Source organism: Melanerpes formicivorus, unplaced genomic scaffold (assembly GCF_026170545.1).
Source record: "Melanerpes formicivorus ecotype bairdi unplaced genomic scaffold, bMelFor1.0.p_v2 SCAF_19, whole genome shotgun sequence".
NCBI classification, from domain to species: Eukaryota; Metazoa; Chordata; class Aves; order Piciformes; family Picidae; genus Melanerpes; species Melanerpes formicivorus.
Window position 1 is genome coordinate 7,307,418 of NW_027142371.1, and position 144,179 is coordinate 7,451,596.

At 41.4% G+C, this 144,179-nt stretch overlaps 3 protein-coding genes across 7 annotated transcripts in view; 1 reads left to right on the plus strand and 2 right to left on the minus strand.

Moving 5' to 3' along the window:
- Positions 1–33,040: 33,040 nt before the first annotated feature.
- Positions 33,041–91,233, minus strand: BCAS1 (brain enriched myelin associated protein 1). 4 transcript variants are annotated; one of them, XM_068149959.1, is made up of 14 exons: positions 91,149–91,233; positions 90,448–90,626; positions 85,528–85,601; positions 85,341–85,422; positions 75,642–76,225; positions 69,995–70,150; positions 69,210–69,254; positions 64,019–64,159; positions 60,847–60,882; positions 60,322–60,525; positions 50,681–50,848; positions 43,470–43,535; positions 39,251–39,517; positions 33,041–33,820 (listed from the first exon to the last, which is right to left on the minus strand). In XM_068149959.1, exons 3-14 carry the CDS (start codon positions 85,594–85,596, stop codon positions 33,746–33,748), a joined length of 1,893 nt encoding a protein of 630 aa, XP_068006060.1. In that variant the 5' UTR covers positions 85,597–85,601; positions 90,448–90,626; positions 91,149–91,233; the 3' UTR covers positions 33,041–33,745. The 4 variants fall into 4 exon arrangements, with proteins under 4 accessions (XP_068006060.1, XP_068006062.1, XP_068006061.1 ...); XM_068149961.1 differs by lacking the exon at positions 64,019–64,159; XM_068149960.1 differs by lacking the exon at positions 43,470–43,535.
- A 31,921-nt stretch (positions 91,234–123,154) lies between these two features.
- CYP24A1 (cytochrome P450 family 24 subfamily A member 1) lies at positions 123,155–132,111 on the minus strand. 2 transcript variants are annotated; one of them, XM_068149964.1, is made up of 12 exons: positions 131,807–132,108; positions 131,519–131,709; positions 131,051–131,144; positions 130,547–130,643; positions 129,317–129,408; positions 128,448–128,559; positions 126,855–127,000; positions 126,138–126,304; positions 125,880–125,958; positions 125,254–125,448; positions 125,031–125,142; positions 123,155–124,494 (listed from the first exon to the last, which is right to left on the minus strand). In XM_068149964.1, the coding sequence occupies exons 1-11, from the start codon at positions 132,038–132,040 to the stop codon at positions 125,032–125,034; spliced, it is 1,518 nt and encodes a 505-aa protein (XP_068006065.1). In that variant the 5' UTR covers positions 132,041–132,108; the 3' UTR covers positions 123,155–124,494; position 125,031. The 2 variants fall into 2 exon arrangements, with proteins under 2 accessions (XP_068006065.1, XP_068006066.1); XM_068149965.1 differs by lacking the exon at positions 123,155–124,494 and having other exon boundaries at positions 125,028–125,142; positions 131,807–132,111.
- Positions 132,112–143,271: 11,160 nt separating this feature from the next.
- The window catches only part of PFDN4 (prefoldin subunit 4), a 2,662-nt gene continuing 1,754 nt past the window's right edge, over positions 143,272–144,179 (plus strand). The window contains exon 1 of the mRNA XM_068149966.1: positions 143,272–143,400. Within this exon, the coding sequence (XP_068006067.1) occupies positions 143,377–143,400 (24 nt within the window). The 5' untranslated portion in view covers positions 143,272–143,376. The remainder of the gene's footprint in view (positions 143,401–144,179) is intronic.

A 144,179-nucleotide genomic window follows, 5' to 3' on the forward strand; every position in this document is an offset into this window, starting at 1 on the left:
GTACAATTATCAGTGGCCAGATTGCTAGAACACATGAACTGGTGATGCACCAGACCAGAGCAGCCCAGAAGAGTTTATCAGAATAAAGGGAAAGATTTCTTCCTGGGCTGCAATGGAGTTTAGAACAGGAGCAAAACAGTTTGAATTTTGTGTTCCAGGGACACGAGCCATTATTAACATCTCAGAGGTTCCTCCCAGCCACTGAAGGATTTAATTGCAGCAGTCTAATGAAACTCTGCCGTGCCCCCTTCTTCCTAGGGTCGGGACACAGGGGGCTGGGGGAGGGGATGAGAAGGGAGGGAAGAAGAGGAAAACAAAAAGATCAGAAGTACATTGCTTATCTGAACAGTTTGCTAGGTGCTTTTCATTACGTTGTGGTAGCTAATCTGGTCAAAATAATCCAAAACATGTAGTGAGAGATCACTGTTTGCACAACGAAACCTTGAAGACATTTGCTCTCCTTTTAGACACCACCCACATACGTTTGAAGGTTTCCACACTTTTCCCCCAGTTAAGCACATTTAAAGTCACAGATACTCTAGCTGAACACAATTTACATTGTTACATGAAATCAACCCTTTCTTTTTGGTAAATGAAAGTGCATGTCAGCATACCTAAACACATACTTACACACAAAATTATATATAAAGTTTGCAGAAGTGCATGCAGGTATTTACCAAGCTGTGTATTTTACTTCTGTATTTGTATAGCTCAGAAGTAGGAACAGTGTACTTTTACCATGGTTCTGCTTATGATTTTTATTCAAATACTTGGGAGATGTGTACATTAAAACATTTCATCACAGACATGTTGTACTGTTTTCTCCAAGAAGAGCAGGGAATCATTTTTATCCATCAAAAAGTCACTCACGAGAGCTGTTTCACCAAAACATGTTATGCTACTCAGGTGAGGATCAGCCACAAATAATAACTGGTTTGATATTTAATCAGTGTCAAGACATGGCTGGAAGTTAGTTTCTGTCCACATCAGGGATCTAATGGATTTGTTTTGGCATTAACAATGTATGGAGAAACATCTCTTGTTCTAATCTGGAACAAAAAAGCTTTTAATTGTTTTACAGATGACTTGATGGTGTATACCACATTAGTGGGCAGATAAAAACCACCTGTAATGACAGCTCAGTGTCTATTTTTGTTCCAAGACACACTTGAATCTACGGGGCAAAGTTCTCAGATCTTGCTTTTTCTTTCCAGATTCACTTTCTATTGCTCTGTCTTTGCAGAAGGCAGTTGGAACTTAAAGAGGAATCAGATATTCCATGCAGCCTGGCTGGAAGAATTTTACTGTCGGATAACTTTAGATAGAGCTTTTATGGTTAACCTTCCAAAATTTCTCACTTTCTCCCCAGTTCTTAGGTTTAATAACACTTTCAGTATGAGCACCCCTATATTTAATTGCTATAGTCAAAAGAGAACCACAAGGACTGTGACAGTCAGAAGAATGTTTGTTCCTCCTACCTTATCATCTAAGAAGTAAAATGTCCTTAGACTAGTCAAAGATGATTTTTCAGAGGCGTGAAAATGTTCTGAGGTAAAAATAACTTTTGCTTTCTCTTGACTTCAGGAGGATCAGATCAATTCAATTCACTGTGAGAAATAAGAGGGTTTGCAATGATTACACACATTGCAGACCTAGATGTCTTTTTCCAAAGCACTCTCTCAACATCAGACCAGTCTTATAGCTGCATTCTGCTTGCTTGACAATTTGTTGTATTTGCTTTTTGTTCTTGTCTTCCACTTTTTATGTTTTGCTGAAGTAGAGCCTACTAAACCCAGATAAAAGGAATGAAGTTATTTAATTTGTGAGAGATTTATAAAATATGAGAGATTAACCTACCAACTATTCAGGCCCTCAGCCAGCTGAGCACTGAGCTTATGATTTCAGCTGTTCTGCTACTTTTCTTTTCAGGAAGTGCAGACCTTTAAAGTTTGGCAGATAATGATACACAGACTCAGGTATTTTTTTACCCAGTGATACAAAGGAAGTGGTTTTGTTGCTAGCAGGTATCTTGTTTGGGATATTAAGATAATGAAAGTTCATCACCACAGACTGCTCCCCATCCAGTCTGACCTCAAGCTTGAGTCACTGAATGAGGAGACATGTATTTATAACAACCTTTCCTAATTCTCCAATAAATCTAGAAGTTTAACTTAGATAGATAGATTTAGGGGAGGAAACAACAACAAAAAATATCTTTGAGAAAAAGATGTTTCAGTGGTGTTATACACATGCAAAGAACAGGACAGTTCAGACTTTAATTATGTTTAGCTTTTCTTTCTTCCAGCACTGCTCATTACGTTTAACAAACATGTTCCCACAAAGATGCACAGGGAGGGTTACAAAAAGGAAAAATTAGAAGAGATAGAAAACACTACCCACTGACTCTCAGTCCTGGAGGCCACTGCCTCACCAAAAGATTAGCTGCTTCTGTAGAAATAGATTTTAAACTAGTATAGGGAAATTCAGGAACATTGGTAGGTGTGTTAATCACAGCAACTGAATAACTGGACTGAATAAATACCAATCAAAGCCACTCCTAGATTTTGCAGGCATGCCTTTAAAAGTCATCTATACAGTCAGTACTTTTCTAGTTATTTATCAGTGTGTTTAGTGCCTTGCTAGAGTGGGTGTGGTAAATACATTGTAATCTCTCAGGCTAACCTGGTCACCTTGCAAAAGACACTTTCTCTCCAACCTGAAATGTTCACTTTTCCTGATTAAAATGGGTAAAAAAAGTAATTTATGTTGGTGGTTACAGATTAGTTTGTCTGCTATGCTTCAAAAGCCTGTTTACCTGTGATTTAAAACCAGTATCTTTTGATCAAAGAGATAAGCTGTCTCCATGCTGTCTGGTGATCACTACTTTCCTAAGGCCTTTTCCCAGTTTAGTTAACTTCTTTTAGTTTTACTGAAGTATGAAAGGATGCCAGTTTCAAATTTGTCCACGTAAGTTTGCATCCAGTTTTGCCAGGATCTATCATACTGCATCAGAGATAATGTTTCAGCAATTTAAGTTTTAACAGCTGCTGCCAAGAGCTGCAATTGGATAATCTCACGGCTGCTGTTACTTTGAAGTTGCCAAATCACAATAACCTCCCCCCCCCCCCCCCCCCCCCCAGCTTCTTGTGAATGCTGCATTTGGGATTATTGCTGGTTAATTGGAGAATCTGTTGGAAATATTTAAAAGACAATGCTAAAATGCGTTCATATCTTTCTGATAACTTCAGCTCGAAACCTGCAGGGAAATGGATCGAAACTATTCTTCTTAATGACAGCATGGAGTAAAAAGGAGGAGATGAGAGTTTGACCTGACTTCCTTTGGTGCTTGTTTATATCATTGGAGCAGAACAAAAAAAAAAAATCTCAGTGCTTGGCAGCCCACTTCCTGAAGGCAGAAAAAAAAAATAACCTACATTTACTGCAAATCGTATTGAGATCATGAAGCCCTGATATCACAAGTCATTGATCTAGTCGAGCGGTAAGAGACAGGCGTGAGACTTCCCTTTTGCAGCTACAAATTCCTGTATAGGAGACGAGAAAACAACTATTTGCCTTGCCCCCAGAATGTGTTAAGTTCTAAGGGAGGGAACCCTGGGACGACATTTTTCCTCCTTGCAAGAGATTCCCCTCTTTATTTTTCCTGATAGCAACAAGCAATTTGTTCGATATAAAATGCTGTAACTGAGCGACTCGGCGAGCGTCCATGCTGATAAATATTTACTTGAAAATATCATCAGAGTTGAAACTTAATTGAAATGCTAAAGCTTTGTTTGCTTCCCCTGCTCCAGCACAGCTGAAACAACAAAACCAGTCAGACAACTTTTTTTCTTTTTTTTTTTTTGGTCAGGTATGTGCTGAATTACTGACAAAAACCTTTGGCGTTCTTAGAAAAGCTGCAACACCCAAGAGATTTCATCCAGCTCCAGACAGAATGACTTCATTTAACTATCTTGGGTGCTCTTTTTGTGATTGCCTTTCAGGCTTGGACTAAATGTGTATCTTATTTTGTGGGCAGACACAGAATTCAGTGTGAAAACACTGCTGGAACACCCTTTTCCAAAACATTAGAAGGTTTACAAACAAGAGTTTAAGGTTTCTACATAAGCAGTTAGTGAGTGTAAAGGGACTGGGTTTTGTTTTTGCTGTAAACCTCCCCCTTCATGTGAATGAGGACTGTGGAGGTAAGAACTGTGTTCTTTATACTCCACTCCCTGCTTTGTTTGTTTTCTAGAGAATATTACATTTCTGAAATTCCATGGGGGGTTGTGACATTTTGGAGAATCTTCATGTTTAGTAGCTTCATTTTTTTAAGCTTCAATTTTATTAGTAAAAAAAAAAGAGAGAAAGAAAGCAAAAAAGGACATTTAAAACTAATGTTTAGAGTAGCTGTAATTGCACAAGTGCAGACTTCCATGAAGTACTTTTACACCTCTTCTGCATAAGTGTGTTGATGTCAAGTAGAAGCTGCTATCTCCATTTTACAAATGCAAAACTCTCACACAGATCCTCAAAAGCTACCTAGGCGTTTATCTTTTCATCTGCTTCCCAGGCTGTAGACTGTGAGTGGTTGAGCAAGCCTCCACCGAGCTCATCCAGGCAGAACCTGTGGCTGGGTATTTAACATCCTCCTAGCCTTAGCTGATGATTTCCTTGGGTATAGGGGTTCTAGGTGGGAACAAAGTTTGATGGGCACAGACAGAAGATGTTTTCATGTGTAAAGGAGAAGGAGCAATGCCTTAGAATAATCTGAATACAATCAGAGTATTTTTTTCCTGCTGAGTCTAAACGTTGCTGTTGTTTACCTGTGTTATCTGAGTTAAAACTAGCAACAGCTAGTATATACTGTGATATTATTCTTTCACTCTGGTGTAATTGTAGGCTTGGTTTGTACTGCACCAATGCTACCTTAGCCTAAAATGATCCAAACTGGAGAAAGCTTATAGATCAAGAACTAGGAATATGAAGTATAAATAAATGAACTATTCCCAGTATTCCCAGAGCAAACTTATCCTCCAACTGAGATGAGGGGGAGCAGACATCCAACCTGCTGAGATACTTGAAAAAGCCCAGAGCTGACCAAGTTTCATAGTGTGGGAAAAATATGTTGTACTGAATGTGTTGTATATCCTGGCTTCATCTTTTAACTTTTTCATTGTAGCTCTGCAATAGTAGAAATGTACATAAACAGCATACAGAAAAAAACAAACAGCATACAGAAAAAAACCAGAAAAGAAACAAACAAAAAAGATATCTCAGCCCTGTCAGGTTGTTTTAAATTAAATAGAAAGACCTACATGAAATGGCACAATAGTTATGAAAACCATGACAGCTTGCAAGATAGCAATCACTTGCCACACTAATGGGGGGGGTGGAGGGGTGGGGGTGGGAACGACTATAGCACAACAGAGGTTGTTTTGCCTTCTATAGCAGTTGCAATAGGTGAGAAAATGAAGAAATTGTAGAAATACAACATTTTTTAAAAGAACAGTTGTATCAGCTCAACATGAGCTCTCAATGTGCACTTGCAGCCCGCAAAGCCAATCAGATCCTGGGCTGCATCAGAAGTGTGGCTAGCAGGTCGAGGGAGGTGATCCTCCCCCTCTACTCAGCCCTGGTGAGACCCCACCTGGAGTACTGTGTCCAGTTCTGGAGCCCCTATTACAAGAGGGATGTGGAGGTGCTGGAAGGTGTCCAGAGAAGGGCCACAAGGATGATCAGAGGGCTGGAGCACCTCTCCTGTGAGGACAGACTGAAGGAGTTGGGGCTGTTCAGTCTGCAGAAGAGAAGGCTCCGAGGTGACCTAATTGTGGCCTTCCAGTATCTGAAGGGGGCCTACAGGAAGGCTGGGGAAGGACTTCTCAGGATCTCAGGTAGGGATAGGACTAGGGGGAATGGAATGAAGCTAGAGGTGGGGAGATTCAGGCTAGATGTGAGGAGGAGGTTCTTCACCATGAGAGTGGTGAAACCCTGGAATGGGTTGTCCAGGGAGGTGGTTGAGGCCCCGGCCCTGGGGGTGTTTAAGCCCAGGCTGGATGAGGCTCTGTCCAGCCTGATCTAGTGTGGGGTGTCCCTGCCCATGGCAGGGGGGTTGGAAATAGATGATCCTTGTGGTCCCTTCCAACCCTGAATGAAACTATAACTGAACTGAAGAGCATGTCATGTTCCATAGAGAGTGACTGTTTGCAGAAAAGTTTCTGTGTAAGGCTTTTCCAGCACAGGTATCTCCCCCACTATTTCAGAAGAGGAGAAACATGCAAATTATTACTCTGTGTGTATCCGAAAACATGTAAAGATTCTCTTCTGTTTCATACAGAAAAAGTATACCAGGATGTGGGTGACTCAAAGGTTAGCTTTAGTATTATTCATGTAAGACGTGGGGAAACAAAATCTACAGGAAAAAAATGTATTAAAAAAAAATAAATTCTGGACTCCTCATTAGAAATTTTCCCCTACACAAAACCAGACAAATAGTCATGTTTTTGCCTGTTTTCAACAAGCCTTTTTTTTTCCCCCTGTAAAGAGCTTTTAAAATGGCTGACAGCATAATAACCACCATCATCATTGAGTGTCTCTTTGATTGCTGTTCCATGAGTTCTCAGGTAAGGGTTTTCAAATCAAGCACAATACAGGCTTTCAGAGCTTCACAAGGCTGTACTCAGTACAGTACAAGACAGACCAGTAGACTCTGACCCTAGAGGATGAAATCATACATTGAGATCATTGAGGAGCAAATGTACCATCTTATTCCACGTTTATTGCCACCTATGGCAATAAAGTAACAGTAAAATGATTAATGTCAAGGATACAGGGCTTCTGTTGTAAAGCACTGATCATATCAATGCTTAAGTGTCAGGTAGTGTCTAAAGAACATGACAGCCACAAGACCTGGATAACCAAAGGGCAGCAGAGGTGTGCAGAGGTAGGGCACATGTCACCTGCTTTTTAGGCAAAACTTTTGGTATATTAAGAACACCAGGTACCAAAAAAAGAGAAAAAGCAAACCAAAAAACCCAATTAAAAAAATCTGTAGTTCTCCTTATAAGGGTTCCTTAGGGTATTCACACCTCATTCTGCAGATTTACAATCTTCTGTATTTAAAAATGAAACTACAAGGTTAAGGCTATTTTTGTGGCAGTTTTTCAAGAATTACCAGGTTGTGCTGGGGCACAGCAAACCTGCAGAGCTCTGTTTCTGTAGTTACGTTCATGGGAGACCGTGCTGTGTTTAGGAAGTGGAATAAGAGCCTTCCCATTTTGGAGAATGTCTCTGGAAACCTACTGGCATTTTAATATGCATAAAGGTGTTTGATCTCTGTCCTGAAGGACTGAGAATTTCTGAGGTGGTAGTGTGATGGTGGAAACTGTAGCTTTATGTTGCATTTTCATCCAAAGTAAAATTCAACCCCAAGCTATTTATTGGTGGGAGTTTCCCCCATTCACCTAATACACCAGGGAGATTATGATGATGTTATATAGTATGCTGAAAGAGACTTCACCTGCAAGTGAAAAAACCTAAAGGCAATGTGTGGGTGAAAAGAATCACTAAGATAAACACTAGACTGCAGAGGAAGATGGCCCATCCCGATAACAAAAAGCTAATCAAACCCCACAATTTCAGAGGGCTAAACTGTGCAATCTCCAGAACAAAACCAGCATGTTAGAACCCTCTCTGGTCCCAGAACAGGGAATTCTTTACTGTCTACCTATGTCCTTCACCCACCTCCTCTTTTAAACCATTTTATTAGCCACTCTTAACAGAGAGAGAATCAACCTGCATAGAGCTCCTGTAAATCAATCTGCAAGCTAAATACCTCTGACAACCTCACACATCCTGTAGCACAGGATGAATTTCACTCCCATTGCTGGGATAATCGATTAGTGTGGTGCAACTGGAGGCTGAAAAGAAGTGTTAGAAATCCTTCATGATATGTAATTTGTCACCAGGATCTTATGCTTTCGGTGCCATGAAGACACAGCTAACAGATGCTGAGGAGGGCAGTTAGGCCTTAATGATTTATTTTTCATAATTTGAGACTCTCAGTTGTACCTTCTTTTCCCATGGTGGAAATCTATTATTAATATTTACAAGCAATTCTCTAGTAAGCAGGTAAAGGATTATAATCAGAATCGAATTACTGTGCTCCTGATGATACTTCGTGAGATGAGCACTTTATTAGGAAACAAAAGCTTCCAGAGAGACTATTTAATGATAAGTACATCAGTTTCTTTAATACTCTGATGGTAATTGCTAGTGAGACAATTATTTTTCTTGCCCAATGATTTTTTCCCCCCTAGTGAGAATTGTACTCAATGCTTAGAGCAAGATATAATTATTTGGAGTTCATTAATAGACAATATTTCTTTTCCTTTCAGCAAACCAGATTTGTGCATCTGAATAAGGATATATAAGTCATTAACCATGCAGCACATAGTTTTCAATATTTTTTTAATTGTTAAGGAAGGAACACTGTGAACCTGGCACTTACTATTGGATGAATTGAGGAAATCTGACTCCTGGTTACAGCTTGCTGCTCATGGTAGCGTGAGCAAGTCTCTATCTCTCAGCACATCTGCTCCGCTTCAGTTTCCCACATGTCAGACAAGGACAATTCTCCCCCATCACTGTAGGAAGCTTTGGGAATTTAGAAATTAATGTTAGTAAATGGCTTTCACTCTTTTTAAACTCCTGTCAGGAAGTATTGGGGACAATGAGCAGTGATACGGCATGAGAATATGACCAGAATGGTAGAACAAGCCTGGTGGCTCTGTATTCCTATTGGCCTTCTGGTACCTGGAGATCATCTACATCAGTGACCATAATTTTGGAATGCCTTTTGCTTATGACATCTCTTTCCACCAAATCTCCTTATGCAATCCTCTTCTCCTGACTAAATATGTTACAAACAGAGTGCATTAGATTTAGGTGGTTGGAAGTAATAGTCAAACTTGGTACACCAACTCCTCTGTCAGCCATACTCACACTGGGTAATATTAATGAGAAGCAAGCACTAAGCAAACTGGTGTTCAAAAAGCCAACAGGCCCTCTCATGGATAATAGCAACAGTGTGCCCCTCACTGGAGGAGGGACAGAAAGAAACATCAGCTATGTGGGTAATTTAAGGGACCTACTTCACTTTAAAATATCAAAACAGCCTTCTCTCCTTGTTTGAACTCTCTTTATGGCACTGCAGATTAGCATTAAGTCCACTGTAGGATGAAAGGCAGCATGTACCAAGTTTTCTAAACCCTTAAAATTTGTCTTAATAGAAATGTGTTAATTCTGAAGTCCTTTGATTCATTTTGGCCTGTTTGCCCCATAAAACCCTAGTCTTATTTCAAGTCAAGTTAAGCAATCATAGTAGTGGGAAAAGCAGCCCTGATGCCGAGCAAGCAGACCGAGGCAAGTACTTTTACTGAATGTTCAATGTGGTGCCAGTAATTACTGCCAGTAATGAGGGAAAACAAGCTAACACATCCATCTGCAGTTGTATCATAGTACCTCAGCACAGAATACTGTTTGAGTTTCCCTTCTGTATGTTTTTGCATGCTAGGTGCTGATAAAGATCTTTTCCTCTAGTTTCATGTTTGCATGGTATTCTTGTGTAATGGCCAAACCTGCTTGGTTACAGATTCCTCTGTCTGTCCTGATTAATGTCCTCCTCTTTGGACCCCATGAGGGAATCTGGGAAGCTTTTGGTGCTTTTTAGGCCATTTGTTGCATTATCTGGGCTGTCATTCTCTATTTCAGCTGTGGATTGCTCAAAATGCAGCAGTCTACGCTGTGAATTGCTTGAGGTTTTGCTTAGCTTTTCTCTTCTCTAGAGCAACTTTTATTTGAATTGGTATTGAAACTAACTTTAGGAGCAATCACTGTTACGAGGATATAATGCAGATATCCCAATGTCTCTTCAGTCAAGAATTTTAAGCCCCATATCTGCAGGGAACCAAGAAAAGCACAGCTGTTACATACTCCATATGATTCTGGGTTTGTGAATTCCCTGTCACCTCGTAGTAGTGAACAAGAACTCTGGATGCCTGTCAGTTTTTTAAATGAAGAGGCATCTACTACGTGGCACCAAAAGCAATGAAAAGAGCATAAAATGCAGGCATTCCAGTCCCAGTGTGAGGCAACGCAGGGGCAGCAAAGTATCTCTTGGGGAACAAAATAACTGCCAGAGTGGTTAGATATTCATTCCCTCCTATCAACCTTAAAAAAAAATAGAAAAAGAAAGAAAAAGCAAAAAGCACAGTGCAAAATAAGTAATACCTGTCCTTTGGAATACTATTACTTTAGCCTGAACAACCTGGCTGCATGGGAACACTAGGCACAAAAAGGTGAATTAAATAAAGTTACTTTGATGTGACATCCCCATAGAGACTGTTGCTACAGCAACAAGACCTTTAGTTCCTCAAGTCACTTAAAAAATAAATAATACTAGTAAAAAGAAACTTTGCTTCTCAAGCCAGTCTGAAGTTTTTCAAACCAGAAAATTTCACCTGGAAAGAACTCAGGATGAGTGCTGTTACGCTTGCTTGGAACACACCAGCAGGTGTACAGCATTGCAGTGCTCTAATCACAGCCTTTTTCCTGATTCTTATTCTGAGGCAGTTTATCGTCCTTTTAATTAACAGCATATATTATGGCCCCCACCCCCAGTGCAAGAGGAAAAGTAAATAATGCATTTAGCTATAATGTACTATTTCAAATGGCTGATAGCGAACTGGGGGAGGGTGCATGTGTGAAAAGTGAAAAGTATATTTATTACTGATGCTCGCTATTAAATTTGACAGATAGCATTTGCCTCCAACCTTTCAAGCCAGAAGTGGAACAGATGTTCATGAAAAGCCAGTTAATTTCCTGCCATTTGTGAACTGATTAGAAACTGAAACATTAGCACAGTGACACTTCTTTATTTTTAATCTTGCTCGTGTTTTGAAAGGAAAAGAAAAGAACCACCAGGAGCTAAGGTCTGGTGTTCAGATAGGAATGGCAGCACATTTTGTTTCCTCTTTTAGCCCAAACCCTCTCTGGTGCGGAAATAAAAGAAAAAGACAAAAAGCAAACCTGACACTACACTGCCAGTAGCAACTTGGGGTTGCAAACTGTCGTCGTCTTCTGCATAGCTGATGCCAGCACAGTGAGTAAATGAGGAAGAAAACGTAGCTGCTGCTTTCTCACACACCTAGCTATTGGTAGAGCTGCCCGGCAAAGGAACAAAGGCTCTGAAGCTGTTTTCCAACAGTGCTAGCAAACAGGCAGTTAGGCTTGTACAGGTCATTGTCAAAAACTAAGTGTTCTGCCCTGTACTGAGGAACAAGGAATGAGGAACTTTCCCAGTTTTAGTTTTCAGAAGTGTTGTTACTGAGCTGCATTCATATGAGGCCAAACAGCCTCTGCTTTAACTGTTCCCAGAACAGAAATTCAGTTGCAGACACAAATCTAGTATAAGCAGGTTCCACTCAATACAAAAGTGAGTGCTGTCTCCAGGTCTAATTCAAGGACAACTCACTTTTGTTATAAATATTTATGTACTATTATTAATCTCAGTGGGAGAACTTTGGGCATGCATTATCAGTTATTTATATACTCCAAGCCCCAAGAAAGCTGGAGCTTTTACTCTCTTGGGTGAGATGTAGCAAGTAACTCAAAAGTAAAACGGGTCAGAATCTTTCGCACAAAGAGAGGTTTTGTTGGATAATCAAAATTTGCTAAGCCTGAAACATGTTATTTAAAACATGCTGGGGTTTGATGAACAGCCACCGAGGCTGGGGCAGGGTCCAGACCAGCCGAGCCTGGCTGGGGCAGCTGCTGTCCCAGCCTGGCTGCCCGGCCGGTGTCACTGCTGTTCGTGTCAATTTTCCTGGAAGGCTGCAGAGCCGGCAGGGCGGGAGGGGGGGCCAGGCTGCAGTGGATTTAGAAAACTTTATCGCCCCAGTACCCACAGCAAGTTCAGAATCAGCAAGCAAACAAAAAAATGGAAAGAAATGCTTGCAAACTGGAAATCCTACTTTTCAAGCCAGCTGTACTCAAGAGTAATTAAGACAAAACAAAACAAGTTCCCTGTATTTGAAACGAAGATTTGAGAGGAAAAATCAGTCAGGAAAGATTCTCCCCACAGGTCAGTGCAATAGGCAAGGGATATATAATATTGCCCATGTTGTGTGTACATCTACAATGGGAAAAGCACATGTTTTCAAGCATATAACAGATACTTTGCTTATCTACAGTCTGAGCAGCACAACTGTGATCAAACAGACAATGCAGCTTGCAGCAGATTTTGTCTGAGTGTGTTCGTGCACACGTGTGTGTGCACATGTGTGTGCATGAAGTCAGAGTCCAAAAATCACAGAAATGCAAAGCTGGCATACAGTGAGAGCTGCTGGAAATGTTTCACACTGAAAGACAAAAGCTGATGTGTTCCCCACAAAAACGTTGTTGGCTCTGCAATATTTCACCCAAGGTGCGTCCTTTCTGTGTACATCTGGAAAGGTATGTAATTGTTTTTCTGACTGAGTTTCATGTTTTAGTAACAGGTGGTTGGACTAATCCTCAGAAAACAGCATGCAACACACAAAGCTTAACTCATTCTGAATACTGCTTTTACCGTACTGAATCAGCACACACCCAGCTTAAAGGTTATGAAACCTGTTGAGTGAAACTCTCCAAGTTACTTACCTCTCCCCTAATATATGAACAGTGAGGATGTTACACAAATATTCTCATCTGTGTTTTATGCTAAACCTTTAGGCCACACCTTCAGATGGAAGAAATTGAAGTAACTAAACTGATAATAGGAGGACAATGAATAGGCTTAAAAAGGAAGCAAATGGTTTGCTAAAGCCAGAATTTTAACTATTAGCTCACAGAATTTAGCCCTCTTTCCAAAGATTTATTGAAACATCTACAGTTCCCCTTTAAATTCCTTTCCTTACTCCACTTTCAAGTTTTCTTTGCTTTTTAATTCCTTTCTTCTTCCTACTTCTACCACCACTCCTCTGCTTCCTCCCTCTTCTGGGGGAGGGGAAAGGGAAGAATAAGTGCTTTGTTGTTACTCCCCTCCCCCAGCTTGTAAAGTTTTCTTCTCATATCCCACTGGAAAATAGCATTTCCCCAACCATTTGAAAAAAATACTCCAGTTTTTAATTGACAATTAGATGTTTGTACAAGAGAAAGGAAAAAAAAAAACCAAAGCAGGCTCTGTGGGGAGAGAAAGAGAAGAAAGAATGCATCATTTTTTTGTTGTTGTTGGCCATGTGATATGTAACTCTGCTGAGTGGGACTTTGCATCAGTGTGCACATTCGTGATCAGATCACTCCCACCCATGAGAGTCAAGCAAGCTGAAATAACTGCAATGGGAGAAGTCACTCCTGCAGCTACGGCAGCTCCATCTTCTTCAATTACTCACTTTGGAGGCCTTTTAGGGTTTTACTTCTCTATTCTCTGTTCTGCAGGAATTTCCTATTCCCAGCTATTTCGGTCCTTTCCCCTGCCCTTCCACGTTATAAAGTGAACATCAACTGGTAAACAATTCCCACTGACAGGAAGTACCATTACTACATTTGAACACTTAATGTTCCAGACACGGAGGAAATGCAGGGCAGCCTGCACCAACCTCCCTGCCTACCCCAAGACCATCCTAATATCAGTTTAAAATTCCAAGCAGTCTCTTCGGCATTATCTGCTTTACTCCTTTTTCAGCCTTAACTAAACTCCAAACCCCAGTCAATTGTTTGAAAGGGGCAATTTATTGTCTCCCATGTCAGCTGCATAGTGAATAATTTCATATGAATCATAAATGTGCTAAATTAAATCACCATTGATGACCCTGGAAATAAAATAACGTACACCATCAACTAACTTTAGAATCAGACACAGCTAACCACCGAAAGGAACTCTGAGCTGGCAGGGAGGGGATTGATAAAAACAACAACAAAAAGCAGACTTCATTTGCACAATTGTTGTAATCTTTACAGCAAACTTTCTATCTAAAAGGCCACCTTAATCCTTTCAGTTAAATGAAGAAAGAATTATTACCTTATTCAATATATTTTAATATTTCTGCAGGAACTCATTTTGAGTTAAAAAAATTCCCCCTTCTCCCCCCTCCTCTCAGTGTCCATCTGTTTATAGGGTTCTATAGCTAGCACTGGGAATAGAAAAATAGCTGTGATTCTGAGGAAATTAGTCTATTTAAAAGGAAAAAAAAATAAGAAAGAAAAAAGAACTGAAAAGTTCAGTGCATGTAGTTGGGTAAAGTTATGACTAAAGGAGGATATGATAACAGCCTAAAATATTTGACTTGTGTAAATACTGAAGACTAGCATGAAAAAGTGTGGGTTGAAATGAAAGTAGACTGAATAGCAACAGAGTCTCCTAGACTATGGAATATTTTGCTAACAGGAGCGGTGTTTGAATCACTTAAAACTAGACTGGACAAGGAACTGGAGAACATACTACATGGTTAGAGACACAGCTACATCAAAGGGTGATTTTCAGTCTATGAGTCACCGTGACAGCTGTGCCCCGCTGGGAAAATGCAGATCACAAAGCTGAGGATGAAGCACATGAGAGCCAGAGACAAAGCTTTCTCTGTCGAGGGGAGCTGGCTACACAGCGGTCTTCAACGAAGAAATCGGGCAAATCCAGGGGCTGAGCATCTTTAGGACACACTGCAAAACTGTCTCCCTTAAAAAGTCTCTCCACTAGGAGACAAGCACAATATTGATAGTCCCTTCCACTCTGAAAGTGCAACCAACTGACTAAAATGAAGGTAAAAGAAAACAAACCCCCAACACACAACCAATCCAACTTGTCTATAAACAAAGATCTTATCCCTGAAGAACTTTGATCCTGAAATGCAGAAATGACCAACACTTCAGGAAGTCCAAAAAGACTCTCCTTCTATGTAATGGTGCCCACATACTAAATAACCTCTGAATAAAATTCCTTAATCCAATAGAAGGGTTATACCAGCAAAATTTTTAAACACATACTCTCTAGCAGTTGAGTTTCTCATCTAAATAACCTCACAGGTCCAGAGCACAGAAGAACTCTAAAATGACAGGGAAGTAAACAGTCCATTTGCCCCAAATTATCTCATTTTTTACTTTAAAATAGGGATTTATAAAACTGCACATACAGGCTGCTCAGTAGACACCGATGTTTGAAATCAGGATATTGTAGGGAGACAAACTGAGGCATATACAGATTTACATTCAGAGTCTACCTATATGTCACAAAATCAAAGCTTGCTAGCATTGTTTTATTACATTCCTATTGTATACATCCAACCTAGTCATCAAAGCTTCACACAATCAGTACAGCCTGCTGTGATGATTTGTGATGTTTGTGTGCTTCAGGTAACTTTCTCTCTGTTTAAGTGACCAAAGTGAAAGGAATTGTTCCAAACAGGCTCCACAAAACTAAAAGCTGTCACAAAAGAAATCCCCCTTTCTTCATCCAAAATCATTGCAGCTGGAAATTACCCATGACCAATTTCATAGTTATGAATTTCATTTTCATCTGAAAGCAAATGGGAACTTGGAAACAGACAGGGGTCATACTTCTTGTCTTACAGAGATAGAGCTACTTCCAGTGCACTTCCAGGAAAGCCTGCTCTTCTCTAACAGTAATGAAGATGGCTGGCTGGCAGTATGACTTTGTGCAAACAACAATTCTTGTGTACCAGCAAATTCACCTAAAAATTAGAAATATTTCTCTCACACACTGTGGCTTTAAGGGGCACTGTTCTGTTCTAATCTAACTATAACAAAAACAATCCAGTCCTTCTGCTGTTCTCAGCTACACCTAAAACCAGTAAATAAAACTAATTCTGCATGAAGTTGGACCTGAGTTTGAGTTAAGAGATGCTGAATTACTGGACTTATTCCAACTGTTAAAGAAGTCTCGTATTTTTAGACTTGAAAACTCAGTATTTTTCTTTTTAGAATAGATAGTACTGTAGTCTAAACTATAACATAAATAGACAAAACTAAACACCATGTTTTTACTCTGAAAATTAGTGTAAATGTAACCTTGTCAAATGTTTCCAGTTTTGACCTGAACAGAATTCTGATAACATGGATGTGATTTCATAAAGCACTTTAACACCAAGAGTCCCGCATATAAGCAGCCCTGGTTTCCTATGGGTGAATTATCCCATTTGCAGATTAAAGCAGACTCTGCCATCTCCAGGAGCACCCCTTGCTGCTGAGCGTGTGGCACAGAGTACATGCCAGACTGCCTGGCCTTACTTACTGTTTGTAATTTCTGGGGTTGAAAAAGATGAATTTAATGTATGTAATTTGTATAACCTGATATCTATTATATATGATGGGCTTTGCTCTATGTAGACATCTCCTCCCTACACTCCACCCCCTTAATTTCCAAAGGTAACTGAAAGTGAACTATGTGCAGCAAACACCATTTTGTCAAATGGCTGTGAGTCAGCTGACAGACACTGCTTGAACATTTGCTTTTTTACCCCAAGAATCTCTTAAGAGCATACTTCTATAAAACGTCCTCTGGCTTTTGTGTGAGTTTATCTTGTGGCCTTTCATTTTCATTTAAACCAATGGTAAATGATGTTGCTGAGCTCATTAAAAGCATCATTATGTAGGCTACAGGAAACAAATGTGGGAGTGTTTTAAATCTCATCCTCAACCATCATTCATTTGCACCACTTTCTTCTCTTTTGGTTCAATTGCTAAGGGACAAAGATGTTGGGGCCATAACAGCATGCCATGTGCATGGCAATTGAAAAGTAGTATTTTTATATGGCCTGATAGGCCTGCAGTGTTCCTGTGGCCTTTGCATAGTTTCATGTCTCATTTAAATTATATTAGTGTGTGCAGTTAGTGCCAGTGTAGTGATGCATAGCCCCTTGTGCATGTAGCTGCACAGTATTCATCTGAAATCCTTGAACTGGCTTTACAGGGAGACGAAGAAAGCAGCTCATGTCCATACATTAAATGGAAAACCATCCAGCTTCAAAATTTCAATGTAGCTTTTAAACCAGAGATACACAAAGCATTACCAAAGAAATAAAGCCAGGTGTACAAATGCAGAAAAGAAAGACTTGTGCATTTCTGCTCTCCAGAACACTGAGGAAAACCAGCTCTGTCCTGAGTACTGATGCAAAACATATATTGGGTCAAACAGTCAGAAGGCAAAGGGTTCTTGGGACAGTTCTCAAAAGCTGGGGTTTTATTTGCATAATAGATCAGATAACTTGCAAGACCTACCATCTCTTACTTCTGTCATCAAGCAGGAAACAGAAATAACAGAATGTGACTTGTGGCAAAATCATGTGACAAAAAACTGAACAACGTGATGCTCCTCCTGGACTGTCTACGGAAAAAAAATTGCAGGACAGCGTTTGCTTGTATAAGCTATTTGATGACTCAATTTGAGCAAATAGACTTGAGTCAGGTGATTTAAACCAGAAAAGGGTTAAATTAGATTGTTCATGATGACTGTGATTAAATCTGTAAGTGGCTTATTTTATCTCATTCTATAAAATACTACTTTTAACCTAAACAGCTCACCCAGTGCCTAAGTTTAAGGCATTTAAGTATTTCATGATAAAATGAGAAACACTGAACAGTAGTTTGAGTGAAGGAGGAGGAAGTTTTAAGCCTCTTGTAATTCAGATTTGGGTCACTTAATTTATTCAGTCTAGTCTGCTCATTCCAAATCCAAACTTGAGTCTCACTGGCTATAAATGTTCTTTGTTCCAGACCCTGTAAGTATTTGTGTGATGTTTTTGTCTTTTAATTATTTTACTTTAAAGCACATTAATATTCAAACATCTTCTGCATGGATGCAAAATCAGCAGCTTCTCTTTCTATAACTGCCTCTGACACAGATAGCACCAACAGCTTCTAGCACAAACAGGCAGGAGTTTCCAGATAGGTTATCAGTCACAGCACACAGGCTGGGTATAGATCTCCAAATCTTCCTAGACATATCAGGTTCCAGAATTAGGGTTTCTGGCTCAATTCTGTTGTCACTTAGTAGACTTTGAAGAAGGAACAGCTCTTCCTTCTTCACAGAATAAATAATCTTACAAAACCCCCTGATTGCTTGGTTGCAATAAACCACTCTGTACCTTGCCAAGAGCATATTTAGCTGTACTTGGTAGATTGTTCATCTTCCAATGTTCTTTCTCCCTTTCTGTCTCCAGAGTCTTATCAACAAGCCTAAAATAAGCAATTTCTCAGAGGACAGATGTGCTCTAAGAACACAGATATCTCTTAAGAAAATCTGTACCAAAGCATTGCTGCATGTGGGAAGTTGCATTTCACAAGCCCTCTCACCACTGCCTCTCTTATGCAGGAGCATAAAACCATAGCGTAGGAACTCAGAGGTGAACGCTGCCTTTATTTGGTCTCTAAGCTTTGATGGAGTATTAGCTGCTGTGTGATCTTTATTAGAAGCAAGGAAACAGTCTGTTGCTTATCAAGGAGTGGTAATATGTGTGGGCTTTTAATTTTATTTTTTACTGATAGCAAGTTCTGAAAGCCCTGAAAACAAACATTTGACCATATAGCGTGTATCAGTGCACAGCATGCATTTGATTGTGCTCTTTATTTCAAGCTTTCATTCTCTACAGAGTGGGGTTATGGTGAGGAAAGAACTATCTGGAAGTATGCCCTTCACTATGCTTCTTACTGTCATATTAATCACAATGTCTGTTGTATCTGCTTGTACTATCCAGGTATGTGAACACTGAGAGGGAAGCAGGTAAATCAGATTTATGCTGGTTGCCCAGACTGACTCTGATGACACTCCCTGTTTTGATATAATAAATCAATACTTGCCTGAAGAGGAAAAGCTGGAAGTAGCTTATCACTGAATCTTAAACCACAGGCAGGTCCCTGTCCCCACTTGGCTGCTCATTGGTGCCATCTGAGAATTTGCTGTCAAGCTGCTTTTTATATGGCTGCTTCTGGTTTATTTAGCCCAAAAGCAAAAAGGTTTCTGCCAGCCTGACTCCTTTTGCCCATGATGGGCTGTGGACAACTCATCTGTGACCCTTGCACATGGGTACACATCATTCTAGTAGGGAAGCCTACATCCGTCCTAGGCACTGCTCCGTATTACCCTAGCACTCTTACAGATCAGAGCTCCAGCCTGTGCCTCCTCTTTCCTTCCAAGATGATGACTGACTGGCAGGAATGGCACTACTGATAAAATTTACTTGACAGAAATGCATCAGGAAAATATAAGCAGGTTATCCCACCCTTCCGTACACCAGTAAAAGCTATAGTGAGATGTAATACACTTTATTAGGCCAGCTGGCAAACTATTATTCTCCTTCTCTTTCCAGACTGTGTTAAAAAATATAAATCCTGGCTCTGGTATCTAGGCCTTTGCCTATCATAGGACTCACATGTATGAAGAATCAGAAATACATAGAAAACTTTCCAAGGATGAAAACAATAGTCATAAGCACAAGGAACTGCAAATTAAATCTCTCTCTCTCTCTTTCCCACCCCCCTTCTTCTTTCCCCCTCTATCTAAATATCTGCCTCCTTCCAATAACTACTCTTTTAACTTTGGAGTTGTGATTAAAGGGTAAACTACTACCTGTTTCAGCAAACAGGCTTAAATGCTTATCACCAAAGAAAGTGATGTGCCCGTCAGAACCGAATAAAGCACCTGAACATTTGCCTCATTTACACAAAAATTTGATCTGGATCCGTGACTCATATCTGCCTGAACCAGAATGCTGACACCAAATACCAGGAACTTCAGACACCACATTGAGTAGGAACCATCCTTTATCTTTAAAGATAGAGTTCAAAATACACTTTTTCCGTTATTAAACTGAAATACGTTTCACCGTTTTCAATCTCGTAGTTCCTGAGCCACAGCCACAAACTAGAATGCTCTTGTGTGAACCATTGCACAAAAAGAGCGAGATGCATGTGCTTTTTAAACCCAGGTGAATTTGCACTAGAAATAATACCAGAAATACTGCCAAATTGTTTCTCAGCTTCAGCTTAGGGAAGGGACTGAATACTTTGGACTGGTGTAGATTTCAGGGTAAGAATGCTTCCTCTTAAAAGTGACTGATTCTGTGGTGGCTTCTCTGCCACCATCTTATTACAAGATAAGGATCCCTGTTGTCCCAGTATGTGCAAGGCTTTGCCATTAATAGCACAGCTGTCTGTCCAAGCTCTGCCTATTGTGACAGGTATGACTGCACTCCTATTTAACTGATGCAGTTGTGGTTGCATACGGTATTTAATTAATTATGTACATAACCAGGCAATTAGCTATCTCACAAAGCAGTTACACAGTTATCTGACTTATATATGAACTGAAAACACAGAACTGACTGTACAACTGTCTATACATTTGTGACAGATGTAAATCACAAATCAGTTGTCTTTGCCTGCTTGCAATTGTCAGCCATGAACTCTTTGTATTTTGTACCAGACATGCTTCAGTTACTTCTATCAGGTAACAGCTTTCCCAATTGGGTGGCAGTGTTAGGAGGGAAAGGTTTACAGTAAGAGATTTCATAGGTCTCAAGCAGAAGATTGAAAGTTGCTTTCTGAGAAGGATATGTTGAGAGTAAACAGCCTAGTTTTTCTTCAAAGCAGCTTGGTAAAGTACACAGGTAAGCATGTTTCCTCTTCAACAGCCATCTGGCCCAGCACAGGCTTTTGTCCATTTCTTGTCATTAGCATTGTTTTTATTACATTCTTAATATGAACGAGGCAGTAAGAGAAGAACAATAACACATCCACAATAGCACAGAAAGTGACTTCCGTGTTATAGTGTCACCAAATCTCTCTTGACCTTTTTGTTTCTTCTACATTTGAAAGACAAAGAGAGAATGGAGAGGGGAAAATGTCTTTTCACATACATAAGGCACTTATTCTCATTTATCCTCTCTCTTTTTAATTTAAAAGCACTTCTGTGGCACTTGCTTAACATTCATGTCACACTGTGCATGGATACATTTTTAGACAGTTATTATTTTTTTTGTCCTAAGTACATTTGTTTCTGCAAAGCCGCAGATGAAGCAGGCAGAGCTCTCTCATTTCCCCTTTATCATCAACCCTCTCCCCTTCAGTGACACATCTCCGCTGCTGTCTGCCCCACTTCCAGTGTCACACACCCCACTTCACCTTTTAATCAGTGGCATCTTAGAAAAGGTACCAAATGAAATCCCATCTCCAGCGATACCCTGACCAATGCTGAGCAGGAGCTCTCCTGAGCCAAATGCTAGGAATTAAACCATACAGTGGCACTGCTTTATTCTTTGTGAAGGAGGGTAGGATTAGCAGGAAACCTGAACAGAGATTACTGGACACAACATCCAGCTTGAGCTATAAATCCTGGGGGTGTGTGTGTGGAAATAATTAAATATATATATCAGAGTAAACAGAAGAAGAAGCAGGGAGGGCTTGGAGGTGTGCACTGTTGTCCTGTGCTCAGCACTAAGCTATAGTTAGGCTAAGCCACCATTTTGCTGAGGCTGCAGAAGCGTTATTTACCCAGAGCACTGCTGTGAAGAAATTGCTCTGAAAACATTTTCAAGGACCTTTTCATTAGCCTCCCTCCATGATCAGAAAGAGTCTCCCGAAGACAACAGATAACTTGCAGTTCACCAAAACGGTGCCTCCAGTGTCTTCTCTTGCAGTGACATTCCCACTCCTGGCACATCAGGACCTACAGGCACCACTCTCCTCTGTGTGATCTCTACTTAAATTTTGATCGTGTAGGTTTGGGCTATTGTTCTGTGTTGTTCTTCCCCCCACCCCCAGGTTTCTGTGAATGGAATAACGGGGGGGGGGGGGGGGGGGGGGGGGGAACACCAACTAACCACACAAAACAAACACACAAAACAAAAAACAAACCCGAAAACAACAACAAAAAAAAAAACCCCAAACCACCAACCCAAGCAACAAAAGCTGCAAGTGCAACTGCTTGAATAGTTTTAGCAACTGAAACGTCCAAGAAACTAAGTCCAAGTGCCCTCTACTGGCGTTGGAGAGAAGGATGTGGCTGTATACTGTGGGCGGGGAGAGAAACGGGGCGGGGGGGCAGAGAGAGGAGGGAAGTGATATTGAGCAATAGTAAAAGGAAACCGTGTCAATAAAGTGGGTAAGGTCTGAAAACTATAATCACAAAGCAGAGCTACGAAATGGTTGGCTGGCTGTGTTGTCAGTGTAATGTACAGTACACGCCAAAGAGACATATTACTGGTATGAGAGCGGTAACAAGCCAGGATGTCGAAACAACTTCTGTTTTCTGGGTGGGGAAGGGGAGATAATGAAACTCCTTTTAGTGTACTTCTGATACAGAAGATCACTTCCCTTGTTCCTTCTTGTCTTAAAAAACAAAAGCAAAACAAAAAAAAACCCAAATTATGGTTTTCAAATTTCATATTGGGGAAAAAAAATATTCAGGGAGGTCAGGAAGAAAACTCAGTTATTTAGTCCTTAATGTCATTATGTTAAAAGCTGAGAAAAGCAGTTGTGCAACAATGACATTACCACATGAATCTGGCCCTGGAAGAAATTATATCATGTGTGCTGATGGGAACTTAATCCGCGAGGTCCCAGGAATGCCGGGATTGTGTGTGTGTACATGCACGCACACACACATACTGACAAAACAGTTCATGGAAAAATCTGTTTCAGACGGTCATTTTTGGATAGCACAACTCATTCTTGCCCTGTTAGTAAAGCAGCGTGCACGATTTTATTGGTACCACTGCGCTGACACGCAGTGAATTTGCAAGATCAAGAAGCAGGGTGTAATGATATAATTGTAGGGCACACAGATTTTACTGAGTTCAGCAATCCACAGGATCTTATCAAGTGCCCAATAAAAGTTAAAACAAACCTAACGTTATTAAAGGCAAACAGATTAATTGCGGTGGAACAGCAGGGCTGTGTAAGGAAAGGGAGTTTGACAGAAATTCGAGCCCCAAAACTGGGAGTTAAAAAATAGATACAATTCTGGGAAGGTACTTTTCAATTTCTGTAATAACAGCAGTGACGTTTTTCAGATTTGCTGAAGAGAACATGTCAGGAATAGAGAATCACACAACATTCACAAGACACATAGGCAGTGGAGAAGTGAAGCCCAGAACAGGAGAGCTGGACGGAGATGGGATTCAGCTGCTGCATGAGGAAGCAACTTGGGGAAGTGACAATTTTGTCTGTTTGTCTGCCAGGAAGGCAGGGGAGGAGACTGCTCTCTACAGTCTGAATAGAACTGGACAGCATCACAATTACTCACTGGAAGACTGATGTGATGATTGCAAACCTGTGCACGGTGTCCTTTTTCCCTTGCTCTATCCAGGATCAGTTTCAGAAATGTCACATACTAAGTAATTCAGTAAGTAGCTGCAATGTTTATCATAGTGGGAGAGGATGAGGGCCACTCAAGATTTGTAGCATTTTATCTGTTCTGCACTCTGTGATTCTATTAAATTCAGTTTAGGCAATCTTGACGCAAAGCAAAGGCAAGTCAATTTTTGACATATAAATTATCCTAGCACATGGTGAAATCTACGAGAAATGACAACAAGACTTATGAAATCAGGGTCATGAATTAAACTTTTCCTTAAAAACACATGTATTATGCATTTGTTAGACAGGAACTTGAAGGAAGGATCACATTGAGTTCCCAGTAATCACCAACAGATCAGCCACAAAATATCAGCCTAGAAAAAGCTTGGTCAGCTTTCTGATATATATATATAAAACCCCAAACCAAACCCTCAAAAAGTCTCCTGCTAGCCAGTTAGCTTAGGGTCTTGCTGTATGAAACACGTGTTGATATTTGATTACTCCCTTTAATAGTGTCCATCTGTGGTAAGGGCTGCAGTGCCAATACACATGCATGAAAGCAGTAATCTTATTTTCAAAACCAAGGATTATTTTATCTGCTTAATCTTTAATATTTCATTGCTGAGAACAGGTCATGCACATGGTTCTGCAGCAGCTTGTCTGCAGTCCATTTCATTGTGAACACTTCCCTTTTCACACCTTCCCTTTTCCACCTGACGTGTCTTTTATACACTGCAGCAACATTAGCTTTTATATAGTGTTCATCATCTGGCCCAAGTCTAAACCTCCTTGTGAGCTGGATATTAAATCATAATAATCTCAGGACTAGTTCTGACGATGAAAGTTAAATATCCCACCAAATGAAACAGGAGGGAAAAAAGAAAAGAAGAGTCTATCTTGCCTAAGCGTGGACATATCTCACTGGAAAACCAACCACATGTGAATCAGGGCTATGGGGAGGCTGGAAACGTTGTCCCATGGAGACAGTTACCAAATCTGTTTTGTGATGAAGTGTCTCATGGATAAAAGACATTGGGAAAAATTAAATTAAACACATGTATGTAGCTATCTTTTCACACGTTCCTTGCTCTGGGAAGAGCATGACTTGTCCCTGCATGGTTCAGGGTCTTCCATTTGACTTGCAAGTCCCAGGTTTGTGAGCTTCCATAAGCAGCAGAAGATAAATAAGCCACATAGTCCTGTCTGTATTGGCCCCTTTACAAAAGGTGGGTATAAAGTCTTCATCTGTCTCACACTGCATTTCCAGGAGGCTGTAAGGAAAACAGCCTTCAACAGGGAAAGGCCCAGAAGGTGACCTATGTTGCTCTCATAGCACCACAAACTCCTTTCCTCTGTTGGTAAGTATTTCACTGCATTCTGTGCCTCTGGCTTTAGTGCAAGGGAGGCCAATTACATCTATGAAGAACAAACAATCGTAGGAACAACCAAACATTATCTTACTGGAGGTGTCTATTTTGAAGGTAAATACTACATTAGCTTGCAGAACCTGATCTTTTCAGCCAGAAATGCTTTTTTTTCCCCTCTTTCTTCTATAGACTGTTAACAGAAAGATTCAAATTCAGAACAACAATTGGAATAAAGATGTCTCTTTAAATATCTGAGATGTTTGTTGTTGAAACTTGATTATTGATAAACTTTATTATTATTGATAGAATAATTGAATAATCCAGTTGTTTTCAACAACAAACACCTCAGATATTTAAAGAGACATCTTTATTCCAGTTGTTATTCATATTAGTTTTAATTATATCTCAAGTTGAGCTATTTCAGAATTACTTCACATTCTTTTGTTAGTAGGGCAGAGATCAACTAAATGTAATAAGAAGTCAGGTATTAAAAAAAAAAAATTAAAATAGTGAAATTTGAACAATGCCTGAAGTCTGGCAATAAATTTTTGCTCCCCAAAACATAAAAATCTTCCTCAGAAACAGACAGCAAATTGTCCTCGGACTGAGAAATCCAGTTCCAAACTAACGTCACGTTAGCCGGCTTGTGTAAGAACTAATGCTACAGTCTCATGAACTTGGGGGAGTAAATGAAAAATAGATGAGAAGGTTGAAAGTATGCTAGTAATGTCAGTTTGGGGTGACCTTTACAATATTTCATTGCCAAAGAATCAGCATTCATAAAAGGTTAAGTTCTTTGAGGAGTTACAAGCCGAATACTCCAAAATTGAAGCATGCATAATCATTAGTGGCTTAGGAAATTCTTGGCAAATGTGTGTACATAAGAACAAAGATACATCTGTGAACAAAAAGCGTAAGGAATACTTTCTGCAAAGCCCTAAGTACTATTTCCATCCTAGAATATAGACATTTACAAGTAATTCTGCCAGTAACCAGTAGTAATTTTAGCACAATGTTTGTTTCCAAGTGCTTGAAAGCACCTACTCTTGTGTAACAGACTAGGAATAGTAACTACCATCTTTACCCTGTCTACAGCAATTACTTTTTATTTATTTATTTTATTTTTTCTCTCTCTTGAAGCTAGAAAGAAGAGGCACAGGCTTGATGGAAAGAGAGCAAGTTTTTTCTCAATTCTTCCACTTTCAGCATATGGTTTAGTTTCAGTTTCCTCCAAGCTAGAACAATATGCTTTACAGGAGACAAAATGATGAATGCTTATTTTTGGGTTCAGTTAAAGCAAACAACTTTCTCTAAGAGCACATGCTTTGTTTCAAAGTGACATTTGTTAAAAGCCTCAGTGTCCATATTATATTACATCACTGCTGGTCAGCTATCATGACTGACATGGTGACATGGGACAAGGAAAGAAGGCAGATTTGCCTTAACCCTCTCTGCACCATGTCTCTCTGAACACACCACAGACATCAGGTTCCTTTTGCACTCTTTGCAGCAGTTAAGGTAGACTACAAACTTCAGATATGTGGAGATTTGTGCTTTTCCTTGTTAGCCCAAGATGCAATATGTCCTGCTGCTGCCTGGCACAGGCAGGCTTTCTGATGCTCACGTGCCAAAATCCACCATATTCTCTCACATGAAGGCACCCAATATGCATTATGCTTGGGTGTCTCAGTGAGGTTTTAAAGCAACATACCCCTACTTGAAAAATACCAGGGCATTTTATAGGGAGAGGCAGCTTTAAAAAGTGAGCTCATTATTTCTATGATGAATACTTCTATGTACTTTTGGGATTCAGTAGATGTACATTTTAGCATTGCCATTCACATTTAAATAAATACTGATGGAGGTCAAAGCTGTTTGTGCTTTCAGGGTTGAGGTTAGTTGTCTAAATCCACATTTAGGCTTCTAATAAAAAGGCAGGAGATTGTATCTGTCCACTGGATTACAGGATCACATGTTACTTCCGAAAGACCAGGTTTAACAAGAACACAAGCTAAGGCCTTGTCACAGCACTTCCAGACAAATCATTCCACAAACTCCAGAGAAGACTAAACCTGGGACAGTTTATCAAGGACTAGTGTCTCCTTGGAAAGCCATAAATAGACTCCACATGACAGGCTGAGCACATACTCCAGACTGAAAAGAGAACAAAACAATCTCACACTGGCCCGGCCGCCTGAGGGATGATTTCTAATGCATACCTCTTACTTGGTCTTGTCCAAAACCAGCCTTTCTTCTAGTAGTTGATGTGGCATCTCTATCTTCCTTCCCAGTCCCTTTCAAATGAGCTTAAACCTTCTCAGCAACTGATAAACCAACTGGCCTGACTCACCCCACTGCAGTAATTAACCCTTGCTAGGTCTGTGGGACTTGCAGACCCCACCACAACAGCAGATTGATGGAGACAAAAGCCTAGTTTTTACTTGGCAGTTTTACTGGCAGTTTTGTGTGGAGGCGAGAAGATGGGAGAAGAGAGCCAAAAATGGCTTTCAAGTATAGTCACAACATCGATGAAAGCCTTAGAGTAGATTTAGTCACACTGGAATTGAATTTGTGTAGCTTATGTCTCTGGCAGTGATGCTCAGCTAGCACATTTGCAAGCACTTAGCCACAATCACCAAAATGCTTGTAGTGTGAACCATTAGTGGGTTCTCTGGCTGCAGGGAATTATTACTCTAACATCTAGGACCAGTTTCTGCTCCAGGATTGGGGATTTGAATATAGATGCACTCATTTTGTGTCAGTAAATAGGTGCTAATAAAGTTACCTAGCCTTGATTACTGAATTTGATGAAGGATTCCTGCCAATTTGTGCTGCAGATACTTAAGAGGTTATTGGCTCCATCTACTTGTTCTCCTATTTTTCTGACACCTGGGTGATGGGATATCATTCAGTCATCTCAAGTCACACCCAGGGATTTTGGTTTATAGATATACATAGCCAAATCTATGCAATGCTACAGCTGTAGAGCTAGCACAGATTTATTTCTGCAAGTCTCCTGTATCACTTCCTGTGAGAATCACCAGGCTTTAGGAACTCACCAGCTATCTATCTAAATGTTTACATGAACCTGATCTCCTCAACAATGAAGCATTATGTGCATTCATACACAATATGATATCACCTCTAGAGTGGTGACAACAAGCACTTATGTTTATGTATTTACTACAAATAGTGTAAACCATGCAGAGATAGGAATGTATGGTCTCCTATACAGAGGATGAGTGAGAAGCCTTTGAGAAGGGACAGATACAGGGGCGGAAGCAGGCAGCATCACATCTGCAAGCTAAATTCTTGCTGTTCCTACAAGACTCCCATTGTAGCAGTGATTACAGCTCTGCCCACTGCCCTGTTAGCCCATGCTCCCTCCCAGCCCACGTAGGTGGAGGCTGTAGCCAGCTGCTGGTAAAATCCCACATTTTCTTCCAAACTCTCTGTGCCATGAAGGGAAACTCCCTAAAAGCAGCCCTCTATGACAACCTGCCTGCAGAGAAATTCTGACAGAAGTGTTTTGATTTGGGCCTTCTGAAGTGAATGAGTGATATGAAGAATTTCATCTCTACCAGACAGGCATATGTTCTTATTTCTATCAGTCTTTTGCTTCTCAAGGGTTATATAATCTATTTGTGTAGGAGCAGGACATTTGATAATTACATATCTTTCTAATACTGTGATTTGAATAAGGAAAAAAAAAAAGAAGAAAGGGAGAAAAGATTGATTCAGAGTAAGCTCAATTTCACAAGCAAATTTTTCACAAACAATTATTTTCCTCCACTTGTGACAGCCACTGCCAGTGCTCAAAAGCTGTGAAGAGAAAGCTTCCTGTGATGACAGTGCCTCATCATACTGGGTTACTTCAATCTCACTTACTCAAGTAATACAATTTCAGTTTATACTAAGAATCTATCTCTCCAGTTGACTAGAAACTGCTGACAGGGAAAAAAAAATAAAGAAGTGAAAATTCTGCAACATAATCTCCACTTCCCTTACGTTTTCCAGACCACTTTGAAAAACTAATGGCAAACATCCTTAAAATTTGTGAAGTACTGCAACAAAGATGAGTCTGCAAAATTCTGACCGTGTTTCAAATGTCCTGAAGGTTGTGTCCTCGGTCTGCCTTTATTATTCCCTGTGCACTGCAGTAATCATAAGTGACCTTACTCTGGCTCTGTGTGAAGGTGGGTGAAGGGGTAGTGTTGAATGCTGCATCACCTGCTTACAGTGGGATGTGATAAAGAAGGAATTTGGACTTTGTACCTTTCCGGTTTAGAGTCAAATCGTGACTGCTTCCTGTGTAGGAGGCTGTTTTCCTCTGCAGTTTAGTAGGTGACAAACTTAATAGGAAATGATTAAGTAAAAGCAACGAGGGTTGATAAGAGGTTTATTCTTCTTCAAGGCTTTTGATAATTTGTTTTCAGAAAGCAATACAATCTTTAAGAAATGTGTATGCATCTTCAGCCTCCGTCAAGGCTGCTGCAGAATTTCCTGTTTTCATGTTCTCAGTACTGCTAAACTGCTGAAGTTGCCAATAAAGACCTGGGTGTGTTATCCAGAAGAGGTGGAGTCTATAGCAAATCCAGATTTTTCAGATACTCTCAGAGGAGTGTACTGAAGTTAGACCTATCTCTAACCTCACAAATGGAGTCCATTCTCACAGTCACAAATCATCTGTGCACTAATCCTTTCTGTTTCTTTTCTCTTGTGCTGTTTTCTATGTACAAACCCATGGATTTTGTTGCATAAATAATTTCAAAGCCACTGTAAACATTTATATACAACGAGGTATTAAGGTAGTCTTAAAACATGTTCTAAGCCCTGGGAGCAGAGCTAGCAATGTGGAACACAAACCCTGGCAGCAGCTTTTGTTACTTCCTTGGATGTGAGATCCAGGTCTCAGTGTGAGGAAACTGACCTCTCATCTCATAAAGTGAAGAATCTCATACTTATCAGGGGCAAGATCCTAATCAGAATCCCAACTGGAAAACTGCTCCAGTTTAACACCAGTCTGAGGGGACATACATGTCTGGCATTGTCAACTGGGAGAAAGTCTGTACCTCAGAGGTGTTTGTCCACTTTGCAAACCTCCCTGGGAACAAATATTTAGCATGATTGATAGACGCACACAATTTAACAGAACAAATGCTTTCAGTAGACAGGTGGCCCAACCGAAACTTACTGTTATATAGGAATGGTAGTGTAATTATGATATTTGCAGGCTTATATTCTGCAGGAGTTGGGACCCACATAAACTCCTCAGCAGTCCCCCTGCTTTGGCCAGGGTATGGGTAGCAGGTGGAGGAGGCTGAGGCGGCCGGAAGCATGTGGACCAGGCTGTTGGGCACTGGTGCATGGTTCCTGCCCACAGAAACAGCTATCACTGTTCTGGCACCAACCTTAAAAGCAGCACTTCATCCTCCACAGGTCACATGCAGTCAGGTCTCTTTCTTTCTGCAACCCACTAAGCAATTCCTTATACTTTGTGGCCATTTTGCAGCCATCGACTGGCCCCATTCCCACACTCCTGCCAGAGAAAAGCCACGTGGGGCTATGGAAGCCTTCACTGTCCCCAGGCACAGGCAGGGGCCAGGCTCAGCCCCCAGACTGCCTCAGTTTCTCTCTGTCCCCTAAAATGTGGAGGGAAGTGTGACAACTCTGCCCTTCCTCCTGTCCACCCTGGGGACAGGGACAGGTGACCTGAGGCCAGGCAGTCAGCTCAGCACTGAGACAGGTCTGGTCAGACCTTGCTTCAGCCACCTGGGCTATGGCCTCCAGCAGGGCCCCTTAAGAGCCACCCACCGTGAGACATGCACAAGAGAACCAGCAGACCAGACCCCCACCAGACTGTGAGGGTTTCTTAAAGCAAGAGTCTGCAGACAATGCTTACATCATACAAATACTAGCTACAAATAGCACAAATACTATTTTTTTTTGGTGTGTACTGGCAATTAGCTGTTGGTTACACACAGAACCAAAGGCTGACTGTTTAATGGCGGAAATAACATTGTTCTACCCGGGCTGTCCATTGTGAGAGTCAGCGCAGGGCAGTTTGGCCAGGAGTTATCTATAAAAACCTTCTTGAAATGCAATGAAGTTAAGCATCTGGACAGCTTCCAGAGAAGAACAATTGAGCTCAGATATACTTTCATAGGAGATAATTTGCTTTCAAGTTACAAAAAACCTACAGCATCCAACCTGCTGTGAGCCTGGTTGCTTCTTCATGAGTTTGGCTCACTGAGGGCTTGTCCTGGAGGCAGCAGGACATGTGGCAGAGTCCTGAACCTCACATGGGAATATGCTCTTCTATTCAGGGGGAGACAAACATCTGTCTGTTGGAGGGAAGTATTTCTTGTGCAGAAAGTATCAATTTAGATCCATTCCCTGGATTTTTTAATATTTAAAGTGTTGCATTAGCTTCTCAAAATTCTTCCAAAATGTGTACAGGAAACACACCATAAGCAGCCTGATCTGCTTCGGATTCCCCTCAAAAGATCCTAAACATAAACCCAGAGCTTATTTGTTGACAACAGAGTCTAAATGCAAAGTATTGCTTTGGCTGCTCTTTTCCTTTGTCTTGGATTGCAGCCCCTTCCAAAGCTTTGATTTCCAAATTACTTGTTATGCTTTACCAGGCCTGAACATAAAAGCTGTACTTTTATGTTTCTTATATGGCCTGTGGAATGCGGAAGCTCAACTTAACTGTGGATGAATCTCCTAAGACCTTTCTTCCTCTTGGGGCTCCACGTGTTGCTGCTTTATGAGAAGGCTGACTCTCTTCTTCAAAGCTTGTGTTGTTCCTGTTATCAGAGAGGAATCAAACAAATCGGGGAGTTTCTGTGTGGGAGGCAGTGCCAACACTAACCGTTATTTTATCTGCAATAATAGCTCGGTGGCATAAGGGTCATCCACAGCCAAACTTACTGTTTTTCTTGTTTTTCTGCCAAGAGGATTTCCTGATTCCTGAAATTAGCCCCACTGCCAAGTGATATGGTAAAATCACATGGTCAGCAGTCCTAATTGCCTTGGGAATACAGAATTCAGTCAACAGAGACCTGCTCCTGAGAGCATGGACTAAGGAAGAGTTGGTTTCTTCCACAGAAGGTCTGATCTAGCCATAACATGATATCTACACGCTCTGTAATACAAAAATGTGTATACAGTCTATAATATAGTTGTCCAGAGCATATTTTTATTTGAAGACTGTTTAAATGTTATTCTAACACAGAGCAATTAACAGCAGTATGAGGTCAGCAAATAGCATGATAGCTTATTCCTCTTTTCTGGTAACAGCTCCCTGTGCCGACATCTGGCACTTTCATACTCTGTAACCATGGTTGTTGTCTCACTGTATGTAGTTTTACATGCCTTGATTTAATTAAAGCTGTATACTCTGGTAGTGTAGTCAAAGCCTATGACTTCCTTTTAGTGAAGAAAAGCTGGATGTAACAAGCAAAATTCTTCTCTCGTGCTACCAAACATGGGAAATGCATAGAAATCATTGGTCCTAAAAAGGATGTAGAAGCAGGCCGTTATGAATGAGGTTTGAAATCTGTAAGCAGTCACTCTTGATTGATATCACTTTATATGACATCAAAGGCCCATTGTGCTAGGGAGGGGAACAGAAAGTACTATTATAACTAAAGGAACTTTCATCTGTGCTATACACACACAGAGGCAGTGGCAAGTTTTAGTCGTCCGTGGCAAGCCCACAGGTCTGCAGAGGCCACTGCAAGAATACCACCTACCTCAGTGGCTTGTATTGAGAAACAAGGTTTTTTTCCCTTTGTCTTCTATGACTGATTAGAAATGTAATTCTGCAGATTTTACAAAATTGTCATCTGATATGCAGTTAAAACCTGTACTCAGATAAAGAAAGAATGGCGGCTATTCACTCCACAGGCAAGGTTTTGATGCCTTGATTTATGCCTTAATGCCATATTACTCATCAGAAAACAGCAAATAACAAACTTTAAAATTAAAGGACCACATGATTTTTTTTTTTAAAGGATAAGTGTTTGTTTATTTAATCATAAGGAGGTCAAAATATACAGTACTGTATCACGCAGATGCTAGTATGGATTAAAATGTCAGGCCCACGGGTCCCTGTCCAGGTTAGCCTAAGGTTGAATAAACAGAAACCTTAATTTCTGCAAAATTTGTTAGCTACAGATATTAAAGGAGTCTTGTGAAGCAGGGAGGTGCGTGGACAGCCTTGATTTTGTTTTTCATTAGGATTAATTACATGTATGGATATAAACAAATATCAGATGAAACAAGTTTCCTATCACCTGAAGAAACATTAATAACAGGATTGTAGGTACAGCCTTGTCGTTAGGACTGGGGGTGGGGGGATGGGACGACGAGAGTGCCCCCTTGTGTTCCTATTAGAACCTTAAATAGTTTCTAATTAGTTATCCCACTTTACGAAGACAAGAAAGAAGTTGTCTCAATTGTGTAAAGCCTTTGCATTTTAGCATTTTAATTTACATTAATAACCAACATGAAGCATAACTTTATCACCACTGATTCTATTATACTGCAGACTTTTTTGCTAATTTCAGCTCTATTGAAAACCATAAAAGGTAACTTGAATGTTTTTACACTTAAGTATAACATTTATCAAAGGAGATTTTTCTTTCCTGGCTGCGTTAAAGCTTTCTAAAGCCGAGGATTTGTTGCTCATGCCTTGCTGCACAAACTGCATTCCTTTGTCACATGCATTTTTTTCTGCCATTTATTTAATTCCCTGCCACTTTCTTACCTTACATACTCTACCCTCTATAGACTTAAAATTATCCACATGACCTTTCTTTAAATATACTACACGTTGCTCAATGATCTTTAGAGTTGCTTTCTAACATCTAATGAACAAATCCTGTAAATGATATGCCATAAATGATACACCAGTGTTTGCTTTAGCCTCAGGCATCTGATGACAGCCATGTAAAGGAAAATAATGAGTCATCTCTACTGCAAGGGAGTTTACAGAGAGCTGCTGATCCTTCAGCAGCCAAGTGTATTCATTACTTGGATTTCCCGGCAGGTAGGATAGACACTGGATCTGTTTGCACTTCTGCATCAGACATCCTTTTGGAACCCTGTGGAATAAGATACAGAAATTTATAAAAATCCTCAAATACTTCAGAACAGTTAAGCCTGAGACTATGTGCTGAAGTTTTGCTGTAAGATATTTTCTACTCACTTCACCTCTCTGCTTTTATTAATTTATACTTTAATTATTAATCATGAATAGATGAGAGTCTTGACAATCCCAGAAAGCTACTGACTGTGACTGCCTGAATGTGTTGGTTATTTTAATTATCATTTTCCCAGTTCACATGGAAAGCAATTGTCTTTAGAACCCAGGCTGACATAGCAGAGACGTGTTGCTGTGTACCTGTAGCATTGTATTTTTGGCATAACTTTCTCTAAAATTTCCCTGGCTTCAATGGTTCACTGAAACCATGCTAGGAGTCCTTCAGGCATGATTAATAGTGTATTATAGCCAGCCTTGGTCTGCTCTAAGTTAAAGGAACATTAAACACTTTTATGCATGACAGGTATTTGACAATGCCAGGGTAATAAAGCTTTTTTGCACTACAAATATAATACTGGTTTTGGAATCAGTTCAAGGCACTAATCTGGTTTAGATGAAGGAAATGCATAGATCTAGCTATACCAACTAAACTTTTGACTAGTAACTGATAAAAAACTTGGCTTTAGTTTAAGATGCCTTGACCTAATTTTACTGGCCTTGAAGTCATTGAAACTTCAGAACATGATAGCAAAATGGGTCTACAACCACTGTTTCAAAGGTCACCTAACATTGCGTAGGCTGCCAATCCTGTTTGTAGACAGATGCCTTAACCATTACTTGCTAAACAGAAAAAACAGCATGACAAAGCTAAAGGTGTCTGCTGTGTGCTTTCCCTACAATAGGAACTGTCCAGAATCACATGCAAATTGTCCTTTCACACACTAGATTTTACATTGGAAACCTGACTCATCAGTTCAGGACACCATAGGACTATTCTGTGTCAGACTGGGAGTATGAAAGATCTCAACTTCCTCCTCCCTTTCAAGGAAACACAAACAGTGGGATTTTTTTCCTTTCTTTTTAAAATACTGATTAGACTCCACCTCACTGATATTCTTTTAATTTTTCACCTTTGAAAGCCTAAGTATAAAAAAAGGAGCAGCCAAAAATTGCAATGGACTGAAAATCTTAAACTAGCTCCAATTTTGTACAGCCCAGCTGGGAGCAAGAGGTTTGCCTCTCCTTACACATGTTGAATTTGAAAGGTGATCTTGAACAGAATAATGGAGTTTGGGGTTCTTTTGGCCACTTACATGGAGCAGCAAATAGAAGACATACAAGGAAAAAAAAAGAATATAAAAGGAAAAGAAGAGTGTAATATGTTCTAATAGTCATCAAACAATACCAAACTCATCTAGTAACCCTAAAAACCTACACACCAGATAAAAGATTTACCACATTACAAGGGTAATGGAGCCTGTAAATGGTGGCTGTTCCTGCCTGATGAATGCAAGTATTGAGCCAGTTCTAGACTGATCTAGGAAACAAGATGATACTACTTGCCATTTCTCCTAAAAAAGGTGGGAGGGAGAAGCAGAGCAGGAGCTCATTTGTGATAATCCCCATTTTGACTCATTTAGCACATTTGAAGAAGTATCTTATTTGCTTATACTACAGTCTCCCTGCTGCACCCATTTTCAAGGTGGTTGCTGATTAAAGCAGGAAGCTTTGAGGGAGCTTGTCTGATAATTCTTGTTAAACTGGAATTTCCAAACCCAGTGTGAAATAAAGAACTTTGTTCCTGCCCTTTTAACGGGCAAATTCCAGCTCTGCCCTCAGATTCAGAAGCACAGGTAGCACCAGCTCACCTCTTGCTCTCAGTTACTTGGTGTAACCCCTTTTTCAAGCACAGTGAAGTTCCCTGTATTTGTGATAGCTAAACTGGAATATATTATTTTGGGCAGAGCACTTTAAAGCACTCACAGAGAAATGTTATGGTATTAGAGGATTTTTTTTTCCCCCCACCTTGTGCCCAGGAGAAGTTTGTGTCAGTATACCAGATACTCTGATCAGAATAGGTCAGAATAGTTTCCACATGCTAAGCACTCCCTGCTTCTGATAACTTAAGTATGAGTTATTCCAGCTCAGACAACAATGTCATTAATCTTTTTTTTCTTTCTTTTTTTTTTTTTCTTTTTCTCCCTAATCTAATCTTTCTAAGACTCACTAAATACCTTTGCATTTTATATAGCTTATAAATTAATCTCTTTTACCATAGGAACAACCACTGAACCTTATCGTCTGTGCTAAAACCACACAGCTGAGCCATAACACTGTTTGCTTGTGTAAGTGGCTCCACTTGTATCAAAAGTTTTAGCATTTGTTAGCCCAACTGGGAGCAGATGCTTGAACTGCAGTGTGTCAGCTGCATTCCTGCTCTGTGACATCCTCTTACTCTGTGCCCTTTCCCAGAGGAATCGTATTCAGGAGAGAGTGGTGTTAAAATAGCTGTTATTGAAATAGCTCACTAGAATTTATGAGGAGCTTGGTGTGCACAGGTTATGTGACCAAGTAAAGTCCGCTGGACCCCCTGTTAAATATCCCTGTTTCCATTTTACTAGCAGGCTTAATATTTCTGCTGGGTTTGTACCTGATATTTGAGCTGTTATCTTGAAACTGAAATTTTGGCATTGGTTTGTGTGTGATCTAATGCTTTTAGATTAATGATTACACCTTCCTGGGACTTAGTATGATCACCTAGGAGATGTGTAGATTTTTTTTAGTAGCCTTGCAGAAGCAGGTTTCTTAGGTGTGGCTAACCTTGGAGATATTTAAAAAGAGGTAGTCATTTTTCTGTGAGATATTTTCCATACTAGACCTCATTGTTGCCATTTTCTTTGTTTTCTCCCAGTTCAAAAGCACAACAAACTGACCAAATCAGCTATACTGTTAAAAAAACACCAACACATACACACAAAAAAGTATTTTTTTGGTAAGTGCCATCTTTCATTAATGGGAGAGAGAAACTGCAAGCTTCTATAATTGCATCAGAAAAGGGACTATAGAGCCAAACTGTCTGGCATATTACTCAAGCAAGAAGAATATCTCACAGAACATCTCTACTTCTTCTACATTTATTCTGCATTTCTCCCCCCCAAAATGGTCTTTTTATTTCTACACAATCTCCACTCTTGATCAAAAAGCTTTTCCTTGCTGTTTCAGTTGAGACACTTTTCCTGCCTCTCTCTGTGTCTTTCATGAACTTGCACTCGGAAAGCATTTTTCCTCACAAGCTTCCACTTCCTCATATCTCCCTTTCTGGAATAATTCTATATTTGTATCTATGGCTAAACCCTATGAAAGATTTTTCTTTCTTTTATTTTTTTTTTTGCATAGAGCTTGGATGAATGACTCTATACAAAATAAAGTGCACTTGTCAAGAGACAAACACTTTCTCACACAGTATCTACAGTGAGAGTTTTGACAAAGGAGGTCTCTCAGTGTTTAATTTCAACAAATATCTCCAGGCCAGAGAAACAAATCTCAATTATCTCCAGCAATAATAGAGGTAGTTAACATTTACCCCATTTCTTGATAATCTGTGCCAGAAAAATGTGGCTATCTTCCTCCCCTCCAGCTGACATAAGAGATATGTTTGAGTGGTTTAAGTAAGAGAGCTCCTGATTTCAGTGCTGGGGAGAGGTTGCCAATAGCCACAGCAGGATACGACACCTACACACCACAGTGGTGAGCGTGGATCAGATGTTACCTGCATGCACCAGTGCACAGTGGAAATTTCATACAGAAATTGGAGGCAAAGGCATTGAGGAAAGAGAAGTGCCCACAAATGTGCATTTGATAACTTCAGTCAGCTAACAATGCACAGATATATATAAAACAATACCCTGACCTTTTCACATTGCATTCAGCAAAAAGATTTCTTCTCTTGACTTTACTGGGAGCTAAGAGGAATGGATGCCAGTGCAAGGCAGTAGTTACGCCAGGTGAACCCCGTGACTTCCTTGTTCAATTGAAAGTACAGGAAAATCCAACTGATTTTGTAGTGGATCAGGATTTTACCCCGGAACAACGGGGTGAAACAGAAAGCAGAAGTGGCTGAACTGCTGCTAATTGATATTGCAGAAAGTTATTTTTTTCTTTTGTTCTTAATTCCCCTTCTAATATGTGATTATTTTGGTAATGCAAATTGCCCTCTGTAGGATACATAGTAATTCTGTGAAATGTGTGCAAATTAAACACTTCTCACGATGTGGAAAAACATCTGCCTCTGAATGAGTCATAATGCTCTGCCTGGCAGCCTAACTTTGCAACCTGGTGTCCTAACAGGGCTAATTTTCAAATCTGCATCAACATTTCAATCTATACTGCTTTCAGGTCTGACTTTTTCTTTCCTTAGAAGCAGGGTAGGGAGGGAAGGAGGAAAATCTCTGTCTCTCTCAGGGGGGGCAGATTCACCAGGAATCATTGCAGGTAACCGTCAAATCTCTTTAAGTTCTTTACATCACCTGAGATTTGTGATGAAGCTCAGTTTACACATGAGGTTTCCAAAAAGATGCCAAAAATGACCCCTTAACTCTGTGTATTCATTGCTACTGTGACAGTGTGAGGAAAGAGGAGCAAACTCTATCCTTCCAATGGATTTATAAGAAGTGATGAAATAGGCCTTCTAGCAGAGGCTTTGAGAGGCAGTCCCAGGTTTAACCTGTGCTTTTTTTTCTGCATTGGCCCCTGAATATGCACAAGGGAAAAAGCAAAGTTTTCATGCATATAATGCTCTGAGGAGCCACTAGCTGCATCAGTAACACCAAACATTTTAGAAACCCTGATTCCTAGCACACCGAGTTATTTTGCTTCTACATTTCAAGTTTCAGTGGAGGGGGCACAGCAAATTTAGGGTAAGACATGACAAAATAAAGCCAGAAGAAAAAAAATGCCATGCACATTTTCCTATGTGCTTCAAATACTCTGTTACTGATTGCTAACACAAGGTGCTTATCTTGTGACCACTATGGTTCCCCACCCAGTGGTCTACCTTGAGATTTTGCTTGCAGGGATTTCTCATCTTTCAGAGACATCCCAGCTGAGCTGAACCACCATCACACAGGCATCTCTGGTAAACTGGCACCACCTCCACTTTTCCTTAATAAACATACTGTAATTTGTAGGTGGTTCTGTACTTGCTAAAGGAACAGTTAAGTCATCCTAGTAGCCAAGGCATGAACCTCTAAAACAGAGGTGTGGGAACAATTATAGCTCTCATAGTAAACCATACCTGCCTCTGAATCAATACCCTGAGATCCAGAATTTTCTTGCCTTAGCCCTAAAACTTGTTGTTTGCCCTTAGACCTGCAAGCTGCTTGTGAAGTTGCACAGCATATGAGCACATATCTCACACCAGTAACAGCATGCAGGCTGGGTGTTTAAATCAGCTGAAAAAAATGACTAAAAAGATAAGATCAACTTAACGTACAAGGCCCTTAAAAAACCCTCCAAGTGACTGCCTCTTCTCTGTTTTCTTGAAGGAGGGTTCCTTTGAAGCATCTCCTCCGTTCTGGATGGAGTCGGTCTCGGCTGCTTGCTGCTCCCTGGAGTCTGGCTGCTCCCTGGTTTCCTGTTTGCTGCCTTTCTGCTTGCTCAGCTCCACTGTAGACTTCTTGTCTTTTGAGCTCTCTTTGCTCTTTTGGCCCACAGGTTCATTTTCAGCTGGGGCAACTGGCCTCTCTGTGGAGTTTAACGTCTAAAGCAGTTTCAAACAATGGTTATTTTTAGTGTGAAATGTAAACATTTTGGAAGGCAATCTATAAATATATTAAAAAATGAAAGGCCACCTGGCAGGGAGAAATCCTGCTGTCCAACAGGTTTGCATTTACAGAGCCTGGGACAAACTCCTGCAGCCTTGGCTTAGGGAAGGACTCTCAGGGAGCTGACAGAATTACTTACAAAGACTGCAAGCTCAAATCATCCCCACACAGACTTGCTCTATTTACACAGACATCTATGCTGAAGCTGTTTCAGGAGGCAGAGAATATGCGTGGAAAAGATGCACAGCCACAAACATCCACTGCCACCTGAGGCTGCCAGGCTTTTGCATCCCAGGGTGTGAAAGCACCCACAAAAATATAAGGGAAAGATTTAGGATAGAAAAAAAGACACCATAAAGGAAAGGACATAACAAACTCTGCTGGAGAACCGCAACACTCCACCAAAAAATTAACAGTTCAGGGTTTGGCTTTGGGAGGCCACAGCATCATAGAAAATTTCATGTACAAATGCAAAAGAAGAGACAGCAAATATTCCAAAGAAACAATGACAGAGCACCTGTTACAGCAAAGGAAGAGATTCTGAAACTCAGACAAATGTGGGCTAAGTTTGAAGTTCACAAGAGAAAAAAGAGATATGGCAAACAAAGGATAAGACAATGAAACTGTCACTGTTTGCAGAGTAACAAATGACTAGCTATGGTTTTGCTAGGAGATCTGTTTGCAAATGTGCTTTTCTTTTTTTCTCATGAAAAAAAATCAATCATATTGTGTTATTTATTAAAACAATAATTAAACTAGCACACACATCTACTGCAAAAAGCTGGAAATCTTAACGTCTTCCTGCAGGGCACAGCACAGAGCTTATTACTGTGTTATTTTCCAACTTCAGGGATTTTGCCATTAGGTTTGAAATATTTGGTGTTCTTCTAAAGCTTAGGGTTATACACTTAAATGACAAGCCTAGCTTTCATTAAAAACAAACACATTTTTACACATTATGTTTTCAGAGAAAAAACCTGAAAGCAGAAATTCTAGAGAAACACAATTCAAATACTCCTCTCATGTCTGTTAAAAAAACCCCAAACCCTCAAGCCACTCTAATTTTGGGGAAACAAGTGAGAGAGGGTGGCAATACTACCGCTGACACTTTAAGCTTGATTCACCTTTCTTCCCCATCTAATCTTCAAGAAGTCTCAACATATAAAATGTAGAACCTGCAACCATGTAATCCATTCAGTCATGACCAGTTAGCTTAGGTCCTTGACAAAGTATTTGCTTGTATTTGACTGTTTCCTTCTCCAAAGGGCAGACAGATGTGGCTATAAATTTATTTACAACTGGATTTGTCTGCTTTTAGACTTAAAAAACAAAACCAACCAACCAGTCATGAAGCTAGCCTTTGCTCTAGTTCTGTAGGACATACATGAAGACAGCATATGACACCTAGAGATGCAGGTGATCAGTAGCCCCGTACACACAGGCACCATCTGAGTGTCAATAGTTTATTAAAGCAAATTCAATAACACCAGAGTAGAGGAGAACTGTCACCTGGGGCTGCACAAACACTGCACACTGCCTGCATCTTCTTCACCTTGCTTCAGGAGAGAGACCTTCTTGGACACACTTCTAAGTGCCCAAGCTCTGCCCAGGGAGGTGGTGTTTTCCCCAGCATTGGAGAGTTTTAGGATTCAGCTAGGCAGGGTGCTATGCCACCTTGTCTAGACCATGCTTTTGCCAAGAATGGTTGGTCAAAGTAATCCTTGAAGTCCCTTCCAACCTGGTATTCTATGATTCTCTGCCAGCACAAGGACAAACAGCACTTCACAACCCCAAGTTTAATTCTCTCTCTCTCTCGCTCGCTCTCTGACTCATTTTAACTATCAGATGGGAAGCTCTTGGTTGCTGAACCTGTCAGTTAGTTTGACAAGATCCTTCTTACTCTTATTTGCCTTCATTTGCTTTTGAAATATTTCTCTTTGCTACAATTGCAAATGTGAACATTCAATTCAAAAATAACCACAGCACCCAGAATACTGCTGTGAAATTGGATACATGTCTGAGATCAGAGGCGCCAGAAAACTTCTAGCCCCTATTAACATTCTATGAAATCTGTGGGTTGACTCTGTGGGTGTAAAATCAGAGTCTTCTTCAGCACACATGTTTGTTTGTGTAGGTGCCTCATAGTTACAGTATTGCAGCCAAATCTGAATGGGATGCAACAGGACTGTTTCTGTGAGCAGGTTTCAGCCTTTGAAGTTAGTCAAACAAAACAAAAAGTTAAAAAAGGCATTCATAATACATTTTCCAGGCAAAATAAGAAAAAAAAAGAAACCCAATCAGATAATCTCTTTGAGGTGTTTCATATTAACCTTGAAAGGCAGGAAATTGGCATATTTTATATTGGTGGGAGCAGCTCAGGAAACACAAAGTGAAGCCTATGAATAATGAAACATGTTAATATTTCTTATTCTAAAGGGTGATCTGCACCTGACAGATTGCTTTTACCTCAGCACTAACAGTGCCACTGAATAAAAAAAAAAAGATATTAACAGGATAGTACTTTTCCCCATAGTGTTACAGGAGACCTCATTGCAAGGCTGCTAGTCAAGTGTAAAAAGACAGATCCTTAAATTTCTGCAGGTTCTGGGGCAGTGTTGCAATGCTCTTCCGTTGCACACAGAATGGCAGTGATGAAACATGAAGAATCATCACAGCACTCCAGAGCTCCAGTAGCATAACTTAAGGAGATCATTTCCCAGAAATCTAATAAAGAAAAAAGTTACCAGCAGATGCAGTCTTCTCTTCTGTGTAATAAAACTGTGCTAATTTCCACCAGCACAAGAAAGAGAAGATGACTAATAAGTTGAGTGAAAAAAAAAAAAAAAAGGAAGGAAACTGTCTGCTAATTAAAATAATAAAAAGTGGATCCATGACCGTAACTTTTAGTCACTTACTCAGACCAAAGCTGTTGCATTAAATAAGCAATAAATGCCACTAGACCTTCTATATTCAGGATGCTTTTAGAGACAGAATTCATAAAGATTAATCTTAGTATCACATGACAGCAGGAAAACAGGAAGAGGGAGAAAATACTTTTACCATTAATTAAAAGGCAAAACAAGAAAGGAAATTCCAGAAGGTGAATTTTCAGTACAGCTTCAGTTTTGCTCTCAGGTCAAAGGAAACTCTATGTCCATACACAGAACCTGTGTGTTGTGCCTTATTACTGGATGTCAGTACTTGGGATATCTTGTCTTGCAGTGGAGGAGGGCATGACTCTCAGAAAAAAAAATAATATTTGCATTTCTAATGAAAATGTGATGATTCTGAGGCATTTTAAAGCCTTGAATAGAATGTCAAGGTTGCATCTGAACTTTTAGGTTAGATTTTATGAACACAGAATGAAGAAAAGCAGAATACACAGACAAAATGATTTCCTGGCTTTTGTTAAGTTACAGTGAATGGTTTTCATTCTTACTTTCATTTCTCTTTGGAGTTTCCACCTAAATGATCCTTCCTCAGTAGACAAGTATATCAACAAAGTAAAAAATTATTCTAGCTGTGTGTATTTAGTTTCACTGCCTAAGCCAAGGTACATGCAGAAAGCAAAGCAATAGCAAGAGAGAGAGGAATAAAACTGAACAAATAAATCCCCACCAATTATTTTAAGACAATGAGCACATCTGGACAAAAGCATTAAAAGCAAGCAAGCAAACAAAACCAAACAAAAACTGATAGTAACCCTTTGAAGTCTTGTTTAATAGTATCAATAGGTAAAATAGAGAAGAAATATGTACACGTATGAAGCACAGTGAGCATGTAGCACTTTTATTTCAGTGATTTTTACATGTCAAAATCTAAAGTTGTTTGTATGGGAATAGGTGGCAAGAACCCATCACCAGAAGAAGAGAAAACTCAAGGACTTACTTGGTGACTGGGGCTTGGGCCATTTACCTCTTCTGAACTGGTTGTCCATCCATCACCCTTGACTGACTAAAATAACAAAGGATTATAGGACTTCTAACTGAGTTCCTGTTTGAGGCATTAATTCAATATGAACACACAAAAATCAAGACCTGCAAAGTTTGCTTTAAGGTTGCTCTTCACAAGACTAAACCAAACCCAGACGCTTCAGAAACTCTGCCAACACTTCTGAAACACCCACATCTTCTAGGTAGATTTTTTTTTCCCTAGTTCTTTTCTCTGTGAAGTGATTGTCTCTGGCAAGTCAATTTTCCCATTATGACCTGAGAAACATGAATGAGGTGTCAGCAGACCAGAGATCCTATCAGCCAGTAAACAAGACAGTGCTATCAGCCCTGCCACTGTAGTTTTCTAGGAAAGAGCTCTTCCTTGCTTTGCAGAGGCAAATCAGTCTTACAAACTCTAGTGGGACTTCCTTTCTATTTAATGATCCTACCAAGTGCGTATCCTGTGAATAATTAAACCCCACTCAGCTTCAAGGATATATTTTGCTATTTTACCATCAACATCCATTTTCCACAATTTTTGCTTTCCTGTTTGTGCCTTCTCTTTCTACACATCTAAGTAATGGCCCTTCTTGGTGCCCAGTCTTCCCAGCCCAATCAGAGTAGGCCCTGAGGCTGAGTCACCGGCAGATCATTCTAAGCGAACCTTGACTCTGAGATGTGTTTTTAAGGTACAATCCTCCACTTAGGCTTAAAAATGAGGAAAACCTGTTTGACATAAAAAACTCGAGGAGAGGCAGTCACAAGATTTGTGACAAAGGTTAGTTAAAATTATTACTAGATAAGAAATAGGAGGAATAGTATGCACATGTTTAATTAAAAAGCGTGTCAGAGGGTTCAATGTGGCATTCTCCTGAGTGCCACATAATCCGCAGGAGCTTAGCAGAAAAGCATAAAATAAACTCCAGAATTTCAAAGTGCCCAAATTTAAATGTCATTTTTCATTGCATAAGTTCAATGAAAACAATGAAAGGATGTGACTTTTGTTCTAAAGATAGATCAGGCGGATTTGTGGTTTTCTGCAGCTTGTAGATTTGTTACTTGAAGCACAGCAGCATCATCTTGATCGTATGTATGGTGTTACTGCGAGGACCTACCTCCCACTCTGATTTTCCTATGAAACCACAGAAAATCAATAAGTAGCAGTAGCAAAACAGAAAACTGAGGCACTCCATGACAAATCATTATTTGTCACAAATGGTGGGAAAAATTCTCCTTCTGGAACACGCTGCTGCACGGTCTCTTTCATGTTTACGCTCGTGACTCTTTATCTGTGCAAGAGGTTGCAGAAATGGAAGGGAGGAAGCACAGTGCGGTCTGTCTTAACATTACAGGGTAGAAGCTCAGTCCAGAGTGTATGAAGATGTATTGTGATAAGATCTGGTTTGCACTTTTATTTCAGCAAACCTTTAAATGTCTTCATTAAGGAAAAAAAACAAAAGAAGAAGAAGAAGAAGAAGAAGAAGAAGAAGAAAATAAAAAGAATTTGTTGTAACAGCAACCACTTTGTTACCTTTTTTCCCTGGGGGGAGGGGGGAAAGAAGAACCAGCTGTGCTTCAGCCAACCTTTAGCAATACATCTTTTCTTCTTCTTCTTCTTCTTCTTCTATTATTTTTTTCTTATTTTTTTCCTTTTTAATTTTTTTCTTTCTTTCTTTCTTTCTTTTTTTTTTTTTTTTTAAAAAAAACCAGAACACAAATCACAAAGTAAAGACCTTGAGGTCTTTGTCTACACAGAGTTCCCTCTTGCCTTCAGTAAAACGTGTACGTAATGATCACAAGGATTTCTCTCTGGAGCACTGCTGACCTCTTGTCCTTGCCTTTGGTCATTTAGGATTGCTGCTGCTGAAAGCTTCTTGAAAGGGTTTTCTGCCTTCTGCAGCAATAAGGGTGGATCAGCATATGATTAAATGGAGGAGGACAGGGACAAGAACTAGGCTGGCTACATTTTCATGAATAATGAAAGAAAATTAAGTTGGGAGACATGAAATAGTTATTCTTAATTCCAACTGGTATTTGTTATGTCAAAATTTATTTACATGAGGAAGAAGACTAGCACAGACACTGCTGGCAATTTGGAAAAAAATCCTTTTTGTTATTCCAGAAGGATATATTCTCCTTGGGACTATATTCATTAATCCAGAAATAGGACATTTTACTTGCAGAGACCATAATCAATTCCATCTCAGACCAGCCATGCTGCCAGTCAACTTTCTGGCTGAGGACAAGGGCTACAGCCTCAGTTTAAAGTTGGCATTATGATTAAAACAAAAAAAAAAAGGTGCCCTTTTTGCACCTTTCTTGTCTCTACAAAATATCTGATTTTGAAGAGATTTATCTTACCTAGCTCTGCATCTCTTTATATTCCATAGAGAAAAGGAGAAACTTTCAGGTCTCACATCATCTGACAAGTCCTCAATACTAAGGAGCTCTCAGACCTGCTCACCTCTACCTGGTGCCTTTAAAAGGAACCTGGGATAACTAGCTCAGATGCAGCCACTGCTGTCAGGACATGTGCATTGGGTCTGATAAATGATAAAATAGATGTTTGATTTTGATTAACGAGGCATGAGAAACTTTCATCTGGAAGCACAAGATTTCACATTCACGTAGGTGTGGCTTAGATAAAAGAGCAGTGGTATTTCTTCATCTCTTACTGAATCACAGGGCTTTAAACTGATACTTTATGTCTTTCTATAACTTCCCAATAACTTTTTCTAGCATTAGTTAACCCTCTCCCATTTTAACCACAGCAATGGGTTTTGTGACCTTTGTAATTGCAAACAATTAATCACAAATAAGAAGAGACACCTGTAATGAGCAAATCAGCAGGCAGCCTGTGAGATATACACTGTCTTTTCCAAAGTACATTACCCCTGGCTTTCAGGATGCCTGTACTTGTGTCAGTAGTGGCAACTATGGTGCTGTGGATCTAAATGTCTTCTTGAAATCAGTCTGTGCTTGTGCTCTCTGAGCAGAGCACATCAAGACTGAGGCACATGAAGAATAACTGACTTGCCTGTCTGAGACTTACAAAAGACTGAAGTAGAATTAAACTTAGGTTTTGAGTCCCAGACTTGAAGCCCAAGATGATAAGCCACCTGTTCTTAGACACCTGGTTGGCTGACCCATGTAACGTAGCTGTGGATATTATCAGAATACTATGGGATCATCTGCAGGAGGAAGAGAAACCCAGTAAACAATCTTATTAATGTAAAATTACAAGCCAATGTCTTTTTGCAGCCAGAGCAATAATACATCTATTTCCAGAATGGAAGTTAAACAATAAAGTGCATCAGTAAACAGAAGCCTGGATTTTATCAAAGAAGTCCTGCCACATTCCTTCTCACTGACAGGCATGGTTTGTTCAGAGGCCACAAGTACCTGTGCTTAGTGAGATTCTATCTTATAAGAATTCATGGCCTGCTCCACCTGCAATAAGAAAGAAGTGCTCCAAGTGGACCTGCTGGCTGAGTGACCTGCCTCACATGGATGGCATACTTTGTACAGGCTCTGATGCCACTTCAAGGCATTTTCCCACACCTCCAGGAATCTCCTTCCCCTGTGTCACCTGTGGAAGGTGGAACACCACAAGGTATTGGCTGAGGCTGGTCCAGATGCACGGGTGCAAGAGATTGAAGAGATGTAACCACAAGACAACATAAGTCTATCCCCAGTGGCTCACTTAAGAGGTGCTAAGGACATAATTCCTCACACAGGTAGGAGGTGCAAGGGGATAGGATGATATCAGGCTCTTTACTGTGCAACTCAAATGTACATTCATGCTGTGACCAGAGCTCCAGTGTAAACTCTCGTATGTCTGAGTTAGTTATAAATGAACTAAGGTTAGCAGGAACAGAAGACCAATGACATTAGCATGAGAACTGGGAGTCTGCGAATGGTAGCCCCCCAAAATGTGCAAATTGCTCTGTGCTGAGCTCCATGGTGCCAGAATTATGCTGCTTCCAGGACATGAGCTGGCAATTGCAGAGCTGGCAATTGCAAAGCTGGCTCCAGAATTCCTCCACTTTATGGCTGTTACTGTAGAGTAGCCAGACCTCAAGACAAAACTACGGTAAAAAGTGACCTTTTATGCCTGGAAATTATACCTTCCAGTAGACAGACTGCCAGTTAGCTATTCTGAGCAGAAGAGCCCTATTAGACAACTCTGAAGTACTCAGTTCTCAGCTCCACAGCACTGGAGCTTATCCATCTTTTCCTTGTGAGAAAAAAATCAAGCCTGTGTTGGAGTCTCAAATATTTTGTGCATTTTCAGCTCTTACCACTAGTTTCAAAGCTTTACTGAAGCTACTTGTTTAGTAGCAGCTTAGAGTCCTTCTGTCTGCCTTAGGAATCAGAAACACTGAGTGACCAGTCAGCACAAAGCTGTAGGGCAGCTACATAGCTCTGACTGTGCGTAACAGCATGGCATTGATCCAGTAATCCAGAAGCTTTCCAGAGGAAACAGCCTGGGACATACTTCAAGGACAATACAGTTACTAAAATAATCCACAATCTGCTTGGAAATTGATGGCCAAAAGTAGTACAGATGAATACTAGAGGCTTCAAAAACCTGCAAAACTAGTTACACAGCCAATACAGCTGTTGCCTGGGTAGGCTGAAGTTTGCCTACACGCTAGTTCTGTCTTTCTAGGCCAAAATCTGGATTCAACTCCTGCTCTGATTAGAGCAGTGTTACTTTTACTGCTTTTAACACAGCTCTGTTTACTTCCATGGTGACTAAGGTGGGTGTGGAATAGCTTTGAGTTTTTTTAATCAGTGTTATTTTTTTTGGTAGGCTGAGATGATCTGAAGTCATGGTTGCAACAGATGTTAGTCTCTGATACACACTGGCCCTGAGTCAGTTTTTTCATGCCCAGCATGTACCATGGTGACAACCCTCTATGCAGGATGACCACAAGTCTCCCTGGATTTAGAAATAAGTTTGTGATTTTTCCCAAAGTGACTAATTTTATAAAATCTTATGTGGGTGCACAGTTCTTGGCTGATTCTAAGAATTTTAGCTCGGATCCTCAAATACACTGGAGCAACTATGTAGTAAGAGAACTCTGAAGAACAAAAGGCAAATGCACCCATTGTGTGTTGAGCTGAAGATAACAACAACAACAAAAAAACACCCTACAACAATCCTATGCAGTGCTACAGGCTGGGGTCAGAGTGGCTGGAGAGCAGCCAAACAGAAAGGGACCTGGGGATACTGATTGACAGCTGGCTGAACATGAGCCAGCAGTGTGCCCAGGTGGCCAAGAAGGCCAATGGCATCCTGGCCTGCATCAAGAATAGTGTGGCCAGCAGGAGCAGGGAAGTCATTGTGCCCTGTACTCAGCACTGGTTAGGCCACACCCTGAGTACTGTGTCCAGTTCTGGGCCCCTCAATTTAAGAAGGATATTGAGACTCTTGAACTTGTCCAGAGAAGGGCAACAAGGCTGGGGAGAGGCCTTGAGCACAGCCCTGCAAGGAGAGGCTGAGGGAGCTGGGATTGTTTAACCTGGAAAAGAGGAGGCTCAGGGGAGACCTTATTGCTGTCTACAACTACCTGAAGGATGTTTGTAGCCAAGAGGGGGTTGGTCTCTTCTCCCAGGCAACTGGCACCAGAATGAGAGGACACAGTTTCAAGCTGTGCCAGGGGAAGTTTAGGTTTGAGGTGAAGAGAAAGTTCTTCACAGAGAGAGTTGTTAGGCATTGGAATGTGCTGCCCAGGGAGGTGGTGGAGTCACCATCCCTGGAGGTGTTCAAGAGGGGATTGGACATGGCACTTGGTGCCATGGTCTAGTAGTCATGAGGTGTTGGGTGACAGGTTGGACTTGATGATCTTTCAGGTCTTTTCCAACCTTGTTGATTCTATGATTCTATAAACCAAACCCCAACATTTTGGAAATTAAAAAAAAAACCCAAACAACGAACACACCAACCCATACAAAACCAAAAAACCCACCAGGATTTGGGCTGTTGCATGCACCTTCTGTGAGCTCACTCACAGATTTTAACCTCTGGCAATGTGACTGCTCACACCAGCATGTACCAGTGAGCAGCCAGCCTGGGCTATTTATTGCATTGTGCAGTAAGAAATTACTTCTTTAAAATCTTAATGCATAAGCTGCTCTGACACCCACACCATGTAGCTGCCTGGAAATAAAAAAGCATTGATTAAAAAAAAAAAAAAAAGAAATCTTCCATACACATTTGTGAACTGTGCCAAAACAGATCAATTACCACAGACAGCCTCAAGGCCTGCTACAATTTTAAACAGAGAAGTATTAGTTCTAGACTTGGGTTATTTTCTCTCTTGGCCACTTGTCTGAACGCTTTTGAGGAACAGAGTCTGGCTGCTGCTAGCACACAAAGCCATCAGGACAGCTTCATGCCTATAACCACAGGATGACAACAAGCCACCTTATCACCTTGGTGGTTTCCTTCCTCTCTCCGGTGTTCTGGGAATGAGGATTAGATTCTACTTTGTGTCTTTAATGTTTCTGTCTCACGCGTCATTAGCAATTGTATCCTTTTACCTGCCAGTTTAGGCAGCCTACATAAACTGTAAAAAAACATTATAAATGCTTCCCTACTAAAAATACACCTCACTGAAGCAAGCCCAGGACTTAGAAAGGTGCAGAGCTGGGACAGCAGTGCTGCCGCGACTAAGAGTTAACACACCTGTAGGCACATCTCGCATTACCCCGAGGAACCTGTTTGTGAAACTGAAGGCTTCCCCGGTGGCACTTACGAATGCTACCGTGGCATTTCCCTCTTCAAACGCCACGGGTCACCTCGATGACGGGAAGACGGCCAGGTCGGAGCCCAGGGAGCTGTAGCAGCCCCGGGGCCGTTCCCGGGAGAGCCACGAGAGGGAGATGCAGAACGCGAGATGCGCGGGGGGACCCGGGGCAGGGACCAGTGGAGGCTTCGGGGGCAGTGGGCTGCGGGGTGGGTGTGCAAGGTCACATATCTCTGGAAATTGGTATAGATTCATCCCTGGATTCTCACAGACATTAATTTTAGAAGGATTTTTAAAGACCTTCCCCTCCCGCTCCTCTCCACCCCCACCCCCACCCCCCCCCCCCCGCCAGCATCAAGCCTTAATTAAAGGGAACACATCACTGAACTCTGGAAATGCAGTGTCTGCTTACCAGTTTAAAGAACTTCCTCAGGTTTGCTTTAGGAGTTTTACTTTCTTCTCTTCTAGGTTTCACTTCTGTGGCTTCTGGGCTTTTAATCTCATCTTTTTCAGGAGTCACAGCTTCTAAAGGCGCCTCTGCTTTTTCATTGCTCACGATCTCTGCTTCATCTGATGCATTCTGGGGTTAGTTTGGGAAGATATTAACAAAGTGGAAGAGACAGTCAGGTTGAATCAATAAGGGGGGTTTTGTTTGGTTTTTTGTTTGTTTGTTTGTTTTTGGGGTGTGTGTGTTTATTTGTTTTTAAGAGGTTACAATCAGGTACTTCAGCAGTGCAGTTTGGAAAATAACTGTGGTGTGGAAGCATTCTCAGCATCACTGTATCCAGCCAGGTTTCTTCAGGAATTTGATTCATCCCAACTCAAAGTAGTATATGAGATGGTGGAATTTTAAATACTTGTTTAAAGTGAAGAAATAGCCTTTCTTGTACCACAGCACCAGTTCCCAAACACAACAACTGATCTTTGATTAAGATTTACAAAGAAAACTGGAGCAAAAAGATTTACAGTGGTATATGGCATGAGCAGATGACATGCAGCTAAAAACAAGTAAAAGCAAGAATGATCATACCCAGGAGTATGCATACAAAATAAAGAATAGGATTAAGTAATTAAAACACACCATGGACTTTACTAATTGTCAAAACTCTGTTTACCACCCTCGTTAGAGAGTGAAATATAAAAGTGCAATGTTCCAGCCACGGCATTTTCAGACTGGTCACATTCACAGCACTAGTTCCTCTTCCCAGTTGCAAGGATATAAATGACATCTTGAGGTACAAGGTAGTTAAGTAGCTCATCTATTACTTCACTTAATCCCATGGGTCACAGTCACCCTCTTTGATAGTGTTGACCTTCATCTGAGTTCAAGAAAAGCTGATGGGTATTCAGCAATGTTGCCTTTGTAGAAGGATTTTGGGTCCCACTGAGCTTTTGTGAATTACTAGAAAGTTCCTTCTACTATAACAGTACTTAAATCACAGGCATGTGGTTTGTAAATTCCTCTGAAATATGGATGCCCATAAGATTTATTGATTAATCTCCTGCATGTCTCATTCCACAGCCTTCTCAAGGCTGTCCTGGGAATGCTAACTGTGTTTAAGTGAGCCAGACCCGTGCAGAGCAGAATATGTGAGCAGGAGGCACGGTTCTGCTGTAGGAGGTGGAGACACCGCTGAACATGCATTTCCTTAGCTGACTATTCTGCCTTTTGTAAGTGTCCTGGCAGATAACACTCTCCTGTCCTCTCAAAAACTGCTAATTAATTCCCATCCCACTGAACCTCATAAAGTATTTTCTTTCTGCCACAAAAAGTGACTCATATGCTAACAACCAGGTAATTTGACATGGGGCAAGCCTTTTGTCACTTTGCAGCCTATAGCAGAGAGGTGAAGAGCATCGGAAAACCAGGATGTTACACCCCCAGCCTTCAGTACTAAATCAAACAGAGGCAATTACCACAGGTATTGGCATTTCAACACATACTGCTGCTTAAAAATATAGCCCAGTTCCAGCTGCAATGTGTGCTATGGTTACTGTAGGAAAGAACTGCTGCATATAAATCCCAGAGGGACATTTCACAATTTTTACATGTACTTACAAGTCTTCACACATAATTCATACTCACAGTTATTTTGACCAAATTCATTTTGGCCACATGAGCACAAGGAGAATTTAAGAGAGAATACCATAGATTCACTCCAACCCCAGCTCCTGACTGAGAGCGGCAAAAAGGGGATGCCTCCTGCAACGGCAACTTGCAGTACTACTGCCCTCATACACTTTTCATTTGGGCTTCAGAATGGTGATTCTCATGGAGTATCTTTGGTTTAATAGCCCCTGATGGATTTGTTTTTCCCCTACAGAAATTTAGCTCGGCATTTTCTGAGTTGATTTAAGTTCCTGACTTCCAGTAGCACTCTATGGCAATGGCTTTTTCAGCTAAAGTATGATTTTTTTAAAAAAAAAAAGTATTTTATTTGTATTTGTCATTAAATAATTTTATTTGTCATTAAATAATTTTATTTGATACTCCACTGCTTTTATTTTGAGCAGTGATGGATTTGTTTCCTGTTCACCTTTTGTGTTACAGTCGTCATTCTGTATGCTGCTGTCATCATCCTTTCTGTCAACTCCTTTTGGAGCCCCAAACCCCCAAATAATCCTAATTTATGTAGTTCTCCATACAGAAGCCATTCAATATATTTATGCAGTTTTCTCCCAGCATTATGCCTTTTAGTTCCATCATATTCTTTCAATTGAAGGGGACCCCACATGCAAGACGGGGACTCACCATGGGCTTAGCAGCATGAGCGATTTTGCTTTGTTCTTTGCTCCTCTTTTGTGGAAGAAATGAATATTTTGGGGGTGGGGTAGAGGGAGAATAATGATGAGGAAATAAATATTCCTTGTCCCCTGCTGCCTGAGATGACTGCAGCACAGGCTGCTTCTCCATGGAATTGCAGATTTAATTTATATTTATGAACATTTTGGAGATAATCAATCTATAATATTTTTAATCTATATCGCTGCCTATTCACACATACCTGTAATCAATTCACCATCTATTTGCTTGAAGGAAATGATTCATTGCATGAGTTGAAACAGTGGCTCAATAAAGCAGCAACCTAGCTTCTGGGAGCTCATCATTCAAAGATTGCAGTTTGGGATCATATTACTGCTACGCAGTTACAGCTGCAACCTAAATTAGTTTTGTCTCTCAAGCTATGTCTATGCCATGGTGTTAGTGTCACTACTGATAACAAATACATCCTGGGGCAAAATGCCAAACTCTGAAAAGCACTGTCTATTTAAAAAAAGAGAAGAGAGCTAAGTGATAGTCAGCTATTCAGAAAGATTGATTTGTCTCAAGTAATCAGTGACTTCTTGTACATTTCTTGATGGATTCTGCAGAAGGCCTCAGGAAGGTTTAAAGCCTGGTTTAAAATAACTTCTTTCATGTTAAAAAGAAAATTAATTTCATTTGGGTACACAATGTAAGTTACTCTGATTTGGCACTATTAGGCATATCAAAGTTGTTGCAGAGGTTACAGGTTATCTTATCTTGTTTTGAGATCCTAGGGTTGCTATTAAAAATTTTATGATGAATTTCTTGTAACTATTACCAGGGAGCTCTCTTGCATAACCATCTTCCTCTGTAGGATTGAATTGACTAATGCTATAGATTTCCTTTTATGATTTTATGGTCTCAAAAATATCAATGGAGGCCTAATCCAGCTTCCTGCATAATGTTGCTGAGGAACTTGTCAAGTTGAGCATTTAATATTTCCGAGACTGGAGGTTCCACAACTTCTGTGCAACCAGACAAAGGTATTCAGACATGTTGGGACATAAGGAAACTCTAGAAACATCACAAAATCCTCTTCTGAGACTGCCCAAGGTGGCAGATTCCTGGAGACTGGTGACACATGACATGGTATATTGCATACTTCAGAGAATGCTTATGCATAGTCTCTTGCTAGATGGGAAAACTCCTTCCAGCAAAGCAGGTTTCTGATAAACTTTTAAGAACAGAGTTTTCATTTCTTCCCCCATTTCTCCTAAGAAACTAGGAAAAACATTCCATTTTTGTGTTCAGGAGAATCACCAAGGTGTTTCTGGCAGGAACTGAAAGTGTAATAGGAAGAGCCTGACAAAGACGAGGCCAATAACATTTTAATGGTGTTACACTAACCTAAACTGTTCTCTAGAGCAAGGGGCTCAGGTTTTTTTACCTTTCCTGAGAGAAAAGCAAAAGTTATATCAAGTTTTGTGACTAGTTTTGGGAAGAAACTGCAATTTGTTTATAATAATTTGCAATCAGCCCAGCTCTATCAGTTTCATGAGTCTTTGGTGCATAAACATTCTCATAAAAGTTACCTCCTTATACCTATAAATTTAATCAACTGAGATTGCTGGATCCAGGGGTTCAAATTCTGCCTCCAGTTTCCTTAGACACAGATGGTAATAAATTCAGCCTAAGTCAGCAGCTATTGTTGTCATGCACCAGGGAGACAGAAGTGCTGCTGGGTTATTTTATTTATTTTCTATTTTAAAGGCACTCTGCCAAGCTTAGAAAACATTTCAAGGTACATTTGCTGGAAGAAAGTTGAGTGCCATCCTTTGCTCTTCCTAATACAGAGTTACCTTTGTTTTACTTTTGAGAATAATCTTTTAATTTGCCCTTGCTAGTTGTGTCTTCTAAGAGTATTTTCTGAGGCTTTTTGCTTCACTGTGTTTGGGAAACATTCGCTCAGCTTTTAGATGACAGCATCCCTATTTTCCACCCCCCTCAGTAATAAGCTTACTTGAAACAGTTGTGCTGCAAAGCTTGTGTCTGCTTTGAGTCATCTTCTAGTTCCTACAAACTCTCCTGTTGTTTTGGGGAAGTATCACCACGCCATTTTCTTATCTAGGCCCCATAAAAACCCTTGACTCATGAAAGTGTGAGTTAGGTTTTGACCTGGATAACTTTTGATAGGTGTCTTCCTTTTGCTTGCTCCATGTTACCTCAAAATTGAGGTAAACATTATACCCTGCTTTGATTTTGTGCTGGAGTCTGAACTGGCACTCTTCACTGCATTTCATTAGACACAAAAAAAAGTTCTGCTTTTTTGGGTCATACCTTTTGTATAAGCAGTTTTTCTTTTACCTTAACAATGTATATGCGAGATGACCTCTTGCTCAAGAAATTTCCACTTAAAAGAGTGCTTATGCTTGAGATCTGTTCCTGCCACTGGTAGACTCACAGGCAGGAAGCAGAAGGGTTAGAGAGACTTTAACCCACCTTCCTGCCCTCCTTTGCCAACACAAAGATGATGGACGTTGCTGCAGTTAAGATAGCTCAGCTTTAATTACCGATGTGCTCTCAGACCTCCACTCTGAAGTCCCCTGTGACCTGTAGCTGCTGCCTGAAGGTGCCACTCAGCAGATCTTGGCTATGGAAGCTCAGACCATTGACCAGTTCATATTAATGACTGTCAGCTTATGGTTAAAGCACAATGGGTTGTGAAGAGCCCACAAGCATGGTTCTGACTCTCAAATCCTTTTGGTTTTACTCACTGGGTTGAGGAAGTCAAAGAGCCTTCGTGTTGTAAGGTTGGCAGCTATACCAGTGGTCACGCTGTGACACGGCCCCCAAAAGCCCATTGTTTATTGTGCTCCTCACTCTCAACCAGGGGAAACATCTTTCAAGTTCCTTCATCTGTTTACCCAGCAAAACCCATCCAGAATCCCTTTCTCCCCTGCCTGACAGGTGGTATATTTCAATATGGGAACAGGTAAGCTACTTTGGGAACTTGGTAAGTCCTGGATAGTTTGAACATTTGTCTTATGCACTCCACCCAAATATTTATCTTTGCTTTCCCGTGGCTGAGTATGGTTGCAGACTCAAGCTGGAAAAAGTGTTGTGCTGCTTCACTTAATAGTTAACCAGTTTGTGGTTTGTATTACCAGTGCATAAAGGGCACAATTTTCTGTGTTTGTATGGCAACAGAATGGCAAAAGCTTAAAAGAAAGATAATTAAAACTCTGCACTTTTAAAGATAATTCACTGAGCAGTCTAAATAATACTCCCTCAGTCACTTTCTTCCATCATTTACTGGCATGCTTTGATCAGATATAAATGAAGTGTCATGTCTTTCTGCTCTGATCATGTCTTTCTGCTCTGATCAGATATCTACAAGGTCTTGAAACCAGGTTTCCAACACAGATATGTGAAATCACTAACTGCAGTTTTCTATTCATATTCCTTAGTATTTGAGGGGAAAAAAAACCCCAACAAACCAAACAAACCAAAACAACAAAAACAACCCAAACCAAACTAGGATGACAAACAGTTGAGCAACAGTTATGAAAATTCTTGTGCAGACTGTTCAGGAAACAGGGCAAATACAGTCAAAGTGGTTTCCATCTGAGGAGCTGAATAAGGATTTTTCTTCCTTTTACATATTTATTCATCTGTAGTCAGAGCATAGCTGCAATGTGTTGACAGGCACTTCATTAGCTTTACTTTGAAGTGAAAGCTCATCAGAAGATAGATATTTAAGAGATTGCCTGGAAAGAGAGAAGCTGGATCTGAACTGTGGATGTATTGAGGGTTGTCATTGCTATTTTTCAGTTCAAAAGGAAAACTACAGACCACTCTGAATTGTACATCTATTTAGAATAGTTGCCAGCGTTGGTTCTCTATCCTAGCCAAAGGGGAGTACACTAAGTGTGCCACAGAGATAGAATCACTGCAGAAAAAAACCAAAAACATCAAACCAAGATGAGTTTGAGGCTAACCTGTACTCTAAGGACTTAAAGAAAAAAATATTTAATTGTGTTTAACATCTATCCTTAATTTTTTTATTTAGCTTCAAGCTGACTGGGTCACCAGGTCTTTCATCAAAGGAAATATAATATCCTTCTCTGTCAAGAAAATTCAGTAAAGCAGCATCAGCCTCTTATAGGCAGAGTTTCAACACTCAAGCAGGCAGATTATTTTTTTAATTAAAAAAAAACCCAAACAATAATTCTTAGGACCAAATCCAGTCCTCCACTGCAGAAATGTACTCCAGGAAATGTACCCAAAAATTTGGTCTCAGCACGATTCCACACTCAAGAATTTCTAGCTAAGCAGCAATGGGCTCATTTAACAAAGTTCAGATTTCACATACTATTGGACTTTGGTGCATTTGCATAAATGATTCAGCTAGCTCTTCATATTTTTTTGAAGCAATGAAAACACTCATGGAGTTGTAGAGAGTGCTCTACAGCACTAGCTGTTCACTGGCCTGAGCAGACGATGCTTAAGCATTGTGAACAAACAGAAGTAAAAGACAAGTTTGGTTGAAGATTTTTCCCTCTCAGATAGCAGGACTGCTCATGAAGATTGCTATTCAGGTTAAATAAACACAGAGTAGGTAGCTAAACCTAGAATAGCTTAGCTGTAATGCCAGCTATGGGGAGCTGATGTTCACTGTGGACAGAACCCACATTATGCAGAGCAGTAAAATATTTATAACTACATTCATTTGGGTTAATCTTCCAAGATAAGGTTTCAAAACCAGATTTGAAAACTGACAGAATCAGATTTGGGTTTTTTTTTTTTGTATAAACCAACCATCACCACAAATTTCACCTCCACAGGAAGGTTTGTCATTACTTTTCTGCAGGAAAATGTTCCCTTTTTACATGCTTTTTCTTTTTCAAACACAAAAGATCTTGTTACTTCATTATGAAATGACTGACTAAGTTTCAGACTAGACTTATTACTCTCAGTTTTACACTGAAACTGCATGCAACCATCTGCCAGAAAGCTTTTTTTGCCCCCCCTTACTTTGTCCTGATGTTCAGCTTACCTCCTGCCTCCCATCTTTTTTTCATGTAAGCTACACTACTCAAAGGAGGCTTCTGCAGCAATAACTATATAAAACCCCTCCCTCTCCCTCTTCTACAACTTTTGTTTCATTTAAGTACCTGATTATATCAGTTGCACAGAAAATTAAGTCCCAAGCAGCAAATATCTCCCTGAGGAGAGAGACTTGGGGGTGCTGGTGGACAAGAAGCTCAACATGAGCTCTCAATGTGCACTTGCAGCCTGGAAAGCCCGTCAGATCCCGGGCTGCATCAAGAGAAGTTTGGCCAGCAGGTCAAGGGAGGTGATTCTCCCTCAGCTCTGGTGAGACCCCACCTGGAGTAATACATCCAGTTCTGGAGCCCCTATTACAAGAGGGATATGGATGTGCTGGAACATGTCCAGAGAAGGGCCACGAGGATGATCAGAGGGCTGGAGCGCTTCTCCTATGAGGACAAACTGAAAGAGTTGGGGCTGATCAGTCTGGAGAAAAGAAGGCTCCAAGGTAACCTTATTGTGGCCTTCCAGTATCTGAAGGGGGCCTACAAGAAGGCTGGGGAGGGACTTCTTAGGATATCAGGTAGTGATAGGACTAGAGAGAATGGAATGAAGCTGGAGATGGGGAGATTCAGACTGGACACGAGGAAGAAGTTCTTCACCATGAAAGTGGTGAAGCCCTAGAATGGGGTGTCCAGGGAAGTGGTTGAGACCCCATCCCTGGAGGTGTTTAAGAGCAGGCTGGATGAGGCTCTGGCCAGCCTGATCTAGTGTGAGATGTCTGCCCATAGCAGAGGGGTTGAAACTAGATGATCCTTGTGGTCCCTTCCAACCCTGACTGATTCTATGATTCTGTATTTCAACCTTAGATTGTTTTCAAGCATATTTACTCTGTAATTTTCAGCAACCTTTTTACTTTTTCTTTTCTTTTTATATTTTTTCTAATGTAGGTGACATATCCAAACTGTATCTCTGGTATCACTGCTCAGCAGGGAAAATACAGCTTAAGAACCTGCAGGGCTAGCTGCTCACTCAGCATCTGTGTGTTTGGAAGGAGCTCATTTCTGGGATTTGAACTTGAACAGCAGCCCAGAAAAGCAGTTATTCAACATACAGTGAATCAGTAAAATTTAATACAGCTCTTCTCTTAAATGAAACAAGAAAATAATAAACCTTCAGCTTATAAACCACTAAGGATCATGGGAAAAGGAACCATGTTTTCAAAGTTAGTCCCAGTTTTAGTTAAAATCATTATTTAACCTGAGGAAACACATGTCTTCCCATTTTGGTATAAAACTTCTGCTATTGAGCAAGAATAGGCCCACCAGATTCCAGGTTTTCAGATATATAGAACTAAAGCAAACAGTTCTTATAAGAATGAAATGGGTTTTTTTCAGCTATTATCTCTATCAGTGATGTTATTTGCTAAATAAAGCTTTGATCTGTGTGGGATTTTTAACAAATGTGTTGAACTGTTGAAGAATAAATTTGCTTCTTCCATGATGTCAATAAGAGAAAAAAAGAGAGAAAAAAAAGGGGGCTGGCAGAGGAAGAAAAAAAGGAAAGGAAGGAGAAGGAAAGGAAGGAAGGAGAAGGAAAGGAAGGAAGGAGAAGGAAAGGAAGGAAGGAGAAGGAAAGGAAGGAAGGAGAAGGAAAGGAAGGAAGGAGAAGGAAAGGAAGGAAGGAGAAGGAAAGGAAGGAAGGAGAAGGAAAGGAAGGAAGGAGAAGGAAAGGAAGGAAGGAGAAGGAAAGGAAGGAAGGAGAAGGAAAGGAAGGAAGGAGAAGGAAAGGAAGGAAGGAGAAGGAAAGGAAGGAAGGAGAAGGAAAGGAAGGAAGGAGAAGGAAAGGAAGGAAGGAGAAGGAAAGGAAGGAAGGAGAAGGAAAGGAAGGAAGGAGAAGGAAAGGAAGGAAGGAGAAGGAAAGGAAGGAAGGAGAAGGAAAGGAAGGAAGGAGAAGGAAAGGAAGGAAGGAGAAGGAAAGGAAGGAAGGAGAAGGAAAGGAAGGAAGGAGAAGGAAAGGAAGGAAGGAGAAGGAAAGGAAGGAAGGAGAAGGAAAGGAAGGAAGGAGAAGGAAAGGAAGGAAGGAGAAGGAAAGGAAGGAAGGAGAAGGAAAAAAAGGGCAAATATATCATTGATGCATGTGGGCTCTGTCCTGCTTTGCAGCTTTGATTGCTGCACTGTAAGTGTGCTTAGCAGTAACTCTAGATGATGTGTGAAGATGGAGCTGTGGGATGGATCAGCTCTGAAATAGAGACATACCTTTTTCCAAAAGAGCTTGCTCAGTGGCATAGGAGTAGATGATGCCCTCTCCTTCGTCACCTCTTTGGGGGCTTCACAGACCACTGTATGCTGTTGAGCTGCGGGCTCAGGAGCTTTTGTATTCTGTTTAGTTGTCTGCACATCTTGAGAGGAAGGGACATTTTTGTCCGTTTTTACGGAAATAACAGGCTGCTGTTCAGTGCTCTATGAAGAAATAGGAACATACAGGCTGTTGGAAACACGTGAAGCACAAGATACTTGCAGCACATTCAGGCATCACCTGGTACAAAAGGTAAACTGCACAGCAGACCATGGCTGCACAGGATACACAAGGCAACAAGGAGCTGCATCCCTCTCCTTTCAAATAAGGTAGTGTTTTGAACAGAGGAAGCAAATTACATAGTAACCCACCTTTCATAACAGAGATGATTAATTGATAAATTAAAATGCTGTCTTTTAGGCTGGAACCGACAGTAAGAATAATTATTCAGTATTCATACAAATAACTTGAATCATCCTACTCACTTTCGTATTAGTTGTCTGTTGGGTCTCTTTTGCAGCCTGAAGGGAAACAAAACACAAAGACAAGTCTGTTTCTGGCAATGTCAGTGCTCACAGTTACACAGTTCAGGAATTGTCTGTGTCAAATTACTTTATTTTTAGTGAATGTTTGTGAAAGTCCTGGCTCATGCAACCATGGAAACTGCTCCCTGGCAGAGGCAAGGCTGCCTGGAGGGATTGCCATCTCTCATTCCTCTACCTGCAGCACTGTTGCAGCCTTGTGTGGAATTGTTTTGTGCTCACACTGCTGCACTTGCAGTCCTCAACCTATTGTTTAAAAATGTGTTTTTCCATGCACATTCTCAGTTTCTCCAGGAAAGACATCACACAGGGCTTTAAGACAATAGAAGAGATTTTTCTGAGTGGAGTCTCTGTGCACACATACAAGCCAGAGCTGAGCCTTTTCCACTGAGGGAATTGCATACCAGTCTGGGACATGCTAACACCACGTTCCAAGTGGGAAGCTTTGCTTTCTGGGACATGAAACAGAGGCAGATGACTGCCTGGAAATGAAGGGCACAGAACAGCCGTGGCTTTATAACTCAGATGCAGGAGTCACAGCTCAACAAAGAGAAACTCTGCAGGTGCTGGAGGCTGGTTTAGTCCATCCACTAATACTTTTGTGCATTAGGTGGGATTTATTGTTTTGCAAATAGAAATATTCAGTGATGGGTCTCCTGGTTTCATCAAAATACACAAAAGTAGGAGGGATTCAGTTAGCAAAACTCCTTCCTGACCAGTGATATATAGCACTATCTATTGACCCTAACATCCAGCATAACTTATGCTGAAAAGGAGCATCTGAGCTGGAAAACAGAGGAGCATCAAGCCACAAACTCAAGTAAATGTGAGCCCAGTGCCCCTAGGTTTAGGCAGCCTGCCACACACTCTGCAGCTTTCTTGAAAGAATAGGTGAGAATTGTTTTGCAGGAGCCAAGAACTTTTTTTGTGTGTGTGGTTGAGTCTAATGAACAAGATCTAGAGCCAGTGATAAGTAGTGTAATGCTGTGAGCTGCCTTTAGTACTAATGTTGAAAACAAATGATTAACCCTTCCCTTCCAAGTAAAAATTCTGTAAATCAGTAGAGTTATATTGCAAAAATGATATGCAATGCAAGGCAAGTATACACAGATGGGACTCCAATGTCAAATGCCATCCAAACTCAGAGTTTGAGGTCAAATGGCCAAATCACACTGCATCAGGTTATGCTATGGATTTATATTAGGAAAACAGCATTCACAAGACAGTTAGTATTCATGTCAACACAGGACACTGAAAAACAATGTTTCTGTTCACCTAATTGTCAAGCTAGTCTTACCTAAGACACAAAGAAGTGCACTTTGGAAGACTTGCAGAGAAAAAAATATTCAGAGGAGAAAGTTCTTAAATATGGATTCAGATATTAAAATGATGATTTCAAATTAATTCATTACCTATTAATCTAGTTGGCACATCATGGTAAGGCATCTCAAATGAGAGAGCATGTATAGAAAGAGTTCTTTTCTTACAAGAGGGGATAACTTCAGGGTTTGCCTGTCACAGCAGTGCTCTGATTTGAATCTCCACTTACAAGCCAACTGTTGGCACCATTTGAATCCTTCTCCTTTATTCTTGATACGTCATAAATGATACCTCACTTATTGCCTCCATATTTTGTAGGTGGAAAGCAAGCTATGAAAAATAATCTTTGAAACAACAACAACAACAAAATCTGTAAAAGGAATAAGATTTTATGGGACTGATTTTGTTGGTGTAAATCTTAATGCTGTTGTATTCCTTCATGGTAACTGCTTCTTTAAAATTCTCTCAAATAACCTAATGGAAACTAATCAGCTCTCCAAACAACTCACTGCAAAATTTTGAGCTCTTGTAGATGAGGCTTAGCACCTTAAAAATGCTAGCCAGGTATGATTTCTACTAGGAAGCCTCAACTATAAGCAAATCATTTGTATCTTAATTGTATTAAATATTAAAAGCATTAGCTGTTAATTTAGTATACTCAGGAGGAGATCGTAACTTTAAGCTGTTGGCAGGAACCGTGGTACTAAAACCATTGTGGTTTTAAGACCATTGAAGGTAGAACATTGAAAACCATTTAACTGTGGTTTTAAAAACCATTGAAGGAATAACAATAGTCCCAGTAATATGCAGATCACATTTCTATCTCAAGAAAACAAATGAAAAAAGACAGTGGAGAGAACATTTTTGTTTTGAAAATCTCTTCAAGAACTCTCTTTGCCTTGTGTCCTTGCTTGTAAAGCCCCCTACTCACCAGAAATTCTATGTGGGTGTTTTGGGTGAGCATTAAGTATTAATTACTTTCCTCCCCCGTTGGAAGGGTCTCTGTTTCTTCATCCTTTTGGGCTAAAACACTAAATTCTCTGCTTCCCTGCCACAGAACATTGTGGCAGATTATCTTCAGAGTGCAGAAATGCACAAATATGGACCTTGAGACAAAAATCTGCAGTGTTTGTTTTTCCCCCCAAAAAATAAAAAGCTAATGTCCTCTGAAACAACCATTTGCACAACGAAGTTATGCATAGTGAGCAACTTCAAAGTACCCTTGAAAAAACAGATTTCTTCCCTCTAAACTAAACCTAGAATTCAACCAGCAATAACTTCTGTTTTCAGTGAACTGTAACTACTTCTGAAAGGAATTCTATGGTTTAACCTTCTCTATGCCATACCAACTGTCCCAATTCACCAGATCACCAATTTTCACCCCTTGACAGTGCCTGCTAAGGCAATGTGGATCATGAAGCCTTGGCTACAGTTGGACTGAGCTCTTAAACATGTCCTACAACTGCAAGTGCTGTTTGTCCATTGTTTATCAGTACCTTTTATTTTAAGTGGGCAGGGAAGTTTAATGAGCATTAGTAACTGGGAAGTATGTAGCAGGGAAGGTTAGACAATTGGTTTCAGAATCCTGAATTCACAGATGGCACAACAAGGGAAACATTGCACATGAGTGTTGTTTCCATAACTCACGGCACAGAAATACTCATGCCAGCGGTGTCCAGAGCACTGCCCAGCTGGCCTGATGCTGATTTCAGTTACCAATTTAATAACTTTGCTTGGTGACAGGAGCCATCTGTTACTGCTCAGGATTCTGCTCTTGCTAGGGCTTTATACAGACCTTATGTCTAAAGAGTTTACTAAATGTACTGTGTCCTAGCTTGGGACTGTCTGCCTTCTTTTTCTTGGCTCCTTTACTTTGGGAATCTGCTGCTGTCTTCGGCGCGGGTTGCCCACCATGGCCTTTTTCCACCTTCGATCCCTTTTGTACAACAGCATTTGAAGTTGAGTACTTCTTGTCAAGTTCTTAGTTCATAAGAGACAGTCACTCATATATGTAACATTAAAATCCAAACATTTTCTTTCTGCCCAGGACAACAAATTATATTTGTGGGGGTTGGTTTGTTTATTTTTCCCTGAGTGATTACCCCTTTTTTTTTCAACTCTCTTTCACCTGAGTACTAAAATAGACATAAAAGCTCAAGCAATCCATTTGACTGAAAATTAAACCAATTTGCCCCTCATTAGAATAGAATAGAATAAACCAGGTTGGAAGAGACCTTCAAGATCATCACGTCCAACCTATCACCCAACACCACCCAATCAACTAACCCATGTAACCAAGCACCCTGTCAAGTCTCCTCCTGAACACCTCCAGTGACGGCGACTCCACCACCTCCCCGGGCAGTCCATTCCAATGGGCAATCACTCTCTCTGTGTAAAACTTCCTCCTGACCTCCGGCCTGAACTTCCCCTGGCGCAGCCTGAGACCCAAGTCCCACAGAGACCAAGATGTCTGCATTTTAAATGCACTAGTAACCAACTGAATCTGGGATTTATTACGTTGAAATAGGCGAATGTATAAAGCTTTGAAAGTATCTTCATTCTTTTCATTGCAGTATTAGAGACTTTAAAGTGATTTGCATAATGCATTATTTATGAAAGCGGAAGTATGCATATTCATGACGTGCTACAGAAAATATGCCCAGTTTGCACTAATGTGCATGAAATGAAAGTATCAGAAATAGTGGTGATCGACTGACGCTAAAAGCGCTGAATGAGTGCTGCTTCCTTTCCATCGTGACCCAGGTGCCTGCAGGAGGCACTTGTTTTGGGAATCACTGCATAGTGGTGGGAGAGACTAGATCTCTAAAAAAAACCCAAACAGACAGCACATTGGAAAAAGCCACTACAAAGGGCTATAAGAGAAAGAAGCAGTGGCAGATGTCTATAAGGAGGGGGGATGAGGAGGAGAAGCAGTATCAGGCTGTTTTTTAAGAGGTTGGAGCAGATCCTGCAGCTCAATGCAGACTCAGTTATCCAGTACTGGGGGGAGGCAAACCTGTTCAGATATATGACTTTCAACAAGTCTTGGAAAAAAAAATTGAGCAACACTTGCTAATATGCTCCATTTAATTTTTCACAGCATTGTAAAAAAATATTTTTAATTCATAATCCAAGTGCTTCCCCAAAACTTCACTCTTCAGGATGCTGTTTTTGTCATTTCCCCCCACGTCCCCAGTCTCCAACACAACCCTCGGGAACAAGCTTGTTCTCATGAACAATAGAGGTTTTTCTTCTTTCCCCCAAATGTTAATCTTTTCCAGTAAAGTAAAAAAGGAGGGGAGATACAAAACCAGACATGTTCAAGGTTGCATTACAACACAACAGTCTTTATGGTAACGGCATTGTCCATAACATGAGTAATCACAAATGCTATAGGGCAGCATTCTTTACTATTCAATGTCTCCTTGTTAGGTTTTACGGCAAAAAGATGCCTTTGATTACCTTGTACAAAGGAAGATGAAGTATTCTTTACTTCCTAATAGCTACTACCCTGAACTTAATTCTTGTCTCCCTTAGCCAATTTATTTCCTGATTTAATTAAGAATCAGGCTAATATACAGTAAAGAAATACAAATGGTTTAGTGGGCATGGTGGTATTGGGTTGATGACCTTAGAGGTCTTTTCCTGTATTTCAGTGACAAATGACTCAAGCATTCTCCCTATGGGTAATCAGCTTGTCCCTCTTCAAGCTTTATTCTGTTTTCACAGAATCACCAAAGTTGGAAGAGACTTCAAAGATCATCAAGTCCAACCTGTCACCACAGACCTCATGGCTAAACCATGGCACCAAGTGCCACATCCAATCCCTTCTTGAACACCTCCAGGGATGGTGACTCCACCACCTCCCTGGGCAACCCATTCCAGTGGCTAAAAACTCTCTCAGTGAAGAACTTTCTCCTCATCTCAAGCCTAAACTTCCCCCAACACAGCTTGAGACTGTGTCCTCTTGTTCTCTTTTACTCTGTTTTCTTTTACACTTGGACAAGGCAAAAATTAAAATTCTTTACTGCATGAATGCTTTAGAGCAAGTTGACAAGAACTCCCAGAACTACAGAAGCAGAGAGAGACACAAAGTGCAAAGAAACAATCAGCCTACCTAGAGTGCTCACAATGCGAAGGACCAAGCACTGTGGTTGATCACAGCTAGCATGGTAGGAGGAAAGTTCCAGAGTACAGAATAATGTGTGTGTGCACGTGAAGCTGAGATCTCCATCTTGAGTTTGCTTCATTCCAGGCAAGTGCATACTGCCTACAAAGTGCTTTGTACTATGAAGAGCCTGTGGCCACTAAAATTAAAATTGGTCATTTTTTGCTCCAGCCCTCTGCATCATTTTCAGTATTTCCAAACATACAATGATGCAGGAACAAGTTAGGATCTGCTACAGAATGGTCAGAAAGCTGATTTGGGGCAGATTTGATGCAAATGCCATGTTGGTTAGTGTAAACTTGGAAAGGATCAATTAATCCAAGGAAATATGACTCAGCTCATACTAAACTCCTGCATTTACACGGATGAAATAACAATCATGAAGGGTGCGCCTAGGCTGCTCAAAGAATACATGTCTTTAGCCAGCTGATTAAAGCCAGAGGCATTGCTGATGACAACATGTTGGTGCAAAACCTACCAAGTACAGCTTTCTTCATGCTGCACAGCTCTGCACAGCAGCAGGGAGCATGCTGCCGTGCTCTGCAAAGATGAAGTGGGCTAGGGCTGTTCCTCAGATTTATTGGAGACCTTGGCTATCCTCCCAGCCATGGGAGAGCACATTGGGACTGTACCAGTCCTGGTGTGATAAACACAGGTTCTCCCTGCAAAAGCAGTGCATGAACAGCCAAAATGAAAGCATGACCAGGACTCAAAGCATGACCAGCCAAACCACTGGAAAGCACGGCAGCACTCAGGAAAGGCTCATCAGGCTGCACAAGGGCACAAGCCTCACTTAAGAACACACCATTGCCATCAAGATAGAAGTCATTTCCCAGCGGGAAAATGTCCATTATCTCATTTTATATGCCAGCTGAAAAATCTGCAGCTTTTCTATACAATGGTTGATAAGTGAACCCTTTTAACATTTTTCTCTATTACAGAGAAAATATCACTCCTTGTATCAGGAAGATAGTGGAGATAAAGGAATTCTTTGTAAAAAACAACTCCCATTTAACTTCCACATAACAAGTTTGCATATCCTGCTAGTCACCTGTATTTGTTTACCCTCACAGGTGTGATAGCAAGCCAAGCCCAAACAGCATATTTGTTTCCAAATTACAGTATCCCTGCACCAACAGTCACCTGTCACAGGGGCATACGAGTGAGCTTGATAAAGCCAGCTGTGCAAACGGGACTGACAACTGGTTTTTTCAGAAGATGTGGAAAAGCTACAAGTCTCACAAACAGTGCAATTTGATAACTACCTTTTCTGGATAGCTTGGAAAAACCTTAGCCCTGGGTGATGATGTCTAGAATTATTGAGCTATAATCAGGGAGTGTTGTGTACCCTCCACGTACTCACCAAGCTTTCTGGGAAGAATGACTTCACTATTTTAGTATTAGGCTATATAAACTGAGTGGGACAAAAGAAAAGGGGAAAAAAAAAAAGCATAGAAAACAAAAGTGTGGATGCCTATAGTGATTTTAGCTCCTTAAGAGTTCCACTGGAAAAGACATATCCTTTTTTAAGGTTTTCATCTTTGTCTTAATTACATTTGACCAAAGGAATTGCAAGAACAACTTTAATTACTATAGCCATAATGATGGGCAAGGACAGATAATGTGGAAGTTGTGTCAGTGATATGCTTGCAAGCTGCTGAAACACTAGAAGATAGAAGGCAGCTCGATACAAAGGGTCTCACTTCTGCTTCTGTTGAAACTATTGTAAGTTCTGGCACTGACAGGACATGAAAAAAAATAATGACAAGAAGTCTTTAAACACCTACATTTTTCCATTTTAGAAGATTGTTTTCAACTGAAGAATTTTTTTTTACAGCTTAGATTTTTCCACATTTTGGCTGGGTAGGGTTGGGTTTTTTAATAAGTTTAGATACATTGGATCAATCTGATGTTTTCAATATCTCTAATAGCAAATGAAAGCTATAGTTGAGAAGTTTTTCTGAGTTGGCATGTAAAGGGCTATCACTGCTCACAGACACCCCCCCCAAAAAGTTTCCTTTTACCAGTGGAATACAAGAACAAATGGTTTGCAATGAAAAAGCAAGAGGTCACAGCTGCCTGTCACATGTAGGAGTATTTCTCAGACTGATTCTGTATCTGTCTGACCAGTACAGTTTTCGGTTCCCAGGGGGAACATTACACACTCTGGTAGTCAGCTTGATGCACTGCACTACAACAGCTTGAGCACTCAGTTCACTCTGCTTAACACTCCCTGATCCTCTTCTCTGCATGTAAAGGGAAGAACCCTGGAAGTCCCTGTCCTGCTCAGAGCAGCTCCATCATGTTGGGATCTCCTTCTGCTTTTTATTGATTTTAGGGGGAAACTGATCTCACTCAACCTCCTGCACACCAGGAGTGACCCTGCAGGGCAGCACCTGGGAGCAGGCTTCTGCCCACATCCCTTCTCACCTAGCTGCAGAGCTGCAGGGAGATCTCACTTGTCCTACCTACCAGGATGTGGCAGCCTCAGCAGGTGCTGAGAGGTAAGACAACAACACATATATACACAACTGGTAATGAAAAACCATCAGCTCTGCATAGCTCTGTGAACAATGGAGTTAAGAGTCAGGTCATGACCAGCCTTGCAGAAAATGCCACAGTTCAGATCCTGATTTTAACATATGGTATGAAGAATTGCAGTTTATGCTTATCTTGCTTTCACATTTATTCAGAGAAAAAAATATTTCTGATTATTTCAGGTGATAACACTGACTGGGGAAAGAAGCAATAAAATGAAGAGTAGGCACATGTGTCAAAAACATCTAGTGACCAGTGACAGGAGGAGGAATCTGCCTACCTTGTCTTCAGAATCACTTTTGGCTTCAGCTTTGCTTGGGGAAACCTTAAATGAATTTAAGAAAAACAAAGTCACACCCAACTCAGGCTTTCAAAAGATCTGAAAAAATCATGTTTGGGGGTTGGAACTAGATGATCCTTGTGGTCCCTTCCAACCCTGACTGATACTATGATACTATGTTTCAAACCAGTGGTTTTTTCCTAGCACAAAGGTGAAGGTACAAATATTGCTTTTCCCCCCAGGTGGGAATATTGATTAAATAAATATTTCTTTAGCACAACTTAAAGTCAATGGCTAAAATGAAAATTATCTAGATCAAAGATACGTTATTCAAGCTTATCCATCAATTAATCCATAAAAATGAACTTTTAGAGATATTACAAAATAAAGTTTCATCATGCAAAAAAGCCTTCAGATCTACACACATCTGTGGCAGTTTATGTAGAAGATTCCAGAGTAGATTATTATCGTTTGATCATAACTGCACTGTACCTACACATCTTGGATAGGGCACTGAGCAACCCAGTCCAGTGGGAAGTGTGTCTGCCCACAGCAGGGTGTTGGAACTAGATTATCTTTAAGATCCCTTCCAACCCAAGCCATTCTATGATTCCATGATCTTTCTATCACACCCAAGTCTTCTCTAAGGCATCTGTTTGGCTTCATTACTTCTCAGTGCCTGTGACAGCAAATGTTGCATTTAGCTCAACCTGTCCACATGGGTTTTTATAAGCAATTTAAAGTGCAACCTAGAGATGAAAAGCAAAAGGCAAACCCAAACTTACCAGCGTTTTAAGGAAACTCATGATGGAATTCTCTGTTGAAGCAGATGATTGGGGGTTGTCTTGTTTTACCTCTGCCTTTTCAGGTTGCTCAGCAGTGAGACCGTTGACACCCGCCAAGTCCTGCTGCAGGTCTTTTCCGTTGCAGGCATCTATCTCCTAAAAAAAAGGGGGGAGAGGGCAGAGTTTCCTTAGTCTTAGCTTGCTTAATTTCCAGTGGAATGCAAAAAGTAACATTTGTGACTTGCATTATGTTGTGCTGAGAGTCACAACCCTAATTCCAACCATAGTTCTCCAGCCTACGTATTCCAGACAACGGAGCATTTGTCCATCACTTGCCCCTCTCTTGTAATACATTGGGCATTTGCCGTTGGTTGGAGGAACATTGTTCTCAGCTATCAAGTACAACAAACACAAATAAAGTTGCATGCAGCATCCCAAACAACACTGCTTTTCTCTTCTCAAGGCTGAACTTGTGAATAGGAACAAACGCTGAGGTTTTGGTCTGTGATGGCTCAGTGTCTGATTGTACCACAGAAAGATTGCTTCCGATGTTCTGCATCCTGCAGTTCCAGAAACAATTTTCATCTAACAAACACAAACATGGTAGAGATTAAAAGAAGGGGGAAGGGAAGGGGAAGCAACAAGACAAAGTAATTCTGCTACTTCCTCTCTTCCTGGAACTACAGTTTCCAGAACCCAGAAATAGCCATCCAATGGTCAAGCACTCACAAAAGTATAATACTAAACTACTCAGTTTCTGTTTAAGCACCTAGGCAAAGGTTTGTGGGGGGTTGGTTTTGGTTGTTGTTGGTTTTTGTTTGTTTGTTTGTTTAACAAGCCTTCTTGCATGAATTTTAGAGAGCTTGGTGCCCTTTTATGCAGAATTTGCCTGCCATTGGGGCCACCTTTGCCTTGATCCTGCACAGGTAAAACCAACACAAACATGCAGGGGAGGGCAGCTTGAGACAAGTCCTCTTGTCCCAATTCAATGTTTCATTTTCAATATTTAAGAGTTCTACAACATCTGGCTACCAATAATCTTTCTTCCTTATGTCTAAGTATCTGCAAGGCTTGACCATTAAATTTGGTCTCACAAAATGGTGGTCTTGACTTTGGTAGGGGATTTGAGACTTCATTGAACAGACAATCATAGTGTCATAATTCTTCAGCAGAACTTATCATCCCTAACTAACTTGTCAACAGTACACACTTAGGAGGCAATGACTGAAGATGTTGTTTGGATACTAGATGTCTAGATCACTCCAGAATAACAATTCAAGACAAGAAATAAAATTGATGTCCAGATGTCTCCAGAAAACAGTCTCTTTGAATCACTGCTCTCAAAGCCTGCCTGGTAGTCTAAGTGACACCAAGGGTTTTTCCTAACCTGTCAATTAAGACGTAGTTGTTCAGTGCTATTTTTACTAGGAAAAGTTAAACTGAGGTTCTACTCTTGAGAGCTTTTACTGGGCAACTGAAGAACCCACAACATTTGTATAGGATTTTCAGAGGACATGCATCTCTGTAAGACATTAAAGGAAGGAATAGACTGAAGAGACATAAATATTTAAAACTTCAGAGGGCTAATCTGGCATCAGGAAAGAGGAATATGGAGTGGCCAATTTCCATGCAGCATTTGAGGAGTTAAACTGTGCAAGGTTTTACTTGCGAGAACAGACTTCTGTCTAATTATCCACCCAACATATTCCAAGTTTACCCAGGAAGGAACACAGCACAGTAGTTCAGAGGGCTTCAACAAGCTATTTAGAAGTTTCTTACAAAGGTCTAACACACCACTTTGTCCAGCTGCCAGTTACAGGCCAGAGGGGCTCCAAGCACAATATGTCCCATGCAAAACGTGCATGACCATGCCAGCTTCAGCAGCCCTGCTTCCAGGGATGCCATCTAAAGAGCCCTGGTCATATGAAAAATGCTAGCTTTATTTCAAATGTTAAAGGGCCAGCAAAGGCCTGAGGCAAGAGGCCAAAGAAATAGGAGGCAGAAGATCTATTGCTAAACAAAACTAGCTTCGTAACTGGAGTGCTTGATGCTATCAAACCCCTTGCTAGTTGATGCTGTCAAAAACAAGCAAACCAAGCTTTCACACACATTATCCCCAGGTCTGGTGTTGGCCTGCACTCTGTTTAGGAGGAAGGGATCTTTTTGCTAAGCACTGTAGCAAACAACTGTTTACAGCAAGAGATAACTGGGGACAGCTGCAGAGGTGACAAGTACTACCACAGGCAGCATCAGGTCTTCCAGGGTATCTCCCTGTTAAAACCACTCTTCACCCTGCAGAAGTGAGAGCTATTGCAGAACTGTGCAGAGCTTGAAGCACATTGCCATCCCAAAATTCCTCAAGTCCAGCTTGTAGAGCATAAATGCAAGCCCTGAAGACTCACTACTGCACAAGGAACCCTACTCCAGGACTCCGAGGTTAAAGCTGCCATTAGCTACTGCGAAACAACTCAGATCTGGATCCATCTTGTGCTTTCGTGGGAATACTGCTGTAGGAAGGAGCACAGACTCAAGCCATCAGCATATAAATCAGGGAGAGAATGTGGAGTCCTACAATGTCACATTTTCAGAGCTGTAGTCAAATAACCACAAAACCCTCTGTAGCAGCTCACTGCATAATATGCTGTGCAAAGCCCTGGAGGCAAATAATGAAAGAAAACACTAGAAATAACAGAAGAAAGTCAGTATTAGAACTTAACAGATACTATGTAAATGTTCAATTCATTTCTTTGAGAAGTCAAACTTGGGGATAATAAACACCTTAAAGACTTATACTGTAGTTTCAGTTCACTCATTAGAAAAACATATCAAAAGATTGTATTCCTGCCAGCACTTTTGTTTGTATGAATCATGGCTCAGAGAAACATTTCAGGCATATAATTTATCTTTTCTTTGGCTTACATAGTAAATGCTTCATGAATTCATGAATTCTGCCCTTGTTTTAATTATGCTGTGTTCTGAATGTAGTTTTGTAAACCACAAAAATAAAGAGTGGTTCACCAAACACAGAATGTTTGTGCAGCTCTTAAGCTACAACTGTGGAGCCTCTCTCTTACTTACCAGCAATGCTGTTTGTTTTGTGTTGGCATTCAATTCAGGGAAACTTTGCTTTGCTTTTAGCTTTTACAGATACTACAAGTCATAATCCACAAAAAAATAAAAGGAACTGTTGGCAGCAGTGTCTGGATTTTTGGTATGATTATTTGGTAACAGTTTGTAGTTACTACAGAAACAGCAATTAAATTAGACTTGGTCATTCTCCCTTCCTACATGGGAACTAGCAACTTTAGAGGGAACAGAAGGCAACTGTGCTGCAAGGCAGAGCCACAGCCTTTGTTTTAGAAATGGTTGGCAATATATCAGAAGTGTTTAGTTGATACATTTCCCCCAGAAAAGGTCCTTTTACTATTTAAAGAAAGTAAAATATTACTGTCCAGAAAGTCAAGGATGAGGTTAAAATGTTACTGTCCCCTGTGATACAGTTCTGGCACTCATTTACAGTGAGCAACTCTAACCCCAATTTTAAGTCTTCAAAGATTTTCAGTGACACAGCTTCAAGCTCCTGTGTAAAAGATGTACAGGCTCCTTTGTAAAACAGGAAACCTGTCCTCAAGCAGGCCACTCAGCACCAAAAAGCTGTTGTGTGGGCTGGGATCCTGCAAACACTTACACATACAACCTATAGCTGATGAATGCTTGGGATTTCCATGTTAATTCCCATTAGTGAGGTTTAAGATGTGGATAAGCACAAGTTGAAGACTGGAGCATTCAAAATTAATAACAAACCTGGGTATAACTTGATCTGAGTGAACAATGCTTCTAGTATCTGTTTGAACAGGAGAAATAAGATTTAGATTATTTTTCTCTGTCCCCTGATGGTTGCTCATTACAAACACTGGCCTGCTTGTGCTCTCCCAACACGACTATTTGCCTCCAGCAAATGTTTAACTCTGACTTCTGGTCAAAGCTATTTCAGATTATTTAATTGCAGAGACTTTCACACTGTACAGCTCCAGCAGCACGACCCGTGACCTTTCATACTCTGTGCTTTGCAGAATCGAAAGTTATGAATTTTGCATTTGATTGTAAAAGTAACAATTGCTGCATGCCGCAGACAAAACTTACCCTGTGTGCATTGGTCAAAAATATCTGCGGGAATTCACGCTATTGAAAAGCTTCAGTCTTACAAGCTGCAAGCAGAAGTGCCAGTATGCGCTGAATAGATTATTCATTGTGAATTATTCAGCCTGTTATGTTTATACAGTGAAGGATTTGATGTTCTGCTGGGTTGAAGCTACGGATTGTATAAATGCGTGCATACATCTGTCTGAAATACTACTGATGGATGCTGCCTTTGAAGGGCAATGGTCAGAATTGCAACTGCTTTGATCTTACAAATGAATCTTCAGAAAGAGATTGCAATTTACAAGTTTATACAAGAACTGTGATCTTCAAATTCAAGGAGGTACAAGACACAGAATACAAGGTAGAAGAAGAGAAATCAAAGTGACTTTTGGGGACAGCCTGCGATGTCATCAGTGCAAGTAGCAAGCATCCTGTGACCTATGTTCAACACTACGCAAAGGATTAACAATCATGCAGCAGTATTATTTGTAAGCCTGAACCAGGCCAATAAAAGCAGTTCCTATTAAAACAGCATTCACACAAACTCTGATAAGGAAGCCATGCAGCTAGTTTCCCCTCCTGGTCCTGATGTTGGATAGGACTTGAGCTAGATCACCAATTAGTGTATTACTGGCACCTTTCCAGCAGAACTAACGCAAGTTATTCAAAGATTGCATGGGGTTAGAAGGGACCCTCATAAGGTCATCTTGTCCAACCCCCACTTTAATGAGCACGGACACTTCCAACTAGATCAGGTATTCCACCTATCTCCATTCAAGAGTTAGACTTTTTCACTAGTTAACTACCTGAAAATTAACTCTATATTTGCCTATGTTAAACTTTGTAGGAAGTGGAAAATCTAAACTCATGTCTATTTTCAGCTCCTTTCTTTTCAAGTATGCTCTCTCAGATGAGCTATTTCATTTCTTATATCACATTCTCATCCTGTAAAATCAGTTCTAAGGGATCACATTTCCTCAACTAAAGAAATAATAAATGAAATCACGATAGCTAAGTGGGAAAAAGTTGCTACTGTATAATACAGCTTATTCTAGTCTGTAGAGTCTGCAAAGAACTGCTATTGCACAAGAGTGACTACTTCAAGAATGGCATAAAACATGCTAAGTAACTTCTTTAAAACCATCCAGTGGCAAACTGCAAGCTCCTAAGGCACAGAAACAATCTACTTGCAAGTGCTTTTGTTTTCATTGGTAGCTGGCAATTGGAGAATGAACACAGCTATCTCGCCCAAACCTTTCAGAGAAACACAAATGAATTTGAAGTTGAGGTCACATGCCAGCATTTAGCCATTAGGTAGACATCAGAGATATTCACCACTCCTCCATGGGTTCTTCTCCCATACCTGCATTGAGCCAGCCCCACGGAGTTACCTCCAGCACGGATTCACTCATACAGCCATCCCTACATCACCTTGTCCTGTGTCATTAATATTCCCAAGAGGTTTCATTAAGAGTGAAATGGATATTCCTAGTCAAGCACTTGCCTTCCCCTGTGGGACACTGTTTGATGTGCTCTGTAATCCAGCAGCTTCTCTCACTGTGATGCGCCCGTCAGGAAGGTCTGAAGTCTGCTTTTCCTCCTGGGTATCAATTTGCCTTTTACTCCTTTCGTTTCCCTTCTCCAGTTTGAAGATCCTGTCAAAGAAGGTTACTTGTTTTGGCTTTGAGGTGGTCACATCCTCTCCCTCAGGTGTCACTGCTGCTGTGAGATCGATGTCATGAAGTGCTGCTGCTGGTGGGGCCTGGGTCAGGTTTTTATGTGAGCCTTCCTCCCGCGCAGCTGCTGCGGGAACCTCCACACTGTCACTTGGGGCTTTGTTTACTCCGGGTGCCTCTGAGCTGACATCAAGTTTCGCCGATCCAACTGATGCATTTGTAGCTGGATCTTCAGTACGCCCTGGTACAGACCATGAAAATGTGAAGACAGAGCGGGACTTAGCAGATGGCAGAGCTCTCCTGGCAGCACTCCCGAGACTCTGCCCACCCGCGTCGGGAACGGGGCTCTGCTCCATTGTCTTCGGGGAAGAAATGGCCACATTATCCTGGGCAACACTTGCCTTTGCATCCACTACAAATAGAAGCATAGAGCAGTAATTATCCAGCACAGCAAAGAAGTTATACTGGGTGTACAATTAATCATGGCGACCTTGCTCTTTAATAAACTCATCCCAAAATGTAGAGACATAGGGAGGATCACACAGTGTGGGGCTTGTTCAGAGACCCTGCTGCCTTCCTGTGCTAAATGCTGCTGTTCATCTATCAGATCTGCCCCTCTGATTTTCCTTCCTGTCATTCCTAATAGAAGTTGGAGCAAGTTATATCTTCTCCACAGCCCCTTCTCGGCTACCAAAATCTGATAATAGCCCAGGTTTTCGACTGCTCAACTCGGTGGATATGCTGAGGATATTTTACTTTTCAATTAAAGAAGTGACTATAAAACAAACAAAGAATTAAACAAATCAATAGAACTGGAGACAAGGCTATCTATTAATGTATTACACCTTTACTCTGTCAAAGCTTAACAGGAAAAAAGAAAAAAAGAAAGAAAAAAAGCACAGAAACTGTGAGGACTGATTTCATTTCCTGGCTTGCTGAACTCCACAGAGCTTTGCAGTCATAACTTATTTCATTCATTTCTCCAACACTGTTCCTTGCCTTGCTGCCTACTCTGCATAGTGTGGTTTACACTTGCAATTCTCTACTGCCTGTAGGTTAATTGAAGCCTGATACAAGTATTTAGAAATGACATCTGAGCCAGGCTCCTTATTCTTACATTTCAAACTCCTTACCCATGAACAATATGGCTCTTCACACATTTCCCTCCCTCCCCCCCACCACAAAATTATCACAGTAATTCCCTTTTGTCTAGACACAGTCATCACACTTCAGATGTGGAAAAAACAACAACTTTCATCTTAAAAAGTAGATTTTATAATTGTGTAATTACAATGCACTTTGATGGTATAGCTGAGTTGAAAATCCCTTGTACTGTGTATGCAGACAGAAGGAGAAGGCTCCTGCTTTACAGCAGGGAGTGAAAAAAAGTTGATCTTTCCTGTATCTATTTTGTGGATGGGAGGCTGAGTCACAGATTACATGGTCTGAAACCCCAGTAAACAAGAGGAGGCTTGCTGAGAGGTAAACCTTACAGCTCCTCTCAGTTTGAGCTCCTCATCCCTGCTTTGTCTAGAATATATATCTGATTTCCCTGTCAATCATCACCAGGGTTTTCGAGGATGAATTTAGATCTACTTAATTATAACTGTGAAAACCTGACAGTCTCAAACTCACTTGCTAAATTAGAATTTTTAAATTGTCACTTTCAATGCAAAAATTGAAATTATTTCAAATTATAATTGCAATAATCTAGTCAATATTATGCCCTTCACATTTTACTTGAACAGATATAAAACCCCAGATACCAACACAACCTGACTGAGAACACCTGTATTCCACACTACAAATCTTCAGTGTTCAGTTTCAGTTTTTAAAATTCATTTTCTTATGACAAGAAAGGAAGAACATTTTTAGATCACAGCTTTCAAAACTACTCATTCTGCTTTTCACAGCAAAATTGCTCCATATTTCCACCCTTCCAAGGATTTTGCATCATGCCACACAGGAGGCAGCAGGCACTGCGTAACCTGTGCCTGGGTCCAGTTAATACTGTCCTGCAGCAGTGCCCAGGGACCCTGGTCAAGGAGGAGAAGAGAGCCCCAGGATCCAGACATGACATTCTCATTCCAACAGCCCTAATTCAGTGACCAAGAGTGGCTGTTAGATCCTTGTTTCACAGTTCAGGGTTCATACTGGCTAGCAGGAGATGGGAGCATCCATAAAGCCAAGGGCTGAGAAGTGCCAGCATGCCAGCCTGAATCTCACGTGACATTACTGAAATTCTTGCCAGCATTGGAGGCAACAGCTGACAAAGTACAGGCTGTGGTGGCACAATTCACAACAGCATCTTACCAGTGGCCAAGGAGCTGGTTCCTGACTTCGCTGTTTTCAACATTTTTCATCTGACATTCACTTTCTTATTGTGTTTGGGCACATGCAAGCATGCAGAGGGACCACAGCATTTAGCACAACCTGTTCTGTCCAGGTCAACAGACTTGCACCTCTTTATGTACACTCTAGTAGAGAATTTCAGCCCTCACCCTGAATTCGCTGTCACCATTAATATAAGAAAATAACTCACACTGGTAAGAATCCTTTGCCAGTATTAATCTTCTGTAATTTTTCCATGAACACCCATTTCAACATACTGACACACAAATAACTAGATACTCAACCACCTATTCAGTCAGGGTCAGTAAATATCAATTATACTTTGCTAAGCCTCCTGTAACACTGTATGAGAAAAAAGAAATAAGAAGAGGGGGAAAAAAAAAGTGAAGCAATAATTTCTAATTATAGTTGGAAACTTGGGAAGGAAGCAAAAAGCAAACCCTTCCCCAGCTAAAGAAAGCAGAAACAATAGCCATTGGGAAATTATTGTAATAGATGCTGAACTTCTGCTTTATGTAACAGATAAAAAAATTAAACACAGGAAAACTGTCTTTAGTGTAAAAATAGGAATATAGGCTCATCATTAAGAAAACCAACCAAACAAAAAGTAGCTCATGAAGCTATCAAGCTCCTTTTATCTCTAATTATCATGGAAGGAATGAAAAGACCTGGAAAACATCACCAGCAAGAGCTCTGCAGTGTGTCTCTTGTGTCAAAACAGTTCAAACTGTTTCAGGGAAAGTCTGCTCAGACATCAGGCAACACAGATCCCACCACCAAAAAGGAGACACTACTGTGGTGGGTTGAACAGAGCAGTTTGATTCATGCCGTATTTGCAGCAAAGTATGAAAGAGAAAGGCTTTGAAATGGCAGCATTTGAATGAAAAGTGCATGATATTTTTGTTTTTAAGGAGACAAAGGAGTGCTATTCTTTCCAAAACTATGCCACAATCCAGGGGCAGAATAAGGAATAGAAGCAAAACATCCCAAACTCTAGGCCAGGTCTGTAAGTAGATCAAAGCATCTCACTGTGAATGAGATTAATAACTGCTCTGAAACTAAAATCAATATACAATTTACAGCACTGCTGTGAGGTTGCATTTCATACTACTTCTACACAGGCACTTCCCTTTCAAGTATTTAACAAAAGACAGTCACACTACAGAGGGTTTGTGCTTCCTTTCCCTTTAATTCATCAGGATATGGTAAAAAGACAATACTAGAGTCACATAAAATCTCTCCTGTAAGAGCACCCAAAATAGGACTATTTTTTCTGAAATTTGCTCTATTAGGTGGACTTTATTCCTTAATCTATAAACAAAGCTGTACAGAGAAGAGTTATGGTTAGTGTAAGATTATGTCAATACCATTTCCCTACTCAGAAATGATTGCTGACAGACTTTCTTCCCCTTCTCATAACATGTTAAAGTCGAAGATATTAAGCCCTTTCATAGGATGAGAAGGAAGAACAGCAAAGACACGGAATTTTGCTGGCACAGAATGGGATCAAATCTGCAGAACTAGCACTGGATTTTAAAATGTAAGTTCTTAGGTTTTAATAGCCAAAGCCAGCAAATAAAACATTATAAGGATGAAGTCTTAAGACAAGCACAGGCTATAAACTGACCTCGTGGGCTGCAAAGATGACCATACAGGTATGGAACTATTTCTGTTCCTTGTGGGACCTCATGTATACAGAACCCCACGGGCAGGTAGCAGAACTCAGAACATGGGTGCAGACTACCTGCAGCAAAGCACCTCTCACACAGTTCAGGGACCAAGATGCAGCTCTCAACTACAGGGAAGAGCAGACATGGGCAGGAATCTTGAGGATATGACTGATATGAAAGGAAGTTCAGAGCTGCCAGACCAACATAAAAAGGCTGTGAGAGCTTTTGTCAGCTGATTTGCTATTGCTAATCATGGGGAATATAACCAGACTTCGGTCTGGTGCATGTAACAGATGGCAGCCAAATTCTCTCAAGTGGGACCAAAAGGAATTCTGTCCAGCACTTCCAGATTGCCTTCTTCCCTCCTTCACTATAACCTTCTTTTCTCTGTAGCTTACTCTTAGTTTACTCTTTTTATTCTTAGTAGGATCCTAAGCCATGTACTAGATAAATATCTATTTTTGACACTGCTTGCCAAAGGTCAAGCCTTCAGATGCTTTCTTGAAACATCTTCCTTTTACTTAGCCTTTGATTGGCAGTCTGGTTTCAGCAGTTATATGCACCTTCACTGGCTAATACACATAGGGAACGTGAAATAATGTCTGTGATGCCTTACATTCACAGCTTGCCAGCTCATGCCATTTAACCTACTGACTGATCCATAGTGCAACAGATTTCTAGCTGTTGAATGAGGAACAACTTGAACTGGCAAGTTCTTCAGCAGAGACATCTCCTCCTGTAGGCTACTGGCATACAAACATGCCATGAAATAAAAGCTTGAAGAAAATATTTTGATGTTTTGTTGCTTTTGAACATGAAAAAAGAAATTAAAAAAATCACTTTTTGAAATCAAGCAGAACAAGCCATTAGCTACAAACTGTAGTGCCTTTGACTATTTTGAGTACAAGCCAATTATAAATGGATATTTTGCCTTGCCATGTAATTATAGTACCACAGCATTATTTTGTTCCCTGGAGTTAAGATGATCATGGAGACAATGGATTTCAATGGCCACGAAGGAACCATTAAGGGCTACGAGGCAACATTTGGCACCAATAAGTCCATCAATACAGGCCAGAGGATTACAATAGCCCTGAATGAATTGCTGCAGCAAATACTAGGCTTAAAAAAATGAATAAATCAAATCCTTAGCGACAAAGAGTGGAATTTCTATTTTACATTTCTGACAGACCTTTCTGTATAGTGTAGGTTAATTTCTGTTCCATTATTTAGAATTGGGTTGATATCATAGCACCTTGAGTACTGTGTCCAGTTCTGGGCCCCTCAGTTTAAGAAGGACATCGAAACACTTGAATGTGTCCAGAGAAGGGCAACAAGGCTGGGGAGAGGCCTTGAACACAAGAGCTATGAGGAGAGGCTGAGGGAGCTGGGATTGTTTAGCCTGGAGAAGAGGAGGCTCAGGGGTGACCTCATTGCCCTCTACAACTACCTGAAAGGTGGTTGTAGCCAGGAAGGAGTCGGCCTCTTCTCCCAGGCAACCAGCACCAGAACAAGGGGACACAGTCTCAAGCTGCACCAGGGGAGGTTTAGACTCGAGGTGAGGAGGAAGTTCTTCACCGAGCGAGTCATTCGGCATTGGAACGGGTTGCCCAGGGAGGTGGTTGAGTCATCGACCCTGGAGGCATTCAAGAGGGGATTGGACGTGGCACTTGGTGCCATGGTCTAGTCATGGGGTCTGTGTTGATAGGTTGGACTCGATGATCCTCAAGGTCCTTTCCAACCTAAGTCATACTGTGATAGTGCTGCAGTAGATGTAGAATTTTCACATCTCCAACCATAACTCATGTTTGTGTGGGAGATCTCCAAAGACCACTGTGACAAGATGAAGTGGCCAAGTTATCAGAGGCACTAGAGAATTCAAATAAGTAATCCTCCCCCTTTTTTTGATAAAGAAAAATAACCAAACTAATATATTTTTTTTTTTTTTGCAGTCTTGCTCAATGATTTCATGCAAATAAAGTTGATAGTACATTTATGTTCTAAGAATAATTCTGCTTCACAAAGCTAACCAGCATTGTCATTTACCTAGATTGGCTGAAATTAATGGAAATGGGTATAGAGAAGCCAGCAGCAAGAGGACTAATGATCATTCTTAAAACCAGTCATAGCTAAAATGTGTTGTGTTTCACAACTTAGTTATGGCAATGCACCCATTTCTGTTAATAGCAGCATTTGCAGAATCAGATTTATCCTCTGCAACAAAGGAATTGTATCTTAACTGCAGTTTTTTCCCTTGTGTCATCTTTCTTTTCTTGAAGAGGAGGCTCAGGGGAGACCTTATTGCTATCTACAACTACCTGAAGGGTGGTTGTAGACAGGAGGGGGTTGTCTCTTCTCCCAGGCAAGGAGCACCAGAACAAGATGACACAGACTCAAGCTGCACCAGGGGAAGTTTAGGCTGGAGGTGAGGAGAAAGTTCTTCACTGAGAGAATTGTTAGCCGTTGGAATGGGCTGCCCAGGGAGGTGGTAGAGTCACCATCCCTGGAGGTGTTCAAGAGGGGATTGGATGTGGCACTTGGTGCCATGGTTTAGTCATGAGGTCTGTGGTGATGGATTGGACTTGATGATCTTTGAGATCTCTTCCAACCTTGGTGATTCTGTGGTTGTTTTAATCTGCATGCAGTTGCCACCCGAATACAAACAGAATTTCACCCATTTTGTTCTCCTAATATATTTTCGCTCCACGTAGCGCAAATCTCAGAGATGTCTGGCTTTTTATTCTGGCCTTCTTCCCTTTCCCTGTTACCCAACCAGTACTTCTGCTTTTTAAAGCACAAACAGGCCAATACAAAACATTAGGAAAAGTCAGGACCAAATTTGCTATCCTTTTACTGGCAAAGCAAGACATCCTAAAGCAGCAGTATGGGCATCACTACTATTGAAATGGCATTACAGAAGGAGAAGTTGGATGCTATCACTCTGAGCAATGTCTGCAGCCCTGATAATCAATAGAAGCAGGAAAGGCAAATCGTGGAAAGAATCCCTAAATCCCCACATCTGTCAGCCTGTTTGAGCAGAAGCAGCAAATGTAGGGAACTAGTCGCCAATCTGCTCACCCAGATGTGAAACAGATGGTAATGGGGGCTCTTTCAAATAACATTACTTCCTCTGGTCATATTAAGTTAACTCTCTGGATTCTTTTTTTTCCATTATATTAGCAGATACAGATTTCATGGACTCGTTTATCAGCTATACCACTTAATGCACAGCACATGGGCTGATCACTGGCAATCACAGGAATGCAAACTAACAAGACAAAGACCACAAACATACATCTAACACTATTAATGAAATCCTCTCACTTCACTTGCCTCAGATCATAGTAATATTCTTGCATTATTTCATTTTAAAGACACTATCAGCTACATTTTCTATAGGAGTAACTTCCATCTCCATCTCTCTTATTTCACCAGCTTCTTTCTTGTATGACACAAACCAGTGAGATTGCAGTGGCATCCAAATAGTTAATAATTTTAACTGCTCTTTTGACATTAATAAAGTTAAAATATGACAGGACAGTCCAATTTTTCAACTTGCTACTTAAACTGATTCAGTAATTATATTAATTAGGTAATCCATTTAAGTAAAACAATGCCAGATGCTTCATTTTACGTATTAAAACCTACACTTAGTTTCTAGATCTTTAAACAGTGTAAATCATCTGGCTTTTATTTACTTCCCAGAACTCTGCTGGTTTACACCAGCAGAAAAACAGAGCTACAGGCTCCTTTTTTCTAGTAGGCAATCATTTAAACCGAGTTATTAAAGCTAGATGGCATTAGAAAATGAGCCATGGAACAGAGACTCTGAACTGTAATCAGTACCATCCACATAGTGCCATACTAGTCTTAGGTTATTTTGTCCATGATTAGATTTTTTAACTGAATGTAACAGGCTGAGAGGGCTCTCTCAACAATGAATAATATTTTATTTCCTTAGAGATAATTGCTGGGGTTTATTGTATTCTGGGAACAGAAAAAAAAAATAAAAATAAAGTCCAGTGCAAGCAAAACAGAGGTAAAATTAACAGGGCTAAATCTGCAGGCATGTGAACTGATGTAATGTTGCTCCAAATGAGTGCTGCCTGAATGCTCCTCAGAAAGGCTCCAACACCAAGAAGAGGTGGAAGAAGAAATTAGTGAGGTGCTGAAAGGTGAGGAGAGAGAGACACTTCTGTGGATGAGAGCAGTCAACCATGAATACGTGGAGAGAAATGTTCAAAACTACTTGGAGCCAAATTTGTAATGCTCAGGCCACGTACTTCACATTAGATTTTCAAGATGGCAGCACTGGAATGGGGGCTCAGGTGCTGGCAGGAACCTTTTCCTGGTGAGCCCAAAATCCAACCTGCCACTGGTGTGATCATTCCAAAACCCATTTGCTGTCCTGCTATGAACACCACCCAGTTAAGTCTGAAATGGGATGCCCTTACCAAGTAGTGGTTTACCCATCCCCCCCAATATTTAACTTCTACAGAAAGACGAACAAGTCATCGTCCCCACCTGTCTCGTGCTCTTGCTGCCCTGGCAGTCACTGAATAATATCTAATGTCTCTTGTAACAGCAACAGGAGAGAGGTGGTTGGGGTTACAACATCAGGCTTGTGACACAGTCTGAGTTAAAGCTGGTAAACAGGACTGACTTCTTCAGAATACTGTTGCCAGCCATGCTGCATTCCCAGATGTCACTCAGCCAGCTCTAGAAATTACTGTGCTATACTTAAATTTTCTAATTCTCTAGGATTCAAACACAGGCAGAGGACACAGTTAAAGTTTGCTTACTGAGGTCTCACTGCAGATTAGACATACTCTGCTCTCTTCAAGAAGTCTGCTGCTTCTTAGGTGAGAACAAGGTAGGTTTCTGTATGGGAAAGTTACCATAAAGTGGTACCAGAAGTGGCATTTTACTCAGGTGCAGAGACATTTGTTATACCCACATCATTGCAGGTGCAATGCCTATCACCTTACAGTACTTTTCCAAGCCAATCACTTTTTCTAAATGATAAACAGGACAAAAAAAAATTCCCTATGCATATTTAGTTGTTAGTAACTAATTGTTTGGTATCTTTGAAGCCAAGGCAATGCACCTGCTGAAGAACACAGGACACAAAATGAGAAAATATTCAAAGTCTTGGAAGAACAATCAGGTTCTCACCACTCCTGCACTACAATACTTCACACCTACCAAAATCTTCAGTCTACAAACCCACTTTTTGTGGGCCAGGTACAGAACCAAATTCTTAGAACAATTAAACAGCTTCAGATGACTTAAGAAATATTTTCCCATTTTACTCTTTGTTATCTTTCAACTTTCAAGCTTCTGAATAAAAATATATGTACCCATTTATAAGTAAGAGTTGAACCATGGGCTTATCATTTAATTTGACACCATACACCAGTATTTGTTGTTGCTCCAATATAAACATCTCTCTGCCTGTCTGGTGACAAAAGAATGACAAAGATGTCACCCTTTCCCAGGACATACCTTCACCATTCATTACAGGAGAATGAGACTGAACAAATGCAACAGATCCATTTTTAATGTTGTCAGGGGATTCAGATAGAGCCTGAAATGGCAAATAACACAGTTCTTAGGGCAGGGTACATCATGGAATTGAAAAATTGCAATATGCAATATTCAGGGAAGTTGAGATTGGGCAGCCCACACTTACCTGGTAGCTTTTTACTGTACATGTGTTGTCATCTTCGGTTTCCTCCGGGATGCTCATTGTATTCCCCATAGTTCCTGTAAGGTGGAGGGGAAAGGAAAAAACCTAACACCTAAAGCAAATAGCCCTTTCTTTCTCATTAATAGAGATTTACTGCCTAATTCAAACTGAGAGACAGACAATGGTGACAGACTTTGACAGGCTGTTTCAATTCCTAATAAACCCTCCCTGCTTGCCCAAAGGCACCTGCCCTTAGCAGCAGCCTGCACCAGCCTTGTTCACACCTAGTTAAGCACAGCTGCTCCTAAAAAATGGCACAAGCTAACAAACTTCTCTTGTTTCTTGGGGAGAATTGGATGCAATCACACTTGCATCATTCATTAATACTCAGTAGAGACTAACTAGGATTCAGCATCAGTATAGAATGAAAATGACCAAAAAGAGTCAATAAATGACAGCAGCCTGGTAGGAAATGTGACCGTTTGAGGCTGTGCCTTTAAGAAAGGGACAGTGCTGGGACACTTTTTGCTCATTTTTCATAAAACAAAACAAAAACCCCTGACAATAACAACAACAAAACCAAAACAAACCAAAAAACCATCAAAACACAAAACCCACAAAACACCAAAACCCCACAACCAACCAAAACCAAACAGAAGAGAGAAGAGAGGCAGGGTGTAAACTCTGAAAATTAGACCTCGCATGTCCTGCAGTTATGTGCAACAAATCATCTGGGGAAAATTTTCACCTGTGGCTGTGGAAATATTTGTCCTTCTCTAGGCAGCTTCATCACTCAACTGCAGCTCACAGAAGTAACCAAGCTATGCTTTCTTCACTAGTTTGAGCACTGCCAAGACTGCAGCTGCAGCAAGTCAGAGACAATGCGAACCAACCACTGCAGCATGCATCTGTGGTCGTGGATGTATTTTTTGAGCACCTTGTGTTGCTGCAGATGCAACACTGCTGATACCTTAGCTAGCCAGTTTAAAATGGCTTTCTTATGTTCATGACTACTGAAGTCACAGCTCTGACAAAAAAACACTTTTAGCCTTTGTCCTATCTACAACTGCAATACAACTGTTGGTTTTGTTATTGCTGGTTTGGTTTTTTGTTTCTTTACTTTCCCCCTTAGTTTAAAATACATTTATGTACTCTTTGAGCTCACTATGCTTTAGGGCCATAAATTCTGAGGCCAAACACACTCCTTGCAACATGGTTGAAGGCCAAACCAGACTGAAGTCAAGGGGAAGGTTCCTGTTGTCTTTGGCTCAGGATATATATGTATACATACAGTTAAAACTACACAAATGAACAATAAGGTGAAATTATTTTGAGGCACAACTTGAAAGGGGAAGGTCTCCAAAGACAAGAGAACTGGAGCCTGCTCCACCCTCAGTGCTCCTGCGGTTGGATGCTGTCTGCAGACACCATGGGTACGAACTCTTCTGCTTTGCTATTGATCTGGTTTATGCCTGAATGGACCAGTGAAGCTGCAGAGGTATGAATGAGAGTAACTTCTTCAGTGTTTTAACTGAGCAATCATTGACTATTGGAAAGGAAGGAAAAGAGTAATTTTGCTAAATCACCTTTACCAGAATTTGAATGAGAGGGCTAAGGGCAGCTTTGCTTTCAGCCCACAGCCTCGAGTGCCTGCTTCCAGTTACTATTACAGAGCTTAAGCTGCTTGTGGGTCTTTTTTTTTTAACCCCAAACTACAAAAATATACTTTACCGGGATGGTCCAGATCTGCCTTTTATTTTATGCTGCATTCTAGCTGATGTGACATACAAGCTCCAGAGGTGGTTAACGTTCTCTGATAAGCGCCTAATGTTGCTGATGCTGAAACATGAACTGCAGTTCTGTGCTGCTGAGACCGCTGCTGAGACCTCTGCATGAATGGTGGCTTTAGGACTGAGCCTTGATTTTAGAGTGCACATTGCACAGGGGGGTTATCTTCTCAGCTGATATTTCCACTATAAATCAGAACTTCGGATTTATGGTGGAAAACAGCCAGCATTTCCCCATAGATGTACAATGGCCTCCTGTCCTTGCTGCGTAATCCTGTTTCCTAGCAACTTTAAACATTATCCTATCAGAGGAGAAGAAAACAACATTCAAAACCTACTGCTTAGTCTCGATGGTAAATTTAGTATCTAGTTGAATTTGGAGGATTTACTCTTGTTTTCCATTCACAAGGCCTTCTGGTTTATGCCAGGAGACAGTTTAAGTAGAAGGTGGAAGATTGCATGTTTCATGCTTTCTTTTTTTTCACACGTGCTGTAAAATCAGTACATATCTGTGAGGAGCAAGGGAAGGGTTATTTTTTTTTTTCTCTCTTTTTTTCTTTTTTTTGGCAATGATTTGTAGCTTGAGTCTCAATTACTGCTGTTTCCTGTTGATGCAGCTCTACTCTTGTCAGGTAAGTTAGCTTTAGATGATACAGAGCAGAGATCACAGGCTCTGATCACTGCCATACTTTCCTTGAGGAGAGATTACCCATTCTCTACAATCAAGTTTATAATTCTCACTGAAATAAAACACAGGCAGTGGTCATATGGAATTTGAAAACATGTCCATTCACCAGAACCCTCTCCCTCTCTCTCTCATAGAAAGCTGGACAAGACTTGGTGGTTATTTTTGCCAAAAATGGAACAAACCTGCTACACAACCCTTATGGGAATACGATCCCAAAACACCAAATGCAATTCTCCACCCTGAACATATATAATATGTCTTCAGGATTTTTCCCTCCTTGTGAGAGTATTGGATGAATGAATTGCAGTGAGTTTTGCATCATGTGAGCAGTATTACCACCGTGTTCTGGGGCAAAGTGGCTAGTGCAGAATGATGGCAAGTCTGTGGCCGTTCCCCTGGGTGCAGAGCTCGGCGAATGGCACAGCCTCACAGTCCTGGCCGGGATCCTTCAGCAAAATTAGGAAGATAAACACGTATGCATTGCGTGCTTCTGCCCTCTTTTAAAGAACCATGAAAGGTCACTGCCACCTATAGACAGAACTGAGCAGCAGCAGCAGCAGCAGGAGTGACGGCGTAGGCACACAAAATGGTATCAGACTGGCTGAGCTTCACCTTGCCAAGCAAGTAATGCCACAGCTAGTCACTCCTGCCACCCCGTCTAGAAACTGCTGTTCTAAAGATTATTTCATCTGATTGCACCCATGTGTGGCTCTAGAGCTGCATAAAGGAGCAGCTCCAGCTCTGTCATTAACATGAAACAGTTATGCTCTTCCCAAGGTGCTCAGGCCTCTAGTTTATGCAAACAAATCTATTTTTATCTCACATTTGAAATCCCTTCTCTTGGAGCTAAAGTTATTAAATGTGGTGACAAAGTTTTCTGAAACATATCAGGTTCCCACAATCTCATTTAGTGTCTTTTTTTTTTTTTGTCTCTTTTTTTTTTTTCACACCACAATGTTTACGAAGATCACCATTTGGAAAGAAGGCTGCCAAAAGCTAAGCACCAGACCCAATTCTGCACCCAGCTAATATCCTCACATGATCAAAAGAATTTTTAAAACATGTTGAAGACTCCCAGTGTGCAGGAACTTGCCTGAGAACTGAAAATCAGAATCACATATTGTCAACCTCTAAAGACTTCTGTCCAGCTGTGACAGAAGCTACACTATCTCTTGGGTTGCTGACTTGGTCTCTCCATTGGATGCTTTTGCTGGTTTGGTTATTAATGGTGGTTATTTATAGGTGGTACAACCAATAGGCAGGACCTATTTGTATCCTTTGTTCTACACCTGAAAAGCACAAAGCTGGTCTCTGTACTAAGCTGTGAGTACAGAGGAAACCTCCACCAGACCTGGGAGATATGCTGGCAAGTTATCTGTTTTATGAGAGAAGGTTTGACAATGTTTACAGTGATACAACAATTTTGGGGGGCTTGGGGGGGGGGGGGGGGGGAAGAGATGATGCTGACGTGTAAATACTCGTTTTCAAAATGAGAAGAAACCCTTTAGAAGCTGAGAGGAACTGGAATAAGCTCACTCTTATCCTTAGGCTTCCTTTCTAGATACTGATTCTTTTATTAAGTTTCGGGGATATTATCCTTGCAGGGGGTTCATTCACACCAGCTGGAATGCAGCCTGACTGGTTTAAATAGGAACGTGAATTATCAGCCTGCAGACCAGAGACAGCTCTGAAACTGTTCCTTTACCAAATCATGCTTCACTGCTTCTATTGTAATGCATAAAATAGTTAAAAATAAAAATGTTGTTTAGTTGGTTGGGTTTTTTTTACCTTTTATGAACCATCGTGTGCCCCAAGTATGAGCTCAAGGCTGATAAAATTATCCTTTTTTTTCTCTCACTCTCAAAATTCATTGCTTTGGTCCTGACAGAGTGGTAAAAGCTTCAAAAACAATGAGAAAAATGACAACAAACTCCATGATCTACTGTGTACTCTGGCTAAAGCCAGCTAAGCCTGACCTTCCTAATGTATTGACCCACCTAGATTACTCCAGTCACCTGTGCCACAGTGTCTATTAATATAAAAAGTTCACAATTAATCCCTCACCAAACCTTGCCATATGTTGTACTTAAATATCAGGGGAAAAATCCACTTTAGTTAGTTCTCTTTACATCTCATTAATTATAGATAGGTCCAACTCTACTGGTGTTTGAGGAAGGCTTCAATAGACTCATATATTCACGAGGTAGAAGAAGGACCCAGCATGTATTAGTTCATGCAGAAAGCAACCTGCTTTCTGTTGTGGCCACAAGGCAAGAGCTGCATCCTCAATCCTTGAGTCTATCATTGCCCTTTATCCTGCCTTTTGGAAAAGAGGTGAACAGGGGGACCAGTCTGGGCCCTGCTACAAAGGCAAAATGTCCTGCTCTGATTCATGTCAAAGCTAAGCAAGGACTAGTAATAAGCCAGAGTTTTAGCAAGTCTCCTTACCTTCTTTCAGTGCAGCTCTCAATTGTTTTCCTGCAGAAAAAGATAGCTCAGACACGTGTCAGGTATGATGAAGCCAGGTGATGAATGCATCTGAGCATTGTCCGTGGTTAAGGAGAAGAAATGGACACACAATAGACAGTAGTGAAGGGACAGGAGAAGGAAGGATTGAGATGACTCACCTAGAGCAAACAAGAAACACCCAAGAACAGTTTGAACGGCAACCTGGTAGCTGGTGGTGCATCCAGGACATGCAGAATTGCAGCCCTTAAGGCTCTAGGGGCAATTTTTAATACAATCCTTTCAGCCACAGCATCACAGGCAAACAGGAAAAGCAAAATAGCTCAAACTTTCACACCCTGGGCTTCCAGGGAGGTAACACTTCAACAATGCCACAAAGGTGAACAATCTTAACCTGGCCAGTAGAAACACTCTGCCAGAAAGCTGGGGTTTGTTTTGTTTTGTTTTGTTTTGTTTTCATTCTTCTATCCTTTTGCAGAAAAAGCCAGTGCACCAAAAGGGAAAATTCATAGCAGGCACTTTACAGCCCAAACGTGACAAGCCGAGCATTCACAGGAGCTCCCAAAATCATTTAGCACAAGAACACACACAGGACTCTATTAATGCATGGAACAATTGGCAGCAGCAGGACAAAAGCCAAACCCAAGAAAATCCAAACCCACAGCAGCAGGAGCAGGAGTTACCTGAGACAGGGTGGACAGGGCACCCAGTGCTGGAGCTGGTCTGGGTAAAGTGCTGCTCGCCCAGCCCTGCAGCTCTGCCCCTGCCCCTGCCACCAGTAATCAGCCCAGGGAGTGCTCACAAACACTGGGTGCAAACACACAGAGGGGTGGAGCAGTCCACCTTCCCAGCCCTTCTAGAAGTGTTTTCTGGTCTTGAATGTTCTGGCCACCCAAACCTGTTCAAATACATACTTGACTGTATGGCTTCAGGGCAGCCCAACACAGACTGTCTGTGATTGGAAATCAGGACCGTGTACTGAACACCTGAACCCCTTCCAAATACAGATTTTCCCCACAATAGCAGAAAAACAAAAATCCCAAAGTATATTTAAAGACATGACTATTTGTTGCAGTTAAAGTGGATCTTAATATCTTTCCATGATGTACAAACTGACTAAGTGTTAATATTTTAAACCTGTTGTCACAATTTACTGCTCCCTGATGTGAGTCACTAAGCCCACGCTCAGACTGGGGGTGTCTGGAGCAGGAAAAGGCTTTCTTGTTCTGAATTTTCACACCACCTCAGCCAATAAAACTTAGCTTTAGGAACTAGGGTTCCCACAGGCTGTTGAATTACCAAAAAAAAAAAAAGATAAATTCCTTATTTTGTAGTTCGAGAAAGCAATAGCAAAGTGTTGTGAAAGGCTCAGACAGGACAATACCATAAACCAGTTTGGGGACTGGCTGGAGGTCCTGCTTCAAGGCTCTGAGAGAGACCATGCTCCTCCCCAGCACAGCAGGGTGACAACGGCAATGCTGTTAACACTGTCATGATGTGAAGACACTAAAAGCACAATGTCAACTTCTCCTTAATTATTAATGACATATCCTGAGGCCAGGGGTTCCCAGAAGCTCTCTTTAGGCTCCCTTTCATCCAAGCCTGGTGTACATAGATCACTTGATTGTCACCTTCAAGTGCTCAAATATATGAATCATCTTGCTCCAAGTGGCACGTTCTCTCCACAGTGTGTGTGTCACAAGATTCAGATAAGCTGGAACACCACTGCAATCCCCAGGATCTTTTCCCCTATTGACTTGCTTATGTATTATCTGGATGGCACTTTTATTTCTGTGTTGTTTTTTATGGGTTTTAATATAATTCTGTTATTAGCCATGATATAGAAACAGAAACAGACCTGTATACAAGGGTTATGTGCTGGCTGCAAATGGTGTCAGATGCTTCAGGGGAGGCTGAAAAAATTGTAAGCACAAAACCAGAGCTTCTGGTTACATGCACTGTGAGTGCATGTTTGGATTCCCTTGGGTCTTCAAGCACTGAGCCATGTATCTTTACAATTTCCCCCTTATTTTATCACCTTACATATTGCAAACCCTTGTGTACTACAAGCTTGGATGATACCCTGAAAGTTCAATCTCATAATCCTGTCCAAAGAAGGAATATGATCTTGGGTAAGGCCTCTGGATGCCACATGTTGTGGAGGCAACAAAGCTTACCTGCAGACTCAGGCACAAAATACCAACCTGGATGCAAAACCAGTCACCCTTTCAGTGGCTCTGGACTGATTTTCATCTGTTTTTCTTTTCTTTTGGACTTCTCCTTGGTTTTAAATGTTATCATGAAATAATTTCGAAGTGCAAGACGTAAATATTTGATTCCAGAAATCCTGAATTTCTTTAAGAAACCATCATTAAGATTCGGTGTATGACTGCACCATATTTTGTTTTCCACGGATCTATTTGCTCTTAAAAAGTCATCAAATTCAGCTTTAAAAACTTAATGTGCATCATGAAAAAAACAATTTGGATTATCATTGTACTTCACCTTATGGCATGTGCTGTGAATATATGAATAAAAATACTCCTTTTCCTCAAAACAGGCTATACTTAGAGTTGAGCCCAAACAGATGGTAGTGTTGCTGAAGGATGTTTGCATGCCTTCTTTTATTTTCCACAGAACTGTGTTTGCCATTATTCATCCAGGCATTTTTTTCCCCTTCATGACTTGAATAACACAGGAATAATTTAGATACTTTTAAAAGAAAAGGTCACTGCCTAGCTTTGGGCATTTAACATAAGTGCCTAAGTGAGAGCACAAATCTCCTTGGGATGCTGCATAAGCTGTGGTGGACAAACCAGAGGTGGCTGTGACACCCACCCAAAGTGCCTTTCTCTCCCAAGTCTGGTCCCTGAATTTTGGCAGGTGGGTTGAATGCCTGCAGCCATGCAGTGTGAATGCTCCCAGTGTCCCCATGTGTCCTTCCACAGCATCAAGGCAATATTTACACTGAGATAAAGTTGTTTCTCCCTTCCTCCTCATAGCTCATCCTTCTCTGACCTGGTTTGGCAGCACTTACAACAGAAATAACTACAGCGAATATCAGAGGAAATGTCTTTCTGCTGTGACTCCTCCAGCATCAGTGCAATTACTTTGAGATCTAATTTGATGTGCACTTGCTGAGATGCTCTTCTGGATTACACTGATGTAACCTTATTAAATTAGAGAGCTCAGTGAGGTTTATACCGATTTAATTTTTCCCAGTTATGTGACCCTAATGGACAATTAACCATCCATTCTTTGAGGTATATTCCAGCTCTGCTTTTATTATTCTTTTATAGCCATTTCAAAGACATCCCATGTATTCATCAAGGACACACCAGAGGGCCACAGGGTGAGTTTTGTTTTGCCTCATGCTTGGGAATTATTTAACTGGGTGGCAGAGGAAGGGGCATATGCGGTACAGAGGACAATCCTCACCAAAGCAGAGGAAACTGTGAGCTTCTTTCCTGATTTTTCAGTAACTAAAATGCTTTTCTATCTAAAAATCTATAATGGAACCAGATCACCAGATAAATCTTTATCCCCTGCAGGAAATGCTCAGCTTGTGCATCTGACAGCTGTACAAAACTTCCTGTTAATTAATGGCACAGAGCTCCCAACAATTACATATGATTAGCCAGCTTCTTTTATTACTGTCCAGAATGAGAGCCAACACCATTCAAACACTGACAATTGAAGAGTAGATTATTATTGGTCTATATTTGCATCTGCTTTGGCTATATGTAGTCTTGAAAGGGGCTGATGTGTTAATTTAAGGTGAGGACTTCCATCTGGCTGTTACAATCAAGGTTTGTTTAGCAGAGCAGGAGGGATGAGCAGCAATACACCCTCAGAAACACTAGAGAGAGCTGAGAGGAGGAACCTGCAGGAGAACCACTGAAGAAAAAACCATTAGGCTTAACTCCAATTGAATTCTAACAATTTCAGACAAAATATAACTGGAGTTTTGGCTCAGCCTTTCCCATTACAGTCTCAAGAGAATGGATGAAGTGACTCATGGACCTACATTCTTTCAAATGAGGGAGGGCCAGCTTAATACTTGCATTCCTTAATTTACCCCAGATCCCAAGTGGGGAGAGTCACAAGAGCCACCTAAGCCCCAGAGCCTGCCCCTGGCGGGACTCGCATGCCTTTGGCACCCAGGCAGGTTTGGACCAGCTGCCCAAGGGGTGACCTGCAGGTCTGAAGGGTTGGCCCTTGCACTGATGGATGAATAGCAGTCATAAACAGGGATGAGTTGTGAAATAAAAGATGTTTCATTTACAGTGAAAAACTCCAAGTTCATTGAGTGCAGTTTCATTATTTCCAAGAAGACTGTGGAAGGGATAGATTGGGTATGTTTTTGCCTTTTTTGGTCAGAGAAACAGGCTGAGGGACAAGAAGTGCAGCAGGGTTGCAAGCCTCAAGTAGGTGATTTAGTTCTAGCAGACAATGGAAGGACGCAGACATCAAAGTAAATGGCATTAGTGACCCAGAGTTGTCTCTCATGGAAACCCAATAAAACCATCAGGAGCTACATAACCATCTTCCTTTCCACCATTCTGTGGCTTTAGCTTAATCCAAACATCCAAACCATGTTTAATATCATCTGAAAATTCCAGTGGGAATTTCTCCTAATGAAAATGTTGGCCAAATGTGTCATTTAATACCATGTCTCAGAGAAGGCTGTGTTGGCAGTGAGAGCTTTTGCACACTGGCACAGTCATTTCAGAAGAAAGGGAGGGACTCCATCCCATATGACACTTCATGGCAGGTGGCAAACAGCAGAGTCTTCAGATGTAACCTTGCATTTCTAAGAAACTTTGTGTGAGACTTCTGAGGTTGAGATTTGTCAGATGCATCTAAGTTACTTCAGTAACCCACTGTAGAGTAGGCTTTCAGGAACTCAGAAGCAGTGCAATGATTGATATTGTGGCAGGCCTGGGGCTTCAACAACTGACATACCCCACAAAAGTTATAGGACTCCTAAACACCTGAGCTCTGGAGTGAAATTCATAACCCAGAGCTCAAAAGACAGTGCAGAAGTAGAGTCCAACATCACACCAGCAGTGCAAACATCCCCATCTTTTGAAGAGCAGGTGCTGTCTTGAACTGGACAAAGAAAAACACATCTGAACTTGTGTTCCAAAACTGAAAATCCTGGCTCACAGTTACAGGGAAAACTGTTTCTGCTTAAGTTCTGCTTAAGTTTTCAGCTTTATTGGCTCTGGCTCCTTTACAGTTAGCAATTCCTTGTGATTACTGAAGAATTATGTTTTCAGCAAGTAGGTTTTCCCCACTGTCTCTTATGGAGTCCATATTAATTGTTGAATCTGTCTTGTATTTAGCCAGTGCAGTCTGAATGGGTAATGAAAAGGAGAGAATAATTGCTTCAGTGCAGGGAGCTCCGGGGAAGCAGCATCGGCAGTAATTATTACCATGCTCCCCAGACCTCTCAGCAGGGACCACAAGTGAGGCTGCAGCCTGCGTTACTGTGGTCTTGCTCTGGAACGACTCCACCAAACCCAGTGGAATCCCTTCGGATCCACACTAATGTGAAAGCAGAATTTGGCTCATGTGCTTCAGCTGAAACACCATGCTGAATGAGAAACATTTGTCCATGCTGCTTACCAAAAAGAGCCCAAACATGACTTTTCAAACTATTTCAGCCTCTAGTTTCTCCAGATGCTGCCTGTAGTTCACAGTAGGATGTAGGATGGGAACTGGTAATGTTTTTCTCTCTCCTTTCCCCACCACCAAAAAAAACCCCAAAAACCAACAAAAACAACAAACCAAACTAAAAAGCCAACACAGGTTTCTGCTGTCACTATTTCTTTTTCCCTAAAGAGGGAGAATTCCCAAATATATACCAGCTATTTCTTCACGTGGGAGCTTCTAGAAGAGATAAAAGGTTACTGTGTCAGGATGGAAACAGGGAGTTATTGTATACATAGTGCCTTAGTGGGCAGGACAGGCATTTGAACCACAATTATTCTCCTGTATGAGCATTTTATGTTTCCATCAAATATGCACTGATGATAACAATACTATGTTAAGCATTTCACTTCATTAATACAGCTTCTGCAAAGGCTGGGTCATGACTTTTGCCAGCTGTCCCAGCTTTGAAGCCTGCTGGCTTTGCTTTCCCCTGTCAGTCTCTCCCCTTTCCCAGTCCTTAAATGTAACATGTGAGGAGCTTGGCTTATAAAAAGAAAAAGAAGGGAGGAAAAAAGGCTTATTGCAGACCATGTATTTAATTCTTCAGTGAAAAACTAGCATGGTCACAATCAGCATGAACCTGCAGCAGCATTAGTGGTAAAACACGTAATTATGTTTAAGAGGGTGCTTGATCCATGTGGATCATGTGTATGATGCTTCTCTGTCCTGCCAGCTGTCAGGTTAAGACTGTACCAGCAGATGATGGGATGGGTTGAGCAGGGGATAAGTGCTGCCTTTCAGGCAGAGGGTAAGTCCTCACAGTTCCCACTGGCTTGGATAATGTCTGGTGCCAACTGCCACAAAGAAGTCCTGCTCTCGTGTCATATTCTTGATTTCAAATCTTTATTCCACCAGCAGATGCCCTTATAGCTCTGGGCTGAGGAAAGTGTCCAGATTTTCTTCTTTTCTTTGGATTTCTCCCAAGAAAGCAATATTGACTGCCCTCTTAGGCACCATGTTTCAACACTTCTCACTCACAGGGCATGATCTGGGGAAACTCTATGTACAACTCCAGTTGCGAATCCCTGCAGCTGCTGTGGTGTGCAGAGTTAAAACTCCTTTCCAGCACAGGAGAGGTCCTTAGGTCACTGCAGGGACAGCTGGAGACAGTTTTTCTTCCTGAAAAAATATGATTTGCTAAACCTCTCTCAAGTGAAAATGTAAGCATGGATAGCCTTAACATCAGTTATAGTGAAGGGATAAAAGCTTTAAAGTATACAAGGAAACAGTAAGTTCAGTGAATAGTTATGAAGTGTTAGAAAATTTAGTACTATCACTGGAGATGAGCTTCCAGTGAAATACCAGATACAACCTCTGCTAGCTCCTTCACTCCCCTTTCCCTTTCTGAAATCATTGCCTCAGCATGTCAGTTAAACTCTGTGACCCCAATGTATTATTCAGCAGCTTCTTGATTGTCACAAGCTAGAGCTTTATTTCAGGCTAACTCCCAGCTTAAACAGAATGAGCCTGTCCTTCAGCACAGCGCCACAGAAGGCAATGACATTACACCAGCAGATTAGCTCAGCAGATAGCTGGCAGAAACAAAGCAGGAATTTCAGGCAGCACAGGAGGACTTCTTGTAAATCTTCCCAGTTCTTGAAACCAGTTGTTTCACATACCAGGAAAAAATAGATGACACACATCTTGGGTGTCCGTAGTTTTATTGATTTAGTGGTGCTTGTGCTTGAAGGATTTAGAAACTACTTGATATGTTGGCTTGGTTTTCTTTTTTTCCTAATTAATTGTCAGTGTAAAAACAAACAAAAAAAAAGTCAATATATAAGAAAGAGGTCACAAGAAGTTATGAAACACTCAGAACTTGCACTGCAATTCAAGAGATCTACAATCTGACTGAGATTCTTTACCAGTAAAATCTGTAATAGTATATCATTTCAAAAGGGATAACACCAAATAGTAACTTCATAACCAACACCCACCTGGCTCCAACCTCTTTTCAGGAGCTGTAGAGGGCAAGATCTCCCCTGAGCCTCCCTGTTCAGCCTGGAGAACCAGGTTGAACAGCTCCAGTTCTCTCAGCCTCTCCTCATGAGATTTATGCTCTAGCCACTTCACCAGCATCATTGCCCTTCTTTGGATATGCTCTGGCACCTCAATAACCTTCTTGTAGTGGAAGCCCCAAATGTGATAGCTGACTAATGCTGACAAAAGTAAACAAACTGTAGATCAGATAATCCCAGGAGCAAATGTGGGTTGGGTGGAAGCACCTATTGGTCTTGTTAGTACAGAGTGATTGTAGTTTGCCTTTGGGAATGGTGCCAAAGGGAATGCCTTCTGGGTGGAAAAGCATGTCAGCTGGCTATCTTCACTACTGCCTTGGGTTGAGACTAAAGGGTGAATGCCTCCTCTGGCTTAATCATCTGGTGAGGAGGTGAAATGTCAGTAGTGCAGATCTAGGTACAGCTGACTGGAAGAAACACTAGTCCCCACTGACAATAAACATTAACTTGTACCTGCAAATGGTCTGAAAGTCTTGGCCAGTGACACCATGTCTAGCTATCACTCCATCTGAACACTGGAAAGGACATCCTCTTTCCTTCTCATGACACCTGATGTGCATCTGGCTCCACCTAGGTGCTCAGGATGATAATTAGGGCTATGTAAAGATATGACTGCTTGGAAGCAATTACACTTCACCTGCACATACACAACAGCAACATAGAGTGGGTTGCTGTCAGAGAGATTCAGTACAGTAGGCACTATACAAAGGTAGATGTTGTGACATAGTGTGGTCAAAACACAGCAATCCCAAATTTACAAGCACCCATTCCTCTCTTGCCCACACACTTGGGGTTTTTTTTTCACAGCTTTTACTGAGGCTACTCCCAGATGGGGCTGTTTGCAGAGCTGGGAGTTGATGTGTGCCAGCATCCGGCCCTGCCTCTCATTCTGACTAAACTGGGTGGCACCATGATATGTCCCCACACAGAGCAGAGGTCCTTTGTGGGCTCCCAGGTAGCCTCAATAGTGTGGGGTTTTTTTTTTTTCAGATGAAGGGAATGTTAATTGTGGACTTGGATGTGGGACTAGGAGCTGTCTTTTACAGCACTTGCCTCCAGGAGAGCCAAAACCCTTCCAAGAGATTCCTGTCATTTCCCCCATTTTACAGTAGAAAGTAAGCAGTCCAGCTTTAAAATATTTAAAGGATTTTCTTATGTATCTTAAAACTACAAAATACAGGGTGCAAACATTTGGCTCATATAGCAACTTCTTCCTCCAAACCTGCCCTTTTTAAGGGTACCTTAAGGGCAAGAGAGGTACAGGATATTTTGTTGTTGTTGTTGTTGACATTTTGCTCTTATTGCTTCTAATAAAGACTCAGGAATATGTCTTCTCACCCCATGATTTATTTTAATTTAAGTCACAAACAACCCAGTCTTTCCTGGGATACAAAACCATGAGGATTTCTTTTAACATTTCTTTTCATGCCAAGCTCCAGTCCATTTCAAGTGCTATTGTTGACTCTTTCTCTAATTTGCCAGTTTGGAAACAATGCACATAGACTAAATACATGTCTCCTTAGCACCAAAGGAGACCACAAGAAGGCAAATATAGTTTAGGAATGCAGCTTGTTATATATTTAAAGACTTTTATGTACTTAAGCTATAAGTAGAGTGATGAATTTATTCTTTGTTACTTGTGCCTTTTCATATAAATTGTACTCTGATTTTCATCTCCTCCACAGGTCTCTGTTTGAAGCATGGTTTCTCTTGTCATAGTTAGGTCTGCTTTGCTTGTGGTGGTTTTGGTTTCTTGTTTTGTTTTCTAGTATGAACTATTTTTTTTATTCTTTAAACCTATGAGGACAGACTGAAGGAGTTGGGGCTGTTCAGTCTGCAGAAGAGAAGGCTCCGAGGTGACCTAATTGTGGCCTTCCAGTATCTGAAGGGGGCCTACAGGAAGGCTGGGGAAGGACTTCTCTGGATCTCAGGTAGTGATAGGACTAGGGGGAATGGAATGAAGCTGGAGGTGGGGAGATTCAGGCTAGATGTGAGGAGGAGGTTCTTCACCATGAGAGTGGTGAAACCCTGGAATGGGTTGTCCAGGGAGGTGGTCGAGGCCCTGTCCCTGGGGGTGTTTAAGAGCAGGCTGGATGAGGCTCTGTCCAGCCTGATCTAGTGTGGGGTGTCCCTGCCCATGGCAGGGGGGTTGGAACTAGATGATCCTTGTGGTCCCTTCCAACCCTGAATGATACTATGATACTATGATAACCACTTCTTTATAGCAGTACTATAAATGGTGGCTGTTCTCCACATAGCTGTTTTTACTGGTAATTCAATAAAATCAAAGTTTACCTTGAACAAAGCATCACTGTCAGGTGAGTCATGACTAGTGATTTAAACAAAACTAACATTAAACCCAGGCTTTGTACAGCTCCATTGTGATAAACAGAGCAGCAGCTCTTTGTGCACCAAGCCTAAATTTTGTCTTCTGGGTACTAACAAGCTTAGACAACCCTCTGAAAGAGAATCAAGATTTCACCTGGGATTTCTGCTGAGAAATAGACAGAAGAAATTAATTCCTCACTAAGTAATACCCCTTCCACTCCAGAGGCTTAAGTATCTTCCTGTCAGCAGGCTTCTCCAGCTGTTAGTAAGCATATTTGCTTGTGGAAATTGATAACCTTTCAGATCTCTTTTTGCAATTATGAGAGGTCTGTTGCCTGCCTTGCACCTTTTATTCCCTTCTGCTCAATTCTTCTGTTGCCTGTAGCCCCACATTAGCACAGAATGGGGTAGGAAAAAAGACCATGGAGTGGTTTATACAGCATAAGGTGCTGAATGAAAGTTCAGAACTGGAGTTTGAAGGCACTGCAACATTAAAAGTGGTAACCTCTTCTAGCAGCAGATTATTTTTTTTTTTTTTTAAGAGACACTGGGATTTTTTTTTGGCTTTGTTTTTACAATGAGTAAGAGCAGAGATCAGGCTGTAATGAATTATAATTCACACATAGAATTGTACCCAGAATTATACAGTTCACCTTAAGGACTTTATTTGGAAACTGTCACCAAATTACAGAATTACCCACACTACTTTTGTAAGTGGTGCTGTCTTCTGGGACTTTCACAGATTCAGAGATTGCATTGGGTTGGAAGGGACCCTCAAAGACCATCGTGTACAAACCCCTGTTAGGGAGATGATGGCAACTATAACGCATGAGACAAAGCAAAAATTATAAGAGCCTCCACAATTTCCATACTGCAACAAATCTGAACTGTAAAAACTGGGATGAATTCACCCTGCTGGATACATTTCGTCTGTTCCGACAGCAGAAGCAGGGAGGTGGTTCCGAGGGATGGGAGATGGCAGCCCGACGGCAGATGTCAGCCGTGAGCCGCGTTCGGCGAGAAGCTGCTCCGAGCCGGGCGCCTAGACGCAGCCATGGGACAGGCCCTGGCATCTGGGAGGCAACATTCGCTTGAGAGGATTCAAAAGCCTGCGTTGGAGTTGAACATCACTGCTGTCTGACCACCGCAACCTTCCTAAATAGCTAAAACCACACCTAGGTGATGATGCTCTGTGTTGCAGACACTAGTTTCTGCCTACTCAGCAATACTGTGAATGGTGAGAGATGTTCCCAGTAAAATACCTTCAAGTAGCAACACTTTCCATTTAGAATATTAGGATATAAGAGAGGACACCCCCTGCCACACACATTTGTTATTTTTAATTCTTTCCCCCTGCATAGTTCTGTCATACATTCACAGATGACCCCTCAACTCTTAAGCAGCTTTGCAGAGAAGTGAGTGAGGGAATTACTCAGGGTTGAGTCAGAATGGAAAGATTTCTCAAAAGAGAGGAAAAATAATGCTCAAATGAGCTGGAAACTCATCCATCACACAGCCCACTCCAATTAATTAAAAAACCCCAAACAAACAGATGTTGAGATTTTACAAAATGAAAACAAAACTTCAGGTTATTGGAATACTTTTTTTCTGTCCTTGCCAAAACTACTCATGGGATTTAAGTAGTTTCATCCACACTAAGAACAATTTCCCTCCCACTCTATTTGCCAGCTTAATATTTACCTGCTGAAACCAATTTGCCTTAATCCTTATTAAACACAGGAGGAGTTTGGCTAGAGGCTCACACAATACATCTGTGACTGTGCAACCTCACCTGAACCACTTTATATTCACCTATTTAGAGACTGGCTTAGCCCACATGTTTCAGCACAAGACCCAAACAATTGATCCAGACAGAGGGTCACTCTCTATTGCCATCATTGTGATGACAGATACCTAATTCCTGCATTTGTTCATACTCACAGAGTGCTCCAAGTCAATGGGAGCCTGTTGTCTGCCAACGCTAGTAGCAAGTGCTGCTACTGCAAATTCTGCAGATGGATTTAGGAAAATATGTTCCTGGCTAGTTACAAGTGAATGATGCAGGCAGCTGGAAGGAGCACTCTCTGTCTGAATTACAAATGAGGATTCTTGGAGGCCAAACTCTCACTGGAGTCACATGCTGGTGTTTCTTGCCCACAGCCAGGGCTAAACCACAGCAGTTGTTCTAGCACCCAGTGACCCCTCCCTAGCAGAGAAGGGGGATTTGCAAAAGGAGAGAAGACCTGCAGGTTGAGATGAAAATAAATTAAATAAAACAGCCAAAGCAACACCAGTATAAAGTATGCAAAGTTACACTCAGCTCAGTGAATGCATAGCAACCACAAACAGGACAGCAGTCCTTGGAAGCAGTGTAAGAAAGAAACAAAAAAGAGCAGAAAACCTCAGCAAAAAGCCTTTTCCCCCATTGCAAACTTCTCCCTTTATCCTGAGCATGACATTTCTGATCTGAGATACACCTGTAGCTATCTCAGGTTGGTTGTCCTGGCTGACTCCAAGCTGCTAATTCCTGCAGCCCATGGCTGCCCTCTAATTCTGTCCCAGAAAACCCAGGACACTCAATTACTCCGCGACCTGGTGAGAGCTGCAGGCAGATGGTTGACAGGAACGAGCTGCCCAGAGGAGTACATTCAACGACATAAGAAAGAGTGACTTAGGAAAAGCAGTGTTAAGGAAGCAATATGTGGGGAAAGAATGGAAAATTGGCCACCAGCATTTCTCATTGATGTTGCCTGCTGCAGCAGTGACTCACTGGGGAGTGCCTGGAATGCTATGTCTGGTTTGCATTTCACTTTCCCCACCAATCTGATTAGTGAGGTCAGCTACACATATTATGGGGCAAGCCACCACAATTAATATTTCTTATGGACTTAGAGGTTTTTTCATTTAATCATTAGAGGGCTACTTCACATAGCTGTGTCATCATATGGCTCCTTTATACCCTTGGTAAGCTGCAGTTTATCAGTTTGGCAATTGCTATTCCTCCTGCCACACCTGCCTCCTTCCCAACTTCACACTTTCAGGCTTGGCATCTTCCTTTTTCCAAATGCTGGTGTTCTGGTGAGCACAGTGACCATTACAAATGGCAAAGACTGAACCACAGCATGTATGAAGCTAAGATTTCATAAACCTTTGAATGAAATTCGCTGCCACATTATAAAAAATACAAACAAAACCCCCCAATCAATCAATCAAACAAACAAAAACAACAAAAAACACACAAAAACCCCCCCAACCAAACAAAAAACAACACACAAAAAATCCAGGATAAAAATGATTACTACTGATTTGCTTTTAAAATAGTGTTAAATAAAATATTTTAGGATTCAAGACAATATCTTGCTAGAGACTAAGAGACTCCTAATAAGGATCAATGTGTTAGTTGCCTAGCTAAAACCATCTTTCTCCCACCTTGCCTTGAAGGTCTTGGTTTGCTCCTGAAGATAGCAGGATCACTGACTGATTAAAGGTCTCACCTGGAATAGTAATTAAAATGGTTCAATGGTCTCACTGTTTATTAATTTGGATGGCATCTAGATAACCACAGTAAAGAAGAACATTCCTAGCACCAAGCCATTTTCTGTCATACCATTTCCACCAAGTGAGAACATTTTCACCAATGTTGCACTGTTCCAATAAGCTCCAATTTTGTTCATTATTTGGCATTTTCTTCCCATTCAGATTAAATTCCTGGAGGACACTGTGGTGATTATAATCTGACCATGTGGACTTCTGGCCTTGTCAACTCATCTTGCAGGTATGACTTTGGAAGTTTGTCTTTCCAAACCTGTTTGGTCTGGTTCACTGTGTTTATCTTTGTGTAATTGTTTTGCAGTTAGTTTATGAATTCTTGATTAGGAAGAACTCAGTGCCCCAAGTGAAGTCCTGTTACAACCAATGCAACACCAAATCTTTTCCAGCCCAGTACAATTTGTGCAATTACCCCAAAAGAAACAGCTTTCAGCCATATGCTGTTCAAACTAAAGGCCATCCGGAACATCAGACCTAGCATTATTGGAAACATAAATCTGGACCATCTGGAAATTTGGCAGAGGTTACCTTGCCCTTTGGCAATTGGTATAGGACAGTCTGAAACTGAGTTTGCCTAATGAGTCCTCAAATCCAAGTGTCAGCAGGGGGATGAGGTTCAGGATATCCTTTACAAAACTCTTTCTGGAATCAGTGTCCTGCAACTTCTGTTGCTGGAAAACAAGACACCCCCTGCTTTGCCTTTTCTTCACGGATAGCAGGTGTCACAAGATAGTCAACTTCATCTTTCTGTGACTCAAAATGGGGTCCTCTCATGTAGTCTTGCGCCTTCATGGGTACTTCCAGCCACTTCCTCCACCCTGCAAGAGTATTTTCTGTCAGGTCTCTTTTGCCTTCAACCAAGGACAAACTTATCTGATTAATTGCATGTGTATGTGCAGGTTTGTTTGTCCAACTCAAACTGGAGGTGACGTTTCTACTATTTAGTTGCTAACCCATCTTGTCAAGCAGTCTGCTTTTCCTTCATGCCACTACAATGAATGTTTGTTTCCCTTCTGTTATTAAAATAGATGAACTGTGGTGGCTGTGGTGGCCAAAGGGAGAGTTTGGTTGCAGAAGAGCTGTTCTTGCTATGACATACTCGTGGCCAGCTCTGTTTTTAGCATCTATAGTCAAGCCATAAGCCATGGACGTGAAAATAATATGTAGGTATCATCAGGTCAAGAACATACTGGTATGCCCTTAAAAGGAATTAGGTATTTTCTACAGCATGTTATGACTTTAATTACCTTTTAAACAAAGAGATACAATCAAAACTCAGGAGAAATTAAGATTTTTCATTGACGCTTGGCTAATTAAAAGTAACTTAAATATTTCTTTAGCTGGCTACTGCATTTCTCTCTTTAGCATAGACTGGACAGGACATCAACTCTCCAGCTGCTGTCATCAACTCCTTGGGCAGCCAAAGTGTTTATTATTTTAGCTTCATTTCCTTGTTCTCACTTTGAACAGAAAGTACAATTTAGGTATGAGAAATCTCCTGAAGATGCATCTACATCCTCCTCTTGTCCAGACATGGCCCTGCTGTGTGTAAGCCGTGCCATGACTCAGACTGTCTCTGAAGCCACACAACTGCCTGTTTGGTCTGAACTAGTCTCATTCTAAAGTTAGCCTTTTTTCAGATCAGGTTTTTGTGTTCTTAAATTTGTTCCCTGAGGTCACAGAGTCCACGCTGATATTTTCAGGTGGGGTTAATGATTTAATGTGACTCATATGTCAGTTCTAACTCATTCAGGTCACACAACAAATCCAACTGATGACTCAGGAAGCCTCATTATTGTTGTATTTAGGTGATACGTGCTTACAGTGCCCAAGATTTCTAAAAGAAAGAGAAGTAATATATATTTGGCAGGTTTGTTGGGTTTTTTTTTTCCTCCTTACAATCTCTTTTCAATGTTGTGAAGTGATTAGATAGCCCTTATCAGAAATACACCACATCTCCCAGAAAACATGGAGGTGATGGCCTCCCTGCTGCTGATAGTGGGCTGGGTTTAAAGAGGCCACAGTGGTTAATGCTTTTGTAGTCAGCATGTGACTTCAGCCAGTAAGAAGAGCAAGGGAATCTGCTGTCATGTGGCACAGTCAGGGTCGTTGAGTGCAAAAGACAGAATCATGTCGGATCTCATCTAAGCATGTTCAAATCCAATAGAGAGAGGAACCCACCAGTCCTAGTAAGCTTTGGAAACCACCTTTAATGTGGAAAGATTAATATCAAGAATATAACAGAAATATTCTTGTGTCCTGCCTGTGATGGTGTGTATAACCTTGGCACTCAGGTTTGTGCTCAAAGAGAACAGCCCTCAGCTTAGATGTTTGAGTGCATCCCAGGAGCATGACAGGATGAGACCATTGCACAACTCTTTTCACCCTGCTCCTGATTTCCCTGGGGTATGGTACAAAAAGGGACCCTAGGATATTCCAGGTAAGTGTGGTTGCCACCTGCCCTGCAGCTTAGATGTAGCCAACAAGAACTCTCTATTTCCACTGGAGCAACAGTTATTCAGTAGAACACCTTCGTGTATATTTCCTTAATGTCTGAAGATCAGTTAGAATACCTTTTTCTGGACATAGCCAAAAGGTTATTGAAAGCTGAAAATGGACGCTGAAAATGGACACTGAAAGCTGCCTTAGGCAAAGACAAAGGCATAAAAAAATAAATAGCTTTTTCAATAACTACAAAGGACTTGGTTATGATGGATTGAATTAATTTTTGAAATGGTGCTGAGCAGGGATTCCAGTAGATTTGATTACCATCTGTCACTGTCCCTGTTGATTTGCCAGAGGCAGAGGCAATATAAATAGAAGCTGGGGTTTTGGTCAAAACTAAGAATGAGCTTGGAAAATTGAGTCTTAATAGACACTACACAGGCAAAGTATGGACACTGAGCCAAAACCTGGAGGTGGCTGGTAAAATGAGACCTCTTTAGAAAGCATTAGAATAGCTTAAGTATTTTATTATATAAATATATATGAGGAGAGGCTGAGGGAGCAGGGATTGTTTAGCCTAGAGAAGAGGAGGCTCAGGGGAGACCTTATTGCTGTCTACAACTACCTGAAGGGTGGTTGTAGCCAGAAGGGGGTTGGTCTCTTCTCCCAGCCAACCAGCACCAGAACAAGGGGACACAGTCTCAAGCTGCACCAGGGGAAGTTTAGACTTGAGGTGAGGAGAAAATTCTTCACTGAGAGAGTCGTTAGCCATTGGAATGGGCTGCCCAGGGAGGTGGTGGAGTCACCATCCCTGGAGGTGTTCAAGAGGGGATTGGACGTGGCACTTGGTACCATAGTGCAGTTATGAGGTCTGTGGTGACAGGTTGGACTTAATGATCTTCGAGGTCTCTTCCAACCTTGGTGATTCTGTGATTCTGTGAAGTGTAAATCTTTGCTATGCTGGTGAGATAAGGCCTGCTTTTTCATAGGGTAAGTTTGGTTGGGATTTCTAAGAGCACTGTTACTGTATTTGTGGATTCTGCAGTTTCACAGGAAAACACTTCCGAAGACTGATCTTGGTATTTACCTAACTCTGGGTTTTTAGGAGTTATAAATAACTGGTAGGAAGTACTACACGTACCACTAGTTTGTACAATGTTTAAGCAAGGTCAGTGTGCAATGAACTCTTCAGGTAACGGAGTCCAGTAGACAATTATTGCCTGACACTTCAGTTTTCTATTTGGATAATTTGACCTTTTAATTGAGCACTTAACCTGAAAGTTTTACACAGTTTGGGGCCACTTTTGGGTGAAAAAAACAAAACCAACCAAAACCCCAACTCTCTATTACACATATTTTTCTCCAAAATTTTCAATTACTTAAAAAAACAAAAAAAGAAGAAGAAGAAAAATGTAGAAGTTTTCATTTAGCTGGCAGCTGGGTTTTCATTTAGCTGCCAACTGGTGTTAAAGCTCACGGGAAAAATACAGGGGTGGTTTGTACCTCAGGCAGCAGTGCCCTATTTTTCTGCAGGGCAGAGTGGGTCACGTACTCATGTCCGTGTGGGGATAGGCTTGCACTCTGGCCTCTCTCTTATTGTGTGAGGGATTCATGCTGCATATTTGTTCTGAATGCACTTAGTAGACTCAGTGTGAGTTAGGTTTGCTGTGCATACATAACATAACTCTGGTTTGTGTTTGCCCAAAGCTTGATGCTTTCCTGTAAACAGTGGGTTTGCCTTGTCTGTGTAGTTAGTTCACTCAGCAGATTCTTAAGGACATGCTGGGAAAAGGCTTGAGGAGGCAGCAGCCAGGACTACTCCAATTCCTGCTGCCCATTCGATTGAGTCTGCCTGCAACCTGTTCCCAGTGCATTCCCAAACTGCCCCCAAGAAAAGGCGTTTCCAATACTGGGCTGAGTACTGTTCTAGTTGTCTTGATGATCTAGATACTGCCTGCAACTTGTAGGCTGAGCTGCATACCTAAAGATTGAGACTGGTTGTCAAAGAGAATTCTGCTGAAAGCATGAGTTGCCTGGAAAAGACACATCTTGGTAAAGAAAAAGAATTCCCTGGGTACTTTCTGCAGCAGCTTGCTACCTGTTCAGCTCACCTGGTAAAATGGGTTGTAACACTACCAAGGAACTAGCACAGGGTTCCTGAGGCCTCAAATTCCATTTCCCTCCCACCCTTAATAGTATCTAATAGAAGATAAAACACAGTGTTTTCCTTTAGATCAATAGCTGCTGAAAACAAGGGCAGTGCTCTTACTCATAAGCAAGCTTGATGATCCCAGAAAACTCATTCATTCTCTGACACAATTGCACTCCAGTTCAGATCATGCAGTTCATTGCTGGTAAGAAAGAGGGACAAACTTTTGCAATAAGTTCATGTGAGTTTATCATCACTCTTTACTAGACTTTTCCCAGCTACACTTTTGCACAGCACTGACTACCCAATGCTTTTGTTGACTGCCACAAACCTGGACTTGGCAGACTCTGTGCAACGTGCAGATGGAATGGCCAATGGGGACAATAACTGAAAATGCAAAACTAAACTCAGGTGTTAGGATTTGGAAGGCTTCTTCTTTTGGTGACAGAGAGTGAAAGAGAAAGAAGTTTGACACAGAACCAGTTCTAGCAGAAAAATCTCAGTGAAATTTTAGGGAATTCAGAAAGAAATGATTGTGGGAAATAATCACAGAATCTAGTCCAACCTTTCTGCCAGAGCAGGACCACCCAGAGCAAGTCACACAGGAACATATCCAGGTGGGTTTTGAATCTCACCAGAGAAGGAGACTCCACAACCTCTATTGGTAGCCTGTTCCAATGCTCTGTCCCACTCACACTTAAAAAGTTTTTCCTTATGTCCAGCTCTGCTCCAGTTTGCACTCACTGCCACTTGTCCTATCACTGGACATTACTGACCAGAGCCTGGCTCCGTCCTCCTGACACTGCCCTTCACATCTTTATAAACATGAATGAGGTCATCCCTCAGTCTCTTCTTCTCCAAGCTAATGAAACCCAGCTGCCTCAGCCTTTCCCCATGAGGGAGATGTTCCACTGCCTTCGGCATCTTTGTGGCTCTGCACTGTAACAGCTCTCAGAACACTGGCATAGCAAAGGAAAAACAGTGGCTATAAAGACTTTCATGTCTTTATTGCCAGTTAAACTCTGAATATTTTCAGCATCTGTGCACTAAGTGGTCTTGACTCAAGTTTCACTGGACAAGATGTCCACAGCTCTCCTTATCTATCTGAAAAAAACAAGCAATTAACCTGCAAAATGAATTATAGCCTCTTTTCTAGAAGTGCTCACCAAGTCACTTTCCACCATTTGCCAGCAGTCATGGCTAACTGGTGAGGTCTCTGCTGTCTGGAGATTGGCAAATGAGACACCCACCTATGAAAAGGGCTGTATGGAGGATCTGGGGAACTATGGACCCATCGGTCTGACCTCTGTGTCAGGGTAGGTTGCAGAGCAGAGAATTTTGAGTGCCATTATCAGCATGTGCATGCTCATATGAACTAGCAATGGAAAGTCACAGTCTACATGCATTGATTATACTGTCAGCTAGCTCATTCTGACTCCAGAGTAGTCCCAACACACAGACACCCCAAACCTGTGCTCCCACTCTTCCCAGCTACATGTAAGAGCCTTTTCACCTTAAGGCATGGAATGGAATCTATGTGCTCTGAGCTGATAAGAGCTGGTGGTAATCTTGCTCTCAGTGCCTGTGAGAAGGAATGTTTAACTTGTAATAGCAGGGAAGAGCAACCAGTTATTCTGTGTGTTCAGTATTTGTCTTAATCCTGCCCAGTTTGGAAAAAAATAAAACCAAAGGACACTTTATTTTATATGAGCATAAATATGGATTAATCCCTCTAACATTACAGGAAAACTGGGAGTGTTGAGAGATCAAAAGGAAGGGAAGTCCACATGGGTTTAGAAAAACAACCATTTTTTACCAACAAAATAGTCAGATGATCAAAGTTGCTGGATTAGTTCAAATATTATTCTTGGAGCAGAGTAGCAAGCACTCTGTTTCTGCTTCTCACTTAACCTTTCAATCAAAACACCATTAGACCTGAGAGTGTCATGTATTGTTCTGAAAATGATGCATCTCTCCTGGCCTAGTTTTCCTACTCTTTTTCCTCCTTTCTTCTGAGGTCAGACAGCTACAATGTGCCAGTTACCCACATCCTGACACTGACTCCCACTTGCTGCAGCACAACCCGTGGCAACATTTTTGATTTACACTTGCGCTCCACATTATCTTTGTGCAATGAGGTCTCTTAAAATGATCTGAATAATTTACTTCCTCTTAAGCATGACTCTACCCTGCTATTCAGACTCAAACCAGTTCCTAACTCATTAATATCAGGGTGTTTGGGAAGAGTATGCAGCTTAGACTTGTGAGCCTGCATCTGCCACTTGTCCCTGCATCCACCTGGTCCCTGGGAGATATCCTCCCAGCCTGTTGTTACTCTCCTACATCAACAAGTGGTTAATGCAGGAAGCTTGTGGCAATTTGGGTACAATTTAGTCTGAATATTCAGGCCATGGCTGCTGGGTCACCAGCTGGGGGGAGTTTGCTATACTGGGACCAGCCAGCCTAGTCTGTGCTCCTACACATGGCACAGGGCTGAGTCACCACAATGCCACTGTGAGCACTGCAGGCACCTGCTCCTTCTTCCTCAGGCACCCGCTCCTTCTTCCTCAGGCACCCTGGCAGAGTCCACTATTTTTTTTAAGCATCAAGTCATAAAGTTCACAGAAGCAGATTGCAAAGAAGTGGGGATGCATTACCATGCACTGTGAGACTGGTTACTTATTAAACCCTTTTCCTATTAATAGTAAAACACCATCAAGAGGTTAGGAGTGCAAGTTCAGCCAGTGCATTTCTCAACTGAAGGATGCCAAAAATAGACACCCAAAAGTCCAATCTTGGTAAATCTTTACTTTTCTTTTTTAGCAAGAAAACACATACTATACTAACTCTGTGAGCCCTGGAAGCACTGATCCCTGACACTCACTTGCTCATTCCTCAGAAGCTGTAGAATACACAGTGTGTTAAGACAGCATCATCTGCTTTATTTGTAATCTGTTTCAGTGCTGTTTCCAAATTGTTAGCACTGTTAAGTCAATTCTAAACAACACCAACCAAGAGTATTAGGTTTCAGTTTCAGTGTTACAAAGCTGCCGGTATTAATCCTCTGACTGCAGTAGCCCTGTGTTTGGCACGTGCTGATGTAGCTGAGAGCCTACATGTTACAGAAGATATTCCACTTAGGACTCAGACCTACAGTTCTTGGACACTTTCCATCTTCCTGGTAAGCTGACAAATATTTCCAGCATTCAAGAAAGACAAGATTGAATACTGCAGTGCATAAAGGCTAACCCAAAAGCTGTTCTCCATGTCTCACCAGAAGTACAGGGGAAATGACATCAGATAAATGAAAAGGAAATAATTGCCATAAAGCTCTCAAGCCAGTTAGCAAAGAACAACTAAGTAGCAAATTGTTGACATGAGAGAAATTCTTCCTCCAGCTGCAGTTGGATGTTTTAGAGATGGCGTTGCCACACATCTTCCCTCATGTCTTCCTGCATAGTTCACTCTGAGCTTGACTCACTCAGCATAAGAGTTTTGAAATAAGCCTCTTAGGACAAAAACATTCAGCAGATGACAATAAATAGTGTCACAGGTTATTTTAGGAGAACATTTAGCACAAGTCAAACCAGTTTAGTGAAAAAGACCTAACATCTAATTCAACCTAGCCTTATCACATGGGGGTTATTAAGTGGCTACCATATGTGTCACTAGGAACATCACACACAAAAAAAGATCAAAATTAAAAATACCATAAAAATATAGTATAAAGTCTCAAGTCATTGTCTGGTTTTCTAGTCAGCTGCTCATATCTTTTGTAAATAAGGATCTGTGATAGTTTGACTTTCACCCAATAATTAATGCTACTACCACAACTTCTGTGTTTGTTCATTCACAGGCCATTCAAAGGTGTCTCATCCCAATGGCAAAGCTTAGATGTGGGGCCTAATGGTAAACAGGCTACATTAGTAATCCTTCTTAGACAATTAATTCATTCATATCTGAACTTCCAGAGATTAGTTAACTAGCAGTGAGTGGGTTAAATCTCACATTTCTAGGATGTGCTGAATAGCACAAATATTTGGCAGAAGAACCGCTCCAGATTCCTCCAAACACAATCCTTGCTAATTTCACCCCATGCCCTTCCACAGGAAGAAATAGTGACAAAACCAAAAAGGGCCTAGGAAAAAGGAGTCATAGTGGCTATACCCTGTCTCCCCACAGACATTGCAGAGTTAATGAATCATCACTTTGTCTAGACACATTCTGGAAAGTTTTTCTCTCCTTAAAAATAATCAAAATGGATGCTATGTTACATGTTCTTCCCCTCCTCTCCCCCATCTCAGCTACTGGATGTCTTTCATCAATGGCAACAGGTGCCTATTCTTTTGGAGTCACTCTCTACACAGGCTTGCTGGGGCTAAAACAAGACTTCTGGCCAGAATTTGGTTGTGCAGTCATGGCCATGGGTAGAATGTGTTATTTTCATTGCCCTGTCTGGTTTTGCTCAGCACGTCTCAAGGAAGATATGGTGCAGGTTGAGAAAACAGTCCAGGGAATTCTGGAAAGTGGTAAAGTAAAACAGGCACAGGGGGATTATCCAAGAGCAAAGGAGAAAGGTGTCTGACAGGCTGAGATAAGCACTGAGGGTGAGAACTGATGGATCCCTGATTTCTATCCAATGGAATGAGGTGAATGTGGAAAGGTGCAGCATGAGATGAGAGGACAGTACTGTAAGGGGAAGCAAAGGAGATGGAATCTGCAAGCTTTTGAGCAAGTACAGAATTAACTTTGAGTCAAACACTCTCACCTGGGCTTTTAAAACACCTGCTTCTTTTAAATAATTTATAATATCTATTATTTCTGCACAAGCTAAGAATATTACAAAGCTGTGCACAGGTTCAAAGGGTAGGTTTCCCCAGTGCTTAACTGAAATATGGTCATCCACGCAGATGTCATATAAGCAAACCTCTAGCTCTGGATTAGCAATTGAAAAAAAACCTAGTTGATTCTGAGTGTACATGCTAAGACATGCATGTAGGAGAGGGAGCAATGCTTGGACATTTATGAAGATTTAAGTGTTATCCAGACACCCAAAAAAGAGTTACAACCCTTCACAGAAGCCCACTGTAAAGTTTTCTGATGAATGACCTTGCTCAGTCAATGAAAGTGGTGTTTTTCTCTGCTAACTCAGCAGTGTGAAGACTGACAAGCACAGTTAAACTTTATTCTTTCATTTGATCACAGTCTGTTTCACCAGGGTCTTCTCAACCATATGAGCATAGAAAGGTTGCACAGGGTAATTTGTCTATCCAGTCAATCAGAAGTTTGGAGCAGAAGGAACTAAGGATACCGAGAACATACCTGTGGAGATGTACAGCAAACATGTACATTTTATCCACAGCATGTCAACAGCTGAATCAGCATCTGCAAAAGTCCAGAGGGCTATCATTCATGCTGCAACCATTCAATAAGGAGTAAATGGCTGTTACCATGAGGCTCACAGAGATGTAAAAGTCTTTGGGTGGAAGGGTATCTTTTAAAAGCAGTCTGAAGAGTTTCTTGGACACTCAGAGTGACTTTTTCTAAGGTTTTTACACAATTTAACCATGCTGAATCATGCCTGATATTGCTGTGCCTGAAGATATTTGGATAGAGCTGCGTTCCTGAAAACAAAACATACCAGGAGATTAAAGCAGTTTTCGAGAAATGCTCTTTCAAAATGAAAATCAGGAGCTGTTGACATGATAATGTTGAAAGCAGTTAGGAGCTCAGCTGAAAGGAAAATCTTTGTCCTGGCATAATTTCTTGTAACAGCCTTACTACTTCTTAAAAGCAATTGCAAGTTTTCTGAAAGATTCTTTTCCATCATACTTGCATCCCCCCTGGTGTGTTTTCTCTCTCCCAAGCTTGATTTAGCCAAACAACTCAACCCAAATCTCCTTTTTAATTTCATTCAACTTTGTAAACACAAAAGAATTTTAAATGTCAAGATCTTCCAAATGAAGAGCAAACCTAATTCCTGTTCTCTTTCAGCTGCAGCAAGAGGGACCAGACCCATGCAAGGTGGTAACATGGTGTCTACACTTGGCCTGCATCAGGGTTAAGATACAGCAGTGGTTTTATCACACAATGACCCAGCTGAGAAAGGAGATTGGGTAAAGGAAAGAAGATCCATGTGTTGAAAGGAAACCAAATTCAATGTATCAGCAAAACTAAAATAAATACTAATGCCAATATAAAGTGCACAAAGTTATGCTCAGCCCAGTGAGGGGTCATGATAAACAGGAAAGTGGTCTTTGGAAGCAGAATGGAGAGCAAGCTTCTCCAGGAACATCAATCCTTGAGAGGAGGAGGAGAAATAACCTCCATCCTCAGCAAAATTTCCCACATAGACTGAGCATGATATTCATGTTCTGAGATACACCTCTAGCCAGCTGGTCTCAGCTGCCCTGGCTTTTGCCTCTCTCAGCTCAAGGTCCTGGCTGCCTCTAAACTGCTAATGGCCTGCAGACCATCGCTCACCTATGGTTCTAGGGAAACCTAGACACAAGGAGCTGTCAGCATCAACACACATTGAACAGAAGTACAACATCCCTCCAGAAAGATAAGTACCAAGGGAAGGAGTCTGAACATGGGCAGGCATGTGGCCTTGGGGCTGCATGGCCACTTCACTGTCAAAATCCTGTGAGACCGTTAGAGAACCACAAAATCACAGAATGGTAGGGGTTGGAAGGGACTTCTGGAGATCATCTCCTTCAACTCCATACCAGAGCAGATTCACCTAGAACACCCTCAAAGCAAATAAGTTCCTCCTTATGTTTAGATGGAACCTCCTATGTTCAAGTTTGTGCCCATTACCTCTTGCCCTGCCATTGGACACCACAGAAAAAAGGCTGATCCCATCCTCCTAATACCTACCCTTTAAGTACTGATAAACATTGACTCAGCTTTCTCTTCTCCAGGCTAAAAAGCCCCAAGTTCCCCAGCCTTTCTTCACAAGGCAGCTGTTGTAGTCACCTAATCATCATCGTATCCCTTTGATACAAAGACAGCAGATGTTCACACTTCAAACAGTGCATTTTGTTATGACAATACAGATGTCTCTCATCGATTTAACTGCCTCTGCATGTCCATGCTGTGCAGGTCCTGCACCCATTTATCTTCCCAGTGCCAGGGGAGAAGAGCCTGTCTAAGGCTGCCCTGCTCATCCACTGTGCCTCAACACAAGCTCAAGCTGATGGCTGAGGCAGCCAATCACAAGATCTATTTCTTCTCACAGTCCCCATTGTTCTTCTACCTGATGTCTGTTGAGACATGCATGTTGGTGATTTCTGAACACCCTCTGATTTAGTTTTCCTTCTGAGCATGTTATTCCCACAATGCAAAATTCACACCTTTGTTTATTTGCCCAGGAGCTCTGATCTCCCCCAGAACTGACATTTGCTGCTTCTGCTGTTTTTCCCTGGATCCCACTGAGTTCTATACATATATTACAACACTCTTCATGCCCTCAAAAATCCGTTGCCTTTCCAGTGAAGCACACTGGGTGCCAATCACAACCCAAAAGGGGCTCTAAGTGGCTTCCCATGGGGCTACTGGATATGCAGAAAAATGTACACTGTGTGTTTCTAAGGGCACCTGCCAGAGCCTTGTTGTCGGATCAAAGTACAGATCAAATACCTGGAATCAGTCATAGCCCTCCCTGAACATCTCCACCTGCAGGCAGTACAATATAATACTTTTAAATGTTTATTCCATTCATTTGTATCTGCACATAAATACAACTCCTTCCCCTGCAGTGAATGGTGACTATCTTCATGTCATTGGCTCACAGCTGGCTCTTTGATTCCTCAATCAATGAGATGATCTTGCTTCTTTTTTCAGTTCTGCCTTTGGGCAAGAAAGACTTTGCAAGAGGTATGAATCAACTGTATTTGAAGCTACCCTGCTTCCTGGAAAATGGACTCAAGCACATCTTCCCATGCATTAGTTGCCAGACTTCCCTCTGAGTGTGCCCCCTTGCTGGAAATTTGTTTTGCCATGGTTCAGCAACAAGGACACCTTTTGCAATTAGTTCTTTTCTAGTATGTTTGAAACAGAAGGAAAGTATCTGAGAGGGGCTTGCACATCCAGCGTGACACTTCACCATTTAGAAAACAAAACAAAACAATATAGAAACAAACCACCTAAGCAAAAATCCCCAAAACAAAATAAAACCCCACACTGAAACCAAGCCAACCAAGCAACCAAAACAAACAAAAACCCCACCAACCAACAAAACCAAACAAAACCTAGACAAAATCACCTAAAGCAAACAAAACCCCCTAACCCAACCAACCAAAAAAAAACCCACCCAAAAGAACACCCCCTCCAAAATAAAATCCAAACCCCAAACCAACAAAACCCCAAACCCCACAAATAAACACCAAACAAAAAACCCAAACACCTCAAACCAAACAACTCAATAAACGAAAAAGAGTCCTCCTAGATTTAAATGGTTTAATTTCTCCTAAATATTTAAGAATCTGAGGGTCTGCATCTCCAACTAAATGAGTCTGAACCTATATTTCTCAGAAAAGTGATAAAGATGTTCCAACTGCAGGATCCTTTGACCAATATAAAGTTATATTGCAGCTCAGAAAAAGTGGTCTTTCCTTTTCCAGCTCCATGGTGTCATCCCCCAGATACATTTTCATGCCACTATCCTGCTATTGACTCCAGTGATTTTGTAGCCAAAAGGTGAATCAAGGCAGCTCTCTGATCTTGCACAACCAACTCTGCAAAAAGGGTTTTGTCTGGATCAAAATCTCATGATTGAGTGAGATCAGGATATGTGGTCATGATAGGGGGGGAGGACAAAGGACAGTAGCCCATAATTAATCTGTGAACCCACAAAGTTCCTAGTTGGGATGAAGTCTCCACAGGGCTCCCCCCAAAAAACTCACAAAACTACCCCATCTCTTCTTTTGAATTGCTGTAAGCATCTTTCAGTGACAAATCCTTCATCTTCCAGTGACAAATCCTTCTCTTTTCTAAAGAGGCTGAAGAATATAACTCTCATAGATATCTTACTAATGTAATTGAAGCCCTAGATGTCTAAACTGGTGATGAAAGCATCATCTATAAACAGGCTTCCAAATATAAAATATCTTTACAAGGATCAGCCTGAATTCTTCTTGGAACTCTCCTGCCCTTTCTCTCCTCAAAAATTCTTCTTCAATCAGCATGTAAATGGGTGTTTAACAGACAGGTGAGCAGAAGTCTTCACAAAGATGCATCACTGCTTCTGGATTTACTGAAGCTGATGAAGCAGCATTTCTTTTTGCTGCAGATAAGGTCACTTAGATGTGAACTTTGAAATATGAAGTTTTCATAGCAAGGCCAAATGCAGTGTGTTTGGTGACTGTATAAACAGTATCCTGTTCCCTTTGTTGTCTGGGGGCTTTTTTGGAGTGTGCATTTAATCTTTTCACCTGCACTGAAATTAGATACTGAATGTGTGGGCCACAAGGAGCAGTATATATTTAATGCTTTTGTAATTATTATTGCTCTGACTTTCAAACATAGCCACAGGGAAGAGCAGATTGTGCTGAAGTACCTAAGCTCAGCGTCTTGTGAACTGAGTGAAAGGTGTGTGTGAACCCAACAATCTTTGTGTAACCTTGTTCCCAAAGTTCTCCTTATTCTAATTATGCTCTGATGGTGCCTTTTAGAATGACTAAAATTTGGATCCTAGCAGAGTCCTTTTCCTGTGCTTTATGGTAGGACAGAGTTTAATCCTACCAATCTGCAACCTCAATATAACAAGGTGCAGCTGGGTGGCTGCAGCCTGTGGTTGAATACTGCTGCAAAGCTACCAGAGTAGTTCCCAGTTTTAGGACTGAATATAGTCTTTGCCCATGGATTGGGTTGACTCTTGGCTGACCCCTTGATCAGATATGTGGTTACCTTTGCCCTGAACCAAGTGGGACTGGGCTTGATTCAGTCACTGACTTCATCTGCAAAACTGTGATTCCCCTTGGTGTAACTAAGATAACAATAAGGGTTTGGGTGGTTTTTTTTCAGGGAACTTGGAAGTCTAGATAAATGCAATATCTACTGCCTGAGGGGTGGGTTTTTCAAAGACTTCCTTCCATTATTTCCATTACATTTAGAGAGTATTTTTAACTCTCTTCACCTTGAGCCAACTCCATGCTGTGAAAGTCCATCTGACAGTGAGGATACCCTTGAATTAAAGTTAAGCAAGACATGCACCTTTTCCCTGCTTCTCTTCTATCTCCCATTTTTATGTAGAACAAACTTCAATGACATGATGAATCAGATGTTTTTTGATTTACTATCAAGATTCTGGGCACCTAAGCTGATAGCGGAGGGTAAAGTGTCATAAACATACATACCAATTTGGGAAGACCAAGTGGTAATTCTCCTACTCAGCTTCCCTTTATCGCCCTGCTGTGCTCCCTGCCAGCACTGCCTCCACTGCCTTCCCTTCTCACCTGCCATGTGGTGCCTGGAGTTCATTCAACACGCTTAACAATTAGAGGCAAGAAGTTCCAACTTGTCAGGGGGACATGCCCAAGAAAGCAAAGTATAATTTATCCTGATTATAAAATGCATTCCATTCCACACTTGTTTTGACATTGTGCCTTGGAGAAAAAGATTTTGTCTCATGAAGAGGTCTCATTGTTGCTTTCCCTGTCAGGAGGATTGCTCCATAATTGTTTATCTCTGTTCAGACTCCTTCTGGATTCAAATAACAATCACTTATATTTAACTTCTTATGGTGTTCCAAAGCCACAGGCTACTGATCAAACAGCTGAGAAAAAAATAATCTAGAGACAAGTGCTAAAAGTCAATGTAGTCTTTCCTCTGCTAGCAAAGAATATAGGAATATGAAAGATAGGGTCCAGAATAGTATTTCATGAGATGCTAATGCAGTTCTGGATAAATGGACAAAAAAAAAGAGAAGTGAACAGTGATCTTCACATGGAGAGTTGGGCTGGTTTAGATAAGTATATTGTGATGTTGAACCAGACTGAGAGAACTGGGGCTGTTTAGTCTTGAGAAGGCTGAGAGGGGCTCTTACTAACGTCTATAAATATTTGAGGGGTGGGTGTCAAGACAAAGGTTCCAGTCCTTTTTTGGTGGTGCCTGGTGATAGGACAAGGAACAGTGGGTACAACCTGGAACACAGGAGGTTCCACCCCAACTTGAAGAGAAACTTCTTTATGGTGAGGGTGACAGAGTACTGGAGCAAACTGTCCAGAAAGGCTACAGATTCTCCTTCTTTGAGACTTTCAAAACCCACCTGTCTGTGTTCCTGTGTGGCCTGCCCTCGGTAATCCTTCTTTGGCAGGGGAGGTTGGACTTGATGATCTCTGGAGGTCCCTTCCAACCCTTAACATTCTGTGATTCTGTACTCCCAACTGTGGTCTCTACCCATACCAGTTGCAGTTTCCTGCTCAAAGACTTGTACTGATTCTGTACTGGCTGATCCCACTGTCATGTTTTTACAGCTCTCAGTGTCAACAAATGTATTCCTGGTTTGCACATCAGTGCATAAAAGGGTTTTAAGGCAGTGAAATCACAGCCCTGAGCTACAGTACCAGAGTGGAATCAGCAGTGTGGGCAGAGAGATTGGGACGTGTGCTGGTTTTGTGACAAAACATCTCTCTTTTTTCGCTTTTGAAAGCTGACACTCAGAAATACCCAAGAATAAATGTAAGTGAAAAAGTATAATGCTCAGTTTCATAATATGATATTCATACCTTTTCCCAAGACATGCCTGGAAAGACAGCTCAAAAAAAAGATATGAATGCAGCCACCCACACTAGAGTGAATCAATCCACAAGTCATCAGAACAACGCACACATCCAGGGGGAGAGACTAATGAGACTGCTTGTAGTTCAATCTCAATAGGCCCTTTGTTTTGATTATCTGAAGTATAAAGGCAGGTTTTTTCCCTTCTAAAGCTACAGCCCTTACATGAATTTGGAATATGTGTGCCACAAATGATATGCATGTTAAACTTTCTCCTTTCATGACAATTGACACTGCATTACAAACCCCACACATGCACACACAGCCCTCTAAGGTCAGTATGATGGTTCACATATTTAAAACTAAGCACACATCATGTTCTTCTCCTAAAACTTGTTCTGAAATGAACTTTAGCTATGCCCATTGTGCAGAATTAATTTTTTTCAGAGCTTGGGTCATTTTGGCCCATCAGTTAAAGCCAGTATTGACACAGAAATTCTCTCTCTAGCTGTTGAGAACAAAGATCCTTCCCAGTGCGGAGGAAGACAAACTGGAACACATTATCCATTGTCTGATCACAGCATTGGAAGGTGTATGACTCAGAGCATGCTCTGCAACAGCCAGCTTATAATGAACAGAACACCTGTGAAAAATGCCAGATTGTCAGTCCTGAAAACTGGCATTCTTTACGTACAAAAAAAGCACAGATTAGTTGGCTCCAACTTTGTCTACATCATTCCCACTAACATGCCTAAAGCCTGAACAGAATGAACTTCCTTTTGGATAGGTGAACCTTGTTCACTTCCCTGTTGGGAAAGTTAATGCGGAGGCAATTAATTCCATTCACTTTGTGATCCAGGTATTTCCCTCAGGGGAGTGGCTGTAGAAAACAATAACAGGGAAATAGCCTTGTCATTGTGTTTCTAATGAGAGTAATTAATTTCAAAGAAGCAAAGAAGTGAACTGAATTTATCCAGCTGACCACAGGTGAAAGGTTCCATAGACATTTATAAACCTCAGAAGCATCATGCTTCTGAAAGACTAGAAAAGAAAGCCATATGGGATTCTTCGTATGAATGTCTGCCTTGGTCATTCATTATCTGTGTAGTTTGATAATTACCTATTTCCTTGGTAAATTGCTTTGGACATTTACTTTGAGGTAGCAGATTAATGAAGTTCTTTGAAATCTTCAGGAACTTGAAAACCCGCAAAGCTTCCGGAACAAAATTTTCCAGGTCGGTGGTTATTGGACTGTCTGGAAGACAGCACACATTTGTACCTCAGCTTACATGGAGTTAGTCAAAATTTTACTCAGTGCAGCACTAGAAAAAAATCTTTGAGTCCACTAAATTTTAGTAGCAAAAATGATACGTAGCCTGGTAAGCGTGAGCCTGTGATTTAATACACAGAAGCAATAAAAGATTCTGAAATCACTGATAACTTGGCTGTCAAGGTCAGTTCAGCTAGATAAGACCTCTACTCTTTAGAAGTTAAATTGTCAGAATGTTTGTGAGCAATGTGCTATGCCTGGAATTGGACAATGGTCCTGACTTTCTGTTTTTATCTTGGCACAACTCCATTTGCTCTAATGGAGTAATATTAGTTTATAATCCTATAAGAGGCTCAGTGTATTTTATTATTGTAGCAGCCTAGGTAGACCTCTCCACACAGTCTTGCACCTTAGCATGAGCTGTCAAAGCTCCCCAGAGATTGAGTGAGCACCTGTGGTCTCCCAGCCCTCCCCAAGCTCTGGAACCCAGTGCTCTGAGCTGTCAGATTAGTTTCAGCAGCAGGAACCACAGCCGCTCTGAAGCACACATTGCAATATGGGTTTCAGAACAGTGACATTCTCACACAGTGCTGCATGATTTCTCTTACACCATCGTTCACTCAGCCTGAGGCAGCCTTCGCTTGGCGAAGGCAGTGTGGTTTTGATAGCTGTCAGATTTGCCGTCTGCATAGCCATCAGGCTGTCAGTCACAGTGCTGGGTGGATGGCTTTTTTTTCTTATAGAAATAATTTCTTCTGATTCTGCAAAAGTTCAAACTATTTCCATCTTTCCTCAAAACTTTATATTGATTTTATCATGTCATAATGGCAGAGAAATGTGACAATGCCATCCCTGGAGACCTCAGTACGGTGCATGCTGGGGACAAACGTGTTCAGACTTTACTATGGATGCAGAAAGCCTCCTAACATGAGCACTCGCTGAGGTCTGACAGGATTATACAGAAGGAAGGGGGCTGTTAGTATGGATTTAACACATTCCTGAATACTGGGGCTAGCCTAGATAGTAGGCATGGCAAGATAAATGACACAAAAGGAGTCTGGCACCAAAGCTCTGTGCTGCAAGGCTTAACTCTGCTCTACTCACTAACCTGGGATCTACCTTGCTGTGGTGGCCAGGTGTCAGCTAGTGCCCACCACACCCTCCTGCCAGGAGCTGGGCACTGCAAACAGTTTCCCAGCCAGGGCATCATTGCAGCACACAATCAAGCAACTTGGGGATATCATAAAGCAGATTGTTTTCACTGATGAATTAACATTAACTTGATTTTGTAGAAGTTTCAAGCCCACTGAGTTTATTAAGCAGGGGGATGCAGGTAACCACACTAACTTTTTTCCAAGAAGTTACCATTCAAGACAAGATTTTTATAATGTTGTGAAGACTTTATAACAAACTGTGGAATAGTATAAAAATAATAATATATAAAGAAAAGAGAAACCACACAAAAAAAAAGGCAAAGAAAATAAACCACAAAAAGCAAACTTCACTTTATTACAAAATTGAGTATTATCAAATAGAGTAGAAATATTCAGATAATGCATAAATTGCTTTACACATTATAATATGGCTCCATTTACATGTCTGAGTATAACAGCAGAAGAAAGCAAGCAAACAAACAAACAAACAAAGACAACAAAAAAACCCTGTAGCAGACTGACCAACAAATGTTAAGAATTTCAGAATGTAACAAAATAAAAATAACCATCCTTGGTTACCTATAATAACCTGTACTTGAAGCTGTGTCATGGGGAAAATACACTAGTGACCATAAGGGCTAACAGAGAATGGCATGGAGGGCAGTGACAACTTTAACCTTTGGATACAGGCATTGAAATCTCCACAAGAAGTAGACCTCCCCAAAATGTTTAGGAACATTATTTCCTGTGGTTCTTCGAAGCATACATTTTATATTACTTATCTGACAAAGTATCTATCCTGTTAGGATAATCATCATTTAATAGAGACAGAACCCATAGGATTCCAGTGATTCCATTTAGGCATAAGGGCCTTTCATGTAATAAAAGGCCACTGAGGTTTTACAATACAAATGATAAAATGGCTTATGTGGGAGCTGGAGCCATGAAACTGGGAATGAGCAGAGTATGTGGCAAGTACAGTATTGCAGCTGTTCAAATCAAAGTCCTGTGCAGGCATGAAGAATAAATCCTGTTATCTACCTTTGTCCTTTAATTTTCCTTAACGTGAGGGAAAGCATACTTGTTTAATTACCCTAACTTTTAAGTCCTGGTTTTAGCCTAATTAGAGACTGCCATCTTATTTGTCAATTTAATTCACAACATGGGTAATTTGATAAGGGCTAAGTGAATTTCCTTCCCCTTCAGCTGACTTCTCCAAGCTATTCAACTCTGAGATAACAGGGCCAGTTCAGTCGTGACTGCAGCTCTGCAGGTGTCCTGTATGATACCCACACTGGAAACAAGCTCTTTGCAAGACAGTCTGTTGAACAGCTTGAGGCTATAATAATCTCACTATGCACCAAGAAGATCTGTATGTAACACTCCACAGCTCATTATCAAGTTCTATCCTGTACTGTCAGTCCCTCAGCTGCACCAAATAGCAGATTTGCATAGGTGTATGGATGTGCACGGTATTTTTCTTTCCTTTTAACACTGCTGAGAACAGCTAAACTAGCTAATCACATTTGCCCAATAAAACAGTATTGAGCTTTTCTTGGTACTGCTTCTGGTTCAGGGGACATGTGTTGCAGTTTCTCCACTGGTTACCATAGGCATTGACTTTCCCAGTCAGAGGCAGCAGCAGGGCTGTCTTCTCCTTTTTCTTTTTTTTTCAAGCTGTATTAAAGAGAAAAATAATTTATACAGTGATCAATTATTTAAAAGAAAATAGCACTGAACAAATTTCAGTTAAAGGAATCAGTGCCCTTGCTCAGATTGTACTGAGTGATTTTTCTCCTGTGGTGGTGTTGGGGGGATCGGAATGAGATGATCTTTAAGGTCCTTTCCAACCCAAACTATTCTATGAATCTATGAATATTATAATGAAATAATAGCTATTATCTTCTCCAACAGTATATACATTTTGATTTCCTCATTTCTGATCTGAATTATCCAGAGAAGTCATGCTCTTTGTCTGGGTTAGTTTAAAACTAGACAACTAATTTCAGAGCCACAGGCCATACAAAATTTGTCTTCTAAGAGTATTTTCTGTTAGGAGCAATGAAATGCACTGGCTTTTAATACATCTCACATTGTAAGAATAAAGCTTAAAAAAAAGAAACCTCTGTTCTCTTACACTCACAGTCCTATGAAAATCCTAACTGAGGTCCAAAGGGAAGCCTCACATGCTCAAGAGACCCCTATGCACATACCTTATCGCCTGTGAAAGGCAATGGGAAGCTCCCGGCTGGGAATCAGGGTTCCCAAATGGAGAGTTTCTACCGGTTTGCTGTCAGTTGCTATGATTTGGTATTTGCGAACGAGCTGAAACACAAACATCTCAGTTAGCATGCCTTGGCTTCTTGATCTTCTGACTGGATTCAGTGCTGAGCAACCAGCACTGTGTACAGAATGCCATCTGATTAAGGTATTTACCCAGCAAAGGGCCAAGTGAAGCTGTAGCTCGGCTACGCGGCGCCCGATGCACATCCTCTTGCCAATGCCAAATGGAACATGAGAGAAAGGATTGATGAAGTTCTTCTGAAACCAGCGCTCCGGTTTAAACTGAGTCCAGCCACTGAAGTACTCTTCATTGCAACCCAGGGCATGGCTGTTTATCACCAGTACAGTCTATGAACAAAGCAATAGAGAGTCTTGTTACAAACTGCCTTAGAGCTACCAAGTGAACCAGCTTGCTAATGGGAAAAAGTACTGCAGAAATAAGGGCAAGGCTGTTTCCTCAGCAGACGCCATGTAATTCTCTGCAGATTAATTCAAACACAGAAAAGGTCATAGTTTCCTCAGAAAACCATGGGGAAAATTGAAAAACAAAACACCAAAATTTGTTGAAATAACATGCCAAAACATTTTTGTCCAAATCCAGCAGCAGTGCAGGAGTGTATGGATTTCAGTTTATGGGACTTCTTGGTATGAATTCCTTGTGCCTTATCCTGGAACTCATCCTTTGGCAAACCAGTTTTGAGACTGAAATATGATCAGCTTCAGAGGTTTACAAGACAGTTAATCACTGACAAAATATTCTAGTAAATTAGTTATCTTACCCCTTTGGGTAGCATATAATCTCCCAGAACCATTTCTGTGTCGATGGTGCGAGTGGTAAATGGCACTGATGGGGTCAATCTACAGTGAAAGAAACAAAATGAGGTACATTTCCAGCATTTTTCTCTTCCTGTATCTATCACAGTTTACCTTAAACAATGAGGCGAACGACATTATATATACTAAAACCAAAATCTTAAACACTGGCTGGTAGAAAACTGTACAGATTTTGCTTTTTGCAAATTATTTGAGATTTTTACCTCATGGATTCTTTCAGACATGCTTTTAGGTAAGGCATGTTCTTCAAGTTCTCAGCACTTGGACTCTCATTAGTAGCCATAACACTCTTTATTTCCTGGAAAAGCTTCTCTTGAACATGTGGATTACGTGAAAGGTTATACAAGGCCCACAGCAAACTATTGGCTGTCTGAAAGAAACCAGAAAGAAATGTTAAGGCCTCCATTTCTGGTGACAGAAACAAGTTGTTAACAAAATTTCAAAGCAATATTTAGGCTTGAGGTGAGGAGAAAGTTCTTCACAGAGAGAGTCGTTAGCCATTGGAATGTGCTGCCCAGGGAGGTGGTGGAGTCACCATCCCTGGAGGTGTTCAAGAGAGGATTGGATGTGGCACTTGGTGCCATGGTTTAGTCAGGAGGTCTGTGGTGATGGGTTGGACCTGATGATCTTTGAGGTCTCTTCCAACCTTGGTGATTCTGTGATTCTGTGATTTATGGCTGGTCACAGCTTTATGGTATTGCATGACCTAAGGGATTAATGAACCATCCCAGTTGTTCTCTAGGAGTAACAAACAGAAGAATGATTCTAGGGATTTCAGGTAAAAATTCACTTGCTTTTAAGCCACTGAAATAACTACAGGATTAGCTCACTCTGAGATGTTGTAGTGGTTAGGTTATGGAAGAAAGCAGGGAGTTGGAAGGGTGCCCAATTTCAACAAGGTCTTGGATAGTCAGGTTTACCGTTTCAACTCCAGCAATCTGGAGCTCTGCAATGGCAGCGTACAGCTCCTTCTTGGAAAGCTGTCCCCCAGCGTAGATGTCACACAGGAAATCCTCCTGAGGGTTTGCAGAGTGCTTTTCCAGTCGACAGTCAATCGAATGCTTGGCTGAGGAGGGAGGAGTAGGAGGTATTTAATGCAAAGTCACTAAAAATGCTATAAAAAGAAAGCAAAAATATGTCCCAGAAGCAGGATTTTGAAAGAAGACACAAAGCTGTGCTGGTTTTGGGTTTTTTTACCCAAGGAATGAGCTTTACACTGAATAAATAATGTCATTTTCACATTTTAGACAAAAAAGTCACAAAAATCACATCCGAACCGGAGCACCTGCCAACTATTAGAGATTCTGATTTCTTCAGTTAGGAAGGGAAATCAGGGATCTGCTCAGTGAAACATTTAGCAAACTGAAATACAAGTGCGCAAAATTTATTAGCTAAGATTTTCAAAGGGGATCAAGATGTTAAAAAAAACCAAAGAGACTTAGCACCCAGACTCCCTGAGGGGAAATGTAAGCCTTTGATTTACAAGGGGAAGGGAAAAACAGATGCCAAATTTGTGCAAGCTTTTTTTTCCTTTTTATTATTTTGATATAAAGTACTGGATTTTGCCCACTCTTTCTTATGGATGTTCCAACTGTTCAGGCCAGTTCCAAGTAAGGAGCTACCCATGTAAAGTGACAGTGTCAAATTAGGGTTTCTCTGAAAAGATCTGTTTTAAAGTGTCTTTCCTAATCTTTTGCATAAACTAAGAAGGAATACAATAAGTACACATGCCTGGCCATGACCAAAAGTCCTGTAGTATCAAGCACTTAAATACCTAAGAGAAATGTAAAAGATATATTTCCCACAGAGAAATATACCACCCAGCCTTACAATCAATCATTCAAGTGCCAAAACCTTTCCTTAATCTTTAGCTAAAACTGTCACTGCCCAGCAAAATACTGAAAAATGTAAGCTTCATACCTGGAGTTACAGTAATTTTTGCAACCCTGAAGACCAATTAATCTTAAATGGACAGAAATGTTGTCGAGAAGCCAAATTGTATGTTATGATTTAAATAATTCCTGGGCTTGAGATTTATGACTATGTTCCAGGCTGTCCAGATAATCCATAATTTCAGGGTTTCCCCTTTATATTAAATAAGGCTTTTCTTGCATGTAAAATTCTTGTTTCTCAAGAAAACAGCTCCCTTTGGGGTCCCTTTGAGGGAGGTCCCTTTTTCTCACCTGTATACCTCACCTTTAAAGAAATCATACCACTTTCTGGCTGGTTATTTGCCTTTATGATGGATTTAAGAGGCCTCATTATGCTGCTGCCTTCCAAATTATTGGGGCTTCCCTGGAGATTGGATATTGCACCACAACCGCTCCTAAACGTTAGTCATAATAATACAGTGCTTGGACTATGTTTGTGGTGAGCTGCAGCAAAGTTGTCTCAATCTGCTCTGAAGGCAGCAATTAGCAGCATAGGACAGTACCAAGTGTGAAGAAAGTTAATTCCACCAAGGAGGAAACAAAGGCAAGTGAAAATGAGAGAAATTGTGTTAAAACAATAACCTGTTTTAAATATATCATCCCATGCTTTAGTATGAGCTTGCCAGACTTTTGTGTTCAGACCCTTGTGAAGTTCCACAGGGGTCACCATCATCATTCCAAAAGTAGCCATCATCTGCAGCAGAGAAAGAGGTTTTTAAATGCTTTTTAAATCTATCTACATGTAATCTCTGAACAGAAAATAAGACTCTAAAGTAGGGGAAGTCAAGATTCTGGCAGATTTTCCATCCTGGACAGACAGGATGGGTCTCAACTTGCTTAGATCATACCCAGCTAAAAATTAGGGACAGCCAGTGGAAGATAGGAGGCTTCTCCAGTGGGTGACTCATCCTATCTATTTTAGGCCCATGTTTTAGAATGGAACAAGCCACCATTTGGCAGTGCCTCTCTCTCCATTAACAATAAATGGAGGCAAAACATTAGGCTAGGCTAGATGTCTGTCTTTTAGATGGCTAAAATTAGGCAGATGTGTATCATCAGAGTCCAATTTGCAGCAAAATGCACAGTGGGTGTGCTTGCAGGAATGACTAATCTCCAAATCCAGATTATTTGCATAATCCCACACAACTCCAAGAGTCCCATCCAACAAACAGCAGTGTTACACAACAGGTGTCTCAGAAGGAGAGAAGAGTTAGTACTCTCATGTCCATACTGCATTGATCCCCTACAGATTTAGGCATTTCATAAAGGAGAGTGAGATGTTCAGTACTATCTCTGGACATGTAAGCATCACCTTGGGTGTGCAAAGCTGCCAGTACACATGTAGCACAGAGCCTGAGTCTCATTTTTTCAGGTCACCCATTTAAACTGGTATCCTCCTGTTAGTAGTAAATGTAGAAAATCACTACAGCCCAGAAAAGACTCTTCCATACCGTTTTCACAGCCTTGATGAAGTTCAAACTTTCTTCTTCTACATCCTGCTGTAGGAGACCAAACCTCTTTCCATATAGCACCAGACAGATACCTGTTGTTAAGCAATATTATCATTAAAATAAACAAACACAAGGGTGTGCAGTGTCCATCATGTATTGTCAAGGAATGGCTTGGGTTATCCTTCTGAAAAATATCCTATGGTACATATCTGCGAGAGCAGTCCTTCAAACCACCTGCATGTTTGCCTCAGACCCAAGCAGTAGTATATCTAGCTTACAGTAGCACTTTCTTCACAAATAAGTATTGCCAGTGATCCCCTCACCAGCAGCAGTTCACTGTGCTAAGCAGGGGTGGCATATTTGGCAAATAAGCTATTAAGTAATGTTACTGAAGATAACTGAGTTGCAGGAAAACTGGGCCTGAAGAGGTCATCTACTCCAGCATCTCTTAGCCCTTTCCATAGCCAAAAAACCTCTTGTAAACACTGGCAGCATCCCACACTCCACCACTTTCCACTTGCTTTTTTCTACCTCCTATTTATTTTTAAAGCTGTCACTTCCTATATATCCCTTCCCAAAAGCAGCTACCAGGACTGACAGTGGGAAAACCCCCACTTTCATGAACTCAGTACACAGGTTGCTGAGCTGAGCCAGCCAAGAGCAGACAGACCTGGCAGATCTCATTCAGTTATGCACTACACCCGACCTCCCCTCCTTTCGGAAATCACTGATGAAGTTTCTTCTGCCCCAAGTCGTTCCTCAGTATATGCTAAAAGGTTTCTACAGATGGGGGCTCCTATCTTGGTAACTTACTCCAGTGCTCCTTAATCCCAAGGTAAACATTTTAAAGGGGATTTTCCAACCTTTGTTTACAATGAATACTTCTTCACTGTTATTGCATCATTTCTTTGATCTTGTGTTGCTGATAATTTTAAAATATCAGGTGGATAAAAATGGTCATCCATTATCACCCAATGCCACTCTAGATAAATGCACTGTGATCTCCCTAAGTTTTATATTTATAAGTCACTATCATGTTTGACTTTTTTTTTTTTTTACAAGCCATACAGATAACCAGACTGGTAGTCCCCTGCCTTTTCTGCAACCCAGTTTCCATGATATCGTAGCTGATAGCTTGGAAATAACCATCTTACACTTTCATCACTGATAGTACTGAAATGCCATGGCAGGTACATAATTCATACCATTCTCAGGCAAAAAAACCCTTACTTTCAAATGACCATTTGTTGAATTCTGAGTAGACATCTTCCATTTGTCCATTGTGGTTACAAACATCATCTATTCTGTGCATGAAATCCTCTAGGACCTAAGTATTAGAGAGAAGGCAGACAAGAAAGGAATAAAATGACATCAAGTAATAAAAGTACCATGTTATTTAGCACTTCAACTGTCTTTTAAATAGGTAACAATCTTGCATAAGAGAGGAATATCTATGCTTCCTGTCCTTTGAACAAGTTCCAATTTCCCCCTCTGTCAATGTATGTTTGGATTTTACAATGCTCTCATGCTATTACTGCTTGTACTTTGATGGACTGATCTGCCTCCAGAGGGATGAAGTGCTTCTCATGCTGGGATATTATGGGAGTTTCACAATAAAGAGGATTAAGAGTTTATCACAGATGCTCAACAACTATCTAGATACACCGGATCATTTCATCTGCCTTTATTTTCCAGAGGAGTGGAAATAGAGAAGGATTTTTCAAGGCACAGTACCTCATTCAGTGTGGTATCCAGTTTTGCAACTTCCCTGGGCTTCATTAATTTCTTTTGAAAGGCACTCCTTACTCTCTGCCAGTCCTTTCCTTCCCTAGATTGAATTAGAAACAGCGAGGTTAAAAAGAGAAAGGCTTCAAGAAGAGACAAAGAAGAAAAAACCCAAACCCGCGGTATGTGCAACAAGCATCTCGGGCAGTGCCGATGAGCCTTCATCGCACCAAGGGGTGCAAACGACTCCACAGCTACTTCTCGGGGGGACAGGGGATGGAACCTGCTCCGGACGGCAGCTCCGGGAGTGAAGCCTGGGGAAAGCGGCCCGGTCCTTGCCGAGCAGGTTGGCGAGTGGCGACTGCCCGCCCGCAGCATCTCCCAGGTACCTCGGAGCCGATATCGCACGCACCGCGGGGAGCAACCGCCCCTGCCCGCACCTCCCCAGGCCCGCCCTGTGCTGCCGGTGGCACTTACAGGATCAGCATCCCGTAGCCCTCGTCGCGATAGTCCCGATAGGCTTTCCAGGGCTTGATCTCCAGGCGCTGGGGGCAGGAGCTCTCCCGGCGGTACAGAGATTCCAGGAGGCAGGGGGCTGCGATATGCACCGAGTCGAAAGCCCCCAGCTTCATGCGGAAGATCTTGCCAAACCTCCTGTGGTACTCAGCCTGGGGACACAGAACAGACCCCCCGGTGCCCCGCTGAGTACGAGACGCTTTCCTGCCTTCCCGCGCCGCAGCATCCCCATCCCTCTGCCCTCCTCACCAGCGTCTCATGCTGCCTCTTCAGACCCCCCTTCCAGAGGACGTCGGGCAAGCTGCCCATCAATGGCCAGCTGGGGGGCCCTGGCAGGGAGGCCAGGGGGTGCCCCTGTCCCCGCGGAGCTGGGTCCGCCACTGGCCGCAGGGCGCTGAGGGAGGAGGCGAGAAACCGCTGCGCGGGGGCTGCGCGACCGCAGGTGAGGGCGGGATGCCGCAGGAGGATGCTGCAGCCTCTCATGGCTCTGCTGACAGACACCCACCCGCATATATCTGCATATATAGTAGCAGGGAGGCCCGCTGGACTTTCATCGGGGGCCAATGGGAGCCCTGGGTGGGGTGAGGTGGGGCCGCCCGGCCCGGCCCGGCTCTGCCCAGCCCGGCCCGGGGAGGCTGCGGGGCAAGCGGTTCATGAAAGGGTTCAGGCGAGGCAGGAGGGCACAGCGCCAGCACCAGCCGCGCCTCCGCCCGCTGAGCTTTCCGGGGGCTGCCGCGGCTCCGGACCCCGGCAGACGGCGGCCAGCGCGGCAGGTAGGGGCACCGCTCCTTGGCCAAGCTGCCCGGCGTTCTTGCGAACGATCTCATGAAGCTATTTCTCTCTTTTTGTTTATATAAACCCGTTTCTTTAGGAGAACGAGGCGGTCAGGGCGCTTCTGCACGAAGTGTGGTGGGGAGTGAGGTGTTCACATTGCAATGCACAGGTGACTGAGTGGACGCTTCAGTTTTCCTCACATTGCACTTTGAAATAATGGCATCCAAAATGCAGGGAACTGAGGGATAGCAAGTGTTGGTGGGTGGACTGCCCTTACCCTATCTGGCTGACTAACCACCTATTTATGAAAAGAGCATGTGAGTGCATCATCTGCAAAGGCAAAATTCCTTTTACTATTAGTGTTGGCAGCCATTAAACTGTGATGAAAAAGGAAAAAGAAAAAAAAAAAAGAAAAAGGAAAGGAAAAAGAAAGAAAAAAAAAACCAAAAAGAGAAAAAGAAAACGAAAAAGAAAAAGAAAAAAAGAAAAAGAAAGGAAAAAAAAAGCAGTTATTACCATGAGTCATTTAATTAGAAATTGTACAGTACCCCTCAGAGAGAGCCAAAGCTTTTCACACTAAGTGAAGGCAGGAACAGTGCTAGCACAGATAAAGCAGCTCAGGTCACCAAGGTACTTAGGTCTCTGTCCCCCCCTTACAAGAAAAGTCAGAGATACTGTGGATCTTGCTGAAAGACAAAAATCTACCTGTAAACCAGAGGATTTCCAGGAAAGACAAGTATGCTACAATGAGGACTTGATTTTCTCCCACCTTACACCACTTTTATTCATCTTTCCCAGGCTGTGTTTTGTGACTCAACTCTTAATCCCCTTCATTTAAGTCTCTGACAGTATGATGCAGGGTGTGCAGACAGAAGGGTGTGTAAGGAAAGGGATAAGCAGAGGAATAAGAAGATGAGTTTGACATGAAGACGGAGACCTATAAAGGGACACTGCTCAAAGTCAAATTAACAACAAAAAGACTGAGATAGCAGTGATCAATACAAAGAAAAATGTACAAAAGCCTGACACCTCACTGCAGACTTTTTATGTGTTCTGGGTATTTTTCTTTCTTTTTTTTCTCTTTTCTTTTTGTACATCTCTCTCAATCTTGCTCCTTTATTTCAGTGATCTGCTTAAGTCAGATCGTACTGCTTGGGCCACAGGACCAGAGCACTGTCTAAGTGGACTTTAAAACTAAAGCTTGTTCAAAAGTTTGCAATTTATCCTTTTTTTCTAAAACACCACCAGAAGCTGATATTCTTATAATTGTCTTCTTTGAACCAGTTGTACTGAAAACACATCTTCCTGCCCTTGTAGACTGAGTGCAGTTCTGGCTTTGTTCAGTGATAAGTTCTGAGAAACCAAACAAGAAGAGACAACTTGTGTGCTCTGTGGACACCTGCTTATTTAAGGAATCAAAACGAACTCACTTGAAGGGTCACAGCTTAGTGCCTGTAAAACAATCTCTTTAGAAGAGTCTGGAATAGGCAAGTCAAGACTAAACTGGGCACAGGTCAATTTTTCCATGTTCTTTGCTGCTATGGGGAAGAAACCACCCTGTTAATACGAAATCTTCTCTATTAAGCTGTTTTAAAATTACAGAATGGAAAAGGTTTTATTTAACTCTTGTGGGCCATGATGTAACCCTCTGGCAGAGAAGCTAGTACATTCATAGCCCAGCTAGGCTTGGAGCTGCAAGAGCTAATGATTGCCTCAGCTTCTGGTAAAGTGCAGTTCTAAGGGCATTTTCAGCCTTCATGTCTTCCTCCCCTCCCTTTTAAAAGATCTTAAAAACAAGGCTTTAATTTTCAGCAAGATCTTCTCTTGTGACCTTTAGAACATATCAAGGGTTCTCTTAAGATTAAAACAACACTAGTTACAGAACTGAATTTTGGGGGCATATCCTCACAGGAGTGTCAACCACCTCACTGAGGCACCTGTACCAGTGAAGATGTCACCTTTGTCCCACAAGACTTCTTGATATTTTTAAATAGCTGTGAACAGCTAATGACAAGTGGAAATGAAAAGCCCTTTTCCCATCTACACTATGGTGAGGAGTATTTTTAGGCCAAAGACCAGGAAATATCTGAAGAGCAAAGCTAAATAAGCAGTGAGACATATTTTTCTATGCCGCTTCTCTTTTGCTACATAAAAAACCTGTTCGGATTTCTGCAGTCTTAGATGTCAGAAGAGAATGTCCCTTGAAAAATGATCTGCCAGTGTAATGCTTCTGTAGAAGACCTGGCAGGGACTGCTGTAGAGGTACAGAAAGGCTGTTTCACAGCATGTCTTTTTCATCACCAAAACATTTACTTAGGACCTGAAGCCCAAGTTTTTGAGCTGCATTTTAAGCAGAAGTAATTACTAGTCCTATCTGTTGCGAAACAATAGTAATATATTCTTTAATTAAAGCTTCAGAATCCCATCAGGCTAAGAATTCCTCACCAAGATCTAAGAGAATGAGGTGTGCTTGGAAATCTCATTGAAACACAACAGCTGAACTTTCAACACATTGTCAAGAATGCCCAGCATTCTGAGCTAATGCAAAGTGAACTGACTGCTTTCATATAGTGCATTTCAAATACTCAAAATATTGTCAAAATAACACCTCTGTGGGAAGGAGATTTAGATTGGTCATGGATTTTCCTCCTTAATACCTCTAATTCCAGGGGATTTGTTTTGTGACACATTACACAACTCCTGTCTCCTGACCTCTACTCTTTCTCCTTGTTGGAAAAAGCTTTTTTTTTTTTGCTATTTTGGCCCTAAAAATGCTTTTGAGGTCTTAGGTGTGTTCTAAAACACTACAATATAAAAGTGCTACAGGAGAATGGGTAGACCACACAGGGAGCATCTGTCATGGGAAGGTGCTTCACAATGCTGGAGGGAGACAAGCTGAATGCATCTTGTAAACTCTAGTGTTAAAACACAAAGTTGTATTCCAGTTTTTCGCTCATGTTTGCTTATTTAATTCTATGTCTCTTTGTGTTGATGAGTTCTTGATGAATTAAGCCTCATCTTAGGAACTGGGAAAGTACAGTAATTCCCATTCTAGAGAAGAGAAACTGAAATGCTTTTGAAAATGGAGATCTCCAAGTTGCTATACAGACACTCAATATAAAACAGAAGCAAGAGGAATCTTCATTATGTTTTTTGCTCAAACACCATCTTTTAAAGATTATACTCTTCTGCTCTCTCTGCATACTAGTCTGGTGAGAAAACTGAGAACAAGGTAATCCTTAGAGAAGGATCCAGAAAACCAGAAAGGTGATGAATAGCTCAAACTCCACCAGCCAAGGAATCTTCCAGATGGCCATTACCTGCTTGAGATATCTACCCCTGCCATAAATGTTGCAACATTCAACCATTGAAGGAGTCTCTAATTAAGGAAGCATAAGGTTCAAGAAAATGAAGATATATTTTGACTTAAATTAAGCATAGTTAGTATTCACATTAAAAAAAATAAATATTTTTTGGTGACTAACTATTAATTGTCTGCTTTACATGAAACACCCAATGTTCCATGCATGCTTCATTATTTAGTGAGGTTAAGCTAACTGGGGGATATGTCAGAGAGAAGGTGGTGGCCACAGATCAGGAATGTGTGATCCATTACAAAATGTTCTGACAGTCAGCTTGGAAATATGAAGGACTTGACTGGTCCTTCTCTTTTCTTCTGCTATCTAAAACCACTCTCTGGGATTTTTTAGTTTCTTCTCTCTTTTAGCACTCTAGTCCTCCTTGAGCAGGGAATGGAGTTGTTGTAGCAAATGATTTGTGCATTAGGATGCCAGCAAGAATGAATGACTGTACCAGGCTGAATTTTTCTCTTTGGACAGAACCAAAAAAAAAAAGTCCAGAAGCTTTCTTCACCTTTTAGCAATCACTGTGGAAGGCACATTTAGGTTAAAATGCAGAAGCATTTAGGAATCTGTAACAACAGTATTTTTCAAAGCAAAGGCTTGACATTCAGCAGGTAAGAATTACATTAGTGGGCATTGTACCATGGAGGGTGATTACTGGCAGTCCTGGTTTTTCTTGACTAGTCTTTAACACTTCCAGGAAAAAAACAGAGGGAATTCAGGGTGAGCTGAATCCCCCAGGATGGCTCAGAAGTACCTACTGGAATCATGATGCCGGCTGGCATCCAGTTCAGGTTAGACCTGCAGATGCAGACAGTCCAATGTAAATATGCAATACCCAGGTATCTGTCTTTATTAACTGACCCTTCAAGGTCCTGGGAAATTTTAGGAGGGACTGTGAAATATTGTACCTAAAGTCTAAAGAAGCATTTGAGTGGTTGAGTTATGCTCAAGATTCAGCAGTTAGTTAAAATTTGCCATAACACATGGAGACATGGAGCGCCAGGTCTCCCCACAGTTCAAAATGTAGATGTCCAAGCGTTCCAAATCCAAAAGGCACCTAAATTCTGTAGGTATTTATAGTTCCAGCTGTAAACACCCCTCACAACCTTCACCTCTGCCAAAATGAATGGATGCAGCTACCTGTGATCTGAGGCAGTAAGTCTTGGTGATTTTTTTCCCCACTGGGAAATTTATCTTGACTTCAGCTCTGCTTACAGAAGCAGTGTACTTAAATGCAACTGTGTATAGTAGTTTTTATGTGCAATCCCACATTTTACATTTGCAGTTGCTTTGTTCACATGCACTTAACACACAAAGTAGCACTTGTGTTATGGTGCTGAAAAAGTATGAAAATGTTTTCAGTTTCAGTGATATTAATAAATCTACAACGTCAGCAAGTGACCAAAAACTGTGCCAAAACAAAGGAAAGCTTTCAGAAGAGGGGGAGGAAGTGTTGAGTATCTCTTTAATTTAAACAATACTTGAAATTTAAAATAAAGATCTGTGTTTACAAATCTGAAGATTTCAGTTGTTGTCTGCCTTAACTGCCTGGAAAAATAGCTGTTCTATGACTTCTTGAGAGAACTTGCTAAAGCTGGTTATACAAACACTTGAATCACACTTAAACCCATGCAGTTTACTGGATTTGTTCATTAAGCCTGCAACATTTGCACAGATTACTTTTGGTCTGATGGATGTGTTTCTGCTGAGGTACAACTGACCTCATACCAAGTCTTTTGAAAGCAAGCAGATGTTTGTTACTTGCTATTGTTCTGAAGGTTCTATTACTGTGAGGCACTACTGGCCAGCTTGTCACAGAAAAGATACGGCAATATTGTTCTTGCTCATTTTGCTTATATTCATCTTCCAATAATAAATATTTCTCTTCTTCCTGCACTGACATGTTGTTATAAAATCTCAGGAAGCATAACTGTGTGAATATCATCTTTCATGGGTTTTTTAATTAGACTGTATTTCCTGACTTATAGTTTCACAAGTATTAATACCTGGTCTCCAAATTCCCCCAAAATACCATGATAACAGGTGAAGCACTCATGAGGTTAGCATCTAACTCTTACCAATATATGAGAAAGGTGGTTTAGGAGGTTAAGTTAGTGACCAAGTGAATGGTATCTTCCCCCTGAACCAGCAGAGAACTCAGTTCTAGACAGCTGTTAGTAGCTTCAACACTGTTTGCAGCTGTTGCCTCCTGAAGGACATGCAACACCACGGCTAAGACCATGTGTAGTGTTCTGAAAGGAGGAGTGCTAGTCATTAGCATTATCATCATCTTGCCCATGATTTCAGCCTGGTAATGATATCAGTTTCTAAAATTTCCCAGAAATGTTTGTTTTTTTCTTACTGTTACAGAGCACTGCTGTTTCATCTGGGGGATGTGCGTGAAAGAATCTTTGTGAATGGCCTTTGGAGCATTTTCTGATGAAAGGTCTAAGGGATGTGTAAAAGATACTATTAATCCAGCAGTACTTCTGTAAAACTACAAAGAGATGAGTTTGAACTTTAACTAGTGAATTGTTGTGAAGAGAGTGCATTTTGCTTCTATTGCCTTCATTAGAACCCTATGAAAATATGAAAACTTGAAAACTTGATCTCCCCTTGCCATCAGTCAGCCAAAAGGCACTTGGGATATGCTTCACTGAACTCAGTGCCCTCTGGGCCATGTCCTGCTTACTTCTGTCCATTGCTTTCAGAGGGATTAGAGCAGACTGCAGTAGTTCATCAGATAAAGCCTCTTCCTGAAATCCTGATGTTTGCTTCAGTTCAAATGCCTGGCCACAGACCTCTAGGGAAGAGTTTAGTTTCCTTAGATGTATGACTATTTAATGCACCTCCTGCCCCTGGGAAAACATTTAACGTCTTTATTGCTCTATTTGGTAAAGTATCAAATGAGTACATCTGATACCTCCCTGAGGAAAACTCCCAAACTCCACTGTGATTCTGCCAAGGCTCCCCCCACCACAAAACAAAACAAAACACAAACCAAATCAAAACAAACAAACAAAGTTCAAAACAACCAAAACAAAAACAAACCCCCAAATTTCTGCAGATTGTAAAATGCTTGAGTAGCACTACAGACAGGGTATGTTATTGAGACACCAGCTGCGAGTTTAGCACCAGCCTACAAGTTCAGTGGCAAATAAATATGTAATACTTTTGGATGAAAGAATGCAGCAGGCTGATGGTTAAGGGGGGGAACAGGATTCTACTCCTCCTTATGTGTATTTTTCAAGAAATACATACTGACTTTTGACACTGCCACTGACAGTGCTGCCCTTAGAAAGGAAATGATTTCTACTTGTACAGATCTAACTAAAGACCTAATATCAGGCAGTCTGTGAGCAGCTCTTACTGAAGATGAACCACAAAATTTAACATAGAGCAAGACCGATGCTGCAGTTGTAGGCCCTGTAGAAAGACTCCCAGCAAGGACCACAAAATGTTTCTCACAAACTGAGAGATATTCCACCACCAGAAAAATTTCTGGAACAGGAGGGATTGTGGAATAACAGAAACATATGGCTAATATTTTGTACTCTGATGTATTACTGATATTGAGATACCAAGTAGTGCTGAGGGAAGGGTTGCAGAGGTGGCTCTTACCTTTTATTTTAAATAAAACCATCATTGTTCTGCTGGGCCAAAATGTTGGGACTGTAAAACATTACATATACAGAATATCCTGTAAAGAAAGGTGGCAAAAAGACCTTTTACTCTGCTTAACTATAAAGGGATTTTTCAGCCAAAGTGAATCTTTGTGCCACTAGGCACAAAGAGGTAGCAAAAACTCCGTTTGGCTTCACAGGTCCAGCTGACACTGCAGAAGTATCTGCAAAATGCTATAGCAAGGGAAAAGAGGCTTGCTTTACAGAGAGAGGGTAAAGTTTATTGGGATGTCTTGCAGAAAGGAACTAATGGAATCTAATAACTCATGGAATCTAATAACTAATGCTGAGTACATATGCACATGGAAGACAGCTTGAATGGTGAAGTGGTGATGCTGCTTTTGATTAACAGGATGAATTTTCTTTCTTTGAAAGGCTAAGGTTAGAAATCTGAGAAATTCTGACTTTCTTTCCTCAGACCAGAAAAGAATGAAAAACTAAGGTGTACTTGTCCTATAAATACTTAAGACTTGTATCATCAAGAGCTGGCATGTCTTTTTGGAAAAGAAGAACATACTTAGAAGGGGATTTTTTTCTTTTTCCTCAAACTTCATGCCCCCTACAATGCTGGTGTAAGAAAGGCAGACACAGGCATTCCAATATAGGGACCTCTAGACCACAGTAAGTCATGCTGTCTAATATTGGAAATGCCATGCTACTGCTAGCTCTGCACCTACATGATACGGGAGCTGTAGCCCTTCAGTGTACTGGCACAATTAAAATAGTACAACTTTGTGTGGCTTTTACTAATAGCAATCCACTTCAGAAAGGCGAAATCTAAGTAAATCAATCACTGTATCTCCATTAACTTTTCTCCATTTCTAATGTATCTTGCATTAACAAACACTGTTGATGTGTGGGTGTTTTGAGATGCTCAAAGGCTGAGAAAGAACTCTGTGTAACTTCAGGGAAAAGGGGAAAGAGTTTATTATTTCAAAACAACTCACTCAGGCAGCAAAGAGCATAGGGAGACTCTTTCCCACTGGGCTGTATTGCAAAAGGCTACAGCAAGTAATATGAAATGAAAATGTGAAAAAGCACCACAAAGGATGTAAGATGAAGGGCATGAGGGTTATACACATCAAGGAAGAGATCTCACTGAAGTGCAAGGTGAAGTTAACCACGCTTGCAAAAACAACAGACCAGTACAAGAAAGAGCAAGTCCTTTTATGCAACTGAAAGAGAAATGAGGTCGCTGGGTTCAATGAGTTTATCTTACTCCACCACTACATGTTTACATTCATGAACTGTTTTCACTTTTATTTACATAACAAAAGTCGACAGTAAGTTACTCTTGGCAACATGCTTACACCATAAATCTTGCCTGAGCATGTGGGAGAAAAAAGATTTATTTTCAAAGCCTTTAAGTCATCAAATTCTTATGAAATCCACTCCTTTTCTCTTGAAGGAAATTGCACTGGCTCGGACCTAACATGCATTATTCAGTTAAACCAACCATGGAAATAACCATGGTTTAGACTATATCCTTTCTTCATAGGATCTGTAAGAAGAAAGACGATAGGTGACTTAGGGAAGAGCAGGAGAATGACCAAAGAGATGACAATTATTTTTCTGAGATCAAGAGAATCATCATGAATGTGTTTTTATATAAGTGAATAATAACATAGTTCTCCTGGGAGACGTATTGGGATTAGATTTTTTCCCCCCTCAGAGGGAAACAAGTCAAAATTATGCACCTGGCCTGAGGACCAAAATATTTTCTTTTCCATTCTTTTTTTCCCCCCCTGCTAGTTTGTAACAGGAATTCTGAAATGAGCTGTCAAGTTTATGTTTTCATTCAGTAAATATCCATTGTAGAATATTTTATAGTTCTTAGTTTTTCCCCTTTGACTAGAAACCTACTGCAGCCATTCCCACAAGTAGTTGTGACTTGCCTACAGTTATTTCAGGAAAAAAAAAAGTTACTGAAAAAGAGCTCCCAAACCAGCTCTGCTATGAAATGAAGCTGCACAGAGTTGGTGTAAGCTCCATCACCACAATAAAGCAGCAACTCAGACTCTTCATTCTGTGAGGCAGTAGGGCTGCTACACTCTTTCCTTCCTTGATAGACAAAGTCCAGGCTAAGAAAGGTATTAGTATATGTACTGGGACTTGAACGGAGCATGGCATATTTCAGCTCTTCCTAATAAGGCCTAATTACAGAAAATGAATAGGAAACTTTTAAAATATACACCCATTCTTCTGTTGGGTGTTATCATTTATTTTCTCCACAGATCTGCTTTGGAATGGACTTTTATGAGTGAGCATGGAGCAAGGATTCTCCTGCAGCTACATGACTGGATTCTGTCTCAGCAAGGTTATCTAACAAAAGCAAACACTAGCACTCTGTTCCACTGACTGTTCCTATATTTTTCATTAGAACAATAATTGGATGGCACACAGAGTTATTTATGATTCAGGTGTTGAGATGGAGGATGGGAGGAGTATACTTGGATGCTATCAGACAGCCCAGAAGTGTACAGAAGTGAACATCAGCTTCCTGTATCATGAATAAGTATATGAAGGACAAGACCATTGCGTGCAAGAACATAGCTTGAAAGGTTATAAATTTTGCCTTCAGGAAATGGGTTTGATCTTTGGACTCCAAACTGGTGGAAGCAATTCTCAGCTCTGAGAAAAGGTTCAGCAGTTTTGTCTGCCTGTGACTGAATGTGCTGACCCTACACAGCTTCTTGGTAACAGCACTGCCTGGTTTTCTATGTGGGGATCTAAACTCTCCCCAGACACTGCTCAATGAGCTGCAGGCTCTAACTCAGCTTTCCATATTCCTTTCCAAGTCTAGACACTTTAAAAGCACACCATCCCATGCCCCAAAGTCTCCATACCCACGTATCTTGGGTCTAACTATAAGGACTTTCAGCTCCAGCTCACAGGTGGGCATAGCAGAAAAATTAATCACAACAAAACACCTGAAGATATTGGTAAACACCTTTCTGAGCCTTACATTGCAGGCTTGTTGCCATCCCCACCCGACAGTGGCACACACTCCAAAATGTTTGTAGTTGAGAGGTATTTAAATATCTGAAAGCTGGTGGGTACTGGAGATGCTTGGCACACTCAGGCAGGAGCTGATCAGAGAGTCTCAAGCAGTCTCAGCTACTGCTGGCAGCATGTGCCAGTGCGGATGCCTTCAGAAGCCCTGCCAGTTCCAAGTGCTCATGTCGCTTAACATCCACATGTGCACACCCACAAAGCCCCAGGCTTTTGGATCACAGACCTTGTACCTGCTGCACCTGAGCACCAGAACATACAAAGCCTCTCCCCAGCGGTTGTGAAATGCTGGGATGACCTGGTTTGGGTTCTTTTTTTGTTTTGTAGCTGTGAGAAGCTAAATAAGCATGTGGAGGCAATTACACTGCACAAATGCCAGCTGTCCCTGTTGCTGTTTAGAAGCTGCCAACTGGCCTTTTCAGAAAAATATTTATTTTTGCTTAAAAAGTCCTTCTGCAACATGAACTCAGGCCTTTTCCACCTCCGTTCCCAGGAAGGCAGCTCGTTTGGCTGTCAGGGGCTGCGGACAGTTCAAAGGCGGCCCTGGCCCAGGCCTCAGAGTGGGAATGGCCCGACGGCCCATGTGCTCCCCCCTCGGGGGCCATCCCTAGTCAAGATTCGTCTCGTGTCCCACCCTGGCCGGCGGCGGCTCCTCAGCCAGGCCCTCCCGCACTCCCCCGTCCTTGCAGCACCGGCACCGGGAACCCAAACCGCCGACCCCATCCCATAGCGCCACCTAGCGCCAGGCAGAGGGGCGGAGCCGCCGCACTTCCCCTTTAAATGGGACGTACCAAGCGCTGAAGGGTGGGTTGAGGTTTACTGGGTGTTTTGCGGCTCTTCCAGGGAACCTGACGGATTGCGGACTGTGAGAAGTCCCTAAGCCGTACAGAGCCATGCCATTGGATGCTTTCGCTCATATTGCTTCACAGTCCCATGTCCCCTGCTACCCCTCTGTGGGGAAGGTGAATAGTTCCGTCCTGCCAACATGGCCGCCACCATGAAGAAAGCGGTGAGTGCGGGAGGTGGGCATGGGGGAGATTTTGTCTCTTCCCGGTCTCTCATTTCTCCATGACCTCTCGCCGAGGAGGGCGCAGCCTCTCCGATGTCTCCTGGGGCAGTCTAGCTGGGCTCTCCGATTGTGGGGGCTGTCGTCTCTCGGTGCTGGACGGCGAGGCCATGTCGCATTGGCGTTGTCTCCTGTCGCTTTCCCCTCCTCGCTCCTGCACCACAGAGGAGCATTCGTGAGCTCCTGGTTCCCGCACATGCAGCCCTGCGGGCGCAGCACTGCGCGGAGCCGGGAGGGGTTTTCTTGTTTATGGGCTGCTGCCGGATGGGGCCAGCCCTGGATTAGGCCCTGCTTAAAATGCCCCAGTAACTTGTCGGTGGGTATGGTCCTGGCATTACCTTGGCTTTGTTGTGCCATCAGACGTGCAAGTGCAGAATTGGTTCCGGAGTGTGCTGGTGCAGTTACAAACCTGCAAAAGCTCTTTCCGGCTGCACAAAGTGCCTGCAAGTGGAGGACACCAAATCCGTGTCCAGCAGGGGGTCACCCGTCCCAGCCCCTGCCGTTGCCTGTCAGGGAGAGCCTGCGAGAAGCGCGGCCCAGTGGCCTTACCATCTCGGCTAAGCAACTGACATGAAATAATGTCGGAGCAGAGGTACTGGATTCAACTGTCAAAGAAAAAGCCTTTGGCATAAGGGTGCTGTGGGTGCCTGGTGTTTTAACTGGATATTACTAAACTCTCTGCCAAGCTAAATGTGGGTGTTGGTGAAGGCCTCAAGTAGGCA

What these genes read in the sequence shown, in the direction of transcription:
- BCAS1 (XM_068149959.1), bottom strand. Translation starts at nt 85,596, where the DNA reads ATGGGGAATACAATGAGCATCCCGGAGGAAACCGAAGATGACAACACA. An exon ending in AAAGTGATTCTGAAGACAAG is followed by an intron (nt 64,160 to 69,209) that starts GTAGGCAGATTC and finishes GTTGTACAAAAG; the next exon opens with GGATCGAAGGTGGAAAAAGG. An exon ending in GCAAGCTCTTTTGGAAAAAG is followed by an intron (nt 50,849 to 60,321) that starts GTATGTCTCTAT and finishes AACTAACCCCAG; the next exon opens with AATGCATCAGATGAAGCAGA.
- CYP24A1 (XM_068149964.1), bottom strand. Translation starts at nt 132,040, where the DNA reads ATGAGAGGCTGCAGCATCCTCCTGCGGCATCCCGCCCTCACCTGCGGT. An exon ending in AGATTGCTGGAGTTGAAACG is followed by an intron (nt 126,305 to 126,854) that starts GTAAACCTGACT and finishes GGTTTCTTTCAG; the next exon opens with ACAGCCAATAGTTTGCTGTG. An exon ending in TTCACTTGGCCCTTTGCTGG is followed by an intron (nt 125,143 to 125,253) that starts GTAAATACCTTA and finishes TTTGTGTTTCAG; the next exon opens with CTCGTTCGCAAATACCAAAT.